Source organism: Typopeltis vanoorti, chromosome 3 (genome assembly GCF_054136105.1).
Source record: "Typopeltis vanoorti isolate ZY-2024b chromosome 3, IOZ_Tvanoo_1.0, whole genome shotgun sequence".
Classification (NCBI taxonomy): Eukaryota; Metazoa; Arthropoda; class Arachnida; order Uropygi; family Thelyphonidae; genus Typopeltis; species Typopeltis vanoorti.
The window spans coordinates 51,786,866-51,931,044 of NC_143551.1; the positions used below are offsets into that span (position 1 = coordinate 51,786,866).

The 144,179-nt window shown below is 33.8% G+C and overlaps 7 protein-coding genes and 1 non-coding gene across 8 annotated transcripts; 3 read left to right on the forward strand and 5 right to left on the reverse strand.

Moving 5' to 3' along the window:
* Positions 1-8,281: 8,281 nt before the first annotated feature.
* On the reverse strand, positions 8,282-8,908 carry LOC150108137 (alpha-crystallin B chain-like). The gene has a single exon (XM_090390413.1). It carries the CDS (start codon positions 8,906-8,908, stop codon positions 8,282-8,284), a length of 627 nt encoding a protein of 208 aa, XP_090246539.1.
* Positions 8,909-12,119: 3,211 nt separating this feature from the next.
* On the forward strand, positions 12,120-12,829 carry LOC150108138 (protein lethal(2)essential for life-like). Its single transcript, XM_090415609.1, has one exon. The coding sequence runs from the start codon at positions 12,161-12,163 to the stop codon at positions 12,770-12,772; it is 612 nt and encodes a 203-aa protein (XP_090271735.1). The 5' UTR covers positions 12,120-12,160; the 3' UTR covers positions 12,773-12,829.
* Positions 12,830-40,129: 27,300 nt separating this feature from the next.
* Positions 40,130-40,201, forward strand: TRNAE-UUC (transfer RNA glutamic acid (anticodon UUC)). Its single transcript has one exon. It is a non-coding gene; the product is annotated as a tRNA-Glu (tRNA).
* Positions 40,202-43,318: 3,117 nt separating this feature from the next.
* LOC150108140 (alpha-crystallin A chain-like) lies at positions 43,319-43,939 on the reverse strand. The gene has a single exon (XM_090390414.1). The coding sequence runs from the start codon at positions 43,937-43,939 to the stop codon at positions 43,319-43,321; it is 621 nt and encodes a 206-aa protein (XP_090246540.1).
* An 8,771-nt stretch (positions 43,940-52,710) lies between these two features.
* On the reverse strand, positions 52,711-53,337 carry LOC150108141 (alpha-crystallin B chain-like). The gene has a single exon (XM_090390415.1). The coding sequence runs from the start codon at positions 53,335-53,337 to the stop codon at positions 52,711-52,713; it is 627 nt and encodes a 208-aa protein (XP_090246541.1).
* Positions 53,338-79,844: 26,507 nt separating this feature from the next.
* Positions 79,845-80,453, reverse strand: LOC150108142 (alpha-crystallin B chain-like). Its single transcript, XM_090390416.1, has one exon. The coding sequence runs from the start codon at positions 80,451-80,453 to the stop codon at positions 79,845-79,847; it is 609 nt and encodes a 202-aa protein (XP_090246542.1).
* A 32,076-nt stretch (positions 80,454-112,529) lies between these two features.
* On the forward strand, positions 112,530-113,430 carry LOC150108143 (protein lethal(2)essential for life-like). The gene has a single exon (XM_090415610.1). It carries the CDS (start codon positions 112,674-112,676, stop codon positions 113,283-113,285), a length of 612 nt encoding a protein of 203 aa, XP_090271736.1. The 5' UTR covers positions 112,530-112,673; the 3' UTR covers positions 113,286-113,430.
* Positions 113,431-136,835: 23,405 nt separating this feature from the next.
* LOC150108144 (alpha-crystallin B chain-like) lies at positions 136,836-137,664 on the reverse strand. Its single transcript, XM_090415611.1, has one exon. It carries the CDS (start codon positions 137,614-137,616, stop codon positions 136,990-136,992), a length of 627 nt encoding a protein of 208 aa, XP_090271737.1. The 5' UTR covers positions 137,617-137,664; the 3' UTR covers positions 136,836-136,989.
* Positions 137,665-144,179: the final 6,515 nt, after the last annotated feature.

The window sequence follows — 144,179 nt, forward strand, 5'->3', positions numbered from 1 at the left end:
AACACAGTAATATGAAAACAAATACCGTAATGAGAAAACTATTGGGCCTGAAAAGACAACTGATGCTGATCTTAAGCTTAAGAAAGTGCCTGAGAAACCGAAAATGCCTGAAAAACCGAATTAAGTTCGCAAATAGGGAACATGTCGTCAGAATATAAAAGCATAATTCTACAGTGTAATTCTAAAATTCAAAAGAACAAATCTAAAAATCTTCACGTCCAGAAAGGTGTCGTTGATGAAAAGCGAATCGTGTCAGAAAAACCTCACCTCAGCGGTTCTCGCACAACCAAGCCAGCTTCTACTGATCTTGAAATTGAGAAACTTACGAAGAAAGCAAAACCTATCTTACCTGCTGATGAAAGAGTAACTTTGCAAATTGGTGACAAACCCTCTGAATTTAAAAGCAGATCGTCTGAAATTAGTAAGGTCAAAGGTGAGAATTGCACTCCGCAGAACCGCTTCGCTGATGAGAAATCTATGGTATCAGAAAAGACTCACCTCAGCGTTTCTTGTACATCTAAGTCTGCTGCTTCTCAGCTCAAAGCAAAGAACGTTACGAAGGAAACAATTGCTCTTACATCTGCTGATCAAAAAGTTAATGTACAAAATCGGAATAAAAGAAAAAACACTAAACGTCAGTGTAGTTCAGCTAAAATCCATACAATCAAAGGTAGCGATAGCAACTTACCGAAAGATACTGCTCATGAAAAAGTTTTCATGTCTGAAAAGACAATATTGTACATCAAAGGTTGAGGATCACCTTAAAAGTCAGAAAGTTGTTTCTGAAAAAACAAATACTATTCCTTCTGCTGATCACAAACAAAACTTGCAGACTGGGTACAAATCCTCTGAATGTAAAAGCAGAAAACGTCAACGTAGCTCGTCTGCAATTGGAATTGACAAAGAGACACATAGCAATCTGAAGAAAGGTATTGTTGAGGAGAAAGCTATCGTGTCTAAGAAGACTAACCTCAGCGCTTCCCTTTCGTAAAAGACTGCTGCTGAGCTTAGGCTTAAGAAAGGTACTAAAAAAACAACTGCGAATAGAATTGCTGATCAAAAAATAAGTTTGCATCCTGATCGCAAATCCTCTGAATTTAAAAGTAGCAAAATTCAATGTAATTTTGCTGATATTCGTGCAACCAAGGTGACAGATAATAATTTGAAGAAAGGTACCGATGATCAGTTTATCGTTCCTAAAAAGACTCACGTAAGCATTCCTAGTACTTCTAACACTGCTACTGCTGATCTTCAGCTTGAGAAAGTTACTAGCGATAATAAATATCTTTACACATCCGTCAACATTGCTTTCGTGGATATGTGCTCTGTAGCACTCTTTGAAAGAAAGCCTCCTGGAGAAATTATCGCCGATAGAATCCCTCAGTGCATTTCCTCTTCTGAAACGGAAAAGAATGCCACTTTTGAAATGCATTGCACAGAACCAGACTTCGTTACGATACCGAGTGAAACCCAGGAGATCATTGCAGATGGTCCAACTCTTCTTGCGCAAGGCACAAGTATACGAAAACGTGATAATTCAAAGCAAGCATCTCATGTTAGTAAGGAACGGCTGAACTGTACACTAGGTAAGAAAAAGGTGTCCTCGAAAGTAGTGTATAAACTACTTGAAGTAGATCTTCCTGCAAGAAGTAGCAGCAAGATGATGTTGGACAAATTGCCTCCTTCAATAGCAAAACAGGATCCTCGAGTTTGTAGATATTTAAAAGGAAAAACTTCTAGAACGAATTCAAGTTCTGATAGTGCTATTCTTACAAAAGATAGTCGGCTATCTCTTGGTCATAAATGATCTGAAGCAGGTACTAAGCACATTCCTTTATCACGTTACCGTTTAATTAAACATGGACTATGTTGCAAGGTTGATCACCGAGATGTTTTGCAACAGTTGCCATTTCACATTATCATTAACGATCCTCGTCTGAGAAGGTATTCTTGGATATTCATGGACGTCGTGTGAATAATGTCGAAACGCTGCCAAAAAGAAAGTAATTTCGCTGAAAACCTATGTGCAGGGAAGTAGATTGGAGCAAATGGAACGAAATGTCATTTCAGCAGACAATTAAATGAATCTTTCAGTGGCACACAACGCCGCTTTTAAATGACGTGATGTGCAGAGTTAGACAATTCACTTGGCATATTAAATCATAATAATTCTAGACTACTGACGCATGGCTTAGAACAGCAAAGATATTCCTTGTCATGAATGATATTTTTTTAAATCAATTTTTTAAAAAAATTAAAATATTACTTTTGGATGTTTTGTTATTAAAAATGAGATTGATTAATGCATTTTATTGATTTTTCTATATCCTATTATAATAGTATAATATATATATATATATATATATATATATATATATATATATATATATATATATATATATATATATATATATATATATATATATATATATATATATATATATATATATATATATTTCCTGTTAAGTTAAATATATGTACATACACACTTTATTCCTTTTTGATATAAAATTGACGTATATATTTTCATACCAAATTAATGCTTTTCATTTCAGGTATTAGCTAAGAGTATTCTGCCAGTTGTTCGAACCTTTTTATGTACGTATTTGTTAGCATTTTTGTTCGTAATTTTTAATAATTACAAAAGATAATGTAGCAGTTAAAATACATCGCTTCGCTGATATTCGATGTGTAGAATTTATTCTGTTTGACTAAAACTCCTGTAGAAACCGGAAATCTTTTTCAGCTTTGTTCTGTGAACGTATAAATTTCAATCCGGTGTTAGAAGCGGAATGATCTCTCTCTCTTCCTGTCTTTCTCCCCCCCACCCCCCTTGAAAAGTCAATTCTATTCATTTGTTGCGGGTTAGATGAAATAGTAAGGATAATTGTGGGATTCAATTATCTCCAGTTAAGAGAGATAAATGATTAGAATCTAAGATATAATATATATATATATATATATATATTATCCTTTAATTTTTTAATTCAAAGTAATATCAGATATTTGATTTTTTATGATATTAATGGATCGAACTCCTCCATATAGCAGTTTTACTAGTCGACACATTTGTGAATTCTTTTGTCTATTTTCATATTAATTTTGCTACCTTCATGCAACAATTGATAGTAGAATCAGTTTTAGTGTATAGGCTAAAGTATTCGATATTTCGTAGAATACTTATTTTGAGATGCAAAAATAAAGCTCCAGTTAACTTTTCATATCTTCGTTGGAATTGAAATTCTGTATTTACAGCCGATCCAGTCGAGACACTGAGAGTAAAAAGACTTAAAGAAAACAAACGGTGGGAAAGATACAAATATCAAATAAAAATTTATAACGAATTAAAATAAAATAAAAGATATTTTTTCGATTAAACACATTCTGCATGAGAAGAATCTTATTTTAACATATTTATTGCATTGTGAACTTCATGAATTTCCCGAAGCAAATGGTTTGCTGTGAGCAGCGGATAATTTTAATAATTGGCAATTACTAGGCCTTTTAAACTAGAATACTCACTTTCGAACTTTGTATCTTTAGAGTATATGTGATATGAATAATATTAATGCTTTCAAATAATTCTTTTTCTAGGTGGGGCTAATGAAATTGAACGAACTATGAGAGATGTAACCTACTGTTGCAAATGAGCCAACAAACTCCGTGCTAAAGAAGAAACCATATCTTTTCGAGTTCAGTATCGTTTGATTTTTATTTATTATTATTATTTTTTTTTTTTTTCAAATCTAGAATTTCAGACAATTCCCTTCTTCACACCTGCTGCTTCAGTGAGGTTCACCTCAGTAGATTAAAACTAGGATATCTACAAAGTCCAAGAAGGTTTTCTCGTGTTCATTCCTCCTCGTGTGTGCATTATGCTTTCACAGTCACATTTGATAATCGTCTCACGCAAAGAAACACTTTGCAATACTAATAAATACATACTATGTTTTTGCTACCTCCGATGCCAGTAAGGTAACGAGGACCAGTATATTAAATGTCAATTATCTGATTTTGTTTTTTTAGTTTTTATTTCAGTTTGCCTATTTGCAAGTCATTTGACTTATCAAAAGTTATCTTTGTTGTTGGAGGAGGGGGGGGTTGCTACTTTTGCAGAAAATCGATTAATTCTCTTCACTAAGGAATCCGATTTTAGATATCCGATATCAACGTACTTAGATAAGTTAATTTCGCACTATTTTGCATTACTATTTTCGCCTTATCTCTGATTGCATTTCGCATCCAAACAGGAAGCTGCTTTTGAAATCCAAAACAGGATTTTGTTTTATTATTACAAACTGTTAATTCTTTAATTCCCTTTTGTCCTTTCTTTTGGGCCATAAATGGGTTGGAGAAGCGCGATATATAGCCTCTCCCAGCCAAGTCAACCCCACCTTCCCGTGGTATGGTCTGTTTTCACAGATGGGGCTCTCGCGAGGCGGATATCGCCGCGTATTTAAGCATATTTCCCCTAGATGGGGAAAATGCTAACCAAACTTCTAGTGTTTTGATTATTTTCATCGCATCGAGACAAAATCCATATTTGAAGGTGTAAATTTGCTATTTTCATATTCTGCAAAGTTGCAGCTGGAAGGAGTTCAAGTATAGTCGCTTGTAGGAGACACTGCCAAAACCAAGCTTGAATAAGAATCTGGTAAATTCCTGTATGACGTCATACAAGAATTGACCAGAAAACACGTAAGCATGACTTCAAAGCATGTATGAAGTCATGTTTACGAATCCTTCACCATTCCTACATGCCAAGACTGCAAACTTTCCTCTACTACGAAAGATAGTATAAAATTTATGTATTATTGCGACTTAAGAAAAAAATCCCACAAGTAAATTTGAAATAATACACCTTAAAATTCCACGTGAAAAAAAAGAAAACACATTTCCACGTCACATTCACCAATATCCGCGATCTCAGTATTATCATCAATTATGTGTACTCTTAATTAGAGGCTTCAAAAATCCAAACTGTTATTATAACCGAACATAAATTGACATCCTCTATGATTATAACTCATATCAGCCTTCCACAATAGTAATACACTGGTTCTCAAACTTTTTTTGTCTGCAAATTCTTTTCATAAGAGGAAATTATTAGCGACCACTGGCAGTACTGGATCAGTTAAATTTATTTTTTTATACTTTAGTGTCTCAAAGTACTCACACTGACTTATATTTAAGTGAATAGATGTTCATCCCTCAAAAAAAAACTAGTTGATAGATGTCTATTAACTATTTTTTGGAGCCCACAGACCTTAAATCTATTCTCGTAGGAAACACCCCACAGGCCTGCAACAATTTTCGTAACCCGCCTCTGAATCCTCTCCACCATTTCCACAACACCAAGAAATCCAGGTGACCAGATCTGTTGCACAATAGCCCAAATGAGGTTTTATTAATCCCTTATAAATTGGGACAATCACTTCCTTATCCGTGCTTGTCAGTGTGTTCTTCAATAACCATGTAATTTGAAGTGAAGTTTTGGAAACCCTTGCAATATGTCCTCGAAACCTAAGTTCTCCCAAATCCCTAACCTCATCAACTTCTTGCAGATCAGTTCTATTAATATAGTAAATAGCATGTGATCTCATTCTTTCGAAGTGCATCTCCTTACACTTGGCAACGTTAAACTGGCAGCCATTTCATTTAGCCCAAACCGTCAGCCTATTTAAGTCATCCTGCAAGATAATCCACATCATTTGAATTGACTAACGCTCTTCCCAGTTTTGCATCATCCGCAAAAAAGTGGATATTTCCTTTTAAAGTATTTTTGTCATTATAATCAGTAAGAAAAGCCGCTATTTTTTTTTAAGGTTATTATTATTATTATGTTACTACAAACTAGGAGGCCGCGAAAATATTTATATGATACTTGGGAGCCACGACTACTAAAAGGTTAAGAACCACTGTTCTAAACCTTTTAGAACAGTGGTTCTTAAGCTTTTTATTACCAACTGATTTGATTGACACCATACAAACAGTGTGAAACGTCGTTGTGAGCACTGTACTGCCATGAGGAGTAATCACATTCCTTAATAACGCACACTTCAATCTCGTTTTGACCTCTTGTTTTTGACTAATATCTTCCTGTACCTATTTTTTACAGATTTGAAGTATTTATTTATAATTTTTGTGGGTGCTTCCTTCACAACTAATATTATCCTGCCTTTCACAAAATTGTATAAAAATTCCCCATAAAACTTTTGAGTGACTTTTCCCTTTGTTCTTTCGTTTATAGAATCCGGGGTAATTTGATGATTCATCAGGAGTTACCCTGTGTTCAAAAATATGCTCTGCACATAAACGTTCCTGTATTATGAATGTACAGAGCCTAGGTTTTGCAATCTGTAGAATGTTCTTGTATATGTGCATAATAATACTGATATGTGAAGACTTATATTCAAGGGATTACAAGTTCATCTATCAGCCAGGTTAATGTAATACAGGCAAACCACAACTTACGAACAAAATGTGTTCCGCGAACGTGTTTATAAATTGAATATTAGAATTTATTCTTTTCACAAGATATATTGTTAAAAATATAATAAATTTCTCACAAACAAAATGCATAAATATAAAATAATTAATTAATAATTAAAATAAATATGATCTCTAATATATCTAATATCCAGCCTCATCAATGAAACTGACACACAATGGGAAAAATATTGATTAAGTGTCAAGATATAAATATCTTGGTTGCTGGCTTCATGAACGGTGCGATCCAGAAATAGATATGTAGACAAGGATTGAAGTTGCACGGCAGTCCTTCATGAAAATGAGAACACTATTCTGCAATAAAGACCTAAACATGGAAGTCAGATGCCGAATGCTGAAATGTTACGTATGGTCTATTCTGCTCTATGGAGTTGAAACATGGACATTGAAGGCGACAACCATCAAGAAAATCGAAGCCTTTGAGATGTGTGGCTATACAGAAGAATGCTAACGATATCATGGACAGAAAAAATTACCAATGAAGATGTCTTAAAATCCATTGGCAAAGCTAAACATCTTGTACAAATAATCAAGAAACGAAAAACATCATATCTTGGACACATCATGAGAAACAGCAAATACCAACTTCTACAAACTATTTTGGTAGGAAGAACTGATGGCAAAGGAACTAGAGGAAGAAAATGAATATCATGGTTTGACAACATCAAGACGTGGACAGGAAAGAGCAGTGCACAACTGCTCAGATTAGCACAAGAGCGCAGTTTGTTCGCCAAGATGGTCGCTGACCTTCGATAGAAGATAGCACAATAAGAAGAATATCACTTGGGTTAATTTTTCCTATGCATATTACAGAAATTCTTTCGGCATTTGGATTTTTATCCTGTAATGCCTTTAAAGGTACATCGATTTCATTTAAAGAATCAGCAAAAAGTTTCATTCTCAGACCATTTTAAGCTGATTCATGCTATATTGGTTATCTCTGTGTTCCTTCTGAATTTCAATTATTCCAAGTCCCATTCAATGCTTTTAATTGCTTCCGAAATATAATATCCTTTCCAGAAGCCTTTCAGATTTAGTTCCATATGCATTGGTAGCTGCTACAGTTTTGTTAATTGTAACGAAAGTAAAAGCACTTGAATATTTCTCTCAGATATCTCTCACTGGGATACAACTTATATTTTGTCCGTATGGAATGACGTAAATAATTTTAACACTAAGAGGATAAAACTATTTGACTGGGTTAGTTTTGCAAACTGATCACAGAATAATATATATATATATATATATTATTATTAATTTCAGTGTATATATATATACACACACACTGAAATTAGAAATGATTTTCGCAAAGAGAACCATCGCCACTCTTGTTTGTTTAAGTCGTGTTACTAAAGCATTCGGAAATTCTTCAGGATACAAAATTTTGTACTAAACTAAACTGGTGCGTGAGTCTACCACTTATCTTTTACTTTAAAAACAAGATACGCCAAACCACATTCAAAACTAAACTATGTATAAAATATTTGTTTTAATACACAAAAAAAAATTAACAGGGGAAAGAGAGTTCATTATTTAAAACAGGGGAATTTTCACTTTTCAACAACACTTCGAAATGCAACATGAATAGAAGTAAACTGGACACAGACAAATTTTAGTGTTAAATAATTTTATTACAAACTACGCTTTTTATTCATACAAATTTAAAGGACCAATGTCCTTCAAACTACTCACAATTTCGTTTTCTACAATAACCAACAAGAAAATATTTTGTTCAAAAAATATAAGACAGGAAAGCGCTCATACATTCTGTCTATTCCGGGTTATTATTTTCCTGTTGATTTTTTCCTATTGAAACAGCAGTCGTTGCTTCTTGCAATGTTGTAGGAACTTCCTCTCCTGTCATATTTTCCTGCCGAGATTCTTTCGAAGTACTGGCAGGGGACTCTTCTTGCATCACTATCGGAACCACCCTTTCAATGTCCTTCAGCGATTCGGGTTTTTTCTTTGGAGCTTGGATCGTCAAAATGCCGTCCTGATTAAGGGAAGATGAAACAGTCTCGGATTCAACTTCCGCAGGCAACATACAACGACGGGTGAGCTCCCGGAGTACAAAGTCCCTCTCGTTCTCTTTCTCTTCGTGTTTCGCCTCAACAACCACGCAGTCGTCGACAATCTTCACGGAGATTTCGTCGGGAGAAAAGTCACTTACGTCAAGCCTCATCTGAAATTTGTCGGCCTCATTCTTCATACAAGAAGTGTGTCCGTTTTGACGGGGATTCATACGTCTCCTCTGCCGCATGCAGAGACGCTGACTAGGCACGCGTGGTAGCAGGTCGTCCTCCAAAACACTGAAGCTTAAAACATGAGAAAACAGGTTATCGATATCCTGACAGCCACGGCCAAATAAGACTGGCTTCAAAGTATGCGATAAAACCATTGCAAATTAATCAGCACCACTGGAACTTGTTATCAACTTGCTAAAATACTTAAATGTTGCTTGTACTGCTCTCGAAATTGTCATTAACCTGGCGTAGAAGTCGTATTTTATAGGTAAAGTGTCTCTTTCCAGAACTTTCTGCAGTAGCATGACGCATCGAAACTTCTAGAAAGCAGATTATACTAGAAACTTCTCGAAAGCGATTGCTTGAAGTTGTAGCGCCCTCTATACTAGTATTTCCTTATCATTTTAATCTCTCTCTCTCTCTCTTTCCTGTTTCATGGATTGTGAAATAGTCTTGAAATGAAAAGTGTAAAGTACTTTTACTGACAATAATTTTCTCTCTGCAAACGAAATTAGTTATAATTTATTTTATCTGCATTTTATTTTTCATGGGAAGATAACGTTGTACTTTTTTAAATGAACAAATTGAGCAATGTTACGGACACAAAAGAAAGTTCATTGCTCAGCTTCTAAATGGAAGTTGTTTGAAGTTAACAAAAATTTATATACAAAAAATTAAAAAATAGATTATTGCAGTAGTGCACTTAGGATCTAATCTTGAGGGTGGGGGGGAGAGGCCGAGTTGAGTCGACGATTTAAGAATACATACTACGCATCACGTGCGACCTATGACTGAGCACCTGCAATGCTCGCTAATTCATAAGTAGTATAGAAATAGAAGAGACGACACAATATAAATTAAAAAAACAAATGAATTTTAATTATGAAAAGATATTTAGAAAATTTTCTAGTGTTTTTTATTTGGGGAGGGGCCCATTTCCCCCTCTGGGTGCGCCATTAAATTATTCTGCAATGTTTTCTGTTTAATGAAAACATTACAGAATAATGATTAATGTTTCTGTTTTTTCCTAATTTATACTTTTCTTTTAACAAAGTAAAAAATCTCATATCACCCTTTTCAAATCATTTACCTGAGTGAATTCATTTAATTTCAAAATGAAGTACGTAAAATTCATAAAGAGAAACAAAAAACAAACAAACAAATGTCGAATAACAATTAAAACAATGATTCATTTATGAAATATGTTTATTTGATCCTAAGATTTTATATTCAACATGAAGGTCTATTCTGAGGAATTGCTTGAATCACGTATTTCACTTTTTCTACTTTGTGAAATTCATTTCTTTAACTACTGTTTTGGAAACGGCTTCACCCAAATAATCATGTTTTATAGTTTATATATATACATTTCTTATGGAATTCGTATGCACAGTTTCATATGCATTTTGATGCCTGTGTTAAATTCATGGTAGACTTCAACAAGCATTTAACTACAAAAATCACGGAATATTTTATTTTACAAAGTAAGATTTGTAAAAGTAATTCTCTTATTTACACTGATCTCATATTTCTTAAGGCTATCGTTTCAGATGATAAATTTTAAAAATAACATTTTTATACTAAAAATTATTTTAAATGTTAAGTGACTTCACAATGATAGTCACTGTGCAGAAAAATTATGCTTCTCATTTAGCTTTCGAGATAAAATCTCAGATGGAAAAAAAAAAGTAATCATTCAGCACTAAATATGAAATTTTAATTAGATACTAATTTTTTTTCCTTTTTTTTCACGATAATCCAATGCACATATAACGATACTTATAGCACATAATTCTTAGTAATACTGGTGGGTTAAGGAGTGAATAACCTGGAAACTTTCCCTCCATAGTTCAGTCGGTATGGACGAAGTTCTTTGCTCAGGGAGACCTGGGTTCCCTTCCTATCTAGGATATGAGGAATATTTATGGAAGAAAGATAACCCAGCCGGTCTAAATACCGAGGCGGGGAATTTTTTCTCCTTCAAACTCGGATTTTTCACGTAACTCGTAAAGCAGCTCATGATTACACATAGCCATAGTATCTAAAGCCATAGAACACTTCAAGGACTGATCAAAACCCTCACTGGCACTCTGTTAAGAATTAATAATTTCTAACCAATACCTAATCATGGATCTAAATGCCAATACTAGTAACCTGGATACTCTTAAAAATAGGGCAATGTCATGCTTTCTTTTAAAGAAAGGTTCACATGTCTTATTCTACTGGTGTGAGGTGCTCCAGTAACATCAGTGCCAGTTCCAATATTATTCAATATTATCCAATATTATCCAATATTATGATCATTATGTTGAACTCACAAACTACCTGCCGTAATGGTCAAAAGTTATTGCTTTGGATGTATTCAACATCCTGACCAATTCTAACTCCCCGATCCCAGATCCAAAAATAAAGAACAATATACAGCAGGAAAAAAAGGAACATGTGAGATAAAACTGAGAGAAGTTTTCTCTCACAAGAGAAAACCTGAGAGAAAACCATTGAAGCCATGCTCCCCTGAGAGTGAGGGTGAGTTCATCTGGGTTCGTGTTCATGAATGCAGTTCGAAAAAAAAAAAAAAAATATATATATATATATATTTCAGGATTATAATTTTGGATTTAAAAAAAATATATATATATATATATATATTTATTGATTTCTTGATAAATGATCCACCACATACTGATAGAAACCGAATTCTTGCGACAAGTAACCAACTCAGACAGTGATATATTTTTAATGTAAAGTGAAATCATAAGATCGAAATAAAGAACTTTTATTTTCTAAAAATTTTCAATTCTGATGTTATCTCTGATTTGTGTTGATTCATTATTTTAGGTTTTTATTTCATTTATTTCGGAATAAAAATTATATTCTGGAGAGGTAAAAGAATTTAAGAAGGATTGTTGAGATTTTTCTATTCATCAAAAAAGAGGAGTATACATTTAAAAAATAAAACCGTTAAGCATTAAGAAATTAATGTAAGTAAGATAGCAAAGCAGAAAATTAAGCAAGTTATACATACACAAAATCAGATAAATCAATCTTACTTTAATGTCTAGTAAAACATTTTAATTTTGAGGAATCATGAAAAGGAGAATTATTCTAGTGTCATTGTTTTCTGTTAAATGTTACTTGCATAACAAACAGAGAGCTCAGAGACATTACGATAGATTAATATAGAGGGCGCTTCAATCGAAGTCGATCGGGAACTGAATATTCTAGAACAGTCGTTTTCTAGATAGGTCTTGCGTGTTGTCATATGTAGAACTTTCCAGCAATATGTACAGGCTGTATATAAAGTGGAACATGCAGATGGTTACTAACAAGTGCGAGACTTTATCGGTACGTGCAACTATTAAACGTTTTAAACCGTTTACATCACTTTGCCAGTAAGTGAATTCACAATGGTTTTATCGTACATTTGGGAGCCAGTGTTATTTAGCCGCTGCTGCAGGGATATCGGGAACTTGACGTCTCGTATGCTAAACCTAAGTGTTCTGGAGGACAATCTGCCAGCACGTGTGCCTTATCAGCGGGTCTACGTACGGCCAAAGCGACTTGTCAATCGACGTGAAAGTAGACACGATGATTGTGTGAAGAATGACGCCGGCGAGTTTCGGATGATCCTTGACGTATGTGACTTTTCTCCCGAAGAAATCTCCGTAAAGATCGTCGACAAATGTATAGTGGTTGAAGCGAAACACGAGGAGAAAGAGAGTGAACGTGACTTCTTATGCAACCGACTCACTCGTCGTTGCGTCTTACCTCGGGAAGTAGAACCAGAGACTGTTCTTTCTTCGCTCACTCACGACGGGGTTCTGACCATCCGAGGATCAAAGAGAAAACCCGAATCCTTGAAGACCAACGAAAGAGTGGTTCCTATAGTGATGCAAGAAGCATCTGCAACCTCAGAAGAATGTCATCAAGAAAAGAAAACGGAGGTGAGTCCAACAGTAATGGAAGAAGCGTCTTTCGTTTCCGGGGAAGAATCTCAAGAGGAAAAGAAGAGTGAATAAGTGCGTGTTTTCTGGGACTTTTATGAACGATTAGCGGATCGTCGAGCAATGTATAGCATTATGTTGTTATTTTAAATGGTTAATGTAGATAACCGCATTTGTAATGAAAATTTTAATTCCTAATAAAATTATTTTGCACTAAAACTCGTATCTGTCAAGTTATTTCTGTTATGTTGCAATTTTGTAGTTTTGTTAAACCGAGGAAAATATGGCAATTAATTCAAGCGAGATCGTAACGCACTGTTCTGAGTCAGTGATAGGCGCTTATATTTGCTGGCCTAATTATTTTAAAATATTTTTAAATTTAAATCAAGAAGTTATCTTATGGAACCGAAAGAAGTTTCCTGTATTTCATGCTAGATAATGAAACTAGGGAAATGATATTCATAAACGGGACAGTTCCTTCGAAATAAATATATAGATATAAATCTCGGGAAATATTTAAATTCTATTCCGATATTCGTTTAGATCTATCAGTACTACTTCAATGGAACTCGGTAACACGAACAACATGGTATGAGAATTGATCCTTAAACACCCTTCTCTTTCACAAATGTTATTCAAGATGTGTTTTTGGACAAATCCAAGGAAGACCATAAAAAAAGAACTTCTATAACAACGTTCAAGTACGATATTCTGAAAAAAAGTGATGTTTTATGATAATTAAGATAACAATTGTTCGATTTATTTTGAGAATTCACTTAAAAAACAAAAAAGTAACATTAAATGATGAAGTAATCCTGGGATGTAATTTGAAGAATTACTCTTCTGACAGCATTAGGATGCTCTTTAAACCACATCAAGATAAGGAATCATAACGTGATTGGTTGATAAGATGATTGACATCATTGTGTGTGACGTCATAAGTTTGGAATGTTTTTCAGTTTCCTTGGGGATACATGTGTCATTGATGTCATGTCGTGTGTTTTGGTTTGCGTATGGAATTGTCGGTGATGGTTAGATATAAGGAATCGTGTCGTGATTACTGAGACACTTTAAACCAAATAGGGGTTGGGTAAATTTTGGAAGTGCCGTCAGCTTCATGAGATGTAGATAAGTGAATGGTTTGTGTATGAAATTGTGGGTGATGGTTAGTGATAAGACAGAGTATGGAATGTTGGGAATTTTGCTGGGGGGCCTATCTGTCATTGACATCACGTTTTGTCTTTCGTTGTCAATAGTTGGCAGTACGAATTTTCCAATATAGGTTTGTGGTATTTCATTCCTGTTATGGTTCCTGTTATTCCTGTGTATGGGAATTTTTAGTTTAGAGTGAAGAAATACGGCAGCATTTTGACCTTATCTGAATAATTAATTATCATTGCTGTCCCCTCAAACACACACACACACATTTTTTTCTTTCATGTTCATATTTCTAAAATAATTAACTACTGACTATCACTGGTTCCGCTCACCCCTTAAAGCACAAACACTTTTTCCCGATATACATAAATCATCCGAATAGTCTGATTTGTCTATAATTTTAAGATCTTAAATTTCATTACTTTTTTCTAATTAATGTTATTTTTATTACAAAATTTTTGGCAACTGGAATTTTTAGTGTAGAGTGAAGAAATGGTGTCAGCATTTAGAGATAAAAATGAATTATTTTTTGAATGAAAAACAAAATGGCCTTTAAAAAAATAAACGGTGATAAAAATGGATTACAAGAATTGTTATATGTAGTTTAGAAAAAATTCTAATAATAATTTACATTAACTTACTTTCTCTCCAGAATAGCTTTTATTGGAACTATGAACTTCTGAATGCAAATTGAAATTCCCAAATAATTGAATTATAACGATATATTCCCAGCACAACACATATATACACACACACTAAAGATGATTTGCAGGGTGAAAGAACGAATTGTTGTAAATTCTTGTTCCTTATAGGTTTCTGTGTGTTTCTTTAATATTATTCGCATTGTGGTTCATGGCTATGTTTTTTCCAATATGGCTATTGTGGAGGTTTTCTACACATTACTTGTTTTTCTCTATTTTACTTTAAATCTTGCAGTAGTATTTTAATAACGGAAACGCAAAGAGATTGTATATTTCAACAACTGATTTTTTGGAAGTCAAGATATTGAATTAACAAATACTAATGATGCATCACATCTGGTCATGGAACCCTCAAAAATGCTGACTTCCTTGCATTTATGAAAACTGCTCTGTAGCTTTGACCCTGCTTTCCCACATTTCTTAATAAGAGATACATTTCTCATAAAATTCAAATATGCTTTTCAAAATCTACTTTTCATGTATCGTTCGTTGAGATACAGAAATTGCTTTTTGTTTCTATATTATTTATCCTTATTATGTTAAGTCACATGTTTTTAAACTTTGATCATGTTGAAATATGTGAAAAGAAACGAAAATCTACCTTCTCTTTACTTTTGAAAGAATCATAAAAGTTTCTGCCTTTTTCTTTTTGTTATATTGTCCGAACATTAATTTATCTTGTCTTGTCAGTCTCCGAAATTTGTATTTGTGTTATCTGCACAGTACGATACCTTTTTATTTTCTATACTAAACTTTTAAGAGTTTTAGTAATGTGATGGGTTAAAATATCTACTGTCTCTCTGCAAAATAACCAAATTCTAACAGTTTTACTGTTAGAATTTGGTACGACTGTTATATTCTAGTGGCAGTATCTACATATAAAGTAACAAAATTGTCACTTTCAGTTCATTTGTACTTTATTCACAAAACTACAATTCTGTTATTTGCTATGGCCTCTGTTTTTAATTTCCCCACACTAGAAGAGTATGGATGGTAAAGTTCTGAAATAAGTTTCGACTCACAGTCACAGAAACTTTTATGACAGTTTTGTAAAAAGAAAAGAAAAAGTACTCTCTTTTCATTTTTGAAAACTGCATCCCAAGTTTCTAATATTAGTTGCTCTTATCGCCGTTTGACGTTTTGATATGTTTAATTCTGTCATTCACATCTCAAAAATTTTCACTCGTGTGTCAAAAAAAATTGCACATATCTTTTTTTTTTTTTTAGCTCCAAAGTTATCAGTATCAGTTTGAGCTATGTAATATTACTAATAGATATCTAGAAAAAGGAGAGGTCACACATCTCCCATGACTGAGCACACATCTTCTGGAGGAGGGGGTTAGGGAGGGGTGGCAGAACTCATCCCCCTCCCAATGTCTTATTTGCTATGAACGTTTTTTCTCATCCCAACAATTTTTGACATATGAGTGACAAAATTAAGCACTTGAAAACATCAAAAGGCTGTAAGAGCAAGTAATATTAGAAACTCTTGATGCAGTTTTCAAAAATGAAGAGAGGGTACTTTTTCTTTTCTTTTCACACAACTCTACATGATAAAAGTTAAAAATCAAGTGATTGCGAGTCAAAACTTATTTCACAAATTTATTGCCTATACTCTTCTAGTGTGGAGGAATTAAAACATTGGCCGTAGCAAATAACGGAATTGTGGTTTTGTGAATAAAGTACAAATGAAGTGAAAAGTGACAATTTTATTACTATATTTGTAGATACCTCATCCAGATTAGAATATAACAGTCGTATTTAAAGTAGGAATATTAGAATTTGGTTATATTACAGAGAGACAGTAGATATTTTAAACCATCACATTACTAAAACTCTTAAAAACTGTGCAGAAATAAAAAGATATCATACTGTGCAGATAACACAAATACAAATTTTGGGGAGTGAGAAGACAGGATAAATATATCTGTAGATATCTCCAACAGACCAGTATATTTGTTCTAAGTTTGGAATAAAAGTATGACTGTTAGAATTTGGTTATTTTAGAGATACAGCAGATTATTTAAGAGTCCCAAAAACGTGACTTAAACTCTTAAAACGTTTTGGTATAGAAAAAAGGATCATACTCTGCAGATAACACAAATACAAATTTTGGCTTTCGCCACACTAAATAAGATAAAATCACATCAACATCATATCCACTAGCATGCGAAAAGATGTCCGTGAGTCATCTGCGCAAAAGTTTCATTTTTGAAGAAAAGTTCAGCGTAAGGTAGGGTCAACAGTAATATAAGGAAAAACAATTGAGTCGAGTGCATTTTCAGCTACTGCAATTGTTCATCCCTTGCAGCTATCATATAGTGTTGTGGTGTTTTGTGTCCAGTAAAATAAAATAAGGGGTGAGAAAGATGTGTGTTGATGTTGTTTTCCACACTGAAAATATTACTAAGTTATTCTGTTTAGAAGTTGATATATAAATCCATAACTTTATATCTTAATGCAATTCTGTTTAATTATTGTAAAAAAAATATATCACTACTGAGAAATTAATAAGGGAGACTACTTCCAGGCTGCAGACACGGTTTGAAATTGCTGAAAGGAAGAGGTCCAATTGCCGGAGAAAAGTTTTCAGGCCAGGTTAATGTCAAACATTCACCCAGTGTGTGTTGCGTTTTCATTACAAGTTGATGAATCAAACGACTTCACTGATATTGCTCAGTTAATGGTATTTCAAGATTATTCAAGTAAAGAAGAACTTTTGAAAATTATACCATTGTTGGGAAGGACTAGAAAGAAGGCATTTTTTGGCATTCGATGAATTTGTGAAACCACACAAACTTCCTCTTTTTAAACTTGTGTCTATTACTACTGATGGTGCTTCTGCAATGATAGGTAATAAATCAGGCTTCATTTCATTATGTAAAAACGATGACAAATATCCAGATTTTTTAACGTACCACTGTATTATTCACCAATAAGTACAGTGTAGTAAAAGATTAAACAGAAAAGATGTTTTGGATATTACATTAAAAATTATAAATTCTGTTCGAGGGAAAGCCATGCGACGTCGGTTATTTAATTTACAGGCAGATGACGATAGGGAACTTCTGTTATACAATAATGTTCGCTGGCTCAGCAGAAGTCAATTTTTAGAAATATTTCTTTTATTAATTAACGATATAACCATTTTCTTGATATTTATCCACAATTGAGTGATAAACGATGGTTGTTACACTTATCGTTTTTAGTAGATTTCTCTACGAAATTAAGCAATTTAAATTTATATTTACAAGGTAGAGATAAAAATTTAATTGACATGCTAAGTTGAATAAAAACTTTCCAACAATACTTACTTTTATTAAAGAAAAATATAAATGACCGCGTATTTAGACATTTCCCATATTTATTAAAGACTTTTGAACAAAATCAAGAAATGCTTCGCTATGATTTATAAGAATTTATTCGTGAAATAGAATTAGTTGAGGAAGAAATAAATTCAAGATTTGAAGATTTTAATCAAACTGAAATGATTGTATTTTTTGTCAATAATCCATTTCTAGAAAACTTGCACATTACAGAAATTTCAAATAAAATTAGTGGGATGGTTGATATAAACCAAGCTGAAGTACAACTTGAGATAATAAACATTTAGAATAGATTACATTGAAAATCAATAAACAAGGAAATCATTTGGAAGTATGCACATGAAAAATTCCCAATATTAACTGATATTGTGCGAACAATTCTGTCGTCTTTCGGATCGACATACTTGTCAGAATCCGCTTTTTCAAATATGACCGTCATAAAAAATCAATTAAGAAACCAAATTACAAATGATCATTTGGATGATTGTCTGCGATTGGCCACTTCTTCATATCAACTTGACTATGAAAATATTGCGAGGTCCAAACAATGCCAAATTTCAGATTAACTTTTTTTTTTTTTTAATCAACCAGAAATTCCTGCAATTGGCGAGTTTGTAATCAATGTGTTATTTTTTCTAACTTTGGTTTTCCAAAATAGAGAAATAAATATTTCATTCCAATATATTTTTTTGTATTAAAATAATTAAAAGTGATAAATAAAGTTTTAAATACACAAATAAAGTTTTTAGTCGTTTATTTTATTAGTTTTTTTAGTTGTTTATTTGTCCGTAATCCGATATCAATTTGGGGGAACGTGATCTATATAACAGAGTAAAGCGCCAAATAAGTTTTTATAGAAAAGTAGCTCGCGTAGTAAAAAAGGTTGAACACCACTCTTCAGCATTTTTTACCTTAGGGCAACTGTCACACTACGTTTGGAAAATTAACAGAATAGCAAGTGGTGACTTTACTTCCAGCCCTAGTTTGAATCATTCCCTTTCACTCAATACTTACTAAAGCAAAAGAAAAATAAGGGATTCTGAAGTATAATCTTTGGAAGTTGTACAGAACTGTAATAAAGATAACATATTTAGTTGAAATAAGAATAAAATATTATTTATTTGTGTTGAAAAAAAAATACCTAATATAATAAATGAGTTAAAATATATATAAATATCGCAACTGTAAAATTAATGCCGGGAACGAAAAAAAAAAAACCCCCGCAAGATTTAAAGTAAAATAAAGAAAAACAACCAATCAGATTGAAAAAATATATATATACAGAAGCATGTCAAAACCCTGCATCGAGTGATCAAAATTCGGGTCGGAGACTACAATTTGAAAAATATTGTTCTATCCGAAATACAAATCTCTTTAGGAAATAAAATTGAGTCTTCATTATAAAGAAATTTATAATGCTAAGTCATTTTCGTATTGTAACTGAACATTAGATCTGATAATATACTTTTCATGTTAATTCCTCTGCTACAAGTTCCAAACAAGATACATCCATACTTATCTGAGAGGAGAACAGTCAATTGTGCCTAACGGAAATGAGTTAAACACGGGACTTAACACCTTTCATTCTTTGTATTTGCATATACTTGATGGTAAACTGCTGCCTCTCCTGTAGATGCCTAAGATTTGAACTACTTGCAGGCGCAAACTTGACTTTCTTGACGTTGATAGTGCATGCGAAGCAGTTAAGAAGTTTGTGCATGAAGCAATGGCTGACTGTATACTTAGAGTCCGAATAATAAATCAAGTAGGGGTTAAATGGATGAATAACACCATTAAGCTTGAGCTGCAAAAAAAGAAACAACTAAAGGAGAAATGTGACCGGCAGACATATGAACGGTATAAAGCGCAGGCCAGAAGGGTAACGAGTGTTGTAAGAAAAGCGAAAAAGGATTACGAAAGAATATTGGCCATGCAGGCTAAAGACAATCCTAAACAGATTTTCGATATGTTGCAAGTAAAAGGAAAAATATACATGGCAGAATCATTTTAAAGAATGCCGATGGTAGGGAGGTACCCGAATCAGTTGATACAGTTGAGTTACTGAGTTAGCACTTTGCAAGAATATATCATCCAGGTGGTGACATTGCAGAAACGAATGTACCAGTAGATTATATGGGAATTGTGGTGAATGAAGTGGAGGTGAGTAGTCTATTGCAGAACCTCAATGTCAATACATCTGTGGGATTGGATGGTATACCAGCTCGTGTCGCACGAAAAGCGGCTAAAGAATTGTCAGTACACGTGACCATTTTGATTAATTTGAGTCTCGGTCTAGGTTAGTCCCGAGGAGGTGGAAAGAGAGGAAAATAGTTCCAATGCATAAAGGTGGTTCCAAGACTGCTGTTGCAAATTACCTACCGATTAGCATATCAGGAATCATTGTCAAGGTCTTAGTGAAATTAGTAAAGGAAAGAATACAGGATTGGATAGATGAAAATGGGATATTGTATAGGGGACAACATGGTTTTGTGAAGGGTAGATCATGCCTCAGTAAGTTGCTCAAGTTTTATAACACAGTGACGGCTGAACTGGATAAGGGTAATGGGTTTACAGTGATTCTACTGGACCTTGCCAAGGCATTTGACAGGATACCACATGGAACCCTAATTAGTAAAATGGAGTAGATGGGGATGGATATAGAATTGGTGAGATGGATAGGAGGGTGGTTGATGGAGAGATGCCAGAGAGTGGTTTATTCAAGAGTGGAGGCTAAAAGACGGCTTGTGACTAGTGGTGTGCCACAGGGCTCTGTTCTTGGACCACTGCTTTTCAATTTGTTCATCAATGATATAGGTAGGGATCTGAGAGGAAGTGTTCACTTCTTTGCTGATGATGCAAGTTGGGTAGAGGAATTGTGAGTGCACAGGTTGTCAAAATTTTACAGGATGATTTGGAGAGTTTGGAGGACTGGGCTAGGAAAAATGGATGCCAGTTTAATGTGGCAAAGTGTAAGGTTATGCACTTTGGGGTGAAAAGAACAGCAGTATATCACATTGGTGGAACCGTACTCCAGGAGATTGATGAGGCCAGGGATTTGGGAGTGTTGGTGGATAGGGAATTGAAGTTTAGGGGGCACATTGCAAAAGTGGCTAAATCAGCTCATCAAATCACTTGGCTTCTGAAAAATACTTTAACATGCAGAGACAAACAAGTTGTTGTTCCTCTGTATCGAGTCTTGATAAGACCCCATCTAGACTACTGTTCCCAGTTATGGGCGTCAGGGATTCTTCGTGATGGGGAGGAAGTAGAGATGATTCAGAGATGAGTGACCAAGATGATAGCAGGTCTGTGGAATGAACCATATGAGAATAGGTTGAAGAATTGTGGATTACAGAAATAGGTCGATAGGAGGAAGAGGGGTGATATGATTGAGACGTTCAAATTACTGAAGGGTTTCTATAAGATTAATCCAGAAGAATGTGTGGAATGAGTTGCCAGAGTGTGTTGTGGGTGCTACGACCGTGAATGGGTTCAAGGCAAGGTATGATAGATACTGTGTGAATGTTGAATAGTTTTTCTTGACATGATGTTAGGGCCTCACTCGATGAGTCTGTCGACTCCTTGGAGTTGCCCGTAATAATAATAATATATTTTATTTATTATTATTATTATTATTATTATTATTATTATTATTATTATTATTATTATTATTATTATTATTATTATTATTATTATTATTTTGATGTATGACTTAAATTGATGCAATAACAAATGTGGACTCGCATGAATAATTTGCTGAATGCAAAGAAAGCGTGGATTTAAGTCGTGTTAATTCTTTTAAGTGCTTGAAACTTCCAAACCTTATACAAGCGGCATGCGAGGCATCACGAAACATCAGGAAAAGGTGAGAGCATCGTTCTGGAAATGCAAATAGATATCAGATATTTGAAAACAACAATTGCTGGTTAAAAAAAAGAACCAAAATATTTATTTCTAGTATATTGTTTGGGATTCTATTGTTGACATACAAGTCAATTTTCTAGAATCTTTCTCGCAAAAGGATGACAAGTCCTGTTGCTTTTACTATTCCAAAGTGGGGAAGGGAAAGATGGATAGAGAGGGAGAGAGAGAGAGAATTGTAATATTTTGGTTTCTCTATTTTTCAAATATACGAATATGATGTTCACGTAGTCAAGATTATCCACGAGTCCATGAATTTTAACAATTTTTTTTTCGTTTTGCCAGGTAGAGTTTCCTATATTCCACTTAACAATGGACCTCAAATAAATGATATTAATAGGTTTTTATATCAGCCCAACCTACCAAAGGTAAGAAATATTTTCCATTAAGAGTATCAGTACAATGGCAGGCCAATAGATAGATTAAAATAAAAATTAATTTATTTTTATTTTATTTAAATTTATTCCGGTTCAAGTTTCATTAAACAAAACGGCCGTTTCGCGATGGACGAACAGAATTCTTTAATATTAGAAATTTTGGAATGTAATTTTATTTATAATTATCACGGTTACATTCATTAGAATCATTTCAGCAACTTTCAATAAAAACACTTTTATATTAAGAGTCGATATTTTACAGAGAATGTTAATATACATTCATTACACAATTGAGATTACGGCTGTTGGCTGTAGAGGAATTTTTCACATTGCTTCCCTTAACCCGCACAGTTTAAATCAGAACTCACCGAAAACTGACTTTTATCGCTTAGTCAAATCTGAATGAGTCTTCATAGTACTAATCAGCACCACCTACTGGAACTCTAACGGTAAAATCCTATAATTTATGAGGGGTGAATGCAAACAGAAATTAAATTTTATTTAAAAATAATGAGAAATTTTTTATACAACACATTTATTACAAGATTTTGCCACAATTTCAACATAAAGGACAAACATAAGAAATATATAAAATATTTATTATATAATAAATTAAATATAAAATGTTGAAATAATGTATAAAATATTTTAATATTATATTAATTCGAAGAGTTTACATAAGAAGTATTGTTGAATGCAAAAGAAGTCTGAATCACGTGTTCCAGGATTGATAATTGTCCAGGTGACTAAGCATGACTAATCTTAGGCTAGCTTAGCGCCTATTCGTCATTTGGAAATATAAGCAACAGGATGATGTGATGTCAAATATTTTGTACCACGGCTCATATCTTGTGTAAAACTCGTGGCAGTCGGATGCGTCTCATCAGACGAAATCTTTTCTGAAGACAAACTTTAGGTAAGACATACAAATTTTCAATTAGTTGCAATTTATCTCAAACTTTACTGTACTTCTCATAGTTCTGCAAATTCGATATTTCTGACATTTATTGTATTTTTGGACAAGAATCACAATGTATTCTAACGCAGTTCCAAATCATCGTCGTTATGTGCATGAAAGAATGGCAGAAGCGGAAAAGCGAAGGAAGGACAAATTAGTATTAACGGAAGATGAAAGGTATGTCCACGCTTCAATAAACATAATAAACTTTATAAAATGTTTTATTAATTTGTTATTTAAAATTCAACTCTATATTATTTTGTAATAGGATTTTAGAATACCTAGACCTCTATAATTTTTAGGGTCATCTCTGCAAATTTTTTTAAAGATAGGGATCACAATTGCTTTATTTCCATTATGTTGGCAGTTTACTTGTTGAATAGATTTCATTTTAAAATAACACGATTCTTTCTTTGAACCTTATTCCTGCATATTTATATAATTCTGAATCTAACTGATCTTCTTCAGATTATATTCCATTACTTGTTTCTCTCAGGCTGATTTCTAATTCTTCCTTTGTTTTTTCATTTTCAATAAATGTTTGCCAGTTATCTTTTTTAAAATATTTATCTCTATACAATTCTGTATAGAAATTTAGAAATTCCTCTAATTTCATTTCGGTGTTTAAGTTTGCGTTTTCTTTAATATCTGTACTTCATTGTTTCAAAATCGTATATACATTGGGTCTTATTTTATATAAATCATGTTCTAAATAAATTAGAAACAAATTTGTTCCATGATTCTCTATGTCTTTTTCTGAGTTCTCTTTTAGCTATGGGTCTTATTCTTTTATATTCTATTTTGTCTTCTAATCTTTTACTAATTCTCTTTCTGTTTCTTCATTTCGCTTTATTTTATCTAAATATTGGTTAATTCTTTATTCATATAACCGCTATAGTGATGTCACCTCTAATTGATACTGATAATTTTTTTTTTTGGGGAAAAAAAAAATTTAAAAAACGCGTTTTTTATGATAACTTTTTAGGAAAAAAACGCGTTTTTAATTTTTTTTGGGTGAAAAAAAAATTTAAAAAACGCGTTTTTTATGATAACTTTTTAGAAAAAAAAAATAAAAAAACACGTTTTTTAATTTTTTTTGGGAATAACAATTTAAAAAACGCGTTTTTTATGATAACTTTTTAGGAAAAAAACGCGTTTTTTAATTTTTTTTTTCAAAAAAAAGTTATCAGTATCAACTGGAGGTGACATCACTAAAAGATATCCACAAACGATGAGCTCACTCATCTCCACTTGGCTGAGCAGACATCTTCTGGAGGAGATGGGGATGGTGAGAGACTAGGGTGATGGGGTTAGGTGGGGGGAGCATTGCAGGGAAGACATCTGTCACCCTCTGTGATATCACAGAATGAGAGACATATGTTACCCAGAAATATCCAAACACATAACGACATTGTTGTCATGTTTTGTTGGCTATGGAATTGTGGGTGATGTTTTTGAGATAAGATATCTTGGAATTTTTCCAGGATGACACACATCCGTCATTGTCGTCATGGTTTATCCAACAACATGTAGAAACATGTCTGTGAATCATCTGCACAAAAGTTTCATTTTGGAAGGAATGGTCAGGGTTAAGGGTCAGGTAAACAGTACTATAAGAAAAAATAAACGAGTCAAGTGTCTTTGCAGTTATAACAATTCGTTCATCCTGTGAAGTTATCGTATTGTGTTGTGGTGATTGGTATCCAGGAAAGTAAAGTAAAGTAAAATAATGGGTGAGCCACAAAAGTCATTGAAAATTTCTTTCTTCAGGAAAATAGCACGAGACAAAACTCTTCACCTAGCTCTAAAAGGATAGAAACCGATTATTATTTTAGAAGACACATACATTGTGATGTATTTATCCAGGACCACTTGGGAAAAATTATGCAGGAAGTGGTCTGATATCCTCGGCTACTTGCAAAGAAGAGTTGACTACGAAATGGACCTTGGTGAGTGTTATATTCTGAAATGCCAAGATGGGGAACTAATACTTGATAATACAGGAGTTGATGGAAGTAAGGTTTTTTCTATTAGTTGTGAAGAAGCTGAGAGATTTTCACCAAAAATGTACGACATTGATAATCATTTACTATTTTTGGAAACTGAATTACCATTTGTTCGTATAATGGGAAAAATTATCGCCCAACATTTAAATTCATCAATGGTAAAATTAGACTTTCAACATTTTATCCAATTCGATAAAGATTCTTTATTTTGGGACATTTACGAACATTTTAGAAAAACTGTTTGTGTATATTTGCTGACAAAAGAATACATGGAATGTTTAGTGAGGCATGGTGTCATTTCCAGACTGACACAATACCAAACGTATGGAAGTGTGGTTACCATGGTATCTGATTTAAAAATTCTTTTGCATGACCAGCTATTTTGATGTAATGTAACCAAGAAACAGTGAGTAACAAAAATTTTATTCATTGAACTCTTTGGAAAATGTTAAGAATCTAAACTGAATATTGTGAAATATTTTAAGTAATTACATGTTTCGAATTTTTCTCAGTGAATATACTTGTAAATAGTATGTCAGCAAAATAAAATGTGCATTTGTAAACTTAAATGAACAAAGATGTGTGTTTTTGTTGTTGTGTTTTTCCACAGTGAATTTTTACTCAGTTATTCTGATTAGATCTTGATATTTAAATCCACAACTTTATATCTTAATGCAATTCTGTTTAATTATTTAAAAAAAAAATCACAACTGTGAAATTAATGCCAGGACAGGGAAAAAAAGTGTTGAAAACGAATATCTATGTATTGATTATTTTAGAAATTGTCTAATGCTACCTATTAATATTATTTGAGATCTGAAAACAAATCGTTCGCATAATCGAAAATCCTGTAAAATAACCAAATGTTAGAATTTGGTTATTTTACAGAGAGAGAGAGAGAGAAAGAGAGAAGCACCTAATTAAACCAACAAAATGTGACTTTAACACTTCTTTAAAGTTTGGCATAGAGAAAATGTTTGTACTCTACAGATAACACATATACAAATTTTACCTTTCCCTACACAAAGTAAGATAAAAACACACCAACAGTATATCCAACAGCACGTGAAAACATGTCGTTGAGTCATCTGTGCAAAAGGTTCATTTTTGAAGGAACAGTCAGGGTAAGGGATGGTAAGTGTAAACAGTACTATAAGAAAATACCATAGAGTTGAGTGACTTTGGACTTAAGGTAATCGTTCATCCACTGCAGCTGCTGTTTTGTGATTTGTGTTTGGTAATGCAAAAATAATGGGTGAGCCACAAATTCTTTGAAAGTATCTTTGTGAAAAGTTCTAATTGTTTAGAATTTTGTAAACGAATATTACCATAAAGTATACGATCAGAGCTAATAATCAGTGAAATAATAATAAATAACTATTTATTTGTGGTGCCATATGAAGTAATCGAAGAAGGAATGAAGGAAAACGATTATGAAAAATCGACAGTGGGTGAAAAATACGAATTTTCAGTTATCATTGGGATAATTGATGTACAATTTTTGTTGAATAAGAGTTCAAATTTATTTCCTAAAGAAATTTGTATTTCTGATGGAATTAGTGTAAGATATGCAGTGACAAAATCACCTTGTAGTTGGAAAGAATTACCTGAAAGAGTTAAAAAACAGAAATCTTGGTTAATAAAATATAACCACCAGCTGAAGTGGGAAATTGGTTCACTAGCTTTGGACAAACTAAGAGATTGGATGATAGATCCAACATGCAAATATCATATATTACTTGCCTAAGGAAGATAAAAATCAAAAACATTAACGAAGTTAATAGGGAGGCCTGTTCTTGATTTAAATGAAATTGGATGCTCAAAACGTGAAAACATAATGCGTACTTTTAAATGCTTTTGGAAACATAACGAAAGATTCTGTGCTTTTAATAATTCTCTGAAGTATACGTATTGGATTCAAAGAAATAAATACACAACCCTTAATTTTACTACAGTAATAAATTCCCAATGAACGCGAAACGAAAAATTAACTTTCAGATGAGAGTCACATTGTCAAAAACCATGTGATGGCAATTCCACAAGTCTGGGAAGAACCTTTGATGTATTTTTCAGTTTATTTATTTATTTTCTGTATTGTTAGATTCAGCAAATACAATTTGTAAATAATATTTCGTTCAATAAAATGTGTAAATTTAAATGAACAAATTGGGTGTCGAATATGTGTTATACAAATTTAAGAAGGAAGATAACATTTTTTTTCCTTGTGACATTTCATGCCACAAAGTAACCAGAGAATTTTTTTTTTTTGATTCATTGAATTAAAAGTCTTATTTGTTCGTTATCTACAAACAAGGTTAATGAAAATTAACAGTGTGGGAAAATAATTCACAAATAAATTCTACTTACAGAAATAGGTTAAGAGCACAAGGAATCGAAGGTAAAATTAATAGTTATATTGGTAATTTCCCAACGGAAACCAAGAGTTCAAAACAAAACACATGATTTCACACCTACGTACAACAAAAGGCGACCGGATAAGATAGATATCTTAAAGATAAGACTTACTGAGAAATATACGGTGTTGGAAAATAAATTCACATATACTTTATATATTTATTAATTCTGCTCAGTTCTTCTGTTAGAATATGACCTGTAAAAGTAAAATACAGAAAATAACGAATCAATTTGAAAAAAAAAATTTCACTTGTCAGAATTCCATACTCTAACAGCAATCGGATTTCGAAACCGGAAATAACACTTACCCTAAACAAAACGGTGCATATACTTTCCCACCAAGCTTGGGCAACTTTAAGAAAAGACATAATGAGAAATATTCAGTGTTGGAAAATAAATTCACATATACTTTATTTATTAATTCTGCTCAGTTATTCTGTTAGAAAATGACTTTTAAAAGTAAAATACAGAAAATAACCATTCAATTTGAAAAAATAAAAAAAATAAATAATAATAATAATAATTTCACTTGTCAGAATTCCATACTCTAACAACAATCGGAATTCGAAACCGGAAATAACACTTAACCTAAACAAAACGGTGCATAGACTTTCCCACCAAGCTTGGGCAACAGTGGGATAGAATTAATACAGACAACCAATCGGATAGTACTCTAAATTAAAATTAAATGTAAGCATTAATTTACTACACCAATGAATTCCAACGGTAACGAAGAATGAATAATTTTAGAATATGTGTCACTCAAACATGTGGATATTAATCCCTTAGTCATATGTATTTGAGAAATATCCAAACTTGAGGAAATGCTACCTTTTGAACAATACCCCAATTTACGGATGTGACTCATGTCATCCCCTTTGAAGAAAACTGCTCGCTGGGGGATATTGCAAATGATGAAACCACAGCATCTACGGTCTGTAATCTAAAGGACGAAGTAACTAGTTCAGGTTACAGTATTTACAGAAATTTTGTGGTTTTTGTGTTTGTGTTGTGTTGTGGATATAAAATTCAACTATTTTGGAATATTCGTATTTAGAAGAGTCATCTGGAAAGCTGTAATTACTTTTTTAACTTAAACATAACAACTGCTTATGTTTATATTAGAGTAATATCTAATATTAGAGTATCAACATGGATACATTAGCGATTTTTTATGTCTAATGTGTATGTGTGTTTAAGGACAGGTATTTTAAGTATATAATTAATTATTCAGAAAAGCTCGAAAGACTGCCGCCATCACGACTTACTCTAAGAATCCCACCGTTTAGCAGAAAAGAAATACCTCAAATGTATTCGAAAATTAGTACAACCATCTATAGAAGAAAAAAAGAACTGTATGTGTGAGTGACATAGCATATAATTAAATTATTCAGAAAACCTCGAAACTGTGAATTTCCAAACACATAACGTCACGATTCTTATCTCTAAATACCACCCACAAGGCAATAAACGAACCAAAAACATCACGTGATATTTCTGACAGACAAGGACCCCCAGCGAAATTCCAAAATCAATAACGACAACAAACATTTGCGTCATGATTCCTTATCTTATCTTGATCTTGATCTTGTTTAAAGTGTCCCACCAATCACGACACGATTTCTTATACACTAATATCATCCTTTCCATTCAAAACAACAATGTCACTTATTTACAAATAACAAATGACGACATTTATTTACAAATAACAAATGACATCACTTATCTACATCTGAAAACAACACACACCCACAACACGAATCTTTATCTCTACCATCACCCATAATTCCATACGCGAACCAAAACACAAGAACTGAAGCCATTGACCACATATGCTCCAGGGAAATTCCAAACATTTCACACCCATGAAGCCACGCCCACCGGAAGCATTTGGTTTAAAGTGTCCCACCAATCACAACACGAATCCTTATCTCTACCATCACCCATAATTCCATATGCGAACCAAAAAAATCACCCATAATTCCATACGCGAACCAAAACACAAGAACTGAAGTCATTCACACATATACCCTCAGTGAATTTCATGACTCATGAAGCCACCCACACCGGAAGCATTTGGTCAGAACCGTTACCCCTACTAGGAGCTGAAGCCATTGACACATATACCCTCAGGGAAAAGCCACTCCCACCGGAAGCATTTGGTTCAAACCGTCACCCATACTACTAAGGTTGACCAAAGAACTGGACGATAGAGGCATCCAGTATCATATCGTTGCGCTCAGCTCGGGAAAAAAATTAAAAGTGGTCCTTCGCGGTATCTGTGAAGACATTGACACAGTAGAAATAGTTGCTGACCTTAATTCTCAAGATCTGCCACCAGTCAAGGTCAGCAGAATGTACAAAGCAGACAAGACTTCCATGCCATTAGTCCTAGTAGAGAGTCATAAAATTTACAAGAATATCTACAACCTAAACACAGTCTGTGGACCTATCGTCACACCAGAACCACTTCGGAAAATATCATCTTCTGGGCAGTGCCACAGGTGCCAGAAGTTTGGCCATACCCAGAATCTATGTAGAGCAGAATATAGGTGTTTGAAATGTGGGGACAGCCACCCAACGAATACCTGCACAAAGCCGAGGACTACCTCAGCCAAATGTGCCAACTACAGTGGCCCGCATCGTGCGAACTACAAAGGATGTACTCAGCACCCAAAGAACCGACGGATGGAGGCAGTCAATCAGCTCTCCCCATAGTGTAAGAACATTATAAGCATAAGAACAGTATAAGAATTCCAGAAGCTCAGGCATCAAAACCGGAGACTCAGCGGCCACAGTCGGAAACATCCAAAAATAGAGACACCCAAACGCAAACAAGAAGTTATGCCGATGTGACCCGTACAAATAGACCCGTACAATACCAGAACAAAATCAACCAATAGCACCTAAAAACCTAACAGCTGTTATTACGGCCTCACATGCTAGCAAACATGCTACAAACTTTCAGCCTGTCAAATCCTACTGCAACCTCAACTAAAAGATTTCTTCGTGAAACTCAGGTCATCCTCACAGCTCTCATATACGAATAGGAACAAACTCATTCCAGCATCTCTTCAGATGTTGCATGGAATGCAAATGACCTCAAAAACAAAATTCTGGAACTCCGTAATTTCACATATGGGTATCAACAAGATGTTATATTAATTAGAGAAACACATTCTAGACCCTCAGACAATCCTACAATAAGGGGCTATCACCTATACAGAAATGACAGATTACTATACAGAGACGGCGGCACTACCATCTTCATTAAAACTTACATTAAGCACCGCTCTGTGAGCAATTCTTCAACCACTAACCTTGAGATCCCAGGCGTGGAAGTAGTCACCAGCTCCACTGGCAAAATGAAAATCTAATCAGCTTACAACCATCCCCAAAAATCTCTACTTCACTCTGATCTAAATGCCATCTTATGCGTCAGAGAACCCACCATTATTGCCGGGGATCTGAATTCCAAGCACCCTGCATGGAATTGTACAACCACCAACAAGAATGGTTGCATCCTTTCCAAATACTTAGGATCAAGCAACGCTGTTGTGGCAGGCCCCACCGAACCAACTCATCTCAGTACGTATGGCACTGCTGACATCCTGGATATAGCTATCCTGCAGGACATCAAACTTCAATACAGCATCATATCTATGGATGAACTATCATCCGATCACAATTCAATTCTACTACAGAAGGGAAATCAAGAATACCCGTGTCCTCCTTCTCACTCCTACATGGCATGAGAAAGACGGTCAACAGCACTCAAGGATTATATTGGACCTGTTCCTCACATACGCACAAAAGAAGAAGTAGAAACTGCAGTTACAAATCTCACACAACAAATTAATTCTGCTATAAAGGTTGCTACCTCCTACAAATCTGCCAGCAAGCCAGATCGTTTGCCTGAAGACATCATGAACTTGATCAGAGACAAAAACAAGGCTAGGAAAAGATTCCCTAACACGCGTGCACCACAAGATAAAACAGCGCTAAACAGGATAAATGGGGTAGCAAGAGATGCGCTTAAAACTCATAGAAAACATGTTTCGAATAAAAAGTTATCCTCCTTTACAATATGGAAATACAATGTGGCTGAGTTACACGAATTTCTTTCATCAATTAACTCCTTCCACCATAAAATTAATTTCAATTTAGAACTTGAAAATGAAGGAAAATGCTTTTTACTAGACATTCTAATTTCGGAAAAAGTAGAAGGAGGAGGCATCTCTCCCTTAGCGTATACCGTAAGCCCACTCATACATTTCTCTTCACTGCATCACATGTTGCAAAAATTAGGTATTGCACGTACGCTGAAAAAGAGGACGAGCTCGATTATAAGAGATGAAGGAACACTAACAGAAGTATTAAATTTTCTTCTCCAACTATTGGTGAGCAATGGATACTCTAAAAAAATGGTACAAAAAGAATCCTAGTCTCTAATCCTTCTCCACAACAGATCAATGACATTCGCTACAGGACCTCAGTTTCCATCCCTCATATTGGCAAACTTTCGCTAAAAATCTCCTGAAATGTCACGACATTAGGGTGACGGTCTTCAAATCCACTGTAAGAGCTCTGTTTTCGTTCGCCTAAGAACCAAAACCCTTTCAACAAACAACCTGGAGTTTACAACTTTCCATGTTCTTGTGTCCTTAACTATTACGACCTATAAACCTAGTGTTAATTGTTTTTAATTAGTTTTTTTTTTCACAGTAAATGTATCACAGAAAATATGATACATTAATTGTATCATATTTAATTTTTTTTTCATCTTGGAAAAACAGATTTTTTGAAAACAAAAATTAATGCAACCAACATAGCCCTAATGTAAATAATGTAATTGTGCATACTAGTTGCTCTATCTATAAAAATTGCAAACATGTATTCATTTGGATGAGAATGTTTTCAAAAGTAGTTGTAGAAATAAATCTCACTAAGTAGAAAAAGTAAAACACGTGATCTTACAATTCCCCGGAATACACTTTTCTATTTAAAAGGAAATAAAGGAAACCCTGGATAAATCTTCGGATCAAAAAAAGATATTTTCATAAATCAGTAATCGCTTGGCTTTGTTTTTGTTTGCTGTTTATTTTTATTTTGTTTTCATTTAATTAATTTTGAAATTTAAATAACATTATTCCCGAAAATGAATTTGAAAAAGTGACGAGATTTTAAGTTGATGAAAAGAGAGGAAGAGGTAAGAAAAGATTGAAAATCAATAAATGTTGTATGTTAAAGAGCAATAAGAAAATCAGAGAAGATACCCAAAACGTTGTAGAAGGTTCTGTTCTTTAATTCTGTGTACAGGGTTCGTAATTTGGAGCTATTTCAATTTCTAAGCAGAGCAGCTTTACTTTCGTACGTGTACGCAACATTGCGAAAGCGTATTCAGTTCGTTCATTTAGAAGAGCTATCTTCTCAGGAATGGTGTGAATAACAAAATGCAGAACAGAATAAATAATAATTAATTTCATTTGTAAAGAGAGAATTATTATCAATAAAAGGGTTCGCTGTTGTTCGTCTAAAAGCTACTTCACAATCCATGAAATAGCAGAGAGAGAGAGAGAGATTTTCTATTTCTAGTTTTCTATTTTTCACTACCCCTCCTCCACCTAATCCTGTTTGGTTCCTCCACTCATTACTACCCTGTGATAACTGTCAAAATGGAACAGAAAGAGTAAGCAATCATATGACGTTGTTCATTAATTATATATCGATGACAATTTATCACATAATTATATCATTCAGCAGATGCTATGACTTTTAATCAAACCAAACAGTCGCAAAATGTAAAAAACACTTAGAAATAGGTTACGGAAGTCTCATTTCCTATGAACTTTCTTTTTTTCCCCATCCCAACAATTTCTGAGATATTAGTGACAAAACTAGACATTCAAAACATCAAAAAGCTGTAAGAGCAAGTAATATTAGGAACTCTCAGTGCTGTTTTCAAAAACAAAGAGAAGGCACATTTTTTTTTCTTTCACACAGTTGTACATGATAAAAGTTTAAAATCATGTGGCTGCCAGTTGAAAAATGTTATTTCAAAACTTTACGACCGCTACTATTCCACATGCAGAACAAAAAAGCCAGAGGTGATACCTAATAACGTAATTGTGGCTTTTTTTATATTAGTAGAATATTTGTTCCGCAGTTTGGAACTAAAGTACGACTGTAAGAATTTGGTCATTTAACAAAGAGAGAGACAGCGGATATTTGAAGCCAATACGTGACTAAAACTCTTAAAAAATTTGGTATAGAAAATAAAAAAAATGTATCATACTCTGCGCATAGCACAAGTACAAATTTTGGGGAATGAGAAGAGAGGGAAACTAATGTTCGTACAAAGTTACAACAAAACAAAAATATGTTTTTACAGTAAGAGAAGAAAACAAAAGATATTTGCGAGTTTGAAGATATTGAGTTCAAAAAGTTTTGTCACACAGTACTATGAGATGTTTAAGCCTTATATGATTTGGGTAGAATTGAAGTATTATTTACTTTCACAGTGTGAAACTTCTTGCCACAAACTAATCAGAGACTTTTTTGAAAATCCACTGAGTGAATTATTAGTCTTATTTGTTCATGCCAATCTTCAAGTATTCCAAGAAACTGTGTCAACTTTTTTGAAAAAAAAAAAAATTAAAATTTCAGCTACAGAAGTAGCTTTGAAGCACAAGGAATCGAAGGTAAAATTAATAGCCAGAAGGGAATACAAGTTCATCCCCACAGTTTTGCAAGCAAAAGCAGTTTCTGTGTGTCAACGGAGACATAAAAAGTAGATTTTGAAAAGCATATTTTGAATTTTTATGAGAAATGTATCTCTTATTAAGAAACGTGGTAAAGCAGGCTCAAAGCTACAGAGCAGTTTCATAAATACAAGGAAGTCGGGATTTTGAGCGTCAGTGGCCAGATGTTGATGCATCCTCAGAATTTGTTAATTCCATATCTCGACTTCAGAAAAATTAGTTGTTGAAATAGACAATCTCTTTACTGAGGTTTCCGTTATAAAAATACTGCTGCAAGATTTAAAAGTAAAATAGAGAAAAACAAGCAATCAGATTGAAAAAAAAATATAGAAGCATATCAAAAGGCCGCATCGAGTGATGCGAATTTACGAGTTGCGGTATTCCAAATGATGAAAACAATATAGGTGTGAATGTCAAAACTTTGAAAACCTGATGAATTTCTTGCTTGTCGTGATCAACAGCATTAAAAGAGTATTTTCTCTGATGAACAATGTTTGGTATGCTGATCGAAACTGACTTTTAACTGAAAACACTAAACATGTCCTTCAAATAAAAGTGAATTCAGATGTGAATTGCTCGGATTTTTATCAACTGATAAAAATGATACAATTTTTTTTTTTTTTAAGAAAGTTCATCCCTCTGAAAAATATGAATGGTACAATTAAAGTGAATAAATATTTATCTGAAAGTAAACATTCTATTTTTTTTACAATTTTTTATGGTCGACATTGATGTCATATTGTTTTCAAGAAATACGGTAACCCTACTTTTAGACACTTGTTAAGTTCAAAATCTTGATTTCTGTTTAATTATGAATGCGCAAAATATTTTTACGAGTTATTTTAATTTGTGTTAATTCTTTTCTGTTAATCTCACACTGTCATAAGAGGATAATGGTGACTTTACTTTACTTCCAATCGTTGTTTGTTTCATTTCCTTTTAGTCAACACGTACTCATGCAAACATAAAATATGAGGCTAAATTATAATCTTTGGAAGTTGTAACAGAGGAATTAAGTGGATAATTATGATACCAGACCTAATATTCAGTTTAAATAATAATAAATAATTATTTATTGGTGGTGGAAAATAGAAAACCATTCGATTATTGTCAGAGATACCATGACAAAAACAGTTTGTAGGTGAAAAGAATTACCTGAAAAGTTAATAAACAGAATTCTTGGTTAATGAAATAAAATCACCAACTGAAATGGGACATTGGTTCTCTTTCTCTTTGAACAAATGTGAAGATATAATGTGCACTTACTCATGTTAGCGGAAACAAAACGAAAAATTTTGTGCTAATATCGAAGCTCAAAAAATATATGTATTGTTTGTTTTTAAAAAATAATAAATCTATGCATCATTTTTATTACAGAAAAAAATTCCTGGATGGGACCCTGAGATGAATAAGCTTTGTCTCACTGGTAACGTCACGAAGTCGGATAACATCAGTTCATCAGTTCACTTCCACAAGCATGCAAAAACATGCCTGTGAGTCATCTGTGTGAATGTTATTTTTTGAAGGAAATGGTCAGGATAAACAATCCAATAAGGGACAACACTCGAGTTTATTGTTTTCAGTTACTGCAATTCGTACATACATTGCAGCTATCGTATTGTGTTGTGCTGTTTTGTGTCTGGTAAAGTAAAATAACGAGTGAACCCCAAAAGCCTTTGAAATTTTCTTTCTTGAGGAAAATAGCACGAGACAAAACAATCCACATAGCTCTAAAAGGATGGAAAGTGATTATTATTTTAGAAGATACATATATTGTGTTGTGGTTATCGAGAAGCACATAGGAGAGGTTGCACCACCAGTGGAGTGATATCCTAGGATACTTGCAAAGAAAAGTAGAGTATGAATTGGACATAGGAGACTGTTATATTCTCAATTGCCAAGATGGTGAACTAATGATTGAGGAAACAGGAAATGGTATAGGTAAAGTTTTCTCTATTAGCCGCGAAGAACCACAGAGATTTTCACCAAAAATGTATGACATTGATAATCATTTACTATTTTTGGAAACTGACTTACCAGCTATCCGTATCATGGGAGAATAATAGCGGGTCATTTGAACTGCTCGATGGTTAAATTAGACTTTGAAGACTTTATTCAATTCGATAATGATTCTTTATTTTGTGACATTTACGAACACTATATGAAGACTGCTTGTGTATATCTGGTGACAAAACAATATTAGGAATCGATAAACAGACATGGTGTCGTTCCGAGACTAACAATGTGTCAAATGTATGGAGCTGTGCTTTCTATGATATCCGATCTTAAGATTCTTTTATGTGACCAGTTATTTTGATGTAATGTAACCAAGAAACAGCGAGTAATGAACATTTTCTTTATAAACTCATTGGAAAATGTTAAGAGTGTAAATTAATCTTGTGAAATATTTGTAGGTAATTACATGTTTCCAATTATTCTCTGTGAATACACTTGTAAATAATATTTCAGCAAAATAAAATATGCATTTGTAAACTTAAATGAACAAAGATTTGTGTCGTTGGTGTTTTCCAAATTTAAGTAATGTCACAATGATTTTTTACTCAGTTATTCTGCTTAGAAGTTGATATTTAAATCCATAATTTTATACCTTAATGCAATTCTGTTTAATTATGTTAAAAAAAGTTAACATTTAATTAGAAAAAAGTAATAAACTTTTCAGATCTATAAAATGGCATCTATATGAAGACCATTTGTGTATATTTTGTGCAAAGGAATGTTTAACGCATCAAAATATTGGTTGAGTTATATATGCAAAAAGATTATTGGAAACACAGATTTCTGCTTAGTTATGCATGCAAAAATATTTAAGATTTTTTCTCAGTTATTCTGCTTATAAGTTGATATATCAACTCATAATTTTATCCATTAATACAATTCTGGCACTAAGAACCAAACAGGAGTAAGGGCAAAGGAGTGGGGATGGAAATGTTACTGTTATCCCTGTCTGTTCTTATCAGATGTAGATATGAAATATCACACACATTAAAATCACCAAATCGTACTGACATGTGTTGTCACTACTGTAAAATTAATACAGGGAATGAAAGAGAAAAAAAGTGGGGAAAACTGATATCTAGTAATTAATTTTGTTTTTTAACTGAAAACACTATTCATCTCCTTCAAATAAGTTAATTCAATTGTGAATTGCTAGTAGTTCTATGAACTGATAAAAATTACAGTTTTTTTTTTAAATAAAGACCATTCCTCTGAAAAATATGAATGGTACAATTAAAGTGGATAAATATTTATTTGAAGGTAAACATTTCATTTTTCTTTACAATTTTTTTTATGGTCGACATTGATGTCGTATATTGTTTTCAACAAATATGGTAACCCTGTAACCCTAGGTTCAGATAATTGTTAAGTTAAAGTTGCTAAGTAGGCCATTCTATGATGACTCCTACTAATTAAACTGTTGCAAAATGCTGAGGTGTTTGCCCTCGTGTCAGAAAAGTAATTCTGACAAATTAAACTCATTATTGGAATGATGCTTACAATATCATACTAGCAATGGTCTGTTAATACACAGTGAAAGATTATTAGAAACATAAAGATTTCTGTTTATTTATGCATGCGAAATAAACAGAAATCTACAGAAATGTAGAGTCCAATCCCTTGTTTGTCTCATTTCCTTTAGTCAAAACTTACTAAATGCTAAAGATAAACACGGCAGTTCTAAAGTATAATTTTTGGAAGTTGTAACAGAAGTATTAAGTTGATAATAATAGTACAAGACCTAATATTCAGTTGAAATAATAATAAATAATTATTCATTTGTGGTGGGAAAATACGTAACGTGTTAAGGATGAAGAAAATAGAATACGATTCAAATATAGATGAAAAGAAAAGTCTAATTTTGAAGTCAGTGAATTCAAACAGGCTTTTATTATTTTTTTTTTTTTGCTAAGTTGCTAAGAACTAACCAGGGCAGATATGGCTGTCTACTACATAAATGGGGACTGTTAGACCACCCTTATTGTGATTGTTCTCCGGTGGCTCAGATGATTACTCATATTGCGAACGACTGTCCAAGGGTGCCAATTTCACGGTGGTGGACTACAGGACATCCACAAGGTGACAAGTAAGACCTTGGATTGGCTTTCCAGACTGGACATTGACCTGTAGTTGTTCTGTGTTCCTTTTGCCATAAGAATAAATAAATAAATGGCCTGCTCCACAACGGCAGTAGCAGTTTTATTCTTATAATTTAATAATAAGATATACTTTTTTTTAAATTTATTATTATTGTTATTGTTATAACGGATGTCTCCATGAGGGTCAGTAGATTCATCGCGAATTAATGATGATGATAATATTAATAGTCTGAATAAAAGGAAATCAAATAAACTGATGTCCATCCTCACAGTTTCTTATTATCAATTCAGCTTTCTATAAATCTTCAGCTTCTCGAACAATCTTAGTTAACATTTGGCAAATTGAAATTAATTATGCATTAATTAAATGCAGATGACAATTTAGGATATTGTAAAAGCATCAGCAAAATGACATTGGCTTCACATTGTACATTGAAACTACTGTGAAAGCAGGCACTAGACCATAGGTTGCCAAACTTTTTCGGGCCACCGCCCACTTTGCAAGGCATAAATTTTCTAACGCCCCCATTATAACAGTTTTAATAAAACCATATTTCAAATATTTGAGACTGAATAAAACCATATTTCAAATATTCAATACTGTACTGTCGACATTTCTTCATATATTCAGACATAATAAAGTAATAAAATTTGCAAAAATATTCACAAAATAAAATATTTAATTTACACTTTGTATGACTCCACTTATCTATCGCACTTTCGACTGATGATTGTTGGCAAAGCACACAAAAAATAATGAAACTTATTCCTAAACCACTGGTATTTATAGATTTGAAATCTAGCCCGAATCGACTTGCATGCATGCATTGACTTGTTTGCGATACCATCGTACTCGTGCTTTGAACAAGTCACTGCAAGCACCCATATTCCTATCAAAACATGCTGAATTGAGGGAATTACCTACGTAATAGTTGACCGACATACTACTAAGACTCGTCTGCTGCGTGGATAGACTAAAGCCTGTATGGCACGATTAATTTTTACAATAGCAAAAAAATGAATAAATTTTTTAAGTATATAAAAAATAAAAGTTAAAATATCCTGTATGACACGTTCAATTTTCTCATTGACATAGAAAATTGACATCTATTTCTATCTGACATGGTAAATTTTCAAGTGATTAAATTATTGAAATAGAAAATTGATAAAAAAATTGATCGTGTAAGACGGGCATAAGATGAATTAAAATTCAATATTCAAATTTTAAATGATTATCTAATCGCAAAATCACGAAAATAATTAATTTTTAAATATATATTATTAATTTCTTCTATAAAGAGCCACCGACCCCTGACCGCCTGAACGCCCCCAATTGATATAGTCTAGTGCATGGGTTCCGAAAGTGGGAACCCATGCACTAGACTATCAATGTAAACACGTCAAAATGCTCAAGCATTGCTTTTTATCATTTGATCCTTCTTATCCTGTATCCTTCCCTCTCTTCATTATTCCAAATCTTACCTCTTCTTCAGTTTCCCTCTACTTTACACTCTCTTTCACAAGATAACTCTCATACTCCACTCCACGCGCGTTTCATAATTCAAATACTATCATACCAGTACTTAATGATTCAAAAGGCTCACTTCGAGAAAACAATCTTGATAAGAAAGGCTAAAAAAATGTGAAAATTAATCACATCTTTTACTTTAATTTAAAAGGATGGAATAACGTGATCCCATGTGGTCTAGTGGCTAGGATACCTGGCTTTCACCCAGGAGGCCCGGGTTCGATTCCCGGCATGGGAATTTTTTTTCCTTATCAATTAGTTTCTTTTATTGTGTTACTCATCTGGATACGGGAACTATACTCAAGTGAAAACTTTTATTTGGCAATGCAATTAATAATAACATTAGGCGAGGTATTTTAGAAAGTAATTACTTTACGATATACTGCAACAGCAAATACAGTACAGTTTTCTTACTCAGTGGACGAGCAGGACTTTAGTTTCAGAGGGGGGAAAGGCTTTAGTTTTAGAGGGGAAAAGGTTCACAAATATTCGAAAAAGGAGGGAGGGGTGAATTCGAAAATACTGATTAGTCTTTTCCTTCGGAAATTCTTGTACTGTAATTTCGAAATGTTATTCCATAATTCGATACTTGATTAATATGCGTGTGTGTGTGTGTGTGTGTGTGTGTGTGTGTGTGTGTGTGTGTGTGTGTGTGTGTGTGTGTTTCTTCTCTGCTTGTTATTCAAAATTAAAAAATCTGTATTCTAATTTTTGGTTGTGGACAACCACAAATGATCAGACAACCACTCTCTGATCAACAGGGTGGTTGATCGTTTCTTCAATCGTTCTGCTGTTAAGTGTCACACACACACATTCTGAAATCATCCTCGCCGTCATAGTTTGTTTTAAAACGGAAACAGAATATTATTAAGTTTATTTCACGAGAAAATTCATCTGGAATTGAACTTCAATAACTTTAGATTACTTTCGCTAAAATTTTATTTTATTTTATTTTTTATTTTTGTCGTGAAGTTCAAGTTTATTAATTTAAGTTTCTTTAAGTCTACAATAGTACCATTTGTGTTCACCAGGATAGTTGTCTTCTTTCTAATTATCGAATGAGAATATTGATATTACAGATAATAATACAATTACTGCAGGTAAATATGAAAAGAATATTCCTACAAAGATGTCTTGATTAAAAAAAAAATAATAAAATAAAATAAAAAAACAGGGTTAATAAGTCGATGTTGGATTCCCTTAAAATCATTCATTTAATATATCAATATTACACACTATAAAGAGCCAAGAGGCTATTTTTCCGGCTGAGTGAATTAAGTTACGGAGATAATAAATCTCTTATTATTTTAAAGCTGGATACGAAACTCGGAGATCGAAATCTAAGAGTTTCATGCCGAAGAACTATCGGCGAGTCCAAGCGTGTTATCACCTGGGTAGTACAGCTATGGCAACTCGTGTCAAAAGGGAGGCAAGCTCCGTCACTATCCTTAGTATATTCTCATAATGTAAAACGCAGCTCCCAGGAGATGTATTACTGTTTTACATTATGAGGAGAAGTCACTACCGAGACCGGTTTCGACCTTTTTTTCCCGACCGATTTCGACCTGTTTTACACTTGGACTCACCGATAGTTCTTCGGCATGAAACTCTTAGATTTCGATCTCCGGGTTTGGTATCCGGCTTTAAAATAATGAGGGATTTATTATCCCCTTAACTTAATTTACGCACTCAGAAAAATAGCCTCTTGGCCCTTTATCGCAGTAATAATAATATATGGGTAAACCGGTCTGGCAATTCGTATAGTAAAGTATGCAAGTTCGGTTCACTTAAACCTTGGTATTCCAGTTCTACCTACTCACTGATGAGACCTCAATAAAGGTCGAAACCGGTGAGGGCCATTATGAGTTCGCTCTCTTAAGGTTTTTGCCTTAAGGGAGCAATTTGAGTCTCCGGAGAAAGTGTTCTCCGGCACGGCCCGGTGAGGGGCTTTGTCGGTGAATGCTTTTCTTCGGAATATGAGCGGTTCTGCTCGGTGGTGGTGGTGGGTGGAATGCCATCACTGAGTGGAGCCAACGCTGAGATGGACGGTCTTTCGCCCACAATTCAGTGGCCTAGGGATCGTCCGAATTTTTAGAGACGGTTTTACTTATTCATAAGGTCGAAACCGGTGGGGGGATGGCTCTGAGAGACTCTACTTGGGGATAGGTTTTGCCTGTCTCTGAGTGGGGGCCCCGCTGAGATTATGGCTCTGTTTGGTGGTGGGGTGAGCCTGCCACTTGGTAGAGCCAATGCTGAGAAGTTCTTCTCGGTGGTGGGATGAGCCTGTCATTGAGTGGAACAATTCAGAGTTGGGCGATCTTTCTGGATCGTCTTATTTTTAGAGCCTGCTTCACCTATACATAAGGTTGAAACCGTTCTGGGTAGTGACCTCTCCTCATAATGTAAAACAGCAATACATCTCCTAGGAGCTGCGTTTTACATTATGAGAAAATATTAAGGATAGTGAGGGAGCTTGCTCCACTTTTGACGCGAGTTGCCCTAGTGTTGTACTACCCAAGTGATAACTTACGCTTGGTCTCGCCGATAGTTCTTCGGCATGAAACTCTTAGATTTCGATCTCCGAGTTTCGTATCCGGCTTTAAAATAATGAGGGATTTATTATCCCCTTAACTTAATATTACACACTGGAATGTTAGCAATGCCTGTACCACTGATCTGCTTTAGGCAATGCAAAATTGAATAGTTACAAAACATATAGCCTATCAGTGCTATAGGTTATGCAACCTATTTATCAATGCTAACAGGAAAGAAATTAAGAAAAAAGTTCTGTGATTACGTTATTTGCAAGAACAGTGCGGTTGTTATGCGGTTTCAGTGTTAAAAACTACCTCATTATGTATTTGATCGGAAGCGACTTTTGCAACCAGAACCGTCAGTACTACTGTTTAAATGTTTTACTATCTCGTAAAGAAAGTAGAACATTTCCTAATTCTGTCGATCTTCAGTATATCAAATTTTGTACGAAAAATAAACAGTTTGGTAAGTTCTACCACTTATCCCTAAAAAACAAAGTTAGAATTTCAGAATGTATTTCAGATGCATATTCTGAAATATACATATTATGATATTCATAAAAATTTTATGAGTATTAAGTTCGTTATTAAAAAGTGGTAATTTTTCCATTTAAATAATACTTCGACATGCGATCTTAATAGAAATAATTGCAGACAAATTTTATTGTTAAATATTTTATTACAGACTAGACTTTTATTGATAGAAATTCGACTGCATTTACATCGGTCCTTCAAACTCACAATTTCGTTTTCTACAATACCCGAACAAGAAATTAATTGTTCGCAAAAATTCCCCACAGAAAAGCGCTTATACATTCTGTCTATTCTTTATTATTTTCCTGTCGAGTTTTTTCCGCGGAAAGAGCAGGCGATGCTTCTTGCGGTGTTGCGGGAACCTCCTCCTCAGTCCTCTTTACCTGCCGAGTTTCTTTCGAAGTAAAGGCAGAGGACTCTTCTTGCATCACTATCGGAACCACCCTTTCATTGCCCTTCAGAGATTCGGGTTTTTTCTTCGGTGCTTGGATCGTCAAAATGCCGTCCTGATTAAGGGAAGATGAAACAGACTTGTATTCAGTTTCCGGAGGTAACATGCAACGACGAGTGAGCTCCCGGAGTACAAAGTCCCTCTCGTTCTCTTTCTCCTCGTGTTTCGTTTCAACCACCACGCAGTCGTCGACAATCTTCACGGAGATTTCGTCGGGAGAAAAGTCACTTACATCAATCCTCATCTGAAATTCGTCGGCCTCATTCTTCACACAAGTCCGTCCGTTTCGACGGGGACTCATACATCTCCTCGGCCGCAAGCAGAGACGCTGGCGAGGCACACGTGATAGGAGGTCGTCCCCCAAAACATTGAAGCCTAAAACGTAAGGAAACAGGTTGTCGATATCCTGACAGCTACGGCCAAATAACGCTGGCTTCGAACTATACGATAAAACCATCGCGAACGAACCACTGGATGCGTGTTATGAACTTGTGGGAATGCTTAACAGTTGCTCGTACTACTCTCGAACTTGTATTAACCTGGCGGAGAAGTCTCATTTTATATTTAATGCGTCTGTTTCCAGGACGTTCTAGTAGCATGACGCACGCGAAACTTCTAGAAAGCATTTATACTAGAAACGTCGAAAATAATTACGTGAAGTTGTAGCGCCCTCTAAAAGCATTACGACATACGGGTGTAATCTCTCTCTCTCTCTCTCTCTCTCTCTCTCTCTCTGCTATTTCATGTATTGTGAAGTAGCTTTTAGACGAACAACAGAGAACCCTTTTATTGATAATAATTCTCTCTTTACAAATGAAATTAATTATTATTTATTCCGTTCTGCATTTTGTTATTCACACCATTCCTGAGAAGATAGCTCTTCCAAATGAACGAGCTGAATACGCTTTTGCAATGTTGCGTACACGTACGAAAGTAAAGCTGCTCTGCTTAGAAATTGAAATAGCTCCAAATCACGAACCCTGTACACAGAATTAAAGAACAGATCGTTCTACAACGTTTTGGGTATCTTCTCTGATTTTCTTATTGCTCTTTAACATACAACATCTATTCGTTTTCGTTTATTGATTCTCAATCTTTTCTAACTCTTCCTCTCTTTTCATCAACTTAAACTCTCGTCACTTTTTCAAATTCATTTTCGGGAATAATGTTATTTAAATTTCAAAATTAGTTAAATGAAAACAAAAAAAAAGGAAAAAAAATACAGCAAACAAATACAAAGCCAAGCGATTATTGATTTATGAAAATATTTTTGTTTGATCCTAAGATTTTATCCAGGGTTTCCTTTATTTCCTTTTAAATATAAAAGTGTATTCCGGGGAATTGTATGATCACGTGTTTTACTTTTTCTACTTTGTGAGATTCATTTCTACAATTACTTTTGAAAACATTCTCATCCAAATGAATATATGTTTGCAGTTTTAATAGATAGAGCAACTAGTATGCACAATTACATTTACATTAGGACTATGTTGGTCGCATTAATTTTTGTTTTCAAAAAATCTGTTTTTCCAAGACGAAAAAAAATTAAATAGGATACAATTAATGTTAGATACGTTTACTGTGGAAAAAAACAACTAATTAAAATTAATTAACACTGGGTTTATAGGCCGTAATAGTTAAGGACACAAGAACATGGAATGTTGTAAACTCCAGGTTGTTTGTTGAAAGGGTTTTGGTTCTTAGGCGAACGGAAACAGAGCTCGTACAGTGGATTTGAAGACCGCCACTCTAATGTCGTGAAATTTCAGGAGATTAGCGATTTTTAGCGAAAGTTTGCCAAGATGAGGGATGGAAACTGAGGTCCTGTAGCGAATGTCATTGATCTGTTGTGGAGAAGGGGTAGAGACCAGTATTCTTTGTACCATTTTTTTAGAGTATCCATTACTCACCAATAGTTGGAGAAGAAAATTTAATTCTTCTGTTAGTATTCCTTCATCTCTTATAATCGAGATCGCCCTCTTTTTCAGCGTATGTGCAATACCTAATTTTTGCGACATGTGATGCAATGAAGAGAAATGTATGAGTGGGCTTACGGTATACGCTAAGGGAGAGATGCCTCCTCCTTCTGCTTTTTCCGAAATTAGAATGTCTAGTAAAAAGCATTTTCCTTCATTTTCAAGTTCTAAATTGAAATTAATTTTATGGTGGAAGGAGTTAATTAATGAAAGAAATTCGTGTAACTCAGCCACATTGTATTTCCATATTATAAATATGTCATGTGCGTATCTCAACCAAAGTGACGGTTTGTGATTTGTAGATAGCAAGACATCTTTTTCCAAGTTTTCCATAAGTCAACACATGGAGGAGATATAGGGCTTCCCATTGCAAGGCCAGATAGTTGTTTGTAGATTTTCCCATTCCATTGGAAAATACTCGAGTTGAAAGAACGTGTAAATAGTTGTGACACGACTTGAGGAATCAGATTATGTAAGAGTGCTATGACTTCATCCACGGGAACATTCGTGAACAACGATACAATATACAGACTAGCTAGAATGTCCGTTTGTCAGACAGAAATTAATCCTAGTTTTTCTACATGTGTTGCGAATTTTTGATGTACGTGTCCATGTGTCTAATGTGTCTTTTAGAAGATTAGCAGTTTTTTTTGCAAATTATCGTGCACACCTGTGCTGAACAATGACTGACCCGTGTCACCTTCAAAGCTCCACGTGTTTCTGTTTTTACTTTTATTTTTGTGTAACGGTTCCTCACATTCGGTTTTTAATGATGTAATGATTAATATTTACTGCTTATACTTGTTCGTTTTTCCTAACCCAGACGAGGCCATAGCAATTGTGGCAAAACTAGTAGGTTTAATTAAATAACCATTACGATTTAGAAGGCAATGTTCTTTATTTTTTGTAGAATGTTTTACCAAAAAACGAATGTAGATTTGTTTTTGGTTAAAAAAAAAAATAATAAAAAATAAATAAAAAATTACCATATTCATGAAAAATTATAATTGTTTTCAAATCCACTATAAACCGTAAACAATTGATAATTACATCAATATAAACCAGCCATGAATGTCATCAACATCAAACAGAGCTTTTCGTTATCATGGCAAATTTTATAAATTTGGGATTGACTTCAAAATCCAGAAGATATAATTTATTTTGGACCGTTTTTCATGCTTGCTTGCACTCTTTCTGTCAATTCTATCCATCTGTTTTGGGTAAGATGAAATAGAAAACATCATTTTCATTGTGGGATTCAATTGTCTTCACTGTAGAGAGATAAATGATTATAATTATCGAATCAGATCGTTGCAACTAATCATAACCAGTTCTAAGAAGATAATATATATATATATATATATATATATATATATATATATTTCTTGTATCCTTTATTTTTTAATTTAAAGTAATATAGGATATTTGATTTTGTAATATTAATGGATTGTACACCTCCGTATAGCAGTTTTACTATTCGTCACATTTCTGTATTCTGTTGTCTATTTTCATATTCATTTGCCACCTGCATGCAACAATCGAGAGTAGAATCAGATTTAGTGTGTAGGCTAAAGTATTCGATATTTCGTAGAATACTTATTTTGAGATGCAAAAATAAAGCTCCAGTTAACTTTTCATATCTTCGTTGGAATTGAAATTCTATATTTACAGACGATGCAGTTGAGAACACTGACAGTAAAAAGACTTAAAGAAAACAAAATATGGGAAAGATACAAATATCAAATAAAAATTTATACCGAATTAAAATAAAATAAATGATATTTTTTTCGCTTGAACACGTTCTGCATGAGAAAAGAATCTTATTTTAACATATTTATTGCATTGTGAACTTCATGAACTTCCCGAAGCAAATGGTTTGCTGTGAGCGGCGGATAAGTTTAATAATTTGCAGTTACTAGGCCTTTTAAACCAGAATACTCACTTTCGTACTTTGTATCTTTAGAGAATATGTGATATGAATAATATTAATTGCTTTCAAATACTTCTTTTTCTAGGTGGGGCTAATGAAATTGGACGAACTGTGAGAGATGTAACCTACTGCTCCAAAGGGGTCAACAAACTCCGTACTAAAGAAGAAACCATCTCTTTTCGAGTTCGTTCATTATCGTTTGATTTTTATTTGTTATTATCTTTTTTTTTTTTTTTTTTCAAATCTAGAATTTCAGAGAATTCCCTTCTCCACACCTGCTGCTTCAGTGAGGTTCACCTCAGCAGATTAAAACTAGGATACCTCCAAAGTCCAAGAAGGTTTTCTCGTGTTCATTCCACCTCGGGTGTGCATTATGCTTTCACAGTCACATTTGATAATCGTCCCACGCAAAGAAACACTTAGGAATGCTACTAAATACATACTGTGTTTTTGCTACCTCCGATGCCAGTAGGGTAACGAGCACCAGTATATTAAATGTCAATTATCTGTTGTTGTTGTTTTTTTAGTTTTTATTTCAGTTTGCCTATTTGCAAGTCATCTGACTTATCAAAAGTCGTCGGCGGGAGGTTGCTTCTTTTGTAGAAAATCGATTAACTCTCTTTCAGTTGAAGGTCGATTACAGAAATTTCTTCATGTTCTAGGTGGGAACCGAACTGATTTTTTTCCAATCAAAGATTTCACTGAAAACATTTGTTTAATTAGAGTTTCATTTAAGAATTAAATCAGCAAAAACAATCATTAAGCTTAATTTTCGCTTGAACTAATTCCTCCTCCAATTTACTCCGTTATCCTCCATTGCAATACTTTTCGGCAGTCACACCTTGACTACTTTTTCACTGTAATAATGTTTCCTTAAGTTTCAGTTACAGAAATCATACTTTGTTTATTCCTGGAGAATGTAGAACTTCTCCTTTCGTTTCGTTTTTATCTGGAATATAAAATACATTCAAAATCATTCTTCGTAAAAGTATTTTCTCATTTCTGAGATCAATGTTGGTCACTCACCACTGCACGTTCTCCACGATATTAAGATTCTTTGGGAGCAAGGTGGTACTGCAAGCTGGAATACAAGATTCTAAATAAGAATTAACTATTATGTTATACTGTACATAAAAGTAAATATACCTGTGCATCCATTATGAAAGTTACTGCAAATTCACTAAAGAATCCGATTTTAGATATCCGGATATCAACGTACTTTGATAAGTTAATTTCGCACTATTTTGCATTACAATTTTCGCCTTATCTCTGATTGCGTTTCGCATCCAAACAGGAGGCTGCTTTTGCAATCCAAAACAGGATTTTTTTTATTATTTCAAACTTCAATTCCCTTTTGTTCTTTCTTTTGGGCCATAAATGGGTTAGAGAAGCGCAATATACAGCCTCTCCCAGCCAAGTCAACCCCCACCTTCCCGTGGTATGGTCTGTTTTCACAGATGGGGCTCTGGCGAGGCGAATATCGCCGCCTTATAAGTATATTTTCCCTAGATGGAAAAAATGCTAACCAAACTTCCAGTGTTTAGTTTATTTTCATCGCATCGAGACAAAATCTATATTTGAAGGTGTAATGTTGCTTTTTTCATATTCTGCGAAGTTGCAGCTGGAAGGAGTTCAAGTATAGTCGCTTGTAGGTGACACTATCAAAACCATGCTTGAATAAGAATCTGGTCAATTCCTGTAGGAAATCATACAGGAATTGACCAGAAAACTGGTATACATTATTACTTCAAAACATGTACGAAATCATGTTTACGAGTCCTTCACCCTTCCTACATTCCAAGACTCTGCAAACGTTCTTCTACTACAAAAGATAGTATAAAATTTATGTGTTATGGCGATTTAAGAAAAAAATCCCACAAGTAAATTTCAAATAATACACCCTAAAATTCCACGTGAAAAAAAAAGAAAAAATATTTCCACGTCACCTTCACCAATATCCGCGAATCTCAGTATTAACATCAATTATGTGTACTCTTAATTAGAGGCTTCAAAAATCCAAACTGTTATTATAACCGAACATAAATTGACATCCTCTATGATTATAACTCATATCAGCCTTCCACAATAGTAATACACTGGTTCTTAAACTTTTTTTTATCTGCAAATTCTTTTCATAAGAGGAAATTATTAGCGACCACTGGCAGTACTGGATCAGTTAAATTTATTTTTTTATACTTTAGTGTCTCAAAGTACTCACACTGAGTTATATTTAAGTGAATAGATGTTCATCCATAAAAAAAAACTAGTTGATAGATGTCTATTAACTATTTTTTGGAGCCCACACCTTAAATCTATTCTCGTAGGAAACACCCCACAGGCCTGCAACAATTTTCGTAACCGATCTCTGAATCCTCTCCACGATTTCCACATTACCAAGAAATCCAGGTGACCAGATCTGTGCACAATAGCCCAAATGAGGTCTTATTAATGCCTTGTAAATTGGGACAATCACTTCCTCATCCGTGCTTGTCAGTGTGTTCTTCAATAACCATGTAATTTGAAGTGAAGTTTTGGAAACCCTTGCAATATCTCCTCGAAACCTAAGTTCTCCCAAATCCCTAACCTCATCACCTTCTTGCAGATCAGTTCTATTAATATAGTAAACAGCATGTGATCTCATTCTTCCGAAGTGCATCTCCTTACACTTGACAACGTTAAACTGGCAGCCATTTCATTTAGCCCAAACCGTCAGCCTATTTAAGTCATCCTGCAAGATAATCCACATTATTTGAATTGACTATCGCTCTTCCCAGTTTTGCATCATCAGCAAAAAAGTGGATATTTCCTTTTAAAGTATTTTTGTCATTATAATCAGTAAGTAAAGCCGCTATTTTTTTTTAAAGGTTATTATTAATATTATGTTACTACAGACTAGGGGGCCGCGAAAATATTTATAGAATACATGGGAGCCACGACCTAAAAGGTTAAGAACCACTGTTCTAAGGTATTATTCACGAAGGCCAACAGAAGGCCTTCGTGAATAATACCTTACATAAGTTTTTTAATTAATGCATTTGAGGAAAATTAATTTATAGAATGAGTTTATCTAAAGAGATGCATAGAGAGATATAAGGCCGGCATTACTGCCTTATACGCATACTTCCCTAGTTAGAGAAAATGCCAACTAGACTTTTATACGGTAGGTGACTTTCATAGTTAGGTGAAGCAACGCTGTCCTGCTTATTGGAAGCGCGAAGTGTTTCAACTTCAGAGTGTGGCTCTCTAATTTCTCTCCATACCTTTTCTTCACATCTGCAGTAGCAGATGGCGGTTTGTTGAGCACTCTATCTTCACACACACTGTAATTATTTAATAACAAACATTATTTACTTAATTATTAAAGTTTTCTCCAATATCGCACCCCTACGCTGATGCGTTGTTTTAGACATTTATCATATAAGACGATAATGCTCATCGTCATCAAGTGGAGCTCGCGGACCAATCTCTTCCAGAAGAGACTGTCGTGGGAATGGTGCGGCCAGCCAGGTCTTCTACCCTTACTCCTATTGAGTATGTCTTGAATGTTTCAAGTACACGTGTTGCAGCTCTCAACCGACCTCCCCAATACCTCGAGGTATTCACGAGAGCTCTGCAGCAGCAGCAACAATGGTTTTTATTACCAACTGATTTGATTGACACCATAAAAGAAGTGTGAAACGTCGTTGTGAGCGTTGTACTGCCATGAGGAATAATCACATTCCTTAATGACGCACACTGGCAATCTCGTTTTGACCTCTTGTTTTTGACTATCTTCCTGTACCTATTTTTTACAGATTTGAAGTATTTATTTATAATTTTTGTGGGTGCTTCCTTCACAACTGACATTATCCTGCCTTTCACCGATTTGCATAAAAATTCCCCATACAACTTTTGAGTGACTTTTACCCTTTTTCTTTCATTTATAGAATCCACGGTAATTTGCTGCTTCATCAGGAGTTACCATGTGTTCAAAAATATGCTCTGCATATAAACGTTCCTGTGTTATGACTATACATGCCTAGGTTTTGCAATCTGTAGAGCGTTCTTGTATATGTCCATAATAATACTCATATGTGAAGACTTATATTCAAGGGATTACATGTTCATCTATCTCTCAGGTTAATGTAATACAGGCAAACCACAACTTACGAACAAAATGTGTTCCGCGAACGTGTTTATAAATTGAATATTTGAATTTATTCTTTTCACAAGATATATTGTTAAAAATATAATAAATTTCTCACAAACAAAATGATTAAATATAAAATAATTAATTAATAATTAAAATAAATATGATCTCTAATAACACTTGGGTTAATTTTTCCTATGCAGATTACAGAAATTCTTTCAGCATTTGGACTTTTATCCTGTAATGCCTTTAAAGGTATATCGGTTTCATTTAAAGAATCAGCAAAAAGTTTCATTCTCAGACCATTTTAAGCTGATTCATGCTATATTGGTTGTCTCTGTGTTCCTTCTGAATTTCAATTATTCCAAGTCCCATTCAATGCTTTTAATTGCTTCCGAAATATAATATCCTTTCCAGAAGCCTTTCAGATTTAGTTCCATATGCATTCGTAGCTGCTACAGTTTTGTTAATTGTAACGAAAGTAAAAGCACTTGAATATTTCTCTCAGATATCTCTTATTGGGATACAACTTATATTTTGTCCGTATGGAATGACGTAAACAATTTTAACACCAACAGGATAAAACTATTTGACTGGGTTAGTGTTGCAAACTGATCACAGAAAAAATATATATATATATACTGTATATATATATTATTATTAATTTCAGTGTATATATATATATATATATATACACACACACTGAAATTAGAAATGATTTTCGCAAACGGAACCGTCGCCACTCTTGTTTGTTTAAGTCGTGTTACTAAAGCATTCAGAAATTCTTCAGGATACAAAATTTTGTACTAAAATAAACTGGTGCGTGAGTCTACCACTTATGCTTTACTTTAAACAAAAGATACGCCAAACCACATTCAAAACTAAACTATGTATAAAATGTTTGTGTTAAATACACACACAAAAAAAAATTAACATGAGAAAGAGAGTTCATTATTTAAAACTGGGGAATTTTCATTTTTCAACAACATATCTAAATGCAACATGAATAGAAGTAAACTGGACACAGACAAATTTTAGTGTTAAATAATTTTATAACAAACTACGCTTTTTATTCATACAAATTTAAAGGACCAATGTCCTTCAAACTACTCACAATTTCATTTTCTACAGTAACCAACAAGAAAATATTTTGTTCAAAAAATATAACACAGGAAAGCGCTCATACTTTCTGTCTATTCCGTGTTATTATTTTCCTGTTGATTTTTTCCTATCGAAACAGCAGTCGTTGCTTCTTGCAATGTTGCAGGAACTTCGTTTCCTCTCATATTTTCCTGCCGAGATTCTTTCGAAGTACTGGCAGGGGACTCTTCTTGCTTCACTATCGGAACCACCCTTTCAATGTCCTTCAGCGATTCCGGTTTTTTCTTTGGAGCTTGGATCGTCAAAATGCCGTCCTGATTAAGGGAAGATGAAACAGTCTCGGATTCAACTTCCGCAGGCAACATGCAACAACGGGTGAGCTCCCGGAGTACAAAATCCCTCTCGTTCTCTTTCTCTTCGTGTTTCGCCTCAACCACCACCCTGTCGTCGACAATCTTCACGGAGATTTCGTCGGGAGAAAAGTTACTTACGTCAATCCTCATCTGAAATTCGTCGGCCTCATTCTTCACACAAGAAGTGTGTCCGTTTTGACGGGGATTCATACGTCTCCTCAGCCGCATGCAGAGACGCTGACTAGGCACGCGTGGTAGCAGGTCGTCCTCCAAAACACTGAAGCTTAAAACATGGGAAAACAGGTTGTCGATATCCTGACAGCCACGGCCAAATAAGACTGGCTTCAAAGTATGCGATAAAACCATTGCAAATTAATCAGCACCACTGGAACTGGAACTTGTTTTCAACTTGCGAAAATACTTAAATGTTGCTTGTACTGCTCTCGAAGTTGTCATTAACCTGGCGGAGAAGTCGTATTTTATAGGTAAAGTGTCTCTTTCCAGAACGTTCTGCAGTAGCATGACGCATCGAAACTTCTAGAGAGCAGATTATACTAGAAACTTCTCGAAAGCGATTGCGTGAAGTTGTAGCGCCCTCTATACTAGTATTTCCTTATCATTTTAATCTCTCTCTCTCTCTCTCTCTGCTGTTTCATGGATTGGGAAATAGCCTTGAAATGAAAAATGTAAAGTACTTTTACTGACAATAATTTTCTCTCTGCAAACGAAATTAGTTATAATTTATTCTATCTGCATTTTATTTTTCATGGGAAGATAACGTTGTACTTTTCTAAATGAACAAATTGAGTACTCTTTTGCAATGTTACGGACACAAAAGAAAGTTACATTGCTCGGCTTCTAAAGGGAAGTTGTTTGAAGTTAACAAATTATATACAAAAAATTAAAAAATAGATTATTCCAGTAGCGCTCTTAGGATCTAATCTTGAGGGGTGGGGTGGGGAGAGGCCGAGTTGAGTAGACGATTTGAGAATACACACTACGCATCACGTACGACCTATGACTGAGCACCTGCAATGATCGCTAATTCATAAGTAGTAAAGAAATAGAAGAGACGTCATAGCATAAAATTAAAAAAAAATCAATTTTAATTAGGAAAAGATTTTTAGAAAATTTTCTAGTGTTTTTATTTTGGGGGGGGGAGACGGGGCCATTTGCCCCCTCTGGATGCGCCATTAAATTATTCTGCAATGTTTCCTGTTTAATGAAAACATTGCAGAATAATGATTAATGTTTCTGTTTTTTCCTAATTTATACTTTTCTTTTAACAAAGTAAAAAATCTCATATCACCCTTTTGAAATCATTTACCTGAATGAATTCATTTAATTTCAAAATGAAGTACGTAAAAGTCATAAAGAGAAAGAAAAAACAAACAAACAAATGTCGAATAACAATTAAAACAATGATTCATTTATGAAATATCTTTATTTGATCCTAAGATTTTATATTCAACATAAAGGTCTATTCTGAGGAATTGCTTGAATCACGTGTTTCACTTTTTCTACTTTGTGAAATTCATTTCTTTAACTATTGTTTTGGAAACGGCTTCACCCAAATAAACATGTTTTATAGTTTATATATATATACATTTCTTAAGGAATTCGTATGCACAGTTTCATATGCATTTTGATGTTTTTGATGCCTGTGTTAAATTCATGGTAGACTTCAACAAGCATTTAACTACAAAAATCACGGAATATTTTATTTTACAAAGTAAGATTTGTAAAAGTAATTCTCTTATTTACACTGATCTCATATTTCTTAAGGCTATCGTTTCAGATGATAAATTTTAAAAATAACATTTTTATACTAAAAATTATTTTAAATGTTAAGTGACTTCACAATGATAGTCACTGTGCAGAAAAATTATGCTTCTCATTTAGCTTTCGAGATAAAATCTCAGATGGAAAAAAAAAAGTAATCATTCAGCACTAAATATGAAATTTTAATTAGATACTAATTTTTTTTCCTTTTTTTTCACGATAATCAAATGCACATATAACAATACTTATAGCACATAATTCTTAGTAATACTGGTGGGTTAAGCAGTGAATAACCAGGAAACTTTCCCTCCATAGTTCAGTCGGTATGGACGAAGTTCTTTGCTCAGGGAGACCTGGGTTCCCTTCCTATCTAGGATTTGAGGAACGTTTATCGAAGAAAGATAACCCAGCCGGTCTCAATACCGAAGCGGGGAATTTTTTCTCCTTCAAACTCGGATTTTTCACGTAACTCGTAAAGCAGCTCATGATTACACATAGCCATAGTATCTAAAGCCATAGAACACTTCAAGGATTGATCAAAACCCTCACTGGCACTCTGTTAAGAATTAATAATTTCTAACCAATACCTAATCATAGATCTAAATGCTAATACTGCTAACCTGGATACTCTTAAAAATAGGGCAATGTCATTCTTGCATTTAAAGAAAGGTTCACATGTCTTATTCTGCTGGTGTGAGGTGCTCCAGTAACATCAGTGCCAGTTCCAATATTATTGGTCATTATGTTGAACTCACAAACTACCTGCCGTAATGGTCAAAAGTTATTGCTTTGGATGTATTCAACATCCTGACCAATTCTAACTCCCCGATCCCAGATCCAAAAATAAAGAACAATATACAGCAGGAAAAAAAGGAATGTCCTATACTGAACCATCCTCGAAACGTCAAGCTTTGAGAAAACCATTGAAGCCATGCTCCCCTGAGAGTGAGGGTGAGTTCCCATGGGTTCGTGTTCATGAATGCAGTTCGAAAACATATATATATATATTTCATGATTATAATTTTGGATTTAAAAAATATATATATATATTTATTGATTTCTTGATAAATGATCCACCACACACTGATAGAAACCGAAATCTTGCGACAAGTAACCAACTCAGACAGTGATATATTTTTAATGTAAAGTGAAATCTTAAGATCGAAATAAAGAACTTTTATTTTCTAAAAATTTTCAATTCTGATGTTATCTCTGATTTGTGTTAATTCATTATTTTAGGTTTTTGTTTCATTTATTTCGGAATAAAAATTATATTCTGGAGAGGTAAAAGAATTTAAGAAGGATTGTTGAGATTTTTCTATTCATCAAAAAAGAGGAGTATACATTTAAAAATAAAACTGTTAAGCATTAAGAAATTAATGTAAGTAAGATAGCAAAGCAGGAAATTAAGCAAGTTATACATACACAAAGACCACGAGATGGCGGCACATTTGAGCCGTCTCTCTTCACTGCGTACCGCTTAATTAGTGATAGCCTTGGGCCATCTGTCTCTGATTGGGTACCAGTGGAGATTGAACTGCCCACTCAGTCTCTAAAAGTTAGATAGGGCTAAATGGCCTCGCCTACTCCCGTATATACGGGAATAAAAAGGCGTTAGCTGATACATACACAAAATCAGATAAATCAATCTTACTTTAATGTCTAGTAAAACATTTTAATTTTGAGGAATCTTGAAAAGGAGAATTATTCTAGTGTCATTGTTTTCTGTTAAATGCTACTTGCAAAACAAACAGAGAGCTCAGAGACATTACGATAGATTAATATAGAGGGCGCGTCAATCGAAGTCGATAGGGAACTGAAAATTCTAGAACAGTCGTTTTCTAGAAAGGTCTTCGTGTTGTCATATGTAGAACTTTCCGGAAATATGTACAGGTTGTATATAAAGTGGAACATGCAGATGGTTACTAACAAGTGCGAGACTTTATCGGTACGTGCAACTATTAAACGTTTTAAACCGTTTACATCGCTTTGCCAGTAAGTGAATTCACAATGGTTTTATCGTACATTTGGGAACCAGTGTTATTTAGTCGCTGCTGCAGGGATATCGGGACCTTGACGTCTCGTATGCTAAACCTAAGTGTTCTGGAGGACGATCTGCAAGCACGTGTGCCTTATCAGCGTGTCTACGTACGGCCAAAGCGACTTGTCAATCGACGTGAACGTAGACACGATGATTGTGTGAAGAATGACGCCGACGAGTTTCGGATGATCCTTGACGTATGTGACTTTTCTCCCGACGAAATCTCCATAAAGATCGTCGACAAATGTGTAGTGGTTGAAGCGAAACACGAGGAGAAAGAGAGTGAACGTGACTTCTTATGCAACCGACTCACTCCTCGTTGCGTCTTACCTCGGGAAGTGGAACCGGAGACTGTTCTTTCTTCGCTCACTCACGACGGGGTTCTGACCATCCGAGGATCAAAGAGAAAACCCGAATCCTTGAAGACCAACGAAAGAGTGGTTCCTATAGTGATGCAAGAAGCATCTGCAACCTCAGAAGAATGTCGTCAAGAAAAGAAAACGGAGGTGAGTCCAACAGTAATGAAAGAAGCGTCTTTCGTTTCCGGGGAAGAAACTCAAGAGGAAAATAAGAGTGAATAAGTGCGTGTTTTCTGGGACTTTTATGAACGATTAGCGGATCGTCGAGCAATGTATAGCATTATGTTGTTATTTTAAATGGTTAATGTAAATAACCGCATTTGTAATGAAAATTTTAATTCCTAATAAAATTATTTTGCACTAAAACTCGTATCTGTCAAGTTATTTCTGTTATGTTGCAATTTTGTGGTTTTGTTAAACCGAGGAAAACATGGCAATTAATTCAAGCGAGATCGTAACGCACTGTTCTGAGTCAGTGATAGGCGCTTATATTTGCTGGCCTAATTATTTTAAAATATTTTTAAATTTAAATCAAGAAGTTATCTTATGGAACCGAAAGAAGTTTCTTGTATTTCATGCTAGATGATGAAACTAGGGAAATGATATTCATAAACAGGACAGTTCCTTCGAAATAAATATATAGATATAAGTCTCGGGAAATATTTAAATTCTGTTCCGATATTCGTTTATATCTATCAGTACTACTTCAATGGAACCTGGTAACACAAACAACATGGTATGAGAATTGATCCCTAAACACCCTTCTCTTTCACAAATGTTATTCAAGATGTGTTTTTGGACAAATCCAAGGAAGACCATAAAAAAAGAACTTCTATAACAACGTTCAAGCGATATTCTGAAAAAAATGACGTTTCCCTCTGTTATATTTCCAGTGGTAGATTTAATTTTTTTTTGGGGGGGGGCATTCTCATTCATCCCATAAATTTATCCCATACATTATCATTTACCTAGAGCAGTGTTTTATGATAATTAAGATAACAATTGTTCGATTTATTTTGAGAATTCACTTAAAAAACAAAAAAGTAACATTAAATATTGAAGTAATCTTGGGATGTCATTTGAAGAATTACTCTTCTGACAGCATTAGGATGCTTTTAAAACCAGATCAAGATAAGGTATCATAACGTGATTGGTTGATAAGATGATTGACATCATTGTGTGTGACGTCATGAGTTTGGAATGTTTTTCAGTTTCCTTGGGGGTACATGTGTCATTGACGTCACGTCGTGTGTTTTGGTTTGCGTATGGAATTGTCGGTGATTGTTAGATATAAGGAATCGTGTCATGATTAGTGAGACACTTTAAACCAAATAGGGGTTGGGTAAATTTGGGAAGTGCCGGCAGCTTCATGAGATGTAGATAAGTGAATGCTTTGTGTATGAAATTTTGGGTGATGGTTAGTGATAAGATAGAGTATGGAATGTTTGGAATTTCGCTGGGGGGCCCTATCTCTCATTGACATCACGTTTTGTCTTTCGTTGTCAATAGCTGGCAGTACGAATTTTCCAATATAGGTTTGTGGTATTTCATTCCTGTTATGGTTCCTGTTATTCCTGTGTATGGGAATTTTTAGTTTAGGGTCAAGAGATGCGGCAGCATTTAAACCTTTTCTGAATAATTAATTATCATTGCTGTCCCCTCAAACACACACACACACACATACACATTTTTTTCTTTCATGTTCATATTTCTAAAATAATTAACTACTGACTTTCACTGGTTCTGCTCACCCCTTAAAGCACACACACTTTTTCCCGATATACATAACTCATCCGAATAGTTTGATTTGTCTATATTTTTAAGATCTTAAATTTCATTACTTTTTTCTAATTAATATTATTTTTATTACAAAATTTTTGGCAACTGGAATTTTTAGTGTAGAGTGAAGAAATGGTGTCAGCATTTAGAGATAAAAATGAATTATTTTTTGAATGAAAAACAAAATGGCCTTTAAAAAAATAAACGGTGATAAAAATGGATTACAAGAATTGTTATATGTAGTTTAGAAAAAATTCTAATAATAATTTACATTAACTTACTTTCTCTCTAGAATAGCTCTTCTTGGAACTATGAACTTCTGAATGCAAACTGAAATTCCCAAATAATTGAATTATAATAATATATTCCCAGCACAACACATATATATACACACACAAAAGATGATTTGCATGGTGAAAGAACGAACTGTTGTAAATAAACGGAAATCCAGTTGATTCTTGTTCCTTATAGGTTTCTTTGTGTTTCTTTAATAGTATTCGCATTGTGGTTCATGGCTATGTTTTTTCCAATATGACTATTGTGGAGGTTCTCTACACATTAGTTGTTTTTCTCTATTTTACTTTAAATATTGCAGTAGTATTTTAATAACGGAAACGCAAAGAGATTGTGTATTTCAACAACTGATTTTTCGGAAGTCAAGATATAGAATTAACAAATACTGATGATGCATCACATCTGGTCACGGAACCTCAAAAATGCTGACTTCCTTGCATTTATGAAAAGTGCTCTGTAGCTTTGACCCTGCTTTCCCACATTTCTTAATAAGAGATACATTTCTCATAAAATTCAAATATGCTTTTCAAAATCTACTTTTCATGTATCGTTCGTTGACATACAGAAAATGCTTTTTGTTTCTATATTATTTATCCTTATTATGTTAAGTCACATGTTTTTAAACTTTGATCATGTTGAAATGTGTGAAAAGAAAAGAAAATCTACCTTCTCTTTATTTTTGAAAAAATCATAAAAGTTTCTGCCTTTTTCTTTTTGTTATATTGTCTGAACATTAATTTATCTTGACTTCTCACTCCCCAAAATTTGTATTTGTGTTATCTGCACAGTACGATACCTTTTTATTTTCTTTACCAAATTTTAAGAGTTTTAGTAATGTGATAAGTTAAAATGTCTACTGTCTCTCTGCAAAATAACCAAATTCTAACAGTTTTACTGTTAGAATTTGGTACGACTGTTATATTCTAGTGGCAGTATCTACATATAAAGTAACAAAATTGTCACTTTCAGTTCATTTGTACTTTATTCACAAAACTACAATTCCGTTATTTGCTATGGCCTCTGTTTTTAATTCCCCTGCACTAGAAGAGTATGGATGGTAAGGGTCTGAAATAAGTTTCGACTCACAGTCACAGAAACTTTTATGAGAGTTGTGTAAAAAGAAAAGAAAACGTACTCTCTCTTCATTTTTGAAAACTGCATTCCGAGTTTCTAATATTAGTTGCTCTTATCGCCTCTTGACGTTTTGAAGTGTTTAATTCTGTAATTCACATCTCAAAAATTTTCATTTGTGTGTCAAAAAAATTGCACATATCTTTTTTTTTTTGCTCCAAAGTTATCAGTATCAGTTTGAGAAATGTAATATTACTAATAGATATCTGGAAAAAGGAGAGGTCACACATCTCCCATGACTGAGCACACATCTTCTGGAGGAGGGGGTTAGGGAATGGTGGCAGAACTCATCCCCCTCCCAATGTCTTATTTGCTATGAACGTTTTTTCTCATCCCAACTATTTTTGACATATGAGTGACAGAATTAAGCACTTGAAAACATCAAAAGGCTGTAAGAGCAAGTAATATTAGAAACTCTTGATGCAGTTTTCAAAAATCGAAGAGAATGTACTTTTTCTTTTCCTTTCACACAACTGTACATGATAAAAGTTTAAAATCAAGTGATTGCGAGTCGAAACTTATTTCACAAATTTATTGCCTATACTCTTCTAGTGTGGGGGAATTAAAACTGGGGCCATAGCAAATAACGGAATTGTCGTTTTGTGAATAAAGTACAAATGAAGTGAAAAGTGACAATTTTATTACTATATTTGTAGTAATAAAATAATAAAATCCAGAGTAGAATATAACAGTTGTAATTAAAGTACGACTGTTGGAATTTGGTTATTTTACAGAGAGACAGTAGATATTTTAAACCATCACATTACTAAAACTCTTAAAAAGTGTGCAGAAATAAACAGATATCATACTATGCAGATAACACAAATACAAATTTTGGGGAGTGAGAAGACATGATAAATATATCTGTAGATATCTCCAACGGACCAGTATATTTGTTCATAAGTTTGGAATAAAAGTATGGCTGTTAGAATTTGGTTATTTTAGAGATAAAGCAGATAATTTAAGAGTCCCAAATATGTGACTTACACTCTTAAAACGTTTTGGTATAGAAAAAAAGATCATACTCTGCAGAAAATACAAATACAAATTTTGGCTTTTGCCACACTAAGTAAGATAAAATCACATTAACATCATATCCACTAGCATGCGAAAAGATGTACGTGAGTGATCTGCGCAACAGTTTCATTTTTGAAGAAACATTCAGCGTAAGGTAGTGTCAACAGTAATATAAGAAAAAACAATCGAGTCGAATGCCTTTTCAGCTACTGCAATTGTTCATCCCGTGCAGCTATCATATAGTGTTATGGTGTTTTGTGTCCAGTAAAGTAAAATAATGGATGAGAAAGATGTGTGTTGTTGTTGTGTTTTCCACACTGAAATTTTTACTCAGTTATTCTGTTTAGAAGTTGATATATAAATCCATAACTTTATATCTTAATGCAATTCTATTTATTTATTGTAAAAATTATATCACTACTGAGAAATTAATAAGAGAGACTACTTCTAGGCTGCAGACACGGTTTGAAATTGCTGAAAGGAAGAGGTCCAATTGCCGGAGGAAGGTTTTCAGGCCAGGTTAATGTCAGACATTCACCAGTGTGTTGCGTTTTCATTACAATTTGATGATTCAAACGACTTCACTGATATTGCTCAGTTAATGGTATTTCAAGATTATTCAAGTAAAGAAGAACTTTTGAAAATTATACCATTGTTGGGAAGGATTAGGAAAGAAGGTATTTTTTTGGCATTTGATGAATTTGTGAAACAACACAAACTTCGCTTTTTAAACTTGTGTCTATTACTACTGATGGTGCTTATGCAATGATAGGAAATAAATCAGGCTTCATTTCATTATGTAAAAACGATGACAAATATCCAGATTTTTTAACGTACCACTGTATTATTCACCAATAAGTACTATGTAGTAAAAGATTAAACAGAAAAGATGTTTTGGATATTACATTAAAAATTATAAATTCTGTTCGAGGGAAAGCCCTGCAACGTCGGTTATTTAATTTACAGGCAGATGACGATAGGGAACTTCTGTTATACAATAATGTTCGCTGGCTCAGCAGAAGTCAATTTTTAGAAATATTTCTTTTATTAATTAACGATATAAAAATTTTCTTGATGAAAGAGGAGATATTTATCCACAATTGAGTGATAAAAGATGGTTGTTACACTTATCATTTTTAGTAGATTTCTCTACGAAATTAAGCAATTTAAATTTAGAGTTACAAGGTAGAGATAAAAATTTAATTGACATGTTAAGTTCAATAAAAACTTTCCAACAATACTTACTTTTATTAAAGAAAAATATAAATTACCGCGTATTTAGACATTTCCCATATTTATTAAAGACTTTTGAACAAAATCAAGAAATGCTTCGCTATGATTTATAAGAATTTATTCGTGAAATAGAATTAGTTGAGGAAGAAATAAATTCAAGATTTGAAGATTTTAATCAAACTGAAATGATTGTATTTTTTATCAATAATCCATTTCTAGAAAACTTGAACATTACAGAAATTTCAAATAAAATTAGTGGGCTGGCTGATATAAACCAAGCTGAAGTAGAACTTGAGATAATAAACATTCAGAATAGTTTACATTGAAAATCAATAAACAAGGAAATCATTTCGAAGTATGCACATGAAAAATTCCCAAAATTAACTGATATTGCGCGAACAATTCTGTCGTGTTTCGGATCGACATACTTGTCAGAATCCGCTTTTTCAAATATGACCGTCATAAAAAACCAATTATGAAACCAAATTACAAATGATCATTTGATTGATTGTCTGCGATTGGCCACTTCTTCATACAACTTGACTATGAAAATATTGCGAGGTCCAAACAATGCCAATTTCAAATTTCACATTAACTTTTTTTTTTTTTAATCAACCAGTAATTCCTGTAATTGGCGAGTTTGTAATCAATGTGTTATTTTTTCTAACTTTGGTTTTCCAAAATAGAGAAATAAACATTTTATTCCAATATACTTTTTGTATTAAAATAATTAAAAGTGATAAATAAAGTTTTAAATACACAAATAAAGTTTTTAGTCGTGTATTTTATTATATTTTTTAGTTGTTTATTTGTGCGTAATCCGATATCAGGTTGGGGGAACGTGATCTATATAACAGAGTAGAGCGCCAAATAAGTTTTTATAGAAAAGTAGCTCGCGAAGTAAAAAAGGTTGAACACCACTGTTCAGCATTTTTTACCTTAGGGCAACTGTCACACTACGTTTGGAAAATTAACAGAATAGCATAGTGATGACTTTACGTCCAGGCCTGGTTTGTCTCATTCCCTGTCACTCAATACTTACTGAAGCAAAAGAAAAATACGGGATTCTGTAGTATAATCTTTGGAAGTTGTACAGAATTGTAATAAAGATAACATATTTATTTGAAATAAGTATAAAATATTACTTATTTGTGTTGAAAAAAAAATACCTAATATAATAAATGAGTTAAAATATATATAAATATCGCAACTGTAAAATTAATTCCGGGAACGAAAAAAAAAACAAAAAACCGCAAGATTTAAAGTAAAATAGAGAAAAACAACCAATCAGATTGAAAAAATATATATATACAGAAGCATGTCAAAATCCCGTATCGAGTGATCAAAATTCGGGTCGGAAACTAAAATTTGAAAAATATTGTTCTATCCGAAATACAAATCTCTTTAGGAAATAAAGTTGAGTCTTCATTATAAAGAAATTTATAATGCTAAGTCATTTTCGTATTTTAACTGAACATTAGATCTGATACTATACTTTTCATGTTAATTCCTCTGCTACAAGTTCCAAACAAGATACATCCATGCTTATCTGAGAAGAGAACAGTCAATTGTGCCTAAACGGAAATGAGTTAATCACGGGACTTAACACCTTTCATTCTTTGCATTTGCACATACTTGATGGTAAACTGCTGCCTCTCCTGTAGTTGCCTAAGATTTGCACTACCTGCAGGCGCAAACTTGACTTTCTTGACTTTGATAGTGCATGGGAGGCAGTTAAGAAGTGTTTGCATGAAGCAATGGCTGACTGTATACTTAGAGTCCGAATAATAAATCAAGTAGGGGTTAAATGGATGAATAACACCATTAAGCTTGAGCTGCAAAAAAAGAAACAACTAAAGGATAAATGTGACCGGCAGACATATGAACCGCATAAAGCGCAGGCCAGAAGGGTAATGAATGTTGTAAGAAAAGCAAAAAAGGATTACGAAAGAACATTGGCCATGCAGCTTAAAGACAATCCTAAACAGTTTTTTCGATATGTTGCAAGTAAAAGGAAAAATGTATATGGCCAAATGATTTTAAAGAATGCCGATGGTAGGGAGGTACCCGAATCAGCTGATATAGTTGAGTTACTGAGTTAGCATTTTGCAAGAATATATCATCCAGGTGGTGACATTGCAGAAACGAATGTACCAGTAGATTATATGGGAATTATGGTGAATGAAGTGGAGGTGAGTAGCCTATTGTAGAACCTCAATGTCAATACATCTGTGGGATTGGATGGTATACCAGCTCGTGTCGTACGAGAAGCGGCTAAAGAATTGTCAGTACCCGTGACCATTTTGTTTAATTTGAGTCTCGGGTCTGCGTTATTCCCGAGGGGGTGGAAAGACATATGAACCGCATAAAGCGCAGGCCAGAAGGGTAATGAATGTTGTAAGAAAAGCAAAAAAGGATTACGAAAGAACATTGGCCATGCAGCTTAAAGACAATCCTAAACAGTTTTTTCGATATGTTGCAAGTAAAAGGAAAAATGTATATGGCCAAATGATTTTAAAGAATGCCGATGGTAGGGAGGTACCCGAATCAGCTGATATAGTTGAGTTACTGAGTTAGCATTTTGCAAGAATATATCATCCAGGTGGTGACATTGCAGAAACGAATGTACCAGTAGATTATATGGGAATTATGGTGAATGAAGTGGAGGTGAGTAGCCTATTGTAGAACCTCAATGTCAATACATCTGTGGGATTGGATGGTATACCAGCTCGTGTCGTACGAGAAGCGGCTAAAGAATTGTCAGTACCCGTGACCATTTTGTTTAATTTGAGTCTCGGGTCTGCGTTATTCCCGAGGGGGTGGAAAGAGGGGAAAATAGTACCAATGCATAAAGGTAGTTCCAAGACTGCTGTTGTAAATTACCGACCGATTAGCATATCAGGAATCATTGTCAAGGTCTTAGAGAAATTAGTACAGGCAAGAATACAGGATTGTATAGATGAAAATGGGATATTGTATAGGGGACAACATGGTTTTGTGAAGGGTAGATCATGCCTCAGTAACTTGCTCAAGTTTTATAACACAGTGACGGCTGAACTGGATAAGGGTAATGGGTTTACAGTGATTCTACTGGACCTTGTCAAGGCCTTTGACAGGATACCACATGGAACCCAAATCAGTAAACTGGAGCAGATGGGGATGGATATAGAATTGGTGAGATGGATAGGAGGGTGGTTGATGGAGAGATCCCAGAGAGTGGTTTATTCAGGAGTGGAGGCTAAAAGACGGCTTTTGACTAGTGGTGTGCCACAGGGCTCTGTTCTTGGACCACTGCTTTTCAATTTGTTCATCAATGATATAGGTAAGGATCTGAGAGGAAGTGTTCACTTGTTTGCTGATGATGCAAGTTGGGTAGAGAAATTGTGACTGCACAGGATATCAAAATTTTACAGGATGATTTGGATAGTTTGGAGGACTGGGCTAGGAAAAGTGGATGTCAATTTAATGTGGCAAAGTGTAAGGTTATGCACTTTAGGGTGAAAAGAACAGCAGTATATCACATTGTTGGAACCGTACTCCTGGAGATTGATGATGTCAGGGATTTGGGAGTGTTGGTGGATAGGGAATTGAAGTTTAGGGGGCACATTGCAAAAGTGGCTAAATCAGCTCATCAAATCACTTGGCTTCTGAAAAATACTTTAACATGCAGAGACAAACAAGTGGTTGTTCCTCTGTATCGAGCCTTGATAAGACCCCATCTAGACTATTTTGCCCAGTTATGGGCGTCAGGGTTTCTTCGTGATGGCGAGGAAGTGAAGAGGATTCAGAGATGAGTGACCAAGATGATAGCAGGTCTGTGGAATGAACCTTATGAGAATAGGTTGAAGAATTGTGGGTTACAGAAATTGGTCGATAGGCGGAAGAGGGGTGATATGATTGAGATATTCAAATTACTGAAGGGTTTCTATAAGATTAATCCAGAAGAATGTGTGGAATGAGCTGCCAGAGTGTGTTGTGGGAGCTACTACCGTGAATGAGTTCAAGGCAAGGTATGATAGATACTGTGTGAATGTCGAATAGTTGTTCTTGACATGATGTTAGGACCTCCCTCGATGAGGCTGTCGACTCCTTGGAGTTTCCCGTAATAATAATAATATATTTTATTTATTATTATTATTATTATTATTATTATTATTATTATTATTATTATTATTATTATTATTATTATTATTATTATTTTGATGTATGACTTAAATTGATGCAATAACAAATGTGGAATCGCATGAATAATTTGCTGAATGCAAAGAAAGCGTGAATTTAAGTCGTGTTAATTCTTTTAAGTGCTTGAAACTTCCAAACCTTATACAAGCGGCATGCGAGGCATCACGAAACATCAGGAAAAGGTGAGAGCATCGTTCTGGAAATGCAAATAGATATCAGATATTTGAAAACAACAATTACTGGTTAAAAAAAGAACCAAAATATTTATTTCTAGTATATTGTTTTCGGATTCTATTGTTGACATACAAGTCAATTTTCTAGAATCTTTCTCGCAAAAGGATGGCAAGTCTGGTTGCTTTTACTATTCGAAAGTGGGGAAGGGAAAGATGGATAGAGAGGGAGAGAGAATTGGAATATCTTGGTTTCTCTATTTTTCAAATATACGAATATGATGTTCACGTAGTCAAGATTATCCACGAGTCCATGAATTTTAACAATTTTTTTTTTCGTTTTGCCTGGTAGAGTTTCCTATATTCCACTTCACAATGAACTTCAAATAAATGATATTAATATGTTTTTATATCAGCCCAACCTACCAAAGGTAAGAAATATTTTCCATTAAGAGTATGAGTACAATGGCAGGCAGGCCAATAGATGGATTAAAATAAAAATTAAAAAAAGAAACAAACCTGCATAGTGAGTTAAACAGTTTTATTCCTGGTTCAGGTTTCATAAAACAAAACGGCCGTTTCGCGATGGACGAACAGAATTCTTTAATATTAGAAGTTTTGGAATGTAATTTTATTTATAATTATCACGGTTACATTCATTAGGATGATTTCAGCAACTTTCAATAAAAACACTTTTGTATTAAGATGTCGATATTTTACAGAGAATGTTAATATACATTCATTAAACAATTGAGATTACGGCTGTTGGCTGCAGAGGAATGTTTAACTTTGCTTCACTTAACCCGCGCAGTTTAAATCAGAACTCACCGAAAACTGACTTTTATCGCTTAGTCATACCCGAATAATCAGCACCACCTACTGGAACTCTAACGGTAAAATCCTATAATTTATGAGGGATGAATGCAAACAGAAATTAAATTTTATTTAAAAATAATGAGAAATTTTGTATACAACACATTTATTACAAGATTTTGATACAATTTCAGCATAAAGGAGAAACATAAGAAATATATAATATATTTATTATAATATAATAAATTAAATATAAAATGTTGAAATAATGTATAAAATATTTTAATATTATATTAAGTCGAAAAGTTTACATAAGAAGTATTGTTGAATGCAAAAGAAGTCTGAATCACGTGTTCCAGGATTGATAATTGTCCAGGTGACTAAGCATGACTAATCTTAGGCTTGCTTAGCGCCTATTGGTCAGTTGGAAATATAAGCACCAGGATGATGTGACGTTAAATATTTTGTACCACGACTCATATCTTGTGTAAAACTCGTGGCAGTCGGATGCGTCTCATCAGACGAAATCTTTTCTGAAGACAAACTTTAGCTAAGTCATAAAAATTTTCAATTAGTTGCAATTTATCTCAAACTTTACTGTATTTCTCATAGTTCTGCAAATTCGATATTTCTGACATTTATTGTATTTTTGGACAGGATTCACAATGTATTCTAACGCAGTTCCAAATCATCGTCGTTATGAGCAGGAAAGAATGGCCGAAGCGGAAAAGCGAAGGAAGGACAAATTAGTATTAACGGAAGATGAAAGGTATGTCCACGTTTCAATAAATATAATAAACTTTATAATATGTTTTATTAATTTGTTATTTAAAATTCTACTCTATATTATTTTGTAATAGGATTTTTAGAATACTTAGACCTCTATAATTTTTAGGGACATCTCTGCAACTTCTTTTAAAGATAGTGATCACAATTGCTTTATTTCCATTATGTTGGCAGTTTACTTGTTGAATAGATTTCATTTTAAAATAACACGATTCTTTCTTTGAACCTTATTCCTGCATATTTATATAATTCTGAACCTAACTGATCTTCTTCAGATTATATTCCATTTCTTGTTTCTCTCAGGCTGATTTCTAATTCTTCCTTTTCAATAAATGTTTGGCAGTTTTCTTTTTTAAAATATTAATCTCTATACAATTCTGTATAGAAATTTAGAAATTCCTCTAATTTCATTTCGGTGTTTAAGTTTGCGTTTTCTTTAGTATCTGTACTTGATTGTTTCAAAATCTTATATACATTGGGTCTTATTTTATATAAATCATCTTCTAAATAAATTGGAAACAAATTTGTTCCATGATTCTCTATGTCTTTTTCTGACTTCTCTTTTAGCTATGGCTCTTATTCTTTTATATTCTATTTTGTCTTCTAATCTTTTACTAATTCTATTTCTGTTTCTTAATTTCGCTTTATTTTATCTAAATATTGGTTAATTCTTTATTCATATAGCCACTATATATTTGTGTCATTTTTATAATATAGTTTAATAAACAAATGTTTTAAATTTTTCTTTAATTGTAGCCATTTAAGTGGTAGTTTTAATTTTATTTTAACGAAGTAGCACTACTTATTTCATATCTTCTCTGTGAATTTTAACATCTAAAGAGAACTTTGATAACTTTTCATATAAAAAAAAGTAATCGAATATTGATTTCCTCTTGCTGCCTGAGTACATTTATTTATGTCTTTATGTTTATAGAACGAATTCATTGTTTTAAAGTTATTATAAACTGAAAAGTCAATCAAATGTTTACCATTCCTGATTAACGTATGTTCTCCATATATTCCTATATTATTATTAATTTTCGCGTTTCCAATTCTTGCATTTAAGTCTCCTTCTAATATTACATAACCAGTTTCATTTATTTTATTTTACTGTATGTATTTTGTAACTGATTATAAAATTCGATATTATCATCTTGTCTTCCTTCTGGGTCATATATGAGAGTTTTTGTTAAATGGCCTCTGTATATTTTTATTCTAGATTCTATTGTTTGTTCGTTCCATAATTTATAATATTTTAACCATTTTGAAAGGGAATTAAGAATTCAAGCCATAACACCTGACTGTTCTCTTTGGGCTCTGTCAACACTACTACATGATACATTAAAATATTCGGTTCTCATAGCTCCTTTTAATTTCTTCTTTGTTTTAGTTATTACCGCTATCTGAAAATTTCTTTCATTTAATATTTGGTCTAATTCTATTTCTTTATGAGCTAGTCCTCTTACATTCCAGTTTGCTATATCTATTATATGTTGTCGTTTCCATTTTCGTTATCTTCATTATAATCACCGAAATACAAACCCCGTTTAATCATTTTCCACCTGCATATTCTTGATTCAGTTTATTTATTGTCCATTGTCTTTCTGTTACTTACAATGCCCATTTTAATTTGTAGTGATTTAGCTTTGCATAATTTGAACGCAATTCGTGGACCTAGAAACAAACAAGCAGTTATTAACAAGATGAATCCATTATATTCGTTGTTAAGAATTTACAATAATTGTTTATATTTGTTATATTTACTTGACATCTTCCTTCCTACTTTAAATTCGGTTCCCTCCAAGACAAATACACCTTCGCTGAATTTAACTTATATTACTGGTTTTCCAGTTAAAACCTTCTTTTAACTGGAAAAGTACATTAACGTATCCTGAGTAAGGCATCGTGGTTGTATGTTAGGGTTATTTCCTCGACTTGTGGATTTTACCAGAAGAATTTGGCATAATATTTAATGTTTACACATCTAGTATAAAATGTTACATAACAATCCTGTGTTTGACACTGTAATGTGAACTAAATACTCAAAAGTATTCTTATTTTATTTCCTGCAGAATATACAAAGAGGTGAAGTTTGAAAACCCCAGAAGGAAAACAAACCAGTCTTGCAGTAAATATAGTAATGATGATATAAACAGAATAGTTAGGAATGTTTTTGTTTTGAATAGTAAAATGTGGACTTTTATCATTGGACGTAAATTACCTATTAATGAGGAATCCAGTCAGGACACTTCTCACGAATGTATTAACAATAATTCTGTTTCGAGAGAAAGCGGGCTTTAGAAGATTCAACCGAAAATGATGGAATTGCACCTCCAGCGAAGAAAGCTAAAGGTGCTCTCAGTTTGGAATGCTATATACAGAAGGAAAAGGAACAGAAAACAAATTCTGTTCCACCTGATGATGAAAAACTAAGATTGCAGACTTGGCACAAATCCTCTGAATTTAAAAGTAGCAAACTTCAAGGCAGTTCGTCTAAAACCAGCAGGTTCAATGCAGAACACCATAATATGAAAACAAATATCGATAATGAGAAACTTATTAGGTGTGAAAAGACAGCTGCTGATGATCATAAGAAAGTTCTTGAGAAAGCAAACGCAATTCCATCTCCTGCTAAAACGTTTCGTTGGCAAATTGGGTTCATTTCGTTTGAACTTAAAAGTAAGATACCTCAATTGAGTCCGTCTAAAGTCCAGAAAGCTCATGTTAATGAAAACCGAATCGTGTATGAAAAACCTCACTCCAGTGGTTCTCGTACGCCAGCTGGTGCTAACCATGAAATTAAGAAAGTTACTGAGAAAGCAAAACCTATTCTACCTGCCGATGAAAAGGGAATTTTACAGATTACGAACAAACCCTCTGAATATAAAAGCAGCAAACCTCAAGGGAGTTCGTCTAAAACCAGCAGGTTCAATGCAGAACACAGTAATATGAAAACAAATACCGGTAATGAGAAAACTATTGGCCCAGAAAAGACAACTGCTGCTGATCTTAAACTTAAGAAAGTGCCTGAGAAACCGAATGCTGTGAAACCTGCCGCTAAAAAGTTAAGTTCGCAAACAGGGAACATGTCGTTAGAAAATAAAAGCAGAATACTACAGTATAATTCTAAAATTCAAAAGGACAAATCTAAAATCTAAAAATCTTCACGTCCAGAAAGGTGTCGTTGATGAAAAGCGAATCGTGTCTGAAAAACCTCACCCCATAGGTTCTCCTGCACCCATCAAAGCTGCTACTGATCTTGAAATTGAAAAACTTACAAAGAAAGCAAAACCTAATTTACCTGCTGATGAAAGGGTAACTTTGCATATTGGTGACAAACCCTCTGAATTTAAAAGCAGATCGTCTGAAATTAGTAAGGTCAAAGGTGAGAATTGCCCTCCGCAGAACCGCTTCGTTGATGAGAAATCTATGGTATCAGAAAAGATTCACCTCACCGTTTCTTGTACATCTAAGTCTGCTGCTTCTCATCTCAAGCCAAAGAAAGTTACCAAGGAAAGAATTGCTCTTACATCTACTGATCAAAAGTAAATGTACAAAATCGGAATAAAGAAAACAATACTAAACTTCAGTGTAGTTCAGCTGAAATCCATGCAATCAAAGATGACGATAGCAATTTACCGAAAGATATTGCTAATGGGAAAGTTTTCATGTCTGAAAAGACTCCCATTGGCGTATATTGGACACCGAAGGCTGAGGGTCACCTTAAACGTCAGAAAGTTGTTTCTGAAAAACAAATCCTATTCCTTCTGCTGAATTCAAACAAAACGTGAAGACGGGGTACAAATCCTCTGAATTTAAAAGCAGAAAACGTCAACGTAGTTCGTCTGAAATTGGATTTGACAAAGAGACACATAGCAATCTGAAGAAAGGTATTGTTGAGAAGAAAGCTATTGTGTCTAAGAAGAATAACCTCAGCGTTTCCCTTTCGTCAAAGACTGCTGCTGAGCTTAGGCGTAAGAAAGGTACTAAAAAAACAACTGCGACTAGAATTGCTGACCAAAAAATAAGTTTGCATCCTGATCGCAAATCCTCTGAATTTAAAAGTAGCAAAATTCAATGTAGTTTTGCTGATATTCGTGCAACTAAGGTGATAGATAATAATTTGAAGAAAGGTATCGATGGTAAGTTTATCGTTCCTGAAAAGACTCACGTAAGCATTCCTAGTACTTCTAACACTGCTACTGCTGATCTTCAGCTTGAGAAAGTTACTAGCGATAATAAATATCTTTCCACATCCGTCAACATTGTTTCCGTGGATATGTGCTCTGCAGCACTCTTTGAAAGAAAGCCTCCTGAAGAAATTATCGTCGACAGAATCCCTGAGTGCAATTCCTCTTCTGAAACGGTAAATAATGCCACCTTTGAAATGCATCGCACAGAACCAGACTTCGTTAGGATACGGAGTGAGACCGAGGAGATCTTTGGAGATGGTCCAACTCTTCCTGCGCAAAGCACGAGTATACGAAATCGTGATAATTCAAAGAAGGCATCTCATGTTAGTAAGGAATGGATGAACTGTACACTGGGTAAGAAAAAGGTGTCCTCGAAAGCAGTCTATAAACTACTTGAACTCGATCTTCCTGCAAGAAGTAGCAGCAAGATGATGTTGGACAAATTGCCTCCTTCAATAGCAAAACAGGATCCTCGAGTTTGTAGATATTTAAAAGGAAAAACTTGTAGAACGAATTCAAGTTCTGATAGTGTCATTCTTACAAAAGATAGTCGGCTATCTCTTGGTCATAAAAGATCTGAAGCAGGTACTAAGCACATTCCTTTATCACGTTACCGTTTAATTAAACATGGACTATGTTGCAAGGTTGATCACCGAGATGTTTTGCAACAGTTGCCATTTCACATTATCAGTAACGATCCTCGTCTGAGAAGGTATTCTTGGACATTCATGGACGTCGTGTGAATAATGTCGAAACGCTGCCAAAAAAGAAAGTAATTTCGCTGAAAACATATGTGCAGGGAAGTAGAATGGAGCAAATGGAACGAAATGTCATTTCAGTAGACAATTAAAGGAATATTTCAGTGGCACACAACGCCGCTTTTAAATGACGTGATGTGCAGAGTTAGACAATTCACTTGGCATATTAAATCATAATAATTCTAGACTACTGACGAATGGCTTAGAACAGGCTAAGATATTCCTTGTCATGAACCATATTTTAAATCTATATTTTAAAAAAATTAAAATATTACTTTCGGATGTTTTATTATTAAAAATGAGATTGATTAATGCATTTTGTTAATTTTTCTATATCCTATTATAATAGTATAATATATATATATATATATATATATATATATATATATATATATATATATATATATATATATATATATATATATATATATATATATATATATATATATATATATATATATATATATATATATATATATATATATATATATATATATATATATATATATATTTCCTGTTAAGTTGAATATATGTACATACATACTTTATTCCTTTTTGATATAAAAATGACGTGTATATTTTTATACCAAATTAATGCTTTTCATTTCAGATATTAGATACGTGTATTCTGTCGGTTGTTTTTATGTACTTATTTGTTAGCATTTTTGTTCGTAATTTTTAATAATTACAAAAGATAATGTAGCAGTTAAAATACATCGCTTGGCTGATATTCGATTTGTAGAAATTATTCTGTTTGACTAACACTCCAGTAGAAACCGGAAATCTTTTTCAGCTTTGTTCTCTGAACGTATAAATTTCAATCCGGTGTTAGAAGCGGGATGATCTCTCTTCTAACACTGACAGTAAAAAGACTTAAAGAAAACAAAAGATGGGAAAGATACAAATATCAAATAAAAATTTATACCGAATTAAAATAAAATAAAAGATATTTTTTCGCTTGAAAACGTTTTGCATGAGAAAATAATCTTATTTTAACATATTTATTGCATTTGTGAACTTCATGAATTTCCCGAAGCAAATGGTTGCTGTGAGCGGCGGATAATTTTAATAATTTGCAGTTACTAGGCCTTTTAAACCAGAATACTCACTTTCGTACTTTGTATCTTTAGAGAATATGTGATATGAATAGTATTAATTGCTTTCAAATACTTCTTTTTCTAGGTGGGGCTAATGAAATTGGACGGACTATGAGAGATGTAACCTACTGCTCCAAAGGGATCAACAAACTCCGTCTAAAGAAGAAACCATCTCTTTTCGAGTTCATTATCGTTTGATTTTTATTTGTTATTATCTTTTTTTTTTTTTTTCAAATCTAGAATTTCAGACAATTCCCTTCTCCATACCTGCTGCTTCAGTGAGGTTCACCTCAGCAGATTAAAACTAGGATACCTCCAAAGTCCAAGAAGGTTTTCTCATGTTCATTCCTCCTCGAGTGTGCATTATGCTTTCACAGTCACATTTGATAATCGTCCCACGCAAAGAAACACTTAGGAATGCTATTAAATACATACTTTGTTTTTGCTACCTCCGATGCCAGGAAGGTAACGAGGACCAGTATATTAAATGTCAATTATCTGTTGTTGTTTTTTTAGTTTTTATTTCAGTTTGCCTATTTGCAAGTCATATGACTTATCAAAAGTCGTCGGCGGGAGGTTGCTTCGTTTGTAGAAAATCGATTAACTCTCTTTCAGTTGAAGGTCGAATACAGAAATTTCTTCATGTTCTAGGTAGGAACCGAACTGATTTCTTTCCAATCAAAGATTTCTCTCACAACATTTGTTTACTTAGGGTTTCATTTAAGAATTAAATCAGCAAAAACAATCATTAAGCTTAATTTTCACTTGAACTAATTCCACCTCCAATTTATTCCGTTATCCTCCATTGCAATACTTTCCGGCAGTCACACCTTGACTACTTTTTCACTGTAACAATGTTTCCTTAAGTTTCAGTTACAGAAATCTTACTTTGCTTATTCCTGGAGAATGTAAAACTTATCCTTTCGTTTCGTTTTTATCTGGAATATAAAATACTTTCAAAATCATTCTTCGTAAAAGTATTTACTCATTTCTGAGATCAATGTTGGTCACTCACCACTGCACATTATCCACGATATCAAGATTCTTTGGGAGCAAGGTGGTACTGCAAGCTGGAATACAAGATTCTAAATAAGAATTAACTATTATGTTATACAGAAAAATAAATATACCTTTGCATCCATTATGAAATTTACTGCAAATTCACTAAAGAATCCGATTTTAGATATCCGGATATCAACGTACTTTGATAAGTTAATTTCGCACTATTTTGCATTACTATTTTCGCCTTATCTCTGATTGCGTTTCGCATCCAAACAGGAGGCTGCTTTTGAAATCCAAAAGAGGATTTTTTTTATTATTTCAAACTTCAATTCCCTTTTGTCCTTTCTTTTGGGCCATAAATGGGTTGGAGAAGCGCAATATACAGCCTCTCCCAGCCAAGTCAAACCCTCACCTTCCCGTGGTATGGTCTGTTTTCACAGATGGGGCTCTGGCGAGGCGAATATCGCCGCCTTATAAGTATATTTTCCCTAGATGGAAAAAATGCTAACCAAACTTCCAGTTTTTAGTTTATTTTCATCGCATCGAGACAAAATCTATATTTGAAGGTGTAAGGTTGCTTTTTTCATATTCTGCAAAGTTGCAGCTGGAAGGAGTTCAAGTATAGTCGCTTGTAGGTGACACTATCAAAACCATGCTTGAATAAGAATCTGGTCAATTCCTTTAGTAAATCATACAGGAATTGACCAGAAAACTGGTAAACATTACTTCAAAACATGTACGAAATCATGTTTACGAGTCCTTCACCCTTCCTACATGCCAAGACTCTGCAAACGTTCTTCTACTACAAAAGATAGTATAAAATTTATGTGTTAATGCGATTTAAGAAAAACTCCCAAGAGTAAATTTCAAATAATACACCCTAAAATTCCATGTGAAAAAAAAAAAAAAGACATTTCCACGTCACCTTCACCAATATCCGCGATCTCCGTATCAATTATGTGTACTCTTAATTAGAGGCTTCAAAAATCCAAACTGTTATTATAACCGAACATAAATTGACATCCTCTATGATTATAATTCATACCAGCATTCCACAATAGTAATACAATGGTTCTTAAACTTTTTTTGTCTGCAAATTCTTTTCATAAGAGGAAATTATTAGCGACCACTGGCAGTACTGGTTCAGTTAAATTTATTTTTTTATACTTTAGTGTCTCAAAGTACTCACACTGACTTATATTTAAGTGAATACATGTTGATCCCTAAAAAAAAAAACTAGTTAATAGATGTCTATTAACTATTTTTTGGAGCCCACAGACCTTAAATCTATCCTCGTAAGAAACATCTTACAGGCCAGCAACAATTTTCGTAACCCGCCTCTGAATCCTCTCCACCATTTCCTCAACAGCAAGAAATCCAGGTGACCAGATCTGTGCACAATAGCCCAAATGAGGTTTTATTAATGCCTTATAAAGTGGGACAATCACTTCCTTATCCATGCTTGTCAGTGTGTTCTTCAATAACCATGTAATTTGAAGTGAAGTTTTGGAAACCCTTGCAATATATCGTCGAAATTTAAGTTCTTCCAAATCCCTAACCTCATCAATTTCTTGCAGATCAGTTGTATTAATATAGTAAACAGTATGTGATCTCATTCTTCCGAAGTGCATCTCCTTACACTTGGCCACGTTAAACTGGAAGCCATTTCATTTAGCTCAAACCGTCAGCCTATTTAAGTCATCCTGCAAGATAATCCACATCATTTGAATTGACTAACGCTCTTCTCAGTTTTGCATCATCAGCAAAAAAGTGGATATTTCCTTTAAAATATTTTTGTCATTATAATCAGTAAGTAAAATCGCTATTTTTTTAAAGGTTTAGTTATTATTATTATTATGTTACTACAAACTAGGGGGCCGCGAAAATATTTATAGGATACTTAGGAGCCACGACTACTAAAAGGTTAAGAACCACTGTTCTGAGGTATTATTCACGAAGGCCAATAGAGGTTGGTCTTCGTGAATAATACCTTAGATAGGTTTTTAAATTAATACATTTGAGGAAAATTTATTTGTAGTATGAGTTTATCTAAGGAGAGGCATAGAGAGATCTAATGCCGGTATTATTGCCTCATACGCATATTTCCCTAGTTAGAGAAAATGCCAACTAGACTTCTATACGGTAGGTGACTTTCATAGTTAGGTGAAGCAACGCTTTCCTGCTTATTGGAATCGTGAAGTGTTTCAACTTCAGAGTGTGGCTCTCTAGTTTCTCTCCATTCCTTTTCTTCACATCTGCAGTAGCAGATGGCAGTTTGTTGAGTACTCTATCTTCACACACACCGTAATTAATTAATAACAAACATTATTTACTTAATTATTAAAATTTTCTCCAATATCGCATCCGTACGCTGATGCGTTGTTGGAGACATTTATCATATAAGACGATAATGCTCATCGTCATCAAGTGGAGCTCGCGGACCAATCTCTTCCAGAAGAGACTGTCGTGGGAATGGTGCGGCCAGCCAGGTCTTCTGCCCTTACTCCTATTGAGTATGTCTTGGATGTTTCAAGTACACGTGTTGCAGCTCTCGACCGACCTCCCCAATACCTCGAGGCATTCACGAGCGCTCTGCAGCAGCAGCAGCAATGGTTTTTATTACCAACTGATTTGATTGACACCATACAAACAGTGTGAAACGTCGTTGTGAGCACTGTACTGCCATGAGGAGTAATCACTTTCCTTAATAACGCACACTGGCAATCTCATTTTGACCTCTTCTTTACGACTAATATCTTCCTGTACCTAATTTTTTACAGATTTGAAGTATTTATTTACAATTTTAATGGGTGCTTCTTTCACAACTGATATTATCCTGCCTTTCAAAAAATTGCATAAAAATTCCCCATACAACTTTTGAGTGACTTTTCCCTTTGTTCTTTCATTTATAGAATCCGGGGTAATTTGTTGTTTCATCAGGAGTTACCCTGTGTTCAAAAATATGCTCTGCACATAAACGTTCCTGTATTATGAATGTACAGAGCCTAGGTTTTGCAATCTGTAGAGCATTCTTGTATATGTGCATAATAATACTGATATGTGAAGACTTATATTCAAGGGATTACATTCTAAAATCTATCTCTCAGGTTAATGTAATACAGGCAAACCACAACTTACGAACAAAATGTGTTCCGCGAACGTGTTTATAAACTGAATATTTGAATTTATTCTTTTCACAAGATATATTGTTAAAAATATAATGGATTTCCCACAAACAAAATGCATAATTATAAAATAATTAATTAATAATTAAAATAAATATGAGCTCTAACATCACTTAGGTTAATTATTCCTCTGCAGACTACAGCAATTCTTTCGGCATTTGGATTTTTATCCTGTAGTGCCTTTAAAGGTACATCGATTTCATTTAAAGAATCAGCAAAAAGTTTCATTCTCAGACCATTTTAAGCTGATTCATTCTATATTGGTTATCTCTGTGTTCCTTCTGAATTTCAATTATTCCAAGTCCCATTCAATGCTTTTAATTGCTTCCGAAATATAATATCCTTTCCAGAAGCCTTTCAGATTTAATTCCATATGCATTGGTAGTTGCTAGAGTTTTGTAATTGTAACGAAAATAAAAGCACTTGAATATTTCTCTCAGATATCTCTCATTGGGATACAACTTATATTTTGTCCGTATGGAATGACGTAAACAATTTGAACACCAAGAGGATATAACTATTTGACTGAGTTAGTTTTGCAAACTGATCACAGAATAATAAATACACACTGAAATTAGAAATGATTTTCGCAAACTGAACCGTCGCCACTCTTGTTTGTTTAAGTCGTGTTAGTAAACCATTCGGAAATTCTTCAGGATAAAAAATTTTGTACTAAATTAAACTGGTGCGTGAGTCTACCACTTATCCTTTACTTTAAAAACAAGATACGCCAAACCACATTCAAAACTAAACTATGTATAAAATGATTGTGTTAAATACACAAAAAAAAAAAAAATTAACAAGGGAAAGAGAGTTCATTATTTAAAACAGGGGAATTTTCACTTCTCAACAACACTTCGAAATGCAACATGAATAGAAGTAAACTGGACACAGACAAAAACTACGCTTTTTATTCATGCAAATTTAAAGGACCAATGTCCTTCAAACTACTCACAATTTCGTTTTCTACAATAACCAATAAGAAAATATTTTGTTCGAAAAATATAACACAGGAAAGTGCTCATACATTCTGTCTATTCCGTGTTATTATTTACTGTTGATTTTTTCCCATCGAAACAGCAGTCGTTGCTTCTTGCAGTGTTGTAGGAACTTCCTCTCCTGTCATATTTTCCTGCCGAGATTCTTTCGAAGTACTGGCAGGGGACTCTTCTTGCTTCACTATCGGAACCACCCTTTCAATGCCCTTCAGCGATTCGGGTTTTTTCTTTGGTGCTTGGATCGTCAAAATGCCGTCCTGATTAAGGAAAGATGAAACAGTCTCGGAGTCAACCTCCGCAGGTAACATGCAACGGCGGGTGAGCTCCCGGAGCACAAAGTCCCTCTCGTTCTCTTTCTCTTCGTTTTTCGCCTCAACCACCACGCAGTCGTCGACAATCTTCACGGAGATTTCGTCGGGAGAAAAGTCACTTACGTCAAGCCTCATCTGAAATTCGTCGGCCTCATTCTTCACACAAGAAGTTTGTCCGTTTTGACGGGGATTCATACGTCTCCTCGGCCGCATGCAGAGACGCTGACTAGGCACGCGTGGTAGGAGGTCGTCCTCCAAAACACTCAGGCATAAAACATGGGTAAACAGGTTGTCGATATCCTGACAGCCACGGCTAAATAACACAGGCTTCAAAGTATGCGATAAAACCATTGCGAATTAATCAGCACCACTGGAACTTGTTATCAACTAGCAAAAATATTTAACTGTTGCTTGTACTGCTCTCGAAGTTGTTATTAACTTGGCGGAGAAGTCTCATTTTATAGGTAAAGTGTCTCTTTCCAGAACGTTCTGCAGTAGCATGACGCATCGAAACTTCTAGAAAGCAGATTATACTAGAAACTTCTCGAAAGCGATTGCGTGAAGTTGTAGCGCCCTCTATACTAGTATTTCGTTATCATTTTAATCTCTCTCTCTCTCTCTCCTGTTTCATGGATTGTGAAATAGTCTTGAAATGAAAAATGTAAACTACTTTTAGTGACAATAATTTTCTCTCCGCAAACGAAATTACGGTAGTTGTTATTTATTCTATCTGCATTTTGTTTTTCATGGGAAGATAACGTTGTACTTTTCCAAATGAACAAATCGAGTACTCTTTTGCAATGTTACGGACACAAAAGAAAGTTACATTGCTCGGCTTTTAAAGCGAAGTTGTTTGAAGTTAACAAATTATATACAAAAAATTAAAAAATAGATTATTCCAGTAGCGCACTTAGGATTTAATCTTGACACTACGCATCGCGTACGACCTATGACTGAGCACCTACAATGATCGCTAAAAGGAGTATAGAAATAGAAGAGACGTCATAGTATAAATTAAAAACAAATGAATTTTAATTAGGAAAAGATTTTTGGTAAATTTTCTAGTGTTTTTTTTTTTTTCCTCTTTCTTTGGGGGAGGGGAGACGGGGTCCCTTGCCCACTCTAGGTGCGCCATTAGATTATTCTGCAATGTTTTCTGTTTAATGAAAACAGTGCAGAATAATGATTAATGTTTCTGTTTTTTCCTAATTTATACTTTTCTTTTAACAAAGTAAAAAATCTCATATCACCCTTTTCAAATCATTTACCTGAATGAATTCATTAGGAAACGGTTTCACGCAAATAACAATGTTTTATAGTTTATATATATACATTTCTTAAGGAATTCGTATGCACAGTTTCATATGCATTTTGATGTTTTTGATGCCTCTGTTAAATTCATGGTAGACTTCAACAATCATTTAACTACAAAAATCACGGAATATTTTATTTTACAAACCAAGATTTGTAAAAGTAATTCTCTTATTTACACTGATCTCATATTTCGTTTCAGATGATAAATTTTAAAAATAACATTTTTCTACTAAAAGTTATTTTAACTGTTAAGTGACTTTACATAAGATTGTCACTGTGCAGAAAAATCATTCTTCTCATTTAGCTTTCGAGATAAAATCTCAGATGGGAAAAAAATTAATCATTCAGCACTAAATATGAAATTTTAATTAGATACTAACTTTTTTTCCACGATAATCCAATGCACATATAACGATACTTATAGCACATAATTCTTAGTAATACTGTTGGATTAAGGAGTGAATAACCTGGAAACTTTCCCTCCATAGTTCAGTCGGTATGGACGAAGTTCTTTGGTCGAAAAGACCTGGGATCGTCTCCTGTCTAGGATATGAAGAACGTCTATCGAAGAAAGATAACCCAGCCGGTCTGAATACCGATGTAAGGAATTTTTTCTCCTTCAAACTCGGGTTTTTCACGTAACTTGTAAAGCAACTCATCACTACACATACGTATCTAAAGCCATAGAACTTCGAGGATTGGTCAAAACCCTCACTGGCACTCTGTTAAGAAGTAATAATTTCTAACCAATACCTAATCATGGATCTAAATGCCAATACTGGTGACCTGGATACTCCTAAATAATATCGAAACCCTTCTTTCGAAATCAAACCTAAAACTTTGCACTGAACGAGTTTTGAAAAAAAAAAAAATTCTACTGAACTAGGTTAATACATGAATCCTCATATCATGTGCGTATTCATTTTTCTATTTCTGGCTATCAGAAAACTATGATAATAATAGGGCAATGTCATACTTGGATTTAGAGAAAGGTTCACATGTCTAATTCTACTGCTGTGAGGTGCTCCAGTAACATCAGTGCCAGTTCCAATATTATTGGTCATTATGTTGAACTCACAAACTACTTGCCGTTATGGTCAACAGTTATTGCTTTGGATGTATTCAACATCCTGACCAAATCCGACTCCCCGATCCCCCATCCAAAAATAAAGAACAATATACAACAGAAAAAACATTTTTTTTTGTTTTTTTTTAAAAAAAGGACAGGTCCTATACTCAACCATCCTCGACAAAAGTCAAGCTGAGAGAAAACCATTGAAGCCATGCACCCCTTCGTGTTCATGAATGCAGTTCGAAAAAAAATGTATATATATTTCAGGATTATAATTTTGGATTTAAAAATATATATTTATTGATTGATTTCTTAATAAATGATCCACCACATACTGATAGAAACCAAAATCTTGCGACAAGTAACCAAGTCAGACTGATATATTTTTAATGTAAAGTGAAATCTTATGATCGAAATGAAGAACTTTTATTTTCTAAAAATTTTCAATTCTGATGTTATCTCTGATTTGTGTTAATTCATTATTTTAGGTTTTTATTTCATTTATTTCGAAATAAAAATTATATTCTTATAATTCTTATAATTCCTTACAGAAGAGATAGATAAATCAATCTCTTCTGTAAGGAATTTTAATTTTGAGAAATCTTGAAAAGGAGAATTATTCTGGTGTCATTGTTTTCTGTTAAATGCTACTTGCAAAACAGGGAGCTCAGAGACATTATGACAGATTAATATAGAGGGCGCTTCAATCGAAGTCGACTGATCAAAAAGAGAGCTGAAAATTCTAGAACAGTCGACTTTCTAGAAAGATCTTGCGTGTTGTTATGTGTAAAACTTTCGGGAAATAAGTACAGGTTGTATATAAAGTGGAATATGCAGATGGTTATAACAAGTGCGAGACTTTATCGTTAGGTGCAACTAATAAACGTTTTAAACCGTTTACATCGCTTTGTCAGTAAGTGAATTCACGATGGTTTTATCGTACAGTTGGGAGCCAGTGTTATTTAGTCGCTGCTGCAGGGATATCGGGAACTTGGCATCTCGTATGCTAAGCCTAAGTGTTCTGGAAGACGATCTGCGAGCACGTGTGGCTTGTCAGCTTGTCTACGTACGGCCAAAGCGACTTGTCAGTCGACGTGAAAGTAGACACGATGATTGTGTGAAGAATGACGCCGACGAGTTTCGGATGATCCTTGACGTAAGTGACTTTTCTCCAGACGAAATCTCCGTAAAGATCGTCGACAAATGTGTAGTGGTTGAAGCGAAACACGAGGAGAAAGAGAGCGAACGAGACTTCATATGCACGGGGCTAACTCGTCGTTGCGTATTACCTCGGGAAGTGGAACCGGAGACTGTTCTTTCTTCGCTTACTCACGACGGGGTTCTGACCATCCGAGCACCAAAGAGAAAACCCGAATCCTTGGAGACCAACGAGAGAGTGGTTCCTATAGTGATGCAAGAAGCATCTGCAACCTCAGAAGAATGTCGTCAAGAAACGAAAACGGAGATGAGTCCAACAGTAATGGAAGAAACGTCTTCCGTTTCCGGGGAAGATTCTCAACAGGAAAATAAGAGTGAATAAGTGCGTGCTTTACTGGGATTTTATGAACAATTAGCGGATCGTCGAGCAATGTATACATTATGTTGTTATTTTAAATGGTTAATGTAAATAACCGTATTTGTAATGAAGACTTTAATTCCTAATAAAATTATTTTGCACTAAAACTCGTATCTGTCAAGTTATTTTTGTTATGTTGCAATTTGTGGTTTTGTTAAACCGAGGAAAACATGGCAATTAATTCAAGCGAGATCGTAACGCACTGTTCTGAGTCAGTGATAGGCGCTTATATTTGCTGGCCTATTTGTTTTAAAATATTTTAAAATTTAAATCTAGAACTTATCTTATGGAACTGAAAGAATTTTCCTGCATTTCGTGCTACAAAAGGAAAATAATATTCATAAACAGGACAGTTCCTTCGAAATAAATATATAGATATAAGTCTCGGGAATTATTTAAATTTTATTCGGATGTTCTATCAGTACTACTTCAATGGAACTCGGTAACACGAACAACATGGTATGAGAATTGATCCCTAAACACCCTTCTGTTTGACAAATGTTATTCAAGATGTGTTTTTAGACAAATCCAAGGAAGTCTTCCTTGGATTTGTCTAAAAACACATCTTGAATTAAAAAAAAAAAGAACTTCTATAACAACGTTCAAGTAATGATATTCTGAAAAAGGTGACGTTTTCCTCTCTTATATTTCCAGTGGTCGATTGTAATTTCTTTTTTTTTTGGGGGGGGTAGGCATTCGTATTCATCCCATAAATTTATTCCATACCTAGAGCAGTGTTTTTTGATGATATTTGTCATACTTAATATAAGATAACAATTGTTCGCTTTATTTTGAGATTTCATTAAAAAAACAAAAAAAGTAATATTAAATGATTAAGTAATCTTGTGATGTAATTTGAAGAATTACTCTTCTGACAGCATTAGTATTATGGTATGCTCTTTAAACCAGATCAAGATAAGGAATCATAACGGGATTGGGTGATAAGATGATTGACATCATTGTGTGTGACGTCATGAGTTTGGAATGTTTGCAATTTCCTTGGGGGAACATGTGTCATTGACGTCACGTCGTGTGTTTTGACTTGCGTATGGAATTGTCGGTGATGGTTAGAAATAAGGAATCGTGTCGTGATTGGTGAGACACTTTAAACCAGATAGGGGTTGGGTAAATTTGTCAAGTGCCGTCAGTGTCATGAGATGTAAATAAGTGAATGGTTTGTGTATGAAATTGTGGGTGATGGTTAGCGATAAGATAAGGTATGGAATGTTTGGAATTTTTTCGCTGGAGGGTTCCCTATCTGTCAATGACATCACGTTTTGTCTTCCATTGTCAATAGTTGGCAGTACGAATTTTCCAATATAGGTTTGTGGTATTTCATTCCTGTTTTATTGGGTATGGGAATTTTTAGTTTAGAGTCAAGAAATGGCGGCAGCATTTAGACCTTTTCTGAATAATTATCATTGCTGTCCCCTCAAACCCACACAAACACATTTTTTCTTTCATGTTTATATTTCTAAAATAATTAATTACTGATTATCACTGGTTCCACTCACCCCTTAAAGCACACACACATTTTCCTCCATATACATAACTCATCCGAATATTTTGATTTGTCTATAATTTTAAGATATTAAATTTCATTACTTTTTTCAAATTAATTTAATTTTTATTACAAAATTTTTGGCAACTGGAATTTTTAGTTTAGAGTCAAAAAATGGTGTCAGCATTTAGAGATAAAAATGAATTATTTTTGAAATGAAAAACAAAACGGCCTTTTTTTTAAAAAAAATAAACGGTGATAAAAATGGATTTCAAGAACTGTTGTATGTAGTCTAGAAAAAATTCTAATGATAATTTACATTAACTTACTTTGCCAAGAATAGCTCTTGTTGGAACTACGAACTTCTGAATGCAAAGCACAACACATATATATGTGTTGTGCTGGGAATATATCGTTACACAAAAGATGTAACGATATATGTAGCGTTACACACAAAAGATGATTTGCAAGGTGAAAGAACGAATTGTTGTAAATAAACGGAAATGCAGTTGATTCTTGTTCCTTATAGGTTTCTGCGTGTTTCTTTAATTTCATTCGCATTGTGGTTCATTGCTATGTTTTTTCCAATATGGCTATTGTGGAGGTTCTCTACATACATGGCAAGAAAAGTAAACTTACTGGTTTCCTATTCTACTAATTTTCACAATGTAGTGAGAAAGTTTGTACCAAGACTTGGTATTTGCACCCGTATTTTTTTTTTCAATGTGATTGGTTGTTTTTCTCTATTTTACTTTAAATCTTGCGGTTTTTTTTCCCCGTTCCCAGCATTAATTTCACAGTAGTGATATTTATATATACACTAACTCATTTATTATATTAGGTATTTTTTCCAACACAAATAAATAATTATTTATTCCTATTTCAACTGAATATGTTATCTTCATTGCAATTCTGTACAACTTCCAAAGATTATACTTCAGAATCTCGTATTTTCTTTTGCTTTAGTAAGTAGTGAGTGAAAGGAAATGAGACAAACTAGGGTTGGAAGTAAAGCCACCACTCTTCTGTTAATTTTCACAACTTAGTGTGACAGTTGTCCTAAGACATGGTAATTTGCACTCGTAATTGTTCTTTTTTCGCATTCACACCTAAACAGAAATTAAGACATTAAACTTAACTAGTGTCTGAAAGTAGGGTTACTATATTTCTTGAAAACAATATGCAACATCAATTTCAACCACCAAAAAAAAAAAAAAAGTAAGAAAAATGAAATGTTTACCTTCAAATAAATATTTATGATCTCGGCAAACAAGAAATTCATCAGCTTTTCAAAGTATCGACAGTCACACCATATTGTTTTAATCATTTCGAATTCCTCAAATGAAAATTCGCATCATTCGATGCAGGCTTATGATATGTTTCTATATTTATTTTATTTTATTTTCCTTTTTAATCTGCTTGGTTATTCTTTTCTATTTTACTTTAAATCTTGCGGTAGTATTTTAATAACGGAAACATCAGCAAAGAGATTGTATATTTCAACAACTGATTTTTCGGAAGTCAAGACAAAGAATTAAAAAATACTGACGATGCATCACATCTGGTCATTGAACATCAAAATGCCGACTTCCTTGCATTTATGAAAACTGCGCTGTAGCTTTGACTCTGCTTTCCCACATTTCTTAAGAAGAGATTCATTATTCATAAAATTCAAATATGCTTTTCAAAATCTACTTTTCATGTATCGTTCGTTGACATACGGAAATTGCTTTTTGTTTCTATATTATTTATCCTTATTATGTTAAGCCAGATGTTTTTAAACTATGATCATGTAGAAATGTGCGAAATAAAAAAGAAAATGTACCTTCTCTTTATTTTTGAAAGAATCATAAACGTTTCGGCCTATTTCTTCTTGTTATATTGTGTGAACATTAATTTATCCTGTCTTCTCACTCCCCAAAATTTGTATTTGTGTTATCTGCACATTACAATACCTCTGCTAAATTTTCTACTGTCTCTCTACAAAATAACGAAATTCTAACAGTCGTACTGTTAGAATTAGGTACGACTGTTATATTCTAGTCTGATGGCGGTATCTACATATAAAGTAACAAAACTTCACTTTCAGTTCATTTGTACTTTATTCACAAAACTACAATTCCGTTATTTGCTATGGCCTCTGTTTTTAATTCCCCCTCACTAAAAGAGTATGGATGGTAAAGTGCTGAAATAAGTTTCGACTCGCAGTCACTTGATTTTAAACTTTTATCATTTATAATTGTGTGAAAAGGAAAGAAAGGTACTCTCTCTTCATTTTTGAAAACTGCTTCCAGAGTTTCTAATATTAGTTGCGCTTACAGCCTTTTGACGTTTTGAAGTGTAATTCTGTCATTCACATCTCAAAAATTTTCACTCGTATATCAAAAACATTACACATATTTTTGTGTTTTTTTTACTCCAAAGTTATCAGTTTGAGATATGTGATATCACTAATAGATATCTACAAAAGGAGAGGTCACACATCTCCCTTGACTGAGCACACATCTTCTGGAGGAGAGGATTAGGGAAGTGTGGTAGACCCCCTCCCCTCTCCCAATGTCTTATTTCCTAAGAACTTTTTTTTCCATCCCGACAATTTTTGACATATGGGTGACAGAATTAAGCACTTGAAAACATCAAAAGGCTGAAAGAGCAACTAATATTAGAAACTCTTGATGCAGTTTTCAAAAATGAAGAGAGGATACTTTTTGTTTTCTTTTCACATAATTATACATGATAAAAGTTTAAAATCAGTGATTGCGAGTTGAAATTTATTTCACAACTTTATCACCTATACCCTTCTAGTGTGGGGGAATTAAAACATAGGCCGTAGCAAATAACGGAATTGTGAATAAAGTACAAACGAAGTGAAAAGTGACAATTTTGTTACTATACCTGTAGGTACCTCTTCCAGAGTAGAATATAACAGTCGTATTTAAAGAACGACTGTTGGAATTTGGTTATTTTACAGAGAGACAGTAGATATTTTAACCCATCATGTTACTAAAACTCTTAAAAAGTTTGGTGTAGAAAACAGGCTCATACTCTGCAGATAACACAAATACAAATTTTGGCTAAGTAAGATAAAATCACATCAACATCGTATCCACCAGCTTGCGAAAAGATATTCCTGAGTCATCTGCACAAAAGTTTCATTTTTGAAGGAACGTTCAGGGTAGGGTAGGGTCAACAGTACTATAAGGAAAAACAATCCAGTCGAGTGCTTTTCAGCTACTGCAATTGTTCATCCCATGCAGCTGTCATATAGTGTTGTGGTGTTTTGTGTCCAGTAAAGTAAAATAATGGGTGAGAAAGATGTGTGTGGTTGTTGTGTTGTCCACACTGAAATTTTTACTCAGTTATTCTATTTAGAAGTTGATATATAAATCCATAACTTTATAACTTAATGCAATTCTGTTTAATTATTGTACAAAAAATATATCACTACTGAGAAATTAATGCCGGGAATGGGGGAAAACTGATATCCTGTAATTATATCTTTTAGAAAATTGTGTACTGCTAACTATTGATATTGTGTGAGTTATCTGTTAACATTTCGTTCACATACTCGAAAACCTGAACTCATAATCTCAAATAGAATGTTCATTAGAACACAGAAGGAGCGCATAAATATCAAAAGGGAAGATATGAGCCATTATTAAACACATCGCGTTTTATGCTCACCTAAACATATCACTATAGTCTATAAAGTTTTAAATGTTTGGAACTTTGTAACATAGAAATTAACAAAGTATACTATACAGCTAATATTCATTTGAAATAATAAGAAATGACTATTTATGTGTTGGCAAAAGAAGTTTGTTAGAAGAAATCGCTAACGAGGAGTTCCAAATCTTGTTTGTCTCGTTTCCATTACTTGAATTTACTAATGCTAAAGAAAACATAAAATAAAATAAAATTTCAGTTACAGAAGTAGGTTTGAAGCACAAAGAATCGTAGGTAAAATTAATAGTCAGAGAAGAACCACCAGTTCATCAGATTTTTGCAAGCAAAAGCAATTTGTGTATGTCAATGAAGGATACATAATAACTAGATTTTGAAAGGTAAAGTTTGAATTTTTTAAAGTAAAATAGAGAAAAACAACCAATCAGATTAATATATATATATATATATCCAGTTTTACGCTCACCTAACCATATCACTATAGTCTAAAGTTTCGAATGTTTTGAACTTTTAAGGAACCTAGCAAATAACGTACTTGTGGGTTTTTTAATTGATAAAGTACAAAACGAATTAAATAGTGACAGTTTTGGTGCTATATCAGATGTGTCCATCAGATTGCAATAGAAAAACCAAAAGAATTTTAACCCATCACGTTACTAAACTATTAAAACGTTTGGTGTAGAAAATAAAAAGATATCGTACTATGCAGATAACACAAATACAAATTTTGGGGTGTGAGAAGACAGGATAAATTAATATTCTGATAATGTAACAAGAAGAAATAGGCAGAAACTTTTATGATTCTTTCAAAAATAAAGAGAAGGAACATTTTCTTTTCTTTTCACACATCTGTATATGATAAAAGTTTAAAAACATGTGACTTAACATAATAAGGATAAATAATATAGAAACAAAAAGCAATTTCCCTATGTCAACGAAGAATACATGAAAAGTAGAGTTTGAAAAGCATATTTGAATTTTATGAGAAATGTATCTCTTATTAAGAAATGTGGGAAAGCAGGGTCAAAGCTACAGAGCAGTTTTCATAAATACAAGGAAGTCGGGATTTTGAGGTTCAGTGACCAGATGTGATGCATCATCAGTATTTGTTAATTCAATATCTTGACTTCCAAAAAATCAGTTGTTGAAATACACAATCTCTTTGCTGACGTTTCCTTTATTAAAATACTACCGCAAGATTTAAAGTAAAATAGAGAAAAACAACCAAGCAGACTGAAAAAAACATAAAAATAAATAAATATAGAAACATATCAAAAGCCTGCATCGAATGATGCGAATTTTCAGTTGAGGTATTCCAAATGATAAAAACAATATGGTGTGAATGTCGATACTTTGAAAAGCTGATGAATTTCTTGTTTGCCGTGATCATAAATATTTATTTGAAGGTAAACATTTTATTTTTCTTACTTTTTTTTTTCTGACGGTTGACATTGATGTTGCATATTGTTTTTAAGAAATATAGTAACCCTACTTTCAGACACTTGTTAAGTTTAATGTCTTAATTTCTCTTTAGTTATGAATGCGAGTAATGAACAATTACGAGTGCAGATTATCATGTCTTAGGGCAACTGTCACACTAAGTTGTGAAAATTAACAGAATAGCATAGCGGTGACTTTACTTCCAACTCCAATTTGTCTCATTTCCTTTCACTCAATTCTTACGAAAGCAAAAGAAAAATACGGGATTCTGAAGTATAATATTTGGAAGTTGTATAGAATTGCAATGAAGATAACATATTCAGATAAACACTTTCAGATACTTGGGATGTGATCTATCATACGAAGAAGAAAAAGACATAGACACTAAAATAACAAACTTTGTCAAAGTAAATTGCATAATAAATAATATATTTAAGCCATCCCTTGTACAAAAACACACTAGAATCAGACTATATAATGTCTTGTCAAAACCAACTGTACTATATGGAAGCGAAACATGGACCATGAAAAGGAAAGATGAAAAACGAATTCAAACAGCAGAAATGAAGTTCCCCAGAAAAACAACTGAATATACCAAGTGGGACCACAAAACAAAATGAAGAAATCTTACAATCCCTGAAAATAAAACCAATTAATCACTACATAAGACAGTATAAACAAAAATGGCTAGAAAATTTAAATCGAATGGACAACAGCAGCCTACCAAAAATATTATACAGATACAAAATAAGTGGAGAAAGAAGAATCGGAAGACCAAGAAAGAGATGGCATGAGACCGGAACAGGCCACATAGCCTAAATTCCATGTTAGGAAGAAGAAGAAGTAGAAGAAGAAAACATATTCAGTTGACATAGGAATAAATAATTATTTATCTGTGTTGGAAAAAATACCTAATATAATAAATGATTTAAAATATATATAAATATCACTACTATGAAATTTATGCCGCGAACGAAAAAAAACCCAGCAAGATTTAAAATAAAATAGAGAAAAACAACCAATCAGATCGAAAAAATATATATACAGAAGCATATCAAAACCCCGCATCGAGTGATGCGAATTCCGGGTTGAAACTAAAATTTCAAAAATATTGTTCTATCCGAAATACAAATTTCTTTAGGAAATAAAGTTGAGTCTTCATTATAAAGAAATTTCTAATGCTAAGTCATTTTCGTATTTTAACTGAATTAGGTCTGATACTATACTTTTCATGTTAATTCCTCTGCTACAAGTTCCAAACAAGATACATCCATATTTATATGAGAGGAGAACAGTCAATTGTACCTAACACAAATGAGTCAAACACGGGACTTGACACCTTTCATTCTTTGTATTTGCATATACTTGATGGTAAACTGCTGTTTCTCCAGTAAAACATAGTTAAACTTGGATATTATTTCTGGTTAAACTCCCATGTTACTCCTCTTAACAAACGGCTATTTTTCCTGCTCCTGTTTAGGAGTGCCCCAGTTTAAATGTCATTGGCTTTTTACTCACGGATTCTTAGGGCATTGTAGGTGTATATTTACTAACAAATATATGATGCATAGAGGGCAAGAAATTTGCACATACTTTTTCTGTGTGCTGTGGCTTTTCTTCTTTCAGCGTTGTCCAAACTACTGTGTGCGTGTGTGGGGGGGGGATTTGGCAAGTGGGAGAATTGAAATAGAAATGGAAAAAAAACTCGGGTTTTTTTGAATAACATTATAAAGGATGGGCGGAGCCTTTTTTTTATATATTTATATAAGGAAAGGGTGGAAGGGGTTGAAAACAGCAACTGATTTTTAGAGGGAAGAGGAAGGGGGTTAACAGGGTGGGGTCCGTTTCGACTATGACGATGATCAAGAATGTGACAAATCCACAGCAGCCTATTTTTAGTTATTATTAGTTAGAGAGCGGATACAGTATGTACTCGCCCAATGATGACCTCTAGTGACTACATTTAATTAGAAATTTTATTAAATAGTATTTTTATAGAAAACCCATCCAGGAGAGGTTGGTCAAGCTATAGTACACTAGTTACGTGGTTGGGCAATGTGGATGAGATGGTTATAATTAGTGCACGAAATAGTTGAGTGATTTGGATAGTTAACTAGACATTGTAATATTTTTATGGATGTATTCATCTCAAACTAAAGATGACTTTCGATGTCATTAACTCTTATTTACATACTCTATACGACACTATCGCGTTATTTATTCGGCAACTTTTCAAATGGAATTGCACAGTCTTCTAGTGTCGAATTGATATCTGTGACAGAATACGAGATATGTAGAAATAAGAATGGTGTTCATCTTTCACGTGAATTTTGTTTTGATTTATCCTTTCTGTCTTAAACTAATCACTGTTGAGATCAACCCCTTTGGCTAACTGCCTGTCATCTCTCCTTCATTAGAGAAACAGAAAGATTTCAAAGAGAGTTCAGAAATTCCATGATTAGGTGGAAGGAAACACAGGCTCATAAAGTAAGGAAATATTATAATATTAACATTTATTATTACATTCTTTAACATTTTGGTTTGTTTCCATCAAAAGCACTTCAACAGTTTTTTGCACAACATTCCAACAACAACGAAAAAAAAAAAAACTGCCAAGTTTTCATTTTTTCTGACTGACTTTTTCTTTGTTTTATTGCACATATAAGCGTAATAATTTTTTTCTGAATATCTTTTTTTTGTTTCTGTAACTAACATTCGACAATGGATAAAAGAATGGAAAATATGGATTTTATTTAGTTATTTTCATTACTATAATATATATATAATAAATAAATAAATAATATATATATATTATTTATTTATTTATTTTATTTTATTATTTTTTTTTTATGTATGACTTAAATTAATGCAATAGCAAATGTGGAATCGCATGAATGATTTGCTGAATGCAAAGAAAGCCTGGATTTAAGTTGTGTTAATTCTTTTAAGTGGTTGAAATTTCCAAACCTTACACAAGCGGCATGCGAGGCATTACGAAACATCAGGAAAAGGTGAGAGCATCGTTCTGGAAATGCAAAGAGATATCAAATATTGGAAAACAATAATTACTGGTACCATGCTGAATCAAATCACTAATAGAAGAATGAATGCTGAGACGACTACCAGAAGGTAATTCTAGTGAATTAATTTTAAATAAAATGATTACACGGAAAGAAAAATTAAAACTTTCTGAAATTCACCACAAGGTCATATTATTCATCTTATTAAATGAATCCCTTACATTCCAAATTTTGATGCTTTCGCTAAAGCATTCTATCTTCTGTTACTAAACACAGAATAGGAAAGGATAATAAAAATTGAAGAAATACTCTCACTGTATGAAGCAAAGTGCTGATCTCGCTGGAAAAAAGACGCACACATTCTTAGGGCAAAACCATATTATCTCCCTCTCATAACAAACAGCCTGTTACGACCAAGCACGTACAACAATATCAGAATTTTAATGCAGTGAATCCCTTCGAAAAAGATCAACTGGCTCTTAGTTTTGGAGGACGACATGTAATCGGTCGATTTCTTGCCTGGCATGTCACATCATGCGCATTTTTATATACAGCGGCGAATTATTACTTATTTTTATTTTATTTATCGTAAGATTTTCAAGACGAAATTGGTAAACTTTGTTACCAGAAATATCAATAAATTAAATTACTGGTAAAAAAAAAGAACCAAAATAATTATTTCTAGTAAATTGTTTGGGATTCTATTGTTGATATACAAGTCAATTTTCTAGAATCTTTCTCGCAAAAAGATTGCAAATCTGGTTGTTTTTCTTATTCGAAAGTGGGGAAAGGAAAGATGGATAGAGAGGGAAAGAGAATTGGAATATTTTGGTTTCTCTATTTCTCAAATATACGAATATAATGTTCACGTAGTCAAGATTATCCACGAGTCCATGAATTTTGACAATTTTTGTTTCGTTTTGCCTGGTAGAGTTTCCTATATGCCACCTCACAATGGACCTCAAATAAATGATATTAATATGTTTTTATATCAGCCCAACCTATCAAAGGTAAGAAATATTTTTCATTAAGAATATGAGTATAACAGGCAGGCCAATAGATAGATTAAAATAAAAATTAAAAAACAAACAAACCTGCATAGTGAGTTAAACAGTTTTATTCCTGGTTCAGGTTTCATTAAACAAGACGGCCGTTTCGCGATGGACGAACAGAATTCTTTAATATTAGAAGTTTTGGAATGTAATTTTATTTATAATTATCACGGTTACATTCATTAGAATCATTTCAGCAACTTTCAATAAAAACACTTTTATATTAAGAGTCGATATTTTACAGAGAACGTTAATATACATTTATTACAAATTGAGATTACGGCTGTTGGCTGCAGAGGAATGTTTAACATTGCTTCACTTAACGCAAGCAGTTTAAATCAGAACTCACAGAAAACTAACTTTTCCCCCTTAGTCATATCCGAATGAGTCTTCATAGTACTAATCAGCACCACACAAATCAAATCAAAATAACATATAAAATATATATAAAATATAAATAAAATATAAAATACAAACGAAATTAAAATTTAATTTCATTTTTAAATGAAATTAAATTTTATTTAAAAATAATGAGAAATTTTGTATACAACAAATTTATTACAAGATTTTGCCACAATTTCAGCAAAAAGAGAAACATAAGATATATATAAAATATTTATTATAATATGATTAAATATAAAATGTTGATATAATGTATAAAATATTTTAATATTATATTAATTCGAAGAGTTTATATAAGAAGTATTGTTTAATGTAAAAGAAGTCTGAATCACGTGTTCCAGGATTGTTATGACTAATCTTCGGCTTGCTTAGCGCCTATTGGTCAGTTAGAAATATAAGCACCAGGATGATGTGACGTCAAATATTTTGTACCACGGCTCATATCTTGTGTAAAACTCGTGGCAGTCGGATGCGTCTAGTCAGACGAAATCTTTTCTGAAGACAAACTTTAGGTAAGTCATACAAATTTTCAATTAGTTGCAATTTATCTCAAACTTTACTGTATTTCTCATAGTTCTGCAAATTCGATATTTCTGACATTTATTTTATTTTTGGACAGGATTCACAATGTATTCAAACGCAGTTCCAAATCATAGTCGTTATGAGCAGGAAAGAATGGCCGAAGCGGAAAAGCGAAGGAAGGACAAATTAGTATTAACGGAAGATGAAAGGTATGTCCAGGTTTTAATAAATATAATAAACCTTTCAAAATGTTTTATTAATTTGTTATTTAAAATTCTACTCTATATTTTTTAATAAGATTTTAGAATACTTTAGACCTCTATAATTTTTAGGGTCATCTCCGCTACTTTTTTTAAAGATAGGGATCATAATTGCTTTATTTCCAATAAATTGGCGGTTTACTCGTTGAATAGATTTCATTTAAAATAACACGATTCTTTCTTTGAATCTTATTCCTGCATATTTATATAATTCTGAACCTAACTGTTCTTCTTCAGATTATATTCCATTTCTTGTTTCTCTCAGGCTGATTTCTAATTCTTCCTTTGTTTTTTCATTTTCAATAAATGTTTGCCAGTTATCTTTTTAAAAATATTTATCTCTATACAATTCTGTATAGAAATTTAGAAATTCATCTAATTTAATTTCGCTGTTTAAGTTTGCGTTTTCTTTAGTATCTGTACTTGATTGTTTCAATATCTTATATACATTGGGTTTTATATTATATAAATCATGTTCTAAATAAATTGGAAACAAATTTGTTCGATTATTCTCTGTTTTTTTATGACTTCACTTTTAGCTATGGCTCCTATTCTTTTATATTGTGTTTTGTCTTCCAATCTTTTACTATTTCATCATTTAAGATATGCTTCTTTTTTCGATTTGATAATTTCTTTGATTGTGCCATCCCATATCTTCAGGGTTTTTTTGTTGATTTTTTGTTCCTAAACTTTCATTTGCTGCCGTATTTAATATCTTTTTCTATCAAGCCATTCTATTTCTGATTCTTCTTTTCGCTTTATTTTATCTAAATATTGGTTAATTCTTTATTCATATAGCCACTATATATTTTTGTCATTTAATAATATAATTTTATAAATAAATGTTTTAAATTTTCTTTTTATTTGTAGCCATTTAAGTGGTAGTCTTAATTTTATTTTAAGAAGGAAGTGGACACTACTTATTTCATATCTTCTCTGTGAACTTTAACATATAAAGAGAACTTTGATAACTTCTTTTATCAAAATTTGATAACTTCTTTTACGAATATTGATTTCCTCTTGCTGCCTGAGCATATTTATTTATGTCTTTATGTTTATAGAACGAATTCATTGTTTTAAAGTTATTATAAACTGAAAAGTCAATCAAATGTTTACCATTCCTGTTTAGCGTATGTTCTCCATATATTCCTATATTATTATCAATTTTCGCATTTCCAATTCTTGCATTTAAGTCTCCTGCTAATAGTACATAATCAGTTTCATTTATTTTATTATACTGTATGTATTTTGTAACTGATTATAAAATTCGATATTATCATCTTCTCTTCCTCCTGCGTCATATGTGCCAGTTTTTGTTAAATAGCCTCTGCCTATTTTTATTCTAGACTCTATTGTTTGTTCGTTCCTTAATATATAATATTTTAACCGTTTTGAAAGGGAATTAAGAATCCAAGTCATAACACCTGCCTGTTCTCTTTGGTTTCTGTCAACTCTACTACATGATACATTAAAATTTTCTGTTCTCCTGGCTCCTTTTAATTTCTTTTTGGTTTTAGTTATTACCGCTATCTGAAAATTTCTTTCATTTAATATTTGGTCTAATTCTATTTCTTTATAAGCTGGTCTTCTTACATTACAGTTTGCTATATCTATTATATGTTGTCGTTTCCATTTTCGTTATCTTCATTATCGTCACCGAAATACAAACACCGTTTAATCATTTTCCACCTGCATATTCTTGAGTCAGTTTATTTATTGTCGATTGTATTTCTGTTACTTAAAATGCCCATTTTAATTTGTAATGATTTAGCTTTGGATAATTTGAACGAAATTCATAGACCTAGAAACAAACAAGCAGTTATTAAAAAGATGAATCCTTTACATTAGTTGTTAAGAATTTACAATAATTGTTTATATTTGTTATATTTACTTGACATCTTTGTTCCTACTTTAAATTCGGTTCGCTCCAAGACAAATACACCTTCGCTCAATTTAACTTATATTACCGGTTTTCCAGTTAAAATCTTATTTTAACGGGAAAAGTACATTAACGTATCCTGAGTAAGGCATCATTAGCTTTATTTCCTCGACTTGTGGATTTTACCAGAAGAATTTGGCATAATTATTAGTATTTACACATCTAGTATAAAATGTTACATAACAATCCTGTGTTTGACACTGTAATGTGAACTAAATACTCAAAAGTATTCTTATTTTATTTCCTGCAGAATATACAAAGAGGTCAAGTTTAAAAACCCCAGAAGGAAAATGAACCAGTCGTGCGGTAAGTATAGTAATGATGATATAAAGAAAATAGTTAGCAATGTTTTTGTTTTGAATAGTAAAATGTGGACTTTTATCACTGGACGTAAATTACCTATTAATGAGGAATCCAGTCAGGACACTTCCCACGAATGCATTACCAATAATGCTGTTTCGAGAGAAAAGCGGGCTTTAGAAGATTCAACCGAAAATGATGGAATTGCACCTCCCGCGAAGAAAGCTAAAAATGCTCTCAGTTTGGAATCCTATACACAGAAGGAAAAGGAACAGAAAACAAATTCTGTTCCACCTGTTGATGAAAAACTAAAATTTCAGACTGGGCGCAAATCCTCTGAATTTAAAAGTGGCAAACTTCAAGGAATTTCGTCTAAAACCAGCAGGTTCAACGCAGAACACCGTAATATGAAAACAAATATCGATAATGAGAAATTTATTAGGTGTGAAAAGACAGCTGCTGATGATCATAAGAATGTTCTTGAGAAATTAAACGCAATTCCATCTCCTGCTAAAAAGTTTCGTTCGCAAATTGGGTTCATTTCGTCTGAACTTAAAAGCAGGATATCTCAATTGAGTTCGTCTAAAGTTCAGAAAGCTCATGTTGATGAAATCCGAATCGTGTCTGAAAAAAATCGCCCCAGTGGTTCTCGTACGCCAGCTGCTGCTAACCATGAAATTAAGAAAGTTACTGAGAAAGCAAAACCTATTCTACCTGCGAATGAAAAGGGAATTTTGCAGATTGCGAACAAACTCTCTGAATATAAAAGCAGCAAACCTAACGGGAGTTCGTCTAAAACCAGCCGGTTCAATGCAGAACACAGTAATATGAAAACAAATACTGGTAATGAGAAAACTATTGGCCCTGAAAGGACAAATGCTGCTGATCTTAAGTTTAAGAAAGTGCCTGAGAAACTGAATGCTGTTAAACCTGCCGCAAAAAAGTTAAATTCGCAAACAGGGAACATGTCGTCAGAATATAAAAGCATAATTCTACAGCGTAATTCTATAATTCAAAAGGACAAATCTAAAAATCTTCACGTCCAGAAAGGTGTCGTTGATGAAAACCGAATCGTGTCTGAAAAACCTCATCCCAGCCGTTCTCGCACAAGCAAGCCAGCTGCTACTGATCTTGAAATTGAGAAACTCAGGAAGAAAGCAAATGCTAACTTACCTGCTGATGAAAGGGTAACTTTGCAGATTGGTGACAAACCCTCTGAATTTAAAAGCAGATCATCTGACATTAGTAAGCTCAAAGGTCAGAATTGCCATCCGCAGAACCGCTTCGCTGATGAGAAAACTATGGTATCAGACGAGACTCACCACAGTGTTTCTTGTACATCTAAGTCTACTGCTTCTCATCTCAAGCCAAAGAAAGTTATGAAGGAAACAAGTGCTCTTACATCTGCTGATCAAAAAGTTAATGTACAAAATCGGAGTAAAGAAAACAACACTAAACGTCAGTGTAGTTCAGCTGAAATCCATACAATCAAAGGTGGCGATAGCAACTTACCGAACGATACTGCTCATGGGAAAGTTTTCATGTCCGAAAAGACTCCCATTGGCGTATATTGTACATCAAAAGTTGAGGATCACCTTAAACGACAGAAAGTTGTTTCTGAAAAAACAAATCCTATTCCTTCTGCTGATCACAAACAAAGCGTGCAGACTGAGTACAAATCCTCTGAATGTAAAAGCAGAAAACGTCAACGTAGCTTGTCTGAAATTGGAATTGACAAAGAGACACATAGCAATCTGAAGAAAGGTAATGTTGAGAAGAAAGCTATCGCATCTAAGAAGACTAACCTCATCATTTCACATTCGTCTAAGACTGCTGCTGAGCTTAGGTGTAAGAAAGGTACTAAAAAAACAACTGCGACAAGAATTGCTGACCAAAAAATAAGTTTGCATCCTGATCGCAAGTCCTCTGAATTTAAAAGTAGCAAAATTCAATGTAGTTTTGCTGATATTCGTGTAATCAAGGTGACAGATAATAACTTGAAGAAAGGTATCGATGATAAGTTTATCGTTCCTAAAAAGACTCATCACGTAAGCATTCCTAGTACTTCTAACACTGCTACTACTGATCTTCAGCTTGAGAAAGTTACTAGCGAAAATAAACAACTTTCCACGTCCGTCAACATTGCTTCCCTGGATATGTGCCCTGCAGCACTCTTTGAAAGAAAGCCTCCTGAAGAAATTATCGTCGACAGAATCCCTCAGACCATTTCCTCTTCTGATACGGAAAATAATGCCACTTTTGAAATGCATCGCACAGAACCAGACTTCGTTAGGATACTGAGTGAGACCCAGGAGATAATTGCAGATTGTCCAACTCTTCTTGCGCAAGGCACAAGTATACGAAAACGTGATAATTCAAAGCAGGCATCTCATGTTAGTAAGGAACGGCTGAACTGTACACTAGGTAAGAAAAAGGTGTCCTCGAAAGTAGTCTATAAACTTCTTGAACTCGATCTTCCTGCAAGAAGTAGCAGCAAGATGATGTTGGACAAATTGCCTCCTTCAATAGCAAAAGAGGATCCTCGAGTCTGTAGATATTTAAAAGGAAAAACTTCTAGAACGAATTTAAGTTCTGATAGTTCCATCCTTACAAAAGATAGTCGGCTATCTCTTGGTCATAAAAGATCTGATGCAGATACTAAGCACATTCCTTTATCACGTTACCATTTAATTAAACATGGACTATGTTGCAAGGTTGATCACCGAGATGTTTTGGCAACGTTGCCATTTCACATTATTAGTAACGATCCTCGTCTGAGAAGGTATTCTTGGACATTCATGGACGTCGTGTGAATCTAGAAATAATGTTGAAACGCTGCGAAAGAGAAAGTAGTTTCTCTGAAAAACCTATGTGCAGGGAAGTAGAATGCAGCAAATGAAACGAAATATTATTTCAGCAGGCAATTAAATGAATCTTTCAGTGGCCCACAACGCCGCTTTTAAATGACGTGATGTGCAGAGTTAGACAATTCACTTGGCATATTAAATCTTAATAATTCTAGACTACTGACGCATGGCTTAGAACAGCCTAAGATATTCCTTGTCATGAATGATATTTTAAATCTATTTTTTAAAAAAATGTAAATTTTAATTTTGGATGTTTTATTATTAAAAATGAGATTGATTAATGCATTTTATTGATTTTTCTATATCCTATTATAATAGTATAATATATATATATATATAGAGAGAGAGAGAGGGAGAGGGAGAGAGAGAGAGAGAGAGAGATTTTAATGATAAATACTACTAGTTTCGGCATATAGCAGCCTTCTTCAGGTATTTATAAAGGAAAGGAATACTAATAAACATTGAATTATTTAAACAAACTGGAAATTACAGGTACAAATTGCCTCACACAATCGATCGATACATAAAATACATACAAAATCGATACATACTGCAAGCACAGTCTCTAAGAAAATAGCTAAAGTCCTTTAAAAATATAATATCAGGACCTTCTTCACCACACTTCCAAAAATCCGTTCTCTAATCAGCCATGCAAAACCTACTCATCACAACCTTAAGTACCCTGGAGTATATAAATTGTGGTGCGATTGCAATATCCCATACTTTGGTCAAACTAACAAATCTATTGAACAACGCATAGAAGAGCATAAGAGAGACATCTCATACAAAAGATCTCATGCAACTGCGTTATCCAGTCATGTTCTTTTTCAAATAATCCTAATGATAACCAACGATGCCACTCTGTCTGCTGGAATAGATCAGAAAATATCTTTCGCTGTGATGATGAGTTCGAAAGGAAAATCGTAGAATCAAGGGAAATCCTACTGAACCCGGTCCACTTAAACAACAATTTAAGTTATAACATCCCAGATAGCCATGCTGCAGTTATTCAATATTGGCGTTCACGTGAACCTGCACGCACAATTGCAAGAAACAATGGCACGCCAGTTGGAACAACTTGAAGAAATACAACGTGTTTATGTATCGATTATGTGAGGCAATTTGTAACTGTAATTTCCAGTTTGTTTAAATAATTCAATGTTTATTAGTATTCCTTTCCTTTATAAATACCTGAAGAAGGCTGCTATATGCCGAAACTAGTAGTATTTATCATTAAAACCTTTATATGTTACCTCGGTCTTATAGTCATTAAAACTACGCTACCGGCCAAGACGTCTATAGACGTTCAAGTTATCATGGATGCGAAGTGCTTATTAAAATTGTAATACCATTGATATTACATTGAAATATATGATGGATACGAAGCGATTGCGGATGCGTATATGATCCATAATGGCCGGTAAGGTGGTTAAATCTATATTTTTTTCAAATGCATAACAACCGAGTAAAAGCTGATCATTATATATATATATATATATTTCCTGTTAAGTTAAATATATGTACATACATACATACTTTATTCCTTTTTGATATAAAATTGACGTGTATATTTTTATACCAAATTAATCCTTTTCATTTCAGGTATTAGCTAAGATTATTAAAGTACATAAGTACTTTTTATGTACTTATTTGTTTGCGGGTAAGATAAAATAGGAAGGATAATTGTGGGATTCAATTATCTCCAGTTAAGAGAGATAAATGATTATAATTATCGAATCAGATCGTTGCAACTAATCATAACCAGTTCTAAGATATAATATATATATATTTCTTGTATCCTTTATTTTTTAATTTAAAATAATATCAGATATTTGATTTTTTATGATATTAATGGATTGAACTTTTCCGTATAGCAGTTTTACTAGTCGCCACATTTGTGAATTCTTTTGTCTATTTTCATATTAATTTGCCACCTTCATGCAACAATTGAGAGTAGAATCAGTTTTAGTGTATACGCTAAAGTATTCGATATTTCTAGAATACTTATTTTGAGATGCAAAAATAAAGCTCCAGTTAACTTTTCATATCTTCGTTGGAATTGAAATTTTGTATTTTCAGCCGATCTAGTCGAGACACTAACAGTAAAAAGACTTAAAGAAAACAAAAGATGGGAAAGATACAAATATCAAATAAACATTTATACCGAATTAAAATAAAATAAAAGATATTTTTTGATTGAACACGTTTTGCATGAGAAAAAAATCTTATTTTAACATATTTATTGCATTGTGAAATTCATGAATTTCCCGAAGCAAATGGTTTACTATAAGCAGCGGATAATTTTAATAATTTGCAGTTACTAGGCCTTTTAAACCAGAATATTCACTTTCGTACTTTGTATCTTTAGAGAATATGTGATATGAATAATATTAATTGGTTTCAAATACTTCTTTTTCTAGGTGGGGCTAATGAAATTGAACGAACTGTGAGAAATGTAACCTACTGCTGCAAAGGGGCCAACAATCTCCGTGCTAAAGAAGAAAACTCTCTTTTCGAGTTCGTATCGTTTGATTTTTATTTATTATTATCATTTTTTTTTTTCAAATGTGGAATTTCAGAGAATTCCCTTCTCCATACCTGTTGCTTCAGTGAGGTTCACCTCAGCAGATTAAAACTAGGATATCTCCAAAGTCCAAGAAGATTTTCTCGTGTTCATTCCACCTCGTGTGTTCATTATTTCATAGTCACATTTGATAATCGTCCCACGCAAAGAAACACTTAGGAATGTTAATAAATACATACTGTGTTTTTGCTACCTCCGATACCAGTAAGGTAACGAGGTAGCAAAAACACATTATTTATTGTATTTTAAATTTCAATTATCTGTTTTTTTTTTTTTATTTCAGTTTTCCTATTTGCAAGTCATCTGACGTATCAAAAGTCATCTGTGGGGTTCGAGGGGGGGGTTGCTACTTTTGCAGAAAATCGATTAACTCTCAGTTGAAAGTCGATTATAGAAGGTTCTTCATGTTCTAGGTAGGAACCGAACTGATTTCACTGACAACATTTGTTTAATTACGGTTTCGTTTAAGAATTAAGTCAGCAAAAACAATCACTAAGCTTAATTTTCACTTGAACTAATTCCGCCTCGAATTTATTTCCGTTATCCTCCATTACAATAGTTTTCGGCAGTTACACCTTGACTACATTTTCACTGTAATAATGTTTCCTTAAGTTTCAGTTACAGAAATCTTACTTTGCTTATTTCTGGAGAATGTAAAATATCTCCTTTCGTTTCGTTTTTACCTGGAAGTAAAATACATTCAAAATCATTCTTCGTAAAAGTATTTACTCATTTCTGAGATCAATGTTGGTCACTCTCCTCTGAACATTCTCCACGATATCAAGATTCTTTGGGAGCAAGGTTGTACTGCAAGCTGGAATACAAGGTTCTAAATAAGAATTAACTATTATGTTATAGAGGAAAATAAGTATACCTTTGCATCCATAATAAAAGTTACTGCAAATTCACTAAAGAATCCGATTTTAGATATCCGGATATCAACGTACTTTGATAAGTTAATTTCGCACTATTTTGCATTACTATTTTCGCCTTATATCTGATTGCGTTTCTCATCCAAACAAGAAACTGCTTTTGAAATCCAAAACAGGATTTTTTTTTTTATTATTTCAAACTGTTAATTCTTCAATTCCCTTTTGTCCTTTCTTTTGGGCCATAAATGGGTTGGAGAAGCGCAATATACAGCCTCTCCCAGCCAAGTCAACTCCACCTTCCCGTGGTATGGTCTGTTTTCACAGATGGGGCTCTGGCGAGACGGATATCGCCGCCTTATAAGCATATTTTCCCTAGATGGAGCAAATGCTAACCAAACTTCTAGTGTTTTGATTATTTTCTTCGCATCGAAACAAAATCCATATTTGAAGGTCTAAGGTTGCTATTTTCATATTCTGCGAAGTTGCAACTGGAAGGAGTTCAAGTATAGTCACTTCTAAGGGACACTGTCGAAACCAAGCTTGAATAAGAATCTGGTGAATTCCTTTATGAAGTCATACAGGAATTGACCAGAAAACTCGTAAACATGACTTCAAAACATGTATGAAGTCATGTTTACGAGTCCTTCACCCTTTCTACATGCCAAGACTCTGCAAACTTTCCTCTAATACGAAACAGTATAAAGTTTATGTGTTATTGAGATTTAAGAAAAAAATCCCACAAGTAAATTTCAAATAATACACCCAAAAATTCCACGTGAAAAAAAAAGAAAAAAACATTTCCACGTCACCTTCACCAATATCCGCGATCTCAGTATTAACATCAATTATGTGTACTCTTAATTAGAGGCTTCAAAAATCCAAACTGTTATTATAACCGAACATAAATTGATATCCTCTATGATTATAACTCATATTAGCCTTCCACAATAGTAATGCACTGGTTCTTAATTTTTTTATCTGCAAATTCTTTTCATAAGAGGAAATTATTAGCGAGCACTGGCAGTACTGGTTCAGTTAAATTAGTGTCTCAAAGTACTCACACTGACTTATATTTAAGTGAATAGATGTTGATCCCTAAAAAAAAAAACTAGTTGATAAATATCTATCAACTAGTTTTTGAAGCCCAGAGACCTTCAATCTATCTTAGTAGGAAACATCCCATAGGCCTACAACAAATGACCACAATTGTGCACAATAACCCAAATGAGGTCTTATTAATCCCTTATAAATTGGGACAATCACTTCCTTATCCGTACTTGTCAGGGCGTTCTTCAATAACCATGTAATTTGAAGTGAAGTTTTGGAAACCCTTGCAATATATCCTCGAAACTTAAGTTCTTCCAAATCCCTAACCTCATCAACTTCTTGTAGCTCAGTTCTATTAATATAGTAAACAGCATGTGATCTCATTCTTGGAAAGTGCATCTCCTTACACTTGGCCACGTTAAACTGGAAGCCATTTCATTTAGCCCAAACCGTCAGCCTATTTAAGTCATCCTGCAAGATAATCCACATAATTTGAATTGACTATCGCTCTTCCAGGTTTTGCATCATCAGCAAAGAAGTGGATATTTCCTTTCAAAGTATTTTTGTCATTATAATCAGTAAGTGAAACCGCTATTTTTTTAAAGGTTTAGTTGTTATTATTATTATTATTATGTTACTACAAACTAAGGGGCCGCGAAAATAGTTATAGGATACATGGGGCCATGACTACTAAAAGGTTAAGAACCACTGTTCTAAGGTATTATTCACGAAGGCCAACAGAAGTTGGCCTTCGTGAATAATACCTTAGATAGGTTTTTAAATTAATACATTTGAGGAAAATTAATTTGTAGAATGAGTTTATCTAAAGAGAGGCAAAGAGAGATCTAAGGCCGGCATTACTGCCTCATACGCATATTTTCCTAGTTAGAGAAAATGCCAACTACACTTCTATAAGGTAGGTGACTTTCATAATTAGGTGAAGCAACGCTGTCCTGCTTATTGGAAGCGTGAAGTGTTTCAACTTCAGAGTGTTGCTCTCTAGTTTCTCTCCATTGATTTTCTTCACATATGCAGTAGCAGATGGAAGAAAAGGAATAGAGAGAAAAATAGAGATGTTGAACACTCTATCTTCCCACACCGTAATTAATTAATAACAAACATTATTTACTTAATTATTAAAGTTTTCTCCAATATCGCACCCGTACGCTGATGCGTTATTGGAGACATCTATCATATAAGACGATAATGCTCATCGTCATCAAGTGGAGCTCGCGGACCAATCTCTTCCAGAAGAGTCTGTCGTGGGAATGGTGCGGCCAGCCAGGTCCCCTGCGTTCACTCCTATTGAGTATGTCTTGGATGTTTCAATTACACGTGTTGCAGCTGTCAACCGACCTCGTAATATGTTGGCATTCTCGTGAATGCCAACATATTCCTCGAGGCATTCACGAGAGCTCTGCAGCAGCAGCAATGGTTTTTATTACCAACTGATTTGATTGACACCATACAAACAGTGTGAAACGTCGTTTTGAGCGCTGTACTGCCATGAGGAATAATCACATTCCTTAATGACGCACACTGGCAATCTCATTTTGACTTCTTGTTTTCGACTAATATCTTCCGGTACCTATTTTTTACAGATCTGAAGTATTTATTTACAATTTTTGTGGGTGCTTCCTTCACAACTGATATTATCCTGCCTTTCACGGAATTGCATAAAAATTCTTCATACAACTTTTGAGTGACGTTTCCCTTTGTTCTTCCATTTAACGAATCCAGGGTAATTTGCTGCTTCATCAGGAGTTACCATGTGTTAAAAAATATGCTCTGCATATAAACTTTCCTGTGTTATGACTATACATTGCCTAGGTTTTGCAATCTGTAGAGCGTTCTTATATATGTCCATAATAATACTCATATGTGAAGACTTATATTCAAGGGATTACATGTTCATCTATCTCTCAGGTTAATGTAATACAGGCAAACCACAACTTTGGAACAAAATGTGTTCCGCGAACGTGTTTATAAATTGAATATTTGAATTTATTCTTTTCACAAGATATATTGTTAAAAATATAATGAATTTCTCACAAACAAAATGCATAATTATAAAATAATTAATTAATAATTAAAATAAATATGATCTCTAATATCACTTATATACATAGCTTGGCTGTGTTTATATTGTTTCTGTAGACAAATCGCTTAAAGGATGCGTACGTTTTGATCTGATGTGATTTTATCTGATCTGTACAGTTGTAGTGTGGAGTAATAAACGGTATGAGTCTCTGTTTCCTTATCTCTTCCTGCTTCACCTTAAAATGATAATCATGATTTTTTTTTATGCCATTTGCGATTCTTAAATAAACAAGATTGTGTTTCATGAAAATCTCTTGCTGATAGAAGAGAATCATATGCGCCATCTAAGAACGTTTACAAATTCACAAGACCGCGATTTGAACCCAGAGATGCATTACACATTACTGCCTATTAGATTCTCCTGTTTTTTTTTTTTTGTTGTTGTTTTTTTTTCATTTTTTTAATGAAATCGTTGTGTGCCTAAAATCCGTGTTCTTGATTCCGTGTTTTTATTATAAGTTGATATCTCTCATTGCGATACAACTTATATTTTGTCAGTATGGAATGACGTAAACAATTTTAACACCAAGAGGATAAAACTATTTGACTGAGTCAGTTTTGCAAACTGATCACAGAATAATATATATATTATTATTATTAATTTCAGTGTACACACACACACACACTGAAATTAGAAATGATTTTCGCAAAGAGAACCGTCGCCACTCTTGTTTATTTAAGTCGTGTAAGTAAACCATTCGGAAATCTTTCGGGATACAAAATTTTACATTAAAATAAACTGGTGCGTGAGTCTTCCACTTATCCTTTACTTTAAAAACAAGATACGCCAAACCACATTCAAAACTAAACTATGTATAAAAAGTTTGTGGTTAAATACACAAAAAAAAATTTAATAAGGGAAAACGAATTCATTATTTAAAACAGGGAAATTTTCACTTTTCAACAACACTTCGAAATGCAACATGACTAGAAGTAAACTGGACAAATACGAATTTTAGTGTTAAATAAGTTTTTACAAACTACGCTTTTTATTCTTACAAATTTAAAGGACCAATGTCCATTAAACTACTCACAATTTCATTTTCTACAATAACCAACAAGAAAATATTTTATTCAAAAGATATAACACAGGAAAGCACTCATACATTCTGTCTATTCCGTGTTATTATTTTCCTGTTGATTTTTTCCCAATGAAACAGCAGTCGTTGCTTCTTGCAGTGTTGTAGGAACTTCCTCTCCTGTCATATTTTCCTGCCGAGATTCTTTCGAAGTACTGGAAGGGGACTCTACTCTTCTTGCTTCACTATCGGAACCACCCTTTCAATGCCCTTCAGCGATTAGGGTTTTTTCTTTGGAGCTTGGATCGTCAAAATGCCGTCCTGATTAAAGGAAGATGAAGCATCTCGGATTCAACTTCCGCAGGTAACATGCCACGATGGCTGAGCTCCCGGAGTACAAAGTCCCTCTCGTTCTCTTTCTCTTCGTGTTTCGCCTCAACCACCATGCAGTCGTCGACAATCTTCACGGAGATTTCGTTGCGAGAAAAGTCACTTACGTCAAGCCTCATCTGAAATTCGTCGGCCTCATTTTTAATACAAAAAGTGTGTCCGTTTTGACGGGGATTCATACGTCTCCTCGGCCGCATGCAGAGACGCTGACTAGGCACGCGTGGTAACAGGTCATCCTCCAAAACACTGAAGCTTAAAACATGGGAAAACAGGTTTTCGATATCCTGACAGCCACGGCCAAATAATACTGGATTCAAAGTATGCTATAAAATCATTGCGAAATAATCAGCACCACTGGAACTGGAACTTGTTATTAACTTTCGAAAATATTTAAATATTGCCTGTACTGCTCTCGAAGTGGTTATTAATCTGGCGGAGAATTCTCATTTTATAGGTAAAATGTCTCTTTCCAGAACTTTCTGCAGTAGCATGACGCATCGAAACTTCTCGAAAGCGATTATGTGAAGTTGTAGCGCCGTCTATACTAACATTTCGTTATCATTTTAAACTCTCTCTCTCTCTCTCTCTCTCTCTCTCTCCTGTTTCATGGATTGTGAAATAGCCTTGAAATGAAAAATGTAAAGTACTTTTATTTACAATAATTTTCTCACCGCAAACGAAATTACGGTAGTTATTATTTATTCTATCTGCATTTTGTTTTTCATGGGAAGATAACGTTGTACTTTTCTAAATGAACAAATTGAGCAATGTTACGGACACAAAAGAAAGTTACATTGCTCGGTTTCTAAAGGGAAATTGTTTGAAGTTAACAAATTATATACAAAAAAATTAAAAAAATAGATTACTCCAGTAGCGCACTTAGGATTTAATTTTGAGGGGTGTGGGGGGGGAGGGGCCGAGTTGAGTAGACGATTTGAGAATGCACACTACGCATCACGTACGACAAATGACTGAGCATCTGCAATGATCGCTAATTCATAAGTAGCATAGAAATGGAAGACACGACACAAAATAAATTTTAAGAAAAAAATGAACTTTAATTGGGAAAATTTTTTTTGGAAAATTTTCTAATGTTTTTTTTTTTCCTTTTTCTTTAGGGGAGGAGAGACGGAGTCCCTTGCCCCCTTTGGGTGCGCCATTTGATTATCCGGCAATGTTTTCTGTTTAATGAAAACATTGCAGAATGATGATTAATGTTTCTGTTTTTTCCTAATTTATACTTTTCTTTTAACAAAGTAAAAAATCTCATATCACCCTTTTCAAATCATTTACCTGAATGAATTCATTAAATTTCAAAATGAAGTACGTAAAAGCTACAAAGAGAAAGAAATAACAAACAAACATGTGTCGAATAACTATAACTACTGTTTTGGAAACGGTTTCACCCAAATAAACATGTTTTATAGTTTATATATATATACATTTCTTAAGGAATTCGTATGCACAGTTTCATATGCACTTTGATGTTTTTGATGCCTCTGTTAAATTCATGGTAGACTTCAACAAGCATTTAACTACAAAAATTACGAAATATTTTATTTTACAAAGTAAGATTTGTAAAAGTAATTCTCTTATTTACACTTATCTCATATATCTTAAGGTTATCGTTTCAGATGATAAATTTTAAAAATAAAATTTTTAAACTAAATATTATTTTAAATGTTAAGTGATTTCACATAAGGCAGTCACTGTGCAGAAAAATTATACTTCTCATTTAGCTTTCGAGATAAAATTTCAGATGGAAAAAAAATTAATCATTCAGCACTAAATATGAAATTTTAATTAGATACTAACTTTTTTCCTTTTTTTTTCACGATAATCCAATGCACATATAACGATACTTATAGCACGTAATTCTTAGTAATACTGGTGGGTTAAGCAGTGAATAACCTGGAAACTTTCCCTCCATAGTTCAGTCGGTATGGACAAAGTTCTTTGGTCGAGAAGACCTGGGTTCCCGTCCTATCTAGGATATGAGGAACGTTTATCAACGAAAAATAACGCAGACGGCCTCAATACCCAGGTGGGGAATTTTTTGTTCTTCAAACTCGTGTTTTTCAGGTAACTTGTAAAGCAGCTCATGACTACACATACGTATCTAAAGCCATAGAACACTTCGAGGATTCATCAAAAACCCTCACTGGCACTCTGTTAAGAAGTAATAATTCCAAACCAATACCTAATCATGGATCTAAATGCCAATACTGGTAACCTGGATACTTCTAAATAATATCAAAACCCTTCTCTCGAAACCAAACCTGAAATTTTGCATTGAACGAGTTTTGATTTGAAAAAAAACAAAAAAAAAAAAAAACTACTGAACTAGGTTGATACATGAATTCTTATATCATGAGCGTATTCATTTTTCTATTTCTGGCTATCAGAAAACCATGATAATAATTGGGCAATGTCTTACTTGCATTTAAAGAAATCTTCACATGTCTTATTCTACTGCTGTGAGGTGCTCCAGTAACATCAGTGCCATTTCCAATATTATTGGTCATTATGTTGAACTCACAAACTACCTGCCGTAATGGTCAACAGTATTGCTTTGGATGTATTTAACATCCTGACCAAATCCAACTCTCCGATCCCCAATCCAAATATAAAGAACAATATACAGCAGAAAAAACATGTTTTTTTTTTTAAAAAGGAACATATCCTATACTCAACCATCCTCGACAAAAGTCAAGCTGAGAGAAAACCATTGTGAAGCCATGCTCCCCTCAGAGTGAGGGTGAGTTCCCATTGGTTCGTTTTCATGAATGCAGTTCGAAAAAAAAAATATGTATATATATTTCAGGATTATAATTTTTGATTTAAGAAAATATATATTTATTGATTTCTTGATAAATGATCCACCACATACTGATAGAAACCAAAATCTTGCGACAAGAAACCAAGTTAGACATTGATATATTTTGAATGTAAAGTGAAATCTTAAGATCGAAATGAAGAACTTTTATTTTCTAAAAATTTTCAAATCTAATGTTATCTCTGATTCGTGTTAATCCAGTATTTTAGGTTTTTATTTCATTTATTTCGGAATAAAAATTATATTCTGGAGAGGTAAAAGAACTTAAAAAGGATTGTTGAGATTTTTCTATTCATCAAAAAAGAGGAGTATACATTTAAAAAATAAAACCTTTAAGAAATGACTGTAAGTAAGATAGCAAAGCAAAAAATTAAGTAAGTTATACACACAAAAAATCAAATAAATCAATCTCTTCTTTCATGTCTGGTAAGACATATTAATTTTAAGGAATCTTCAAAATGGAGAATTATTCTTGTGTCACTGTTTTCTGTTAAATGCTACTTGCAAAACAAACAGAGAGCTCAGAGACATTACGATAGATTAATATAGAGGGCGCTTCAATCGAAGTCGATAGGGAACTGAAAATTCTAGAACAGTCGGTTTTCTAGAAAGGTCTTGCGTGGTGTAATGTGCAGAACTTTCCGGAAATACGTACAGGTTGTATATAAAATGGAACATGCAGATGGTTACTAATAAGTGCGAGACTTTATCGTTACGTGCAACTATTAAACGTTTTAAACCGTTTACATCGCTTTGCCAGTAAGTGAATTCACGATGGTTTTATCGTACAGTTGGGAGCCAGTGTTATTTAGTCGCTGCTGCAGGGATATCAGGAACTTGGCTTCTCGTATGCTAAGCCTAAGTGTTCTGGAAGACAATCTGCCAGTACGTATGCCTTGTCAGCGTGTCTTCGTACGGCCAAAGCGCCTTGTCAGTCGATGTGAAAGTAGACACGATGATTGTGTGAAGAATGACGCCGACGAGTTTCGGATGATCCTTGACGTAAGTGACTTTTCTCCCTACGAAATCTCCGTAAAGATCGTCGACAAATATGTAGTGGTTGAAGCGAAACACGAGGAGAAAGAGAGCGAACGAGACTTCGTATGCACGGGGCTCACTCGTCGTTGCGTATTACCTCGGGAAGTGGAACCGGAGACTGTTCTTTCTTCGCTTACTCACGACGGGGTTCTGACCATCCGAGCACCAAAGAGAAAACCCGAATCCTTGGAGACCAACGAGAGAGTGGTTCCTATAGTGATGCAAGAAGCATCTGCAACCTCAGAAGAATGTCATCAAGAAAAGAAAACGGAGGTGAGTCCAACAGTAATGGAAGAAACGCCTTCCGTTTCCGGGGAACAATCTCAACAGGAAAATAAGAGTGAATAAGTGCGTGCTTTACTTGGACTTTTATGAACGATTAGCTGATCGTCGACCAATGTATAGCATTATGTTGTTATTTTAAATAGTTAATGTAAATAACCGCATTTTTAATGAAGACTTTCATTCCTAATAAAATTATTTTGCACTAAAACTCGTATCTGTCAGGTTATTTCTGTTATGTTGCAATTTTGTGGTTTTGTTAAACCGAGGAAAACATGGCAATTAATTCAAGCGAGATCGTAATGCACTGTTCTGAGTCAGTGATAGGCGATTATATTTGCTGGCCTATTTATTTTAAAATATTTTTAAATTTAAATCTAGAACTTATCTTATGGAACCGAAAGAAGTTTCCTGTATTTCATGCTAGATGATGAAACTAGGGAAAGAATATCAATTCATCAATTCAAAAAGAATATCAATTCATAAACAGGACAGTTCCTTCGAAATAAATATATAGGTATTAGTCTCCGGAAATATTCAAATTCTATTCGGGTATTCGTTTAGCTCTGTCAGTACTACTTCAATGGAACTCGGTAACACGAACAACATGGTATGAGAATTGATCCCTAAACACGTTTCTGTTTCACAAATGTTATTCAAGATGTGTTTTTAGACAAATCCAAGGAAAACCATAAAAAGAAGAACTTACATAACAACGTTCAAGTAACGATGATCTGAAAAAGGTGACGTTTTCCTCTCTTATATTTCCAGTGGTCGAATGCAATTTTTTTTTTTTGCGGGGGCGCATTTGCATTCATCCCATAAATTTGTCCCATACATTATCATTTACTTAGAGCAGTGTTTTATGATGACATTTGTCATACTTAATATTAGATAACAATTGTTCGGTTTATTTTGAGAATTCAAAATAAATCGAACAAGAAATTCAAAAAAGAATTCAAATAAAAAAAACAAAAAAGTAACATTAAATGATGAAGTAATCTTGTGATGTCATTTGAAGAATTACTCTTCTGACAGCATTTGGAATATGGTATGCTGTTTAAATTACATCAAGATAAGGAATCATAACGTGATTGGTTGATAAGATGATTGACATCATTGTGTGTGACATCATGAGTTTGGAATGTTTGCAATTTCCATGTGTCATTGACGTCACGTCATTTGTTTTGGTTTGCGTATGGAATTGTCAGTGATGGTTAGAAATAAGGAATCGTGTCGTGATTGGTGAGACACTTTATTTTGGGAAGTGCCTTCAGTGTCATAAGATGTAGATAAGTGAATAGTTTGTCTATAGTTGGCAGTACGAATATTCCAATATACATTTCTGGTATTTCATTCATGTTATTGAGTATGGGAATTTTTAGTTTAGAGTCAAGAGATGGAGGCAGCATTTAGACCTTTTCTGAATAATTAAATATCATTGCTGTCCCCTCAAAACACACACACACATTTTTTTCTTTCATGTTTATATTTCTAAAATAATTAATTACTGACTATCACTGGTTCCACTCACCCCTTAAAGTACACACACTTTTTCCCCCATATACATAACTCATCCGAATATTTTGATTTGTCTATAATTTTAAGATCTTAAATTTCATTACTTTTTTCTAATTAATGTTATTTTTATTTTAAAAGTTTTGGCTATTGGAATTTTTAGTTTAGAGTGAAAAAATGGTGTCAGCAGTTAGAGATAAAAATGAATTATTTTTTGAATGAAAAACAAAATGACCTTTTTTAAAAAACATAAACGGTGATAAAAATGGATTAAAAGAACTATTGTGTCTATTTAAAAAAAATTCTAATGATAATTTACATTAACTTACTTTCTCTCCAGAATAGCTCTTTTTGGAACTACGAACTTCTGAATCCAAATCACAACACATATATATGTGTTGTGCTGGGAATATAAATATCACTTAAGTGAAATTAATGCTGAAATTAATCTTTACACGAAAGATGTAACGATATGTGTAGCGTTACACACAAAAGATGATTTGCATGGTGAAAGAACGAATTGTTATAAATAAACGGAAATGCAGTTGATTCTTGTTCATTATAGGTTTCTGTGTGTTTCTTTAATATTATTCGTATGATATTCTATGTTTTTTCCAATATGGCTATTGTGGAGGTTCTCTACATACATGGCAAGAAAAGTAAACTCACTGGTTTCCTATTCTGTTAATTTTCACAATGTAGTGCGAAAGTTTGTACCAAGACTTGGTATTTTGCACCCGTATTTTTTTTTTCAATCTGATTGGTTGTTTTTCTCTATTTTACTTTAAATCTTGCGGGGGGGGGGTTCCCGTTCCCCGCATTAATTTCACAGTAGTGATATTTATATATATTTTAACTCATTTATTTTATTAGGTATTTTTTCCAACACAAATAAATAATTATTTATTCCTATTTCAACTGAATATGTTATCTTCATTGCAATTCTATACAACTTCCAAAGATTATACTTCAGAATCCCTTATTTTTCTTTTGCTTTAGTATATTGAGTGAAAGGAAATGATACAAACTAGGGTTGGAAGTAAAGTCACCGCTATGCTATTCTGTTAATTTTCACAATTTAGTGTGACAGTTGCCCTAAGACATGGTAATTTGCACTCGTAATTGTTCTTTTTTCGCATTCATAACTAAACAGAAATTAAGACATTAAACTTAACAAGTGTCTGAAAGTAGGGTTACTATATTTCTTGCAAACAATATGCAACATCAATGTCAACCAACAAAAAAAAAAAGTAAGAAAAATGAAATGTTTACCTTCAATTAAATATTTATGATCACGGCAAACAAGAAATTTCTCAGCTTTTCAAAGTATCGACATTCACACCATATTGTTTTCATCATTTGGAATACCTCAACTGAAAATTCGCATCATTCGATGCAGGCTTTTGATATGTTTCTATTTTTATTTATTTTTATTTTTTCAACCTGCTTGGTTGTTTTTCTCTATTTTACTTTAAATCTTGCAGTAGTATTTTAATAAATGAAATGGCAGCAAAGAGATTGTATAGTTCAACAACTGATTTTTCGGAAGTCAAGATATAGAATTAACAAATACTGATGATGCATCACATCTGGTCATTGAACATCAAAATGCCGACTTCCTTGCATTTATGAAAACTGCTCTGTAGCTTTGACCCTGTTTTCCCACATTTCTTAATAAGAGATTCATTATTCATAAAATTCAAATATGCTTTTCAAAATCTACTTTTCAGGTATCGTTCATTGACATATGGAAATTGCTTTTTGTTTCTATAATATTTATCCTTATTGTGTCAAGTCACATGTTTTTAAACTTTGATCATGTAGAAATATGTGAAAAGAAAAGAAATTGTACTTTCTCTTTATTTTTGAAATATTAATCATAAACGTTTTTGCCTATTTCTTCTTGTTATATTGTTCAAACATTAATTTATCCTGTCTTCTCAGTCTCCAAAATTTGTATTTTTGTTATCTGCACACTACGATACCTTTTTATTTTCTATTCCAAACTTTTTAAGAGTTTTAGTAATGTGATGGATTAAAATATCTACAGTCTCTCTGCAAAATAACCAAATTCTAACAGTCGTACTGTTAGAATTTGGTACGACTGTTATATTCTATTCTGGTGGCGGCATCTACATTAAAAGTAACAAAATTGTCACTTACAGTTCATTTGTACTTTATTCACTAAACTACAATTCTGCTATTTGCTATGACCTCTGTTTTTAATTCCCCCGCACTAGAAGAGTATGGATGGTAAAGTTCTGAAATAAGTTTCGGCTCCCAGTCACTTGATTTTAAACTTTTATCATGTATAATTGTGTGAATAGAAAAGAAAATGTATCCTCTCTATATTTTTGAAAACTGCATTGAGAGTTTCTAATATTAGTTGCTCTTACAGTCTTTTGCCGTTTTGAAGTGTTTAATTCTGTCATTCACATCTTAAAAATTTTCATTCGTATGTCAAAAAAAATTACACGTATCTTTTTTTTTTGCTCCAAATTTATCAGTATGTTTGTGATATGTGATATCACTAATAGATATCTACAAAAGAAGAGGTCACACATCTCCCATGACTGAGCACGCATCTGCTGGAGGAGGGGTGGAAGCCCCATCTCCCTCCCAATTTCTTTTTTCTTTTCTTTTCACGCATCTCTACATGATAAAAGTTTAAAATCAAGTGATTGGGAGTCGAAACCTATTTCACAATTTTATCGCCTATACTCTTCTAGTGTGGGGAATTAAAACAGAGGCCGTAGCAAATAACGGAATTGTGGTTTTGTGAATAAAGTACAAATGAAGTGAAAAGTGATAATTTTGTTACTATATTTGTAGATACGTCAACCAGAGTAGAATATATCAGTCATATTTAAAGTACAGCTGTTAGAATTTGGTTATTTTATAGAGAGACAGTAGATTTTTTAACCCATCACGTTACTAAAACTCTTAAAAAGTGTGTAGAAAATAAAAAGATATCATCTTATGTAGATAATACAAATACAATGTTTGGGGAGCGAGAAGACACGATAAATATATCTGTAGATGTCTCCAACAGACTAGTATATTTGTTCATCAGTTTGGAATAAAAGTACGACTGTTAGAATCTGTTTATTTTACAGAGATACGGCAGATAATTTAAGAGTCCCAAAAACGTGACTTAAACTCTTAAAACGTTTGGTATAGAACAAAGGATCATACTATGCAGATTTTGTGTCCAGTAAAGTAAAATAATGGGTGAGAAAGATGTGTGTTGTTGTTGTGTTTTCCACATCGAAATTTTTACTCAGTTATTCTGTTTAGAAGTTGATATATAAATCCATTACTTTATAGCTTAATGCAATTCTGTTTGATTATTGTAAAAATATATCACTACTGAGAAATTAATGAGAGAGAGACTACTTCTGGGTGGCAGAAAAGGTTTCAAATTGCCGAAAGGAAGAGTTCCAATTGCTGGAGAAAGGTTTCCAGGCCAGGTTAATGTCAGACATTCACCAGTGTGTTGCGTTTTCATTACAGTTTGATGATTCAAACGACTTCACTGATATTGCTCAGTTAATGGTATTTCAAGATTATTCAAGTAAAGAAGAACTTTTGAAAATTATATCATTGTTGGGAGGGACTAGGCAAGAAGACATTCTCGGCATTTGATGAATTTGTGGAAAAACACAAACTCCCCTTTTTAAATTTGTGTCTATTACTACTGATAGTGCTTATGCAATGATAGGTAATAAATCATGTTTCATTTCATTATGTAAAAACGATGACAAATATCCAGATTTTTAACGAACCACTGTATTATTCACCAATAAGTACTGTGTAGTAAAAGATTAAACAGAAAAGATGTTTTGGATATTTTACATTTAAAATTATAAATTCTGTTCAAGGAAAAGCCCTTGAACGGCAGTTATTAAATGACAGGCAAATAATGATAGCGAACGTCTGTTGTACAATAATGTTCGCTGGCTCAGCAGAAGTCAATTTTTAGAAAGATTTCTTGTATTAATTAACGATATAAAATTTTTCTTGATGAAAAATGAGATATTTATCCACGATTGAGTGATAAAAGATGTTGTTACACTTATCATTTTTAGTAGATTTCTGTACGAAATTAAGCAAATTAAATTTAGAGTTACAAGTTAGAGATAAAAAATTTAATTGACTTGTTAAGTGCAATAGACACTTTCCAACAATACTTACTTTTATTAAACAAAAATATAAATGACTGCGAATTTAGACATCTCCCATATTTATTAAAATTTTTTGAACAAAATCAAGAAATGCTTCGTTATGATTTAAAAGAATTTATTCGTGAAATCGAGTTAGTTGAGGAAGAAATAAATTCAATGAGAAAGAGATAAACCGAAATGATTGAGTCTTTTATCAATAATTAATTTCAAGAAAACTTGAACATCACAGAAATTTCAAATAAAATTAGTGGGCTGCTTGATATAAACCAAGCTGAAGTAGAAGTTGAGATAATAAACATTCAGAATAGTTTACATTTAACATCAATAAACAAGGAAATCATTTGGAAGTATGCACATGAAAAATACACAATATTAACTGATATTGCGCGAAAAATTCTGTCGTGTTTCGGATCGACATACTTGTCAGAATCCGCGTTTTGAAATATGACCGTCATAAAAAATTAATTAGGTAACCAAATTACAAATGATCATTTGGATGATTGTCTGCGATTGGTCACTTCTTCATATCAACTTGACTACGAAAATATTGCGAGGTACAAACAATGCCAAATTTCACATTAACTTTTTTTTATTTAATCAAGCAGTATTTCCTATAATTTGTGAGTTTGTAATCAATCTGTTGTTTTTTCTAACTTTGGTTTTTCAAAATAGAGTTTTTTTTTTTTTTAGTTTTTAGTTGCGGGAACGTGATCTATATAAGAGAGTAGATCGCCGAATAACTTTTTATAGAAGAGTAGCTCGCGTAGTAAAAAAGGTTGAACACCACTGTTCAGCCTTTTTTACCTTAGGGCAACTGTCACACTACGTTGTGAAAATTAAAAGAATAGCATACCGGTGACTTTACTTCCAACTGTAGTTTGTCTCATTTCCTTTCACTCAATACTTATTAAAGGAAAAGAAAAATGCGGGATTCTGAAGTATAATCTTTGGAGGTTGTATAGAATTGCAATAAAGATAACATATTGAGTTGAAATAGGAATAAATAATTATTAATTTGTGTTGGAAAAAATACCTAATATAATAAATGACTTAAAATATATATAGATATCGCTACTGTGAAATTAATGCCGGGAACAAAACAAAAAAAAACACGCGCAAGATTTAAAGTAAAATAGAGAAAAACAACCGATCAGATTGAAAAAAAATATATATATATACAGAAGCATGTCAAAATCCCGCATCGAGTGATGTAAATTTCGGGTTGGAAACTAAAATTTGAAAAATTTTGTTCTATCCGAAATACAAATTTCTTTAGGGAATAAAGTTGAGTCTTCATTATAAAGAAATTTATAATGCTAAGTCATTTTCGTATTTTAACTGAACATTAGATCTGCTACTGTATTTTTCATGTTAATTCCTCTGCTACAAGTTCCAAACAAGATACATCCATACTTATCTGAGAGGAGAACAGTCAATTGTGCCTAACGGAAATGAGTCAAACACGGGAATTGACACCTTTCATTCTTTGCATTTGCACATACTTGATGGTAAACTGCTGCCTCTCCTGAAGGTGCCTAAGATTTGCAGTACTTGCAGGCGCAAATTTGACTTTCTTGTCTATTTGCTTATATGGGAAATGGATTAAAACCAGGTTTTAATAAAGCTTGGTATCTTTAACATTGTTAAACTTATTTTGAAAAACATATTTTGAATTTTTAAAAGTAAAATAGAGAAAATACAGCCAGTCATATTGATAAAAAAATTACGAGTGCAAATACCAAGTTTTAGTACAAACGTTCGCACTACATCGTGAAAATTTACAGAATATGAAAGCGGTGAGTTTACTTTTCTTGCCATGTATGTTGAGAACCTCCACAATAGCCATATTGGAAAAAACATAGCAATGAACCACAATACGAATGATATTAAAGAAACACAGAGAAACCTATAGGAACAAGAATCAAACTACAATTCCTTTTATTTACAACAGTTCGTTCTTTCATCCCACAAATCATCTTGTGTGTGTGTGTTTGTTTGTGTTGTGCTGTGAATACATGGCTATAATTCAATTATTTTGGTATTTCAATTTGCATTCAGAAGTTCATAGTTCCAAGAAAAGCCATTCTGGAGAGAAAGTAAGTTAATCTAAATTATCATTAGAATTTTTTCTAAATTACATACAACAGTTCTTGTAATCCATTTTTATCTCCTCTTAATTAAAAAAAATGCCATTTGGTATTTCATTCAAAAATAACTCATTTTATCTCTAAATGGTGACACCATCTTTTGAGGCTAAACTAAAAATTCCAATAGCCAAAAATTTTGTAATAAAAATAACATTAATTGGAAAAAGATTAATAAACTTTAAGATCTTAAAATTCTAGACTAATGAAAATATTCGGATGAGTTATGTATGTGGTGAAATAGTGTGTATGCTTGAGGGGATGAAGGGACACCAGTGATAGTCAGAAATTAATTATTTTAGAAATGTGAACATAAAAAAAAAAGTGTGTGTGTGTTTGAGGGGACAGCAATGATAGCCTGTAATTAATTACAAACCCCAGAAGGAAAACGAACCAGTCGTGCGGTAAGTATAGTAATGATAATATAAAGAAAATAGTTAGGAATGTTTTTGTTTTGAATAGTAAAATATGGACTTTTATCACTGGACGTAAATTACCTATTAATGAGGAATCCAGGCAGGACACTTCCCACGAATGTATTAACAATAATTCTGTTTCGAGAGAAAAGCGCGCTTTAGAAGATTCAACCGAAAATGATGGAATTGCACCTCCCTCGAAGAAAGCTAAAAGTGCTCTCAGTTTGGAATGCTATATACAGAGGGAAAAGGAAGAAAAAACAAATTCTGTTCCACCTGTTGATGAAAAACTAAAATTTCAGACTGGGCACAAATCCTCTGAATTTAAAAGCATCAAACTTCAAGGCATTTCGTTTAAACCCTGCAGGTTCAATGCAGAACAAAGTAATATGAAAACATATATCAATAATCAGAAACCTATTAGGTCTGAAAAGACAGCTGCTAATGATCATAAGAAAGTTCCTCATAAAGCACACACAGCTCCATCTCCTGCTAAAACGTTTCGTTCGAAAATTGGGTACATTTCGTCTGAACTTAAAAGCAGGATACCCCAATTGAGTTCGTCTAAAGTCCAGAAAGGTATCGTTGATGAAAACCGAATCGTGTCTGAAAAACCTCACCCCAGTGGTTCTCATATACCCATACCAGCTGCCACTAACTTTGATATTAAGAAACTTACTGAGAAAGCAAAACCTATTCGACCTGCCGATGAAAAGGGAATTTTGCAGATTGCTGACAAACCCTCTGAATTTAATAGCAGCAAACATCAAGGTAGTTCGTCTAAAACCAGCAGGTTCAATGCAGAACACAGTAATATGAAAACAAATACCGTTAATGAAAAAACTATTGGGCCTGAAAAGACAACTGCTGCTGATTTTAAGCTTAAGAAAGTGCCTGAGAAACCGAATGCTGTTAAACCTGTCGCTAAAAAGTTAAGTTCGCAAACAGGGAACATGTCGTCAGAATATAAAAGCAGAATACTACAGTGTAATTCTAAAATTCAAATGGACAAATCTAAAAATCTTCACGTCCAAAAAATTGTATTTGATGAAAGCCGAATCGTGTCTGAAAAAACTCACTTTAGTGGTTCTCGCACAAACAAGCCAGTTGCTACTGATCTTGAAATTGAGAAACTTACCATGAAAGCAAAACCTATTCTACCTGCTGATGAAAGGGTAACTTTGCAGATTATTGACAAACCCTCTAAATTTAAAAGCAGATCGTCTGATATTACTAAGATCAAAGGTGAGAATTGCCCTCCACAGAACCGCCTCGCTGATGAGAAATCTATGAGATCAGAAAAGATTCACCTCAGCGTTTCTTGTACATCTACGTCTGCTACTTCTGAGCTCAAGCTAAAGAAAGTTACGAAGGAAACAATTGCTGTTACACCTGATGATCAAAAACTGAATTCGAAAAATCGTATTAAAAAAAAGGCACTAACCATCAGTGTAGTACAGCTAAAATCCATGCAATCAAAGGTGGGGATAGCAATTTACCGAAAGATACTGCTCATGGGAAAGTTTTCATGCCTGAAAAGACTCCCATTGGCGTATATTGTAAATCAAACGTTGAGGATCACCTTAAACGTCAGAAAGTTGTTTCTGAAAAAACAAATGTTATTCCTTCTGCTGATCACAAACAAAGCGTGCAGACTGGGTACAAATCCTCTGAATGTAAAAGCAGAAAACGTCAACGTAGCTCGTCTGAATTTGGAACTGACAAAGAGACACACAGCAATCCGAAGAAAGGTATTGTTGAGAAGAAAGCTATAGTGCCTCAGAAGACTAACCTTAGCATTTCACTTTCGTCTAAGACTGCTGCTGAGCTTAGGCGTAAGAAAATTTCTTAAAAAACAACTGCGACTAGAATTGCTGATCAAAAAATAAGTTTGCATCCTGATCGCAAATCCTTTCAATTTAAAAGTAGCAAAACTGAATGTAGTTTTGCTGATATTCGTGCAACCAAGGTGACAGATAATAATTTGAAGAAAGGTATCGATGATAACTTTATCGTTCCTGTAAAGACTCACGCAAGCATTCCTAGCACGTCTAACACTGCTACTACTGATCTTCAGCTTGAGAAAGTTACTAGTTATAATAAACAACTTTCCACATCCGTCAACATTGCTTCCGTGGATATGTGCTCTGTAGTACCCTTTGAAAGAAAGCCTCCTGAGAAATTATGGCCGATAGTATCCCACAGTCCATTTCCTCTTCTGAAACGGGGAATAATGCCACTTTTGAAATGCATCGCATAGAATCGCACTTTGGAAGAATACAGAGTGAAACCGTAGAGATCATTGCAGATGGTCCAGCCTTTCTTCCGCAAGACACAAGTATACAAAAACGTGATAATTCGAAGAAGGCATCTCATGTTAGTAAGGAACGGTTGAACTGTAAATTAGGTAAGAAAAAAGTGTCCTCGAAAGTAGTGTATAAACTACTCGAATTCGATCTTCCTGCAAGAAGTAGTAGCAAGATGATGTTGGACAAATTGCCTCCTTCAATAACAAAACAGGATCCTCGAGTTTGTAGATATTTAAATGGAGAAACTTCTAGAACGAATTCAAGTTCTGATAGTGCCATTCTTACAAAGGATAGTCGGCTATCTCTTGGTCATAAAAGATCTGATGCAGGTACTAAACACATTCCTTTATCACGTTACCATTTAATTAAACATGGACTATGTTGCAAGGTTGATCACCGAGATGTTTTGGAAACGTTGCCATTTATTGTTATCCATTAAATGAGATTTCTGTTTCTAATTCAAATATATATCCTAGTCCAACTCAGAACTCATTTCCATCTATCGAGAGTTCAGTGTTGGTAAAAGGATCACAACAAAGTGAAAATACAATAATAGAAATTGAGGAATCACAGGCGTTGGCATCTTTTGATAGTTTGCTCCAAGATTCTTTGTCAATCCCAGTAATTAATACGATGCCTATTCTTAATACTGTTGAGCTAATTGAAACTCACTCAAATAACATAGAATCAGGGCTAAGTACAGATAATCAAATATTAGTTCCTTGTTCTGTATCACCTCAATTATCTACTTCTCTTCAAGTTGCACAAAGTATGATAAAAGATATCGCACCTGGTGTCTCACTCTTATTACCTGGATTCAATTTCACCTTGTGCCAGTTCTTCACATCAAGACAGTAGATCCATGATGATGATGATGTCTTGGGATACATCCGGGCCTACTGCTGTTATGTCAAACATTCCTAAAATACATGATCAGCAGCTTCCATTACAGGATCAGAATGTTGCTCAAGAGAAGGAAAATTAGTCAGTTAATTATCGTTGGATATCCTCGCCAGAACATCATTGTGAGAATTTCTGTAGATGCTGCGCGACCAAAAATATCCAAAGACATAATATGAAACTACATGAAAATGACAGACAGGAATATATATTGGATGTGCACATGAAAGCAGAGTTGATGATGATGAAGCAAGATATGAACTGCATGAGAAATGAGATGAAAAGAATTAGAGCCATACATAGAAGAACGAATAAGAACAGAAGGAAAGATGTGCATGCGAAAGATATATCGAATGATTCAAGAGTGGTTCTCCATGGAGATTCCATTATTAGAGGTGTGGTGAATGAGAAGATGCACAAGGTTTGTTTTCCTGGTGGTAGAATGGAGAGAGTGATTGAAGCGTTGGACATGAGGAGTAAGAGAGCACAAGAGTTGGTGGTTGTAGTAGGAACAAATGATTTGGATGGGAACAAGGAAAATGCCAGATTGGATATAAGGATATTATTAAGGAGAGTAAAAGATAACAGTGTGGTAGGAAAGGTAGTCAGTGTGTTGCCAAGGTATGATAGTGATGAATTGAGGAGGCTGGCAAAGATTATGAATGATATGTTAGCGCAGTTATGTGAGGAGAATGGAGTGCATTTTGTGAATGTGTGGGAGGAATTTGAGGGACGGATGGAATTGTATAAAGAAGATGGGCTGCATTTAAATGGTTTGGGTGGGAGTCTGCTGGAGAGATTGTTACTGGCAGGAGAAGTAATGACTGCAATGAATATATCTGAGGTGGTGGGAAGTGATATGAAAGAGCAAAAAAGTAAGGTAGGGAGAGGTATTTGTTCAGTTGCAAATGGGGAAGTGAGTATTATGAATGAAGTAAATGAGAGAGTGGAGGTACAACACGAACAGGGAAACGGGGGGAGTCAGGGTGGAGGGGGAGAAACTTTATGAAACATGCGGGTGTTGAATTTAGAAGTGAATGTGTAAGTGGACAAACACAAATTGAGATGGCCTGGTATGGGTGGAAAGAGTTTAGGTGTGAAGAAAGTTGTAGAATTGGTGGTAATATAGAGGAAGTGACAGGAGAAGGTATTGAAGAGTTACATCGCAGGAATGATGTTCTAAGGACTTGTAGAAGCAGTAATGATTTATTGTTTATTCACTAATGCTAGAAGTATTCGAAATAAGGGGAACGAAATTGTTGCTTTGCTAGAGTCTGTTCGCCCCAAAATTGTTGGTATAAGTGAGACATGGTTAGATGACGATGACATCCTGACAGGAATAGAGATGAACCGATATGATATTTTTCGTGAAGATAGACAGAGAAGAAAGGGAGGAGGAGTATTGTTAATGGTAGCAGATGAGTTGTGCCCATCTAAGGTGGAATTGCAAGGTGCAAATAGTGGTCACGGTTTTGAGGCTGTATGGTGTGAGGTAGAAGTTAACAGGAGGAAATATTTAGTTGGGTGTTGCTATAGACCTGGTAATATGGAAGGTAATGAGAAGGAAATGTATAGGCAAATTGGCCTAGCTAGCAAGAAACGAGTTATCATTATGGGCGACTTTAATTATGGTGATATAGACTGGAAGCAAGAGACTGCATCTAGGGGTAAAGAAAAAATGAATTTTTGGAGTTTTTGAAAGATAATTACCTTAGGCAGTACGTAACGGAGGGTACACGAGGATCAAGAGTATTGGATTTGATCATCTCATCAGATGATGTTATTATAAATGAGGTGTCAAATCTTCCACCAGTCGGTGAGAGTGACCACGAAGTGATCACGTGCAGGGTGACCAGTCATTCGAGGACGTCTGTTAGAAAGGGATATATGTGGAATTATAAGACTGGTAATTACGAAAAGCTCAGGAAACAGCTTGCGATAATAAATTGGAAAGAATAACTGGATGGAAAGGATATCAATGCTGCTTGGGTCATACTCAAGAACTATTTGGTGGAAGCAATATCAGAGTGTATTCCGAGGGTCAAGAGGATAAACAGAGTGGGTGTAAAATGGATGAATCAAGAGATAAGGTATGCAATATGGAAGAAGAAGGTATTATGGAAGAAACACAAAATGAGTATATATAACAACCAGTTGCATGAGAAGTACAGAGAGCTGGCGAGGAAGGTGACTAGCTTGATAAGGGTAGCAAAAATGCAGTATGAGCAGCAGTTAGCTAAAGCGGCCAAAAAAAATCCTAAGGAGTTTTTTCGATATGTCGCCAGTAGAAGAAAGAATGATTATGGTAGAATGGGATTGATTGGTGAAAACGGAGGAATGATAACCGCTGCGGAGGATATAGTTGAGATATTTAATGAGCAATTTCTAAATGTATTTCACACTTGCGAATGTGACATCATGCAGAACTTGAAAGTAGTGGGAGAAGAGGAGGAGGAGGAACTGTTAGTAAGTGAACAGGAGGTATATGAGGAATTGAATAGACTTGATGTAAATAAGGCTGTGGGACTTGATGCTATTTCACCACGTGTCTTGAGGGAATGTGCCAGAGAGTTAACAAACAGCTTTTGTATATCTTTTCAACATGAGTCTCTCACTGGGTCAAGTTCCAAAAGAGTGGAAAGAAGGTAAAATTGTTCCAATTCATAAGGGAGGTGATAAGAATAAGGCTTTGAATTATAGACCAGTCTGTGTGTCTGGAGTTGTGGTCAAGGTATTAGAGAAGTTAGTTAGGAATAAAGTTCAGAATTGGGTTGACAACAGAAAAATACTCTTTGGTGGCCAGCATGGATTTACTAAAGGAAAATCATGCTTTAGCAACCTGCTTACTTTTCATAATAAAGTGACAAATGCGTTGGATAAGGGTATTTCATATACAGTGGTATATTTAGATTTTGCAAAGGCGTTTGATAAATTGCCACATGACAAGCTTGTAATTAAATTGGAACGGATGGGGCTGAACAGTAGATTGGTTCACTGGATTGGAGATTGGTTGTCTGATAGGTATCAGCGAGTTGTCTATGGAGGAGCGATATCCCAGAAGAGGAAAGTTACTAGTGGTGTACCTCGAGGGTCTGTTTTGGGTCCATTGCTGTTTAATTTGTATGTAAATGATATCTGGAGAGGTCTGAATGGTCGTGTGCAGTTGTTTGCAGATGATGCAAAGTTGGGCAGAGCTATCAGGAGTAGTGTGGATGCTGTAGCTTTGCAAGAGGACTTGAATAAACTGTCTGAATGGGTAAATACGTGGGGATGTCAATTCAATGTCTCAAAGTGTAAGGTTTTGAAATTTGGGAAGCAGAGATGGAATATAAAGTACACAATCGGTGCGAATATCTTGGAAGAGGTAGAGGAAATGAAAGATCTGGGAGTGATTGTAGACAAGGACCTAAAATTTCGGGGATATGTTACTAAAATAGTGAAGACAACACAGCGGATAATGGGAATGATGCGGAGGACATTGACTTGTAGAAGTAAGGATGTTATGGTTCCTTTGTATAAGGCTTTGATCAGGCCACATCTGGATTACTGTGCACAGATCTGGTCACCTGGTTTTCAAAAAGATGAAATTGCGTTGGAAAAAGATCAGAGGCGATTGACTAAGGTGGTTTCTGGTCTCTGGAATGTAGAGTATGAAGACTGAGAAAATGAAATTTGCAGAAATTGGTGGATAGAAGGAGGAGGGGGGATATGATTGAGACATATAAGCTGTTGAGTGGTTATTACCAGATTAACGTCGGGGAGGTTTTGCACAGAATGGGTGAGGATAGCAGGAGAACAAGAGGTCATTCCTGGAAGCTGTATAAGGAGGGTGTGAGCAAGGGAGTGAGAAGCAGGTTTTTTGCATGGAGAGTGGTGAGTGATTGGAATGCTTTGCCCGAGAGTGTGGTGTGTACAGAGACAGTGAATATATTTAAGGCACAGTATGATAAACTGTGTATATAACAGTGGACCGCCCACGATGAGTCTTTGACTCCATGGAGGTATTTATAATAATAATAATAATAATAATAATAATAATAATAATAATAATAATAATAATAATTTCACATTATCCGTAACGATTCTCGTCTGAGAAGGTATATTCATGGACATTCATGGACGTCGTGTGAATAATGTCGAAACGCTGCCAAAAAGAAAGTAATTTCGCTGAAAACTTATGTGCAGGGAAGTAGAATGCTGCAAATGGAACGAAATGTCATTTCAGCAGACAATTGAATCTTTCAGTGGCCCACAACGCGGCTTTTAAATGACGTGATGTGCAGAGTTAGACAATTCACTTGGCATATTAAATCATAATAATTCTAGACTACTGACGCATGGCTTAGAACAGCAAAGATATTCCTTGTCATGAATGATATTTTAAATCTATGTTTTAAAAAAATTAAAATATTACTTTTGGATGTTTTATTATTAAAAATGAGATTGATTAATGCATTTTATTGATTTTTCTATATCCTATTATAATAGTATAATATATATATATATTCAACTTAACAGGATATATATATATATATATATATCCTGTTAAGTTGAATATATGTGCATACATACTTTATTCCTTTTTGATATAAAATTGACGTGTATATTTTTATACCAAATTAATGCTTTTCATTTCAGGTATTAGCTAACAGTATTCTGCCGGTTGTTTTTATGTACTTATTTGTTAGCATTTTTGTTCGTAACTTTTTCTAATTACAAAAGATAATGTAGCTGTTAAAATACATCGCTTTGCTGATATTCGATTTGTAGAATTTATTCTGTTTGACTAATACTCCAGTAGAAACCTTTTTCATCTTTGTTCTCTGAACGTATAAATTTCAATCTATATATATATATATATATAGATTCAAAATATATATATATATATATATATATATATATATATATATATATATATATATTTCTTGTATCCTTTATTTTTTAATTTAAAGTAATATCAGATATTTGATTTTGTATGATATTAATGGATTGGACCCCTCCGTATAGCAATTTTACTAATCGACACATTTCTGTATTCTGTTGTCTATTTTCATATTAATTTGCCACTTTCATGCAACAATCGAGAGTAGAATCAGATTTAGTGCACAGGCTAAAGTATTCGATATTTCGTAGAATACTTATTTTGAGATGCAAAAATAAAACTCCGGTTAAATTTTCATATCTTCGTTAGAATTGAAATTCTGTATTTACAGACGATTCAGTTGACACACTGACAGATACAAATATCAAATAAAAATTTATAACGAATTAAAATAAAATAAATGATATTTTTTTCGCTTGAACACGTTCTGCATGAGAAAAGAATCTTATTTTAACATATTTATTGCATTGTGAACTTCATGAACTTCCCGAAGCAAATGGTTTGCTGTGAGCAGCGGATAATTTTAATAATTTGCAGTTACTAATCCTTTTTAACCAGAATTCTCACTTTCGTACTTTGTATCTTTAGAGAATATGTGATATGAATAATATTAATTGCTTTCAAATACTCCTTTTTCTTGGTGGGGCTAATGAAATTGGACGAACTGTGAGAGATGTATCCTACTGCTGCAAAGGGGTCAACGAACTCTGTGCTAATGAAGAAACCATCTCTTTTCGAGTTCATTATCGTTTGATTTTTATTTTTTATTTATTTTTATTTTTTTCAAATCTAGAATTTCAGAGAATTCCCTTCTGCATACCTGCTGCTTCAGTGAGGTTCGCCTCAGCAGATTAAAACTAGGATATCTCCAAAGTCCAAGAAGGTTTTCTCGTGTTCATTCCACCTCGAGTGTGCATTATGCTTTCACAGTCACATTTGATAATCGTCCCACGCAAAGAAACACTTAGGAATGCTATTAAATATATACTGTGTTTTTGCTACCTCCGATGCCAGTAGGGTAACGAGGACCAGTATATTAAATGTCAATTATCTGTTGTTGTTTTTTTAATTTTTATTTCAGTTTGCCTATTTGCAAGTCAACTGACTTATCAAAAGTCATCTGTGGGAGTGGGGGAGGGGTTGCTTCTTTTGTAGAAAATCGATTAACTCTCTTTCATTTGAAGGTCGATTACAGAAGGTTCTTCATGTTCTAGGTAGGAACCGAAATGATTTCTTTCCAATCAAAGATTTCACTGACAACATTTGTTTACTTAGGATTTCATTTAAGAATTAAGTCAGCAAAAACAATCACTAAGCTTAATTTTCACTTGAACTAATTCCGACTCGAATTTATTTCCGTTATCCTCCATTACAATACTTTCCGTCAGTCACATCTTGACTACTCTTTCACTGTAATAATGATTCCTTAAGTTTCAGTTACAGAAATCTTACTTTGCTTATTGCTGGAGAATGTAAAACTTCTCCTTTCGTTTCGTTTTTATCTGGAATGTAACATACATTCAAAATCATTCTTCGTAAAAGTATTTACTCATTTCTGAGATCAATGTTGGTCATTCACCACTGCACATTCTCCACGATATCAAGATTCTTTGGGAGCAAGGTGATACTGCAAGCTGGAATACAAGATTCTAAATAAGAATTAACTATTATGTTATACAGGAAAATAAATATAGCTTTGCATCCATTATGAAAGTTACTGCAAATTCACTGAGGAATCCGATTTTAGATATCCGGATATCAACGTACTTTGAAAAGTTAATTTCGCTCTATTTTGCATTACTGTTTTCGCCTTATCCCTGATTGCGTTTCGCATCCAAACGGGAGGCAGCTTTTGAAATCCAAAACAGGATTTTTTTATTATTTCAAACTGTTAATTCTTCACTTCCCTTTTGTCCTTTCTTTTGGGCCATAAATGGGTTGGAGAAGCGGAATATACAGCCTCTCCCAGCCAAGTCAACCCAACCTTCCCGTGGTATGGTCTGTTTTCACAGATGTTGCTCTGGCAAAGCGGATATCGCCGCCTTATAAGCATATTTTCCCTAGATGGAAAAAATGCTAACCAAACTTCCAGTGTTTTGTTTATTTTCATCGCATCGAGACAAAATCTATATTTGAGGGTGTAAGGTTGATATTTTCATATTCTGCGAAGTTGTAGCTGGAAGGAGTTCAAGTATAGTCGCTTGTAGGAGACACTGTCAAAACCATGCTTGATTAAGCATCTGGTCAATTCCTGTAGGAAGTCATACAGGAATTAACCAGAAAACTCGTAAACATTACTTCAAAACATGTATGAAGTCATGTTTACGAGTTCTTCACCCTTTCTACATGCCAAGACTCTGCAAACTTTCCTCTACTACGAAAGATAGTATAAAATTTATGTGTTATTGCGATTTAAGAAAAAAATCCCACAAGTAAATTTCAAATAATACACCCTAAAATTCCACGTGAAAAAAAAGAAAAAACATTTCCATATCACCTTCACCAATATCCGCGATCTCAGTATTAACATCAATTATGTGTACTCTTCATTTGAGGCTTCAAAAATTCAAACTGTTATTATAACCGAACATAAATTGACATCCTCTATGATTATAACTGATATCAGCCTTCCACAATAGTAATACACTGCTTCTTAAACTTTTTTTATCTGCAAATTCTTTTCATAAGAGGAAATTATTAGCGACCACTGGCAGTACTGGTTCAGTTAAATTAGTTTTTTATACTTTAGTGTCTAAAGTACTCACACTGAGTTATATTTAAGTGAATAGATGATCATTCCTAAAAAAAACTAGTTGATAGATGTCTATCAACTAGTTTTTGAAGCCCACAGACCTTTAATCTATCCTAGTAGGAAACATCCCACAGGCCTGCATCAATTTACGTAACCCGTCTCTGAATCCTCTCCACGATTTCCACAACACCAAGAAATCCAGGTGACCAGATCTGTGCACAATAGCCCAAATGAGATCTTATCAATGCCTTGTAAATTGGGACAATCTCTTCCTTATCCGTGCTTGTCAGTGTGTTCTTCAATAACCATGTAATTTGAAGTGAAGTTTTAGAAACTCTTGCAATATGTCCTCGAAACTTAATTTTCCCAAATCCCTAACCCCATCAAATTCTTGCAGCTCAATTCTGTTAATATAGTAAATAGCATGTGATCTCATTCTTCCGAAGTGCATCTCCTTACACTTGGCCACGTTAAACTGGCAGCCATTTCATTTAGCCCAAACTGTCAGCCTATTTAAGTCATCCTGCAAGATAATCCACATCATTTGAATTGACTAACGCTCTTCCCAGTTTTGCATCATCAGCAAACAAGTGGATATATATCTTTTCAAAGTATTTTTGTCATTATAATCATTAAGTAAAACCCCTATTTTTTTACGGTTTAGTTATTATTATTATTATTATTATTATTATTATTATTATTATTATTATTATTATTATTATTATTATTATTATTAAATATAATATTAAATATTATAGCGAGAATGAAAATTATTAGAGCAATTCCTGTTTCTCTCTCCCCCACCACACATGCACACAAACCTATGACACCCCCCCCCCCCCCATCTCAAACACTATCACTACAAGAACACAAAGGAACAAACACACCATGTCTAAATTCAACATTATTTGCACAAAAAAAAAGAAAAAAAAAGTTAAACTGTAATAGCAGTCGAAGTCTTCCAAGCATGTACCAACAAACAGTTAAAACACGTGGCTTGTGACCAGTATAGGAACACAACCATGAAACCACCACCCTCTGTCATCTATTATCCTCCTCGGATAGGCTCTGCTAAGCTTCGAGTAAGAAAATTATTAACTTGCAATTATCTGTTATACACAATTGTAATGTGTTATAAATATTATATATATATATATTTACTACAGCAAACATGAATGCAATTAATCTGAGATATAAAAAAAATAATAAATAAATAAATAAAATAAATAAATTATTATTATTATTATTATTATTATGTATATTCTAAATTCAATAATTCTGTATAATCCTTATTGTAAATATTGTAAATATTATTATTGTATATAATTTATACTGAGACATAATAAAATGGTTTTTTTTTTTTAAAAAAAATGTTACTACAAACTAAGGGACCGTGAAAATATTTATAGGATACTTGGGGGCCACGACTACTAAAAGATTAAGAACCACTGTTCTAAGGTATTATTCACGAAGGCCAACTTCTGTTGGCCTTCGTGAATAAAACCTTAGATAGGTTTTTAAATTAATAGATTTGAGAAAAATTAATTTGTAGAATGAGTTTATCTAAAGAGAGGCATAGAGAGATATAAGGCCGACATTACCATTTCTTCCTTATACGCATATTTCCCTAGTTAGAGAAAATGCCAACTAGACTTCTATACGGTAGGTGACTTTCATAGTTAGGTGAAGCAACACTGTCCTGCTTATTGGAAACGTGAAATGGTTCTACTTCAGAGTGTGGCTCTCTAGTTTCTCTCCATTCCTTTTCTTCACATCTGCAGTAGCAGATGGCGGTTTGTTTAGCACTCTATCTTCCCACAGCGTAATTAATTAATAACAAACATTATTTACTTGATTATTAAAGTTTTCTCCTATATCGCACCCGTACGCTGATGCGTTATTGGAGACATTTATCATATAAGACGATAATGCTCATCGTCATCAAGTGGAGCTCGCGGACCAATCTCTTCCAGAAGAGTCTGTCGTGGGAATGGTGCGGCCAGCCAGGTCCCCTGCGCTTACTCCTATTGAGTATGTCTTGGATGTTTCAATTACACGTGTTGCAGCTGTCAACCGACCTCCCCAATATATTCCTCGAGGCATTCACGAGAGCTCTGCAGCAGCAGCAATGGTTTTTATTACCAACTGATTTGATTGACACCATACAAACAGTGTGAAACGTCGTTGTGAGCGTTGTACTGCCATGAGGAATAATCACATTTTGACCTCTTGTTTTCGACTAATATCTTCCCGTACCTATTTTTACAGATTTGAAGTATTTATTTACAATTTTTGTGGGTGCTTCCTTCACAACTGATATTATCCTACCTTTCACGGAATTGCATAAAAATTCTTCATACAACTTTTGAGTGACTTTTCCCTTTGTTCTTTCATTTATAGAATTCGGGGTTATTTGCTGCTTCATCAGAAGTTACCTTGTGTTCAAAAATATGCTCTGCATGTAAACGTTCCTGTGTTATGACTGTACATTGCCTAGGTTTTGCAATCTGTAGAGCGTTCTTGTATATGTGCATAATAATACTGATATGTGAAGAGTTATATTCAAGATTACATGTTCATCTATCTCTCAGGTTAATGTAATACAGGCAAACCACAACTTACGAACAAAATGTGTTCCGCGAACTTGTTTATAAATTGAATATTTGAATTTATTCTTTTCACAAGATATATTGTTAAAAATATAATGGACTTCTCACAAACAATAATTATAAAATAATAAATTAATAATTAAAATAAATATGAGCTCTAATATCACTTGGGTTAATTTTTCCTCTGCAGGCTACAGAATTTCTTCCGGCATTTGGATTTTTAACCTGTAATGCCTTTAAAGGTACATCGGTTTCATTTAAAGAATCAGCAAAAAGTTTAATTCTCAGACCATTTTAACCGATTCGTGCTATATTGGTTGTCTCTGTAATTGCTTCCGAAATATAATATTCTTTCCAGAAGCCTTTCAGATTTACTTCCGTATGCATTGGTAGCTGGTACAGTTTTGTTAATTGTAACGAAAGTAAAAGCACTTGAAGATTTCAATTTTCGTTTGTTCTATAGGTTGCAGTAAGTTGGTGGTACTGAGACAAGAATACCACTTTACATATACTTACACATTCTACTCCGTACCTGTGGTGGTTCGTGTTGAATTTTCTAGAATAAAACTACGTAGATGAAAGAACAATGGTTTTTGTTGCAAACACTTTGCTTAAATCAGTTACAACAAAAGAAGAATTGGTTGTTAGACCCATAGTATGAATTTCAGAAAGGACCTTTTTCAAAGATTGTTAAAGAATTCGAACATAAAATTACATGAAAATAATTTTAATTAATTAATAGAATCATTCTGCAGATTTAAATGTTATTCGCTAAAAAGTGTTATCTCTCTTTATTCTCTTTAATATATTGCAAATGTGGAAAGCTTGATACATAGCTTTGCTGTGTTTATATTGTTTCTGTAGGCAATTAGCTTAAAGTAGGATGCGTACTTTCTGATCGTCGTGTGCTTAAAAGAAATGGACTAAATTCCGTGTTCCTGAAAGCACCATATGATCATTTTCTCTTTATTGAATGATAATGCGCGTATTAATCTATAATCAGTAAACCTTAAACATGAAACAAGATACTTAAAATATGTTTTGATAATAAGAAAGGTTAAGGTTAATGATTCGCTGTTAGTTGAAATCATTTGTTTTATATTCCAATTTGTACACACTGAAAGTTTGCATTGCGTATAGCACTTCATTATTAATAGTGAACAGTGATGTGCGATTGATTTCGTAGTAATCTATAGCACATCTATGTTATTGGGAAAGAAATCAAGAAGAAAAGTTCGATGGATATCTTTGCAAGAACAGTTGTAGTTGATACGGAGGTTTCAGTCTTTAAACGGCTCTGTTTTTATTATAAAATGATATCTCTCATTGGGATACAACTTATATTTTGTCCGTATGGAATGACGTAAACAATTTTAACACCAAGAGGATAAAACTATTTGACTGAGTTAGTTTTGCAAATTGATCACAGAATAATATATATTATTATTATTATTATTATTATTATTATTATTATTATTATTATTATTATTATTATTATTATTATTATTAATTTCAGTGTATATATATATAATATATATATACATATATATATATATATACACACTGAAATTAGAAATGATTTTCGCAAACAGAACTGTCGCCACTCTTGTTTGTTTAAGTCGTGTTACTAACGCATTCCGAAATTCTTCAGGATACAAAATTTTGTATCCTGAAGAATTTAAAATAAACTGGCGCGTGAGTCTATCACTTATCCTTTACTTTAAAAACAAGATACGCCAAACGGCATTCAAAACTAAACTATGCATAAAATGTTTGTGTTTAAATACACAAAAAAAATTTTAACAAGGGAAAACGAATTCATTATTTAAAACATGGGAATTTTTTCATTTCAACAACACTTCGAAATGCAACATGAATAGAAGTAAACTGGACACAGACAAATTTTAGTGTTAAATAATTTTATTACAAACTACGCTTTTTATTCATACAAATTTGAAGGACCAATGTCCATTAAACTATTTCGTTTTCTACAATAAACAACAAGAAAATATTTTATTCAAAAAATATAACACACGAAAGCACTCATACATTCTGTCTAATCCGTGTTATTATTTTCCTGTTGATTTCTTCCCATCGAAACAGCAGTCGTTGCTTCTTTCAGTGTTGTAGGAACTTCCTCTCCTGTCATATTTTCCTGCCGAGAGTCTTTCGAAGTACTGGCAGGGGACCCTTCATGCTTCACTATCGGAACCACCCTTTCAATTCCCTTCAGCGATTCGGGTTTTTTCTTTGGTGCTTGGATCGTCAAAATACCGTCCTGATTAAGGGAAGATGAAACAGTCTCGGATTCAACTTCCGCAGGTAACATGCAACGACGGGTGAGCTCCCGGAGTACAAAGTTCCTCTCGTTCTCTTTCTCTTCATGTTTCGCCTCAACCACCACGCAGTCGTCGACAATCTTCACGGAGATTTCGTCGGGAGAAAAGTCACTTACGTCAAGCCTCATCTGAAATTCTTCGGCCTCATTCTTCACACAAGAAGTGTGTCCGATTTGACCGGGATTCATACGTCTCCTCGGCCGCATGCAGAGACGCTGACAAGGCACGCGTGGTAGCAGGTCGTCCTCCAAAACACTGAAGCCTAAAACATGGGAAAACAGGTTGTCGATATCCTGACAGCCACGGCTAAATAACACTGGCTTCAAAGTATGCGATAAAACCATTGCGAATTAATCAGCACCACATGGAACTGGAACTTGTTATCAACTTGCGAAAATATTTAAATATTGCTTGTACTGCTCTGGAAGTTGTCATTAACCTGGCGGAGAAGTCCATTTTATAGGTAAAGTGTCTCTTTCCAGAACGTTCTGCAGTAGCATGACGCATCGAAACTTCTAGAAAGCAGATTATACCAGAAACTTCTCGAAAGCGATTGCGGGAAGTTGTAGCGCCCTCTATACTAGTATTTCGTTATCATTTTAAATTCTCTCTCTCTCTCTCTCTCTCTCTCTCTCTCTCTCTCTCTCTCCTGTTTCATGGATTGTGAAATAGCCTTGAAATGAAAAATGTAAAGTACTTTTAGAGACAATAATTTTCTCTCTGCAAACGAAATTAGTTATTATTTATTCGATCTGCATTTTGATTTTCATTGGAAGATAACGTTGTACTTTTCTAAATGAACAAATTGAGCAATGTTACGGACACAAAAGAAAGTTACATTGCTCAGCTTCTAAAGGGAAGTTGTTTGAAGTTAACAAATTATATACAAAAAATTAAAAAATAGATTATTCCAGTAGCGCACTTAGGATTTAATCTTGAGGGGTGGGGGGGGGAGGCCGAGTTGAGTAGACGATTTGAGAATACCCACTCCGCATCGCGTACGACCTATGACTGAGCACCTGCAATGATCGCTAATTCATAAAGAGTATAGAAATAGAAGAGACGTCATAGCATAAATTACAAACAAATGAATTTTAATTAGGAAAATATTTTTGGAAAATTTTCTTGTGTTTTTTTTTTCCTTTTTCTTTGGGGGAGTGGAGACGGGGTCCCTTGCCCCCTCTTGGTGAGCCCTTAGATTATTCTGCAATGTTTTCTGTTTAATGAAAACATCGCAGAATAATGATTAATGTTTCTGTTTTTTCCTAATTTATACTTTTCTTTTAACAAAGTAAAAAATCTCATATCACCCTTTTCAAATCATTTACCTGAATGAATTCATTAAATTTCAAAATGAAGTACGTCAAAGCCATAAAGAGAAAAAACAAACAAACAAACAATTCTCGAATAACAATTAAAACAATGATTCATTTATTAAATATCTTTATTTGATCCTAAGAGTTTATATTCAACATGAAGGCCTATTCTGAGGAACTGCTTGAATCACGTGTTTCACTTTTTCTACTTTGTGAAATTCATTTCTATAAACTACTGTTTTGGAAACGGTTTCACCCAAATAAACATGTTTTATAGTTTATATATATACATTTCTTAGGAATTCGTATGCACAGTTCCATATGCATTTTGATGTTTTTGATGCCTCTGTTAAATTCACGGTAGACTTCAACAAGCATTTAACTTCAAAAATCAAGGAATATTTTATTTTACAAAGTAAGATTTGTAAAAGTAATTCTCTTATTTACACTGATCTGATATTTCTTAAGGCTATCGTTTCAGATGATAAATTTTAAAAATAAAATGTTTATACTAAAAATTATTTTAAATGTTAAGTGACTTCACATAAAATCTGTGCACAAAAATCATGCTTCTCATTTTTTTTACCATTTAGAGATAAAATCTCAGATGGAAAAACAATAGTCATTCAGTACTAAATATGAAATTTTAATTAGATACTAACTTTTTTTTTCACGATAATCCAATGCACTATATAACGATACTTATAGCACATAATTCTTAGTAATATCGATGGGTTAAGGAGTGAATAACCTGGAAACTTTCCCTCCATAGTTCAGTCGGTATGGACGAAGTTCTTTGGTCGGGAAGACCTGGGTTCCCTTCCTATCTAGGATATGAGGAACGTTTATCGACGAATGATAACCCAGCCTGTCTCAATACCGAGGTAGGGAATTTTTTCTCCTTCAAACTCGGGTTTTTCACGTAACTTGTAAAGAAGATCATGACTACACATACGTATTTAAAGCCATAGGACACTTCGAGGATTCATCAAAAACCCTCACTGGCACTCTGTTAAGAAGTAATAATTTCTAACCAATACCTAATCATGGATCTAAATGACAATACTGGTAACCTGGATACTTCTAAATAATATCGAAACCCTTCTTTCGAAATCAAACCTAAAACTTTGCATTGAACGAGTTTTGATTTGAAAAAAAAAAAAAAAATCTACTGAACTAGGTTAATACATGAATCCTCATATCATGTGCGTATTCATTTTTCTATTTCTGGCTATCAGAAAACCATGATAATAATTGGGCAATGTCTTACTTGCATTTAAAGAAATCTTCACATGTCTTATTCTACTGCTGTGAGGTGCTCCAGTAACATCAGTGCCAGTTCCAATATTATTGGTCATTATGTTGAACTCACAAACTACCTGCCGTAATGGTCAACAGTATTGCTTTGGATGTATTCAACATCCTGACCAAATCCAACTCCCCGATCCCCCATCCAAAAATAAAAACAATATACAGCAGAAAAAACATGTTTTTTTTAAAAATAAAGGAACATATCCTATACTCAACCATCTTCGACAAAAGTCAAGCTGAGAGAAAACCATTGAAGCCATGCTCCCCTGAGAGTGAAGGTGAGTTCCCATGGGTTCGTGTTCATGAATGCAGTTCGAAAAAAAAATATGTATATATATTTCAGGATTATAATTTTGGATTATAAAAAAATATATATTTATTGATTTCTTGATAAATGATCCACCACATACTGATAGAAACCAAAATCTTGCGACAAGTAACCAAGTCAGACAGTGATATATTTTGAATGTAAAGTGAAATCTTAAGATCGAAATAAAGAACTTGTATTTTCTAAAAATTTTCAATTCTGATCTTCTTCTTTCTTCTTTGAGTGCCATCTCCTATCGGAGGTCGGCGACCACCTTGGCAAATTTTGAGCGATTCTCAGCTATTCTGAGCAGTCTCTCAGAGTTCATACCAGTCCACTGTCTGATATCTACCAGCCAAGATTTTCTTCGTCTTCATTGTCCTCTTCTTCCATTTATCTTCCCTTTTATAATCAATTGAAGTATCTTATATTTTTCATTACGAAGTAGGTGACCAAGATATGCAGTTTTCCTTCTATTTATGGTATCTAAAAGTTCACGTGATTTCCCCTTTGTTTCAGTACTTCCTGATTAACGTCTGTATAACCACATCTGAAAGGCTTCAAGTCTTTTTATCGATGTTGTCTTCAAGGTCCAAGTATCTGCACCGTACAGCAGTACAGACCATACATAGCATTTAACCATGCGTACTCTAAGCTCTAAGTTTAAACTGCGGTTACACAGTGTTGATTTCATCAAGAGAAAATTTTTTCTTGCCATTTCAATTCTAACTTTTATTTCCATTTCTGGATTGCAATCTTCATTTAACCAGCATCCGTGATATTTAAACTTTGCCACTCTTTCTATTTGTTTCCTGTGTAAAGAAAGTGCTAAATTATGAATTGGTTTCTTACTTATGACCATGAATTTAGTTTTGGTGATATTTATTTTTAATCCCATTTTTTCACTCTCTGCATTTATTAGCTCCAAAAGATTTTGAAGATCCTGAATATTGTCAGCCAGAAGAGCTGTATCATCGGCATATCGGATGTTACTGATGATTTCACCATTTACGCTAATCCCTTCCTTTCTTCCTTCCAAGACGTTTTGAAATATGGCTTCTGAGTAGATGTTTAAAAGAAGAGGTGACAGCACACATCCCTGCCTTACTCATCGTTTGATGTTAATGGAGTCTGTAATAATGTCATAAACTTGAACAGATGCCTTTTGGTTGCAATATAAGTTTTCAATGATCCTGATGTCTTTACCATCTAATCCAATTCTTTTTAATAGTACAATCATTTTAGCATGTTGGACTTTGTCAAATGCTTTCTCGAAGTCGATGAAGCAAATGAATATTACCTTGTTTTGGTCAATACATTTTTGAAATAAGATCTGAGAACAGAAAAGGACCTCTCTTGTTCCCAAGCCGTTTCTAAAGCCGAATTGGATATCACTGATGGTGTCTTCACATTTTCTGTATATTCTTTTTTGAATTATTTTCAGAAACATTTTGAGAACGTGACTCATTAGGCTGATCATTCTATAGTCATTACAAGTTTCCGCCTTTACTTTTTTAGGTAGCATGATGAAGGTCGACTGTAACCAGTCTTGAGGGATTATGCCTGTACCGTAGATCTTATTAAATAGCTTTACTAATATGTTAATGTTGTCACCTTCTAATAACTTTACTATTTCTGCGGGTATTCTATCTGGTCCTAGGGCTTTACCATTTTTAGCTGAGTTCAATGCACATTCTACCTCTGATTTTAGAATGCATGGACCTTCCATATGTTCATAAGTATTTTCTGGGTTCTGTCTGTCATCAGTAGAGAGTTCTATATATTTCACCCATTCTTGTATTTTGTCATCCTTTTTGGATATAATTTCTCCCTTTTTGTTTCGAAGGATACAGAATTGTTTTTTCTTATATATACCTGAGGTCTCTTTCATCTTTTTGTGTAGATTAAAATTGTCATGTTTTTCCTGTAGAATTTCTATTTCTTTACATTTTTCATTCATCCAGATTTGTTTTGCTTTTTTCATCTTGTGTTTAATAATTTTCTGAACCTCTGTATATTTTGTTGGATTATGATTTTTATATGATCTGCGTTGATCCATGAGAGAAAGAATTTCATCAGTCATCCAATCTTTATTTTTTACTGCTCTATTAGGACATAAGGTATTGGTACATTTCTCTATGAAGACAGATTTCAATTTGTCCCACGATTCATCAATCCTCATGATGTCATCATTCTTGATAAGTGCTAGCTCTTGATTCAGATCTTGACTCAATTTGCATCTTATCTCTGTGTTTTTTAATTTTCCCAAATCAAACCTTTTTTGTTGATGTTTCTTAACCACAGTTTCAGCCTAAGTTGTAACCCTGCCACCAGTAGGTTATGATCAGAAACAATATCTGCACTAGGATAGGTTTTTGTACACTTTATAGAACTTCGAAATCGTTAATTAATTAGTAAGTAATCAGTTTGGTTTCTGACTATATTCCCATTATTATTCTGTGGTGATCGCCAAGTATACAATCTTCGAGGTGGTAGCTTAAACCATCAGAGATGACATCAGTTCTGATGTCATCTCTGATTTGTGTTAATTCATTATTTTAAGTTTTTATTTCATTTATTTCGAAATAAAAATTATATTCTGGAGAGGTAAAAGAATTTAAGAAGGATTGCTGAGATTTTTATATTCATCAAAAAAGAGGAGCATACGTTTAAAAAATAAGACCGTTAAGCACAGCAGAAAATTAAGCAAGTTATACACACAAAAAATCAGATAAATCAATCTCTTCTTTAATGTCTTGTAAGGAATTTTAATTTTGAGAAATCTTGAAAAGGAGAATTATTCTAGTGTCATTGTTTTCTGTTAAATGCTACTTGAAAACAAACAGAGACCTCAGAGACATTACGACAGATTAATATAGAGGGCGCTTTAATCGAAATCGATAGCGAACCGAAAATTCTAGAACAGTCGGCTTTCTAGAAAGGTCTTGCGTGTTGTCATGTGTAGAACTTTCTGGAAATATGTACAGGCTGTATATAAAGTGGAATATGCAGATGGTTACTAATAAGTGCGAGACTTTATCGTTACGTGCAACTATTAAACGTTTTAAACCGTTTACATCACTTTGCCAGTAAGTGAATTCAGGATGGTTTTATCGTACAGTTGGGAGCCAGTGTTATTTAGTCGCTGCTGCAGGGATATCGGGAACTTGGCTTCTCGTATGCTAAGCCTAAATGTTCTGCAGGACGATCTGCCAGCATGTGTACCTTGTCAGCGTGTCTGCGTACGGCCAAAGCGACTTGTCAGTCGATGTGAAAGTAGACACGATGATTGTGTGAAGAATGACGCCGACGAGTTTCGGATGATCCTTGACGTAAGTGACTTTTCTCCCGACGAAATCTCCGTAAAGATCGTCGACAAATGTATAGTGGTTGAAGCGAAACACGAGGAGAAAGAGAGCGAACGAGACTTCGTATGCACGGGGCTCACTCGTCGTTGCGTGTTACCTCGGGAAGTGGAACCGGAGACTGTTCTTTCTTCGCTCACTCACGACGGCGTTCTGACTATCCTAGTACCAAAGAGAAAACCCAAATCCTTGAAGACCAACGAAAGAGTGGTTCCTATAGTGATGCAAGAAGCATCTGCAACCTCAGAAGAATGTCGTCAAGAAAAGAAAACGGAGATGAGTCCAACAGTAATGGAAGAAACGCCTTCCGTTTCCGGGGAAGAATCTCAACAGGAAAATAAGAGTGAATAAGTGCGTGCTTTACTGGGACTTTTATGAACGATTAGCTGATCGTCGACCAATGTATAGCATTATGTTGTTATTTTAAATGGTTAATGTAAATAACCGCATTTGTAACGAAGACTTTAATTCCTAATAAAATTATTTTGCACTAAATCTCGTATCTGTCAAGTTATATCTGTTATATTGCAATGGTTTTGTTAAACCGAGGAAAACATGGCAATTAATTCAAGCGAGATCGTAACGCACTGTTCTGAGTCAGTGATAGG

Bases quoted from the DNA above. Each gene is read 5' to 3' on its own strand.
- LOC150108137 (XM_090390413.1), bottom strand. From the start codon at position 8,908: ATGGTTTTATCGCATACTTTGAAGCCAGTCTTATTTGGCCGTGGCTGT.
- LOC150108138 (XM_090415609.1), top strand. From the start codon at position 12,161: ATGGTTTTATCGTACATTTGGGAGCCAGTGTTATTTAGCCGCTGCTGC.
- LOC150108140 (XM_090390414.1), bottom strand. From the start codon at position 43,939: ATGGTTTTATCGTATAGTTCGAAGCCAGCGTTATTTGGCCGTAGCTGT.
- LOC150108141 (XM_090390415.1), bottom strand. From the start codon at position 53,337: ATGGTTTTATCGCATACTTTGAAGCCAGTCTTATTTGGCCGTGGCTGT.
- LOC150108142 (XM_090390416.1), bottom strand. From the start codon at position 80,453: ATGGTTTTATCGCATACTTTGAAGCCTGTGTTATTTAGCCGTGGCTGT.
- LOC150108143 (XM_090415610.1), top strand. From the start codon at position 112,674: ATGGTTTTATCGTACAGTTGGGAGCCAGTGTTATTTAGTCGCTGCTGC.
- LOC150108144 (XM_090415611.1), bottom strand. From the start codon at position 137,616: ATGGTTTTATCGCATACTTTGAAGCCAGTGTTATTTAGCCGTGGCTGT.